Source organism: Oryctolagus cuniculus, chromosome 15, assembly GCF_051225735.1.
Source record: "Oryctolagus cuniculus isolate XC-2025 breed Fujian yellow rabbit chromosome 15, ASM5122573v1, whole genome shotgun sequence".
NCBI lineage: Eukaryota > Metazoa > Chordata > Mammalia > Lagomorpha > Leporidae > Oryctolagus > Oryctolagus cuniculus.
The window spans coordinates 4,876,475-5,020,653 of record NC_142881.1 but is presented as its reverse complement, the minus strand read 5'-3'; the positions used below and the strand labels follow the sequence as shown (position 1 = coordinate 5,020,653).

Sequence of the window (144,179 nt, the reverse complement as noted above, 5' to 3'; positions counted from 1 at the left end):
TTTGCTGCTGGTCCTTCCCGGGTTGGCTGCTGACCCCTCCACCTCCGTGGAAGGGCGGTTCCCCCTGCCACTTTCCCCACTTCCGCGGGGGAGCGGCACACCGCCGGCCGGCTCTCTCGGGGGCTGCTCAGGTGTTATCCGGATGTTCCCCTTAGATGTTCCTGGTGCATGTTGTCTCTCTCCTCCTTTATAGTCCTCTTCCACCAATCCCAACTCTGCTACCCACACGCCGAGTACGCTGCTCTCCTCCAATCAGGAGCAGGATCAGCTCCTGCAGGTTATTGGTCAAACTGGAGGCAGCTGTGTAGAAGCTGTTTCTCCCTTCTCAGCGCCATATTGTGGGAGAGCAGATGCATAGAATAAGTCTTAATTCCAGTAACTTAGTCTAGTCCGAGTTGCTCCCCACAGGCAGGAGCTGCCCATTCCCACCGCCAGCTTCACAGGTGCTCAGTAAAGATTTGTTTGGCAGATGAATGAGGATAAAAGTATCTGTGGGCTTCCAGCTACTCTCTGATCTGCAAGTGGAACACTTTTCCACTCCTTCGTACAGTGCTTGACAACTTTCCAAGGGGGAAGTGGTGAAACAGGAGGGACTGGGGCGGAAGCGGAGCCGCAGCGCTCGCGTCCCCTCCTGGGCGCCAGCCCTCAACGATCACTTATCTAACAGCCACCAGGAGTGCAGCCCTGTGCCAGCCACTCAGGTCACGTCTCCAAAGCCACTTCCAGCATTGCAAGACAGCCTGCTGCTGGGAGACATCCTAGACGCCCCTGCACACCGTCAGGGAGAGTGAGCTCCTTGGAGGCACCAAGTGTCGTTTTCCTATTTTCGCTCCCCTTGTCAACTTCCTGACTCACCAGCCCCGGCCCCTCCCTCCCAGGGGGGTGCTGGGGCTGAAAGCAGACCCTGCCCTGCTGCGTGAGCATCAGCAGTGCCCCGGGGAGGGGCCGAAATCTCAGCCACTCTGGATGTCTCCCGGCAGCCACACCTGTCAGCTGGGCCCATGTCCTTGCCAGCTCGTCCTGCCTGGACAGGGTGGGGCTTCAGCCCCCAGAGAAGCTGCCCATTTGGTACCGCGGTGATAACCCCGAGACTTGTTTCAACATCATGCCGGGGTCACACATGGCTCATCGGGGTGTCTCCTTACACACCAAGAACAGCAGCACACAAGAGCATAATTCTGACGTCCCCAACACTTGCACAGATGACAGGTGAGAAGGGAGACAAAGAAAATGAAAATTTAAAATTATGTGTACACACATGTATGTATATACATACAACATACATGGACATATATACACAATATATACATACATACATCAAGAGGTTCAAGGAAAATGTGCATTATAAAAAAGCTATGCACGGCCGGCGCCGTGGCTCAATAGGCTAATCCTCCACCTAGCGGCACCGGCACACCAGGTTCTAGTCCCGGTCGGGGCGCCGGATCCTGTCCCGGTTGCCCCTCTTCCAGGCCAGCTCTCTGCTGTGGCCCAGGAGGGCAGTGGAGGATGGCCCAGGTGCTTGGGCCCTGCACCCCGTGGGAGACCAGGAGAAGCACCTGGCTCCTGCCTTCGGATCAGCGCAGTGTGCCGGCTGCAGTGCGCCAGCCGTGGCGGCCATTGGAGGGTGAACCAACGCCAAAAAGAAGACCTTTCTCTCTGTCTCTCTCTCTCACTATCCACTTTGTCAAAAAAAAAAAAAAAGTAAAAAAAAAAAAAAAGCTATGCACAAGTTCAAACATCTTTGCACTGAGATGAACTTGTACTAACGTGTTATACCTGTCAGAAAGTATCTAGTTTAATGTGCCATGGGACTCCAAATCCCATTAAGTTGGCATGTACCAATGTCATCTTACTAGTTAAAGTGATCAGTTTAAGTTCATAATTGATCATAAAGATAGGATTAAGTGTCAAAGGGATCACATAAATAAGACTAGTGTGTGCTAATACTAACTGATAGAATTATAAAGGAGAGAACAATCCAACATGGGAAGTGGGATACACAGCAGACTCATAGAATGGCAGATGTCCTAAACGGCACTCTGGCCTCAGAATCAGCCCTTAAGGCATTCAGATCCAGTTAAAAAGCCCATGAGAGTTTCTCAGGTATGGAAAGCCAAGACACTGTGGCAAAAAATGACCTAAATCAAAGATCTCAGTGGAAAGAAGGGGCCATCAAATAAGGAGGTAGCTTTCTCTGAAGGGAGGAGAGAACTTCCACTTTGACTATGACCTTGTCTAAATAAGGTTGGAGTTGGTGAACTCAAGAGACTTCCATAGCCTTGGCAGCTCATGATAAGAGACTCAGGTGATAACTGACATCAAAAATAAGAGTGTCAGTTGTTAAATCAACAAGAGTCACTGTGCACTTACTCCCCATGTAGGATCTCTGCCCTTAATGTGTTGTACTATGCAAATTAACAGTAAAACTAGTACTCAAATAGTATTTTATTCTTTGTGTGTCTGTGTGGGTGCAATCTGTTGAAATCTTTACTTAGTATAGAGTTGATCTTCTGTATATAAAGATAATTGAAAATGAATCTTGACGAAGAATGGGATGGGAGAGGGAATGGGAGATGGGATGGTTTGCGGGTGGGAAGGTGGTTATGGGGGGGAAACCACTATAATCTGAAAATTGTACTTTAGAAATTTATATTTCTGGCCAGTGCCACACCTCACTAAGCTAATCTTCCACCTGTGGCACTAGTACCCCAGGTTCTAGTCCCGCTTGGGGTGCCAGTTCTGTCCTGGTTGCTCCTCTTCCAGTCTAGCTCTCTGCTGTGGCCCAGGAAGGCAGTGGAGGATGGCCCAAGTGCTTGGGCCGCATGGGACACCAGGAGGAAGCACCTGGCTCCTGGCTTCAGATTGGCACAGTGCCAGCCGTGGCGGCCATTTGGGGGGTGAACCAACGAAAGGAAGACCTTTCTCTGTCTCTCTCTAACTCTGTCCAAAAAAAAATAAATTTATATTTCGTAAATAAAAGTTTTCTTAAAAAAGAAAGTATCTAGTCCGAGGGCAATAAGAAGGATGAGATGTCCATTTGAAAACCTATCAGAGCAACAGGGGTTCTGCTAAGCCTTAACCAAGAACAACTATCAAACTTACGGCGAAGCTTGCATAGACGAATGGTGACAGCATTGCTGATTTACAAAAGGTTATGGAGACAATGCCCCCAGATCAATCAGAGTTTGCACCTCTGTATAACTGTGAACACTTCTGGGTAACTCGATTTAAGAAGGGACAGCATGATGTTAAAGACAAAGCCCATAGCGGCAGACCATTATGTCCATTTTTAAGACAGATTTGTTTTGACTTATTTGAAAGGCACAATTAGAGAGATAGAGAGGGAGAGATCTTCATCCACTGGTTCAATCCCCAAGTGTCCACAACACCCAGGGCTGTGCCAGGCTGAAGCCAGAGCTTCTTCTGGGTCTCCCGTGTGGGTACAGGGACCAGGGACTTGGGCCGTCTTCTGCTGCTGTCCCAGGCACATTAGCCGGGAGCTGGATTAGAAGTGAAGCAGCCAGGAATTAAACCAGTGCCAAGTGGGATGCCATCATTGCAGGCAGTGGCTTTCCCCTCTAGAACATAACACTGCCCCCCATGGCAATTTTTGAGGGAAAAAAAATCTTGTCTGTGCTCTGATTGAAGAGGACTGATGATTTACAGCAGAAACAATCCTGACACCAAAGACGTCTCCACTGGTTCAGCTTACACAGCTCTGGCTGCAAGATTAACACAGAACAAGCGTTTGCTCCTTGGGCATCCGAACTGCTGGACCCAGACCAGCCACAGACAAAGGCCAAGCTTTCAACGGAATCTTTCAGCACGTGGCATCAAGATGCTGGATCTTTTAAAAAGAAAATTGGAACAAGAGAAGAAACACGGCTTGGCCGGTGTGATCCTGTAGACCAAGCGCAACCAAAGCAATGGCGACCGAGAGGTGGCGGTGGTCCCGCCAGAGCCGAAGTGGACCAGCCAAGAGCAACAGTCACAGCCACAGCACTGGATGCTCAGGCATTCGGTCGACTTTCCAAAAAGCCAAAGAACCGCAGCACCTGCTTGTGAGCAAGTTCTATGAGATGCAGCACCGCAATGTCCACGGGGCCTCCCCACAGCCCTCCTCCACCGCGAGCACCTGCTCCCGCTCGCACATCTGTCCTCAAGTGGAACCGTCAGGCACCCACCTCACCGCCCCACTCGGCTCCCCCGGATTCTGTTTGTTCCCTAATCTTCAAAGAAACCTCTGAAGAGCGCTCATATTTCTTCAGCCAATCATGTAGAAAAGTCTGGCGCTGCTCAGCTCCCAGGACCCTCAGCTCTGTGGGATGAATGGAACGGCTGATGTCACTCCTGTACCAGAGCCGCGGACCTGATGGAGACCATGCTAAGGAACAGTTTGTATATTTTGATCTTTTAATTAAATTTTCCATAAACTTTGAAGTCCTTGCATATGTATATAGACAGACAGACAGACACACACACACACCCGTTAATGAAGATACTATAAGGGGCCAGCGCCATGGCTCACTAGGCTAATCCTCCGCCTTGTGGCGCCGGCACACCGGGTTCTAGTCCCGATCGGGGCGCCGGATTCTGTCCCGGTTGCCCCTCTTCCAGGCCAGCTCTCTGCTGTGGCCAGGGAGTGCAGTGGAGGATGGCCCAAGTGCTTGGGCCCTGCACCCCATGGGAGACCAGGAGAAGCACCTGGCTCCTGCAATCAGATCAGCGCAGTGCGCTGGCCGCAGCGCGCCGGCCGCGGCAGCCATTGGAGGGTGAACCAATGGCAAAAGGAAGACCTTTCTCTCTGTCTCTCTCTCTCACTGTCCACTCTGACTGTCAAAAAATTAAAAAAAAAAAAATAAATAAAAGAAGATACTATAAGGGCCCACACGTATTTTCTGATAATAAAGTAGGCCTGGTACCATTTACCTCTGAGGATACTCATGCCACTACAACTCTCCTAATTCCAGGCTGTGTGCCAAGGGGAGACAAGCCTGGGGGTGGGCACCACGTGTCGCCTTAAACACGAGGCGATCTCCTGCTGCATTCAGTACTGGGAAAGCCGGAGCGGCAATGCCAGCCTCACCGCGCTGGCACAAACCAGCCAACCAGCTCCTTAACAACGACCCCTGCCCAGCTCCCTCTCCAAAGCTCGCAGCACAGGGTCCCCCCACGCCTCTGCCAGAACCTCGTCCTGCCCCAAAGGAAGACGCGGTAAGTGTCTGTTGAATGAATAATCGCTCCCGTCCTCCTCTGTGCGCTGGGGCGGCAGGTCCCTGTTTAGCAGGACTGGGTATGATTCAGCAAAGCATGCATCTCTTGCAAGCAGGAATCCACGTCTACACTGCATCCGAGCTGATCTCACGCCTCACCAGGAAATCCACCAAGGACACCTGCTTGGCCTCCCCAGGTGTGTTCCCTCTCGGGCCCTCTTCCACAGCCCCTCGATAGCTCCTACTGAGAGCCCTCGCGGCCAGGTGGACAAACAGCTGCAGCGCCATGACAGCGCGGGGAGGCGGCCTACAGGACCAGTCTGCTGGGGGCTGGGTCGCGAGAACACACTCTGCTCCCCCACCTCCTGCAAGGACGCCTCCAGCGCGTGAATCCAGCACCCACTTCCCGCACAGGACGCCCCCAGCGCGTGTGAATCCAGCACCCACTTCCCGCACAGGACGCCCCCAGCGCGTGAATCCAGCACCCACTTCCTGCACAGGACGCCCCCAGCGCGTGAATCCAGCACCCACTTCCTGCACAGGACGCCCCCAGCGCGTGAATCCAGCACCCACTTCCTGCACAGGACGCCCCCAGCATGTGAATCCAGCACCCACTTCCTGCACAGGACGCCCCCAGCGCATGAATCCAGCACCCACTTCCCACACAGGACGCCCCCCGCGCGTGAATCCAGCACCCACTTCCTGCACACAGGACACCCCCCCGGTGCGTGAATCCAGCACCTGCCTCTGTGTCCCCAGCTTCTCAGCCTTGCACTTCATCCTCTCAGGCTGCACCACCGGGCCCGCGGCCTGGCCAACCCGGCCAACCCGGCCACCGCTGTGGAGTTGACCAGGATCTGGGATTCAATTTCTGCCCCTGCCAGGCCCATCACAAAGCGCGCGCTGCTCAGGTTTCCTGCGCTCTCCCTTCCCGGCTTCTGTTCCCTCGGCCTGAGCCTGCACTGGCTGAGGGGCCGCTGCTGGGCCCCTCTCCCTGCAGAGAGAATTCAAATCGGGGGGCAGCCCTGCTTTTCAGCAAAGAAAACAGCCTCTGCCGGAGAAGACAAGTAAACAAGGAACACGGGGCCAGACCAGCAAGCGCCCTTTTCATAGGACGCACGCAGAAAGTTGTTTTTTTTTTTTTTTTTTTTTGACAGGCAGAGTTAGAGAGACAGAGAGAAAGGTCTTCCTTCCGTTGGTTCACCCCCCAAATGGCCATTAGGGCCGACGCGCTGCGCTGATCCGAAGCCAGGAGCCAGGTGCTTCCTCCTGGTCTCCCGTGTGGCCCAAGCACTTGGGCCATCTCCACTGCACTCCCGGGCCAGAGCAGAGAGCTGGACTGGAAGAGGAGCAACCGGGACAGAACCAGCACCCCCACCGGGACTAGAACCCAGAGTGCCAGTGCTGTAGGTGGAGGATTAGCCTAGTGAGCCACGGCGCCAGCCTGCAGTCTCTTCATTTTAACGAAGAAACCGCATCGTTGGCCACCGATGAGGGTAAAGTGATGGCGCTCACCATCACTGGAAAAGCAGCCCTCGGGCCTCGCGAGGCGGCCCTGGGCGAAGTCACTTATGATCACAGCGCCCACAGGCTCAGACTCACACCTGGCCCTGTGGCCACAGAGGTCAGCCGAGGTCTTCCCTCGACCCCACTTGAACTTCGGTGCAGTTCGCTGTCCTGTCGCTCATGTGCTGTCCCTGCGGACACATGGCCCCGGTTGTGCCCGGCTAGCAGCGCCTCAAAACCTTAACTTTGGAGTTCACGTGGGCTCTGGCGATTCTGCTTCCTGGGCCTGCACCTGTAGGTGAGGACTCGAAGGCAGATTCGCATCCCCAAGCTCACAGCAACATCGTCCATGGCCGCCAAGAGGAGGCGCACCAGGTGTCCAGTGATGGTGTGGACACCGTGCGTGTCCACACCACGTGGTCTGGCCACACAATGGAATGCACTCAGCTCTAAGGTGGGAGGCACCCATGTCCCAGGCCACAGTGTGGGCGAACCCTGAGGACGCAAAGCCAGAGGAAAGGAGCCAGCCACAAAAGGACAAACACTGTGGGATTCCACTCACAGGACGTCCCCGAGTGGTTGATCTCAGGCAGATGGAATAGTGATTGCCAGGGCTTGGGGGAGGGAGGAAAGGGGACTTCCTGCTTGTGGGGTCGGTTTCAGTTTGGGAAGATGAAGCCATCCTGGAGTGGACGCCGGTGAGGGCTGCACACCTCCGTGCATGCACTTAGAGCCGCAGAACTGGACCCTGGGAAGTGGTGAAAGCCAGCAGCTTGGTGTCCTGTGTCCTTTACCACAGCGGAGAGTGATGTAAACACATGAATAAGTCTGTGGTCCCTGCCCTGCAGGTGCGCCAAGGCTGGGGGCCCTGGAGTCCGCCTGGACACCGACATCCGGTGTCCATGGGGGAGACAGAAGGAATGGCTACCTCCGCTCTTTGCTGTAACTTTCTGTCGGCCGCAGACTAGCGCAAGAGTGGCCGCTCTGTGCAGGCCGACAAAGGAGCCCGGATGGAGAGGGTGCCAAGAGCTCCTGTGTGGCAGGGATGGGTGATGGGAGGGGGGCCCCATCCTGGAGGGTGCCGAGGCAGGGGGCCATTTCCCAGAGGGCAACGGGGTGACCCGGTCGTCCGAGAGTGCCTGCGCCTCCCTCCTGCTCTGTTAGCGTGTGTTACAGTGTGGGCGCTCCTATGTTGGGTACAGGTGTGCACGCTTACAACAGCCCTAGCTTCTTGGTAAACCTACCTCCTTGTCACTATGTAATGACCCTACTTATCTCCTTACAGTTCTTCACCCAGTCTGCCTTCGCTGATGTGTGAGTACGCAGTGTCCTGGTTTCCATCTGCCTGGAATACGTTTTTGCCATGTCTTCACTTTGTCTGCGTGTCCTTAACAGCAAAGTGACTGTCTTGCAGGCAACACGGTTCAGTCTTACATTTTTTTTTAATTGTTTATTTTTTGACAGGCAGAGTGGACAGTGAGAGAGACAGAGAGAAAGGTCTTCCTTTGCTGTTGGTTCACCCTCCAATGGCCGCCGCGGCAGGCGCGCTATGGCCAGCGCACTGCGCTGATCCAATGGCAGGAGCCAGGTGCTTCTCCTGGTCTCCCATGGGGTGCAGGGCCCAAGCACTTGGGCCATCCTCCACTGCACTCCCTGGCCACAGCAGAGAGCTGGCCTGGAAGAGGGGCAACCGGGACTAGAACCCGGTGTGCCGGCACCGCAGGCGGAGGATTAGCCTAGTGAGCCGCGGCACCGGCCGCAGTCTTACATTTTTAATCCACACAGCCACCCTGCGTCTTTTGATTGGAGAGTTCGATGCGTGTCTGTCCGAGGTCATTGCCGATAGCTGAAGGCCCCCGTCCTCTTGTTCGCTGTGCTCTGGCGCTGTGAAGGGCCTCTGCTCCTCCCTGCATCTTGTCATCCTCCCTGTGGTTGGATGCTTTCCCACGCTGGGACACTCTGTCTTCTGTGTATTTACTACAGGCTTTTGCTTCATGGTTACCATGGGGCCTACATAAAACCCCCTTGGGGGCCGGTGCTGGGGCACAGCAGGTAAAGCCACTGCCTGTGGTGTTGTCATCCCATATGGGTGCCAGTTTGAGTCCCAGCTGCTCCACTTCCGATCCAGCTCTCTGCTGTGGCCGGGGATAGCAGTAGAAAATGGTCCAAGTCCTTGGGCCCCTGCACCCACATGGGAGACCCGGAAGAAGCTCCTGGCTTTTGCTTGGCCCAGCTCCAACCATCACAGCCAAGTGCAGAGTGAACCAGCAGATGGAAGACTCACTCTCTCTCTCTCTGCCTCTGCCTCTGCCTCTCTCTGTAACTCTACTATTCAAAGAAAGAAAGAAATCTTTAAAAAAAAAACCTTTAGGGCCAATGTTGGGGCGTCCCCTATGAGCCAGTGAGACTTCTTATCCAGCTCCTCTCTGCTATGGCCTGGGAAGGCAGCAGAACATGGTTCAGGTGTTCGGGGCCCTGCACCTGTGTGGGAGACTCAGCTGGAGTTCCATGCTCCTGGCTTTGGCCTGGCCCAGCCCCAGCCATTTGGGGCCATTTGGAGAGTGAACCAGTAGAAGGAAGATCTCTGTCTCTGTCTCTCCCTCTGTCACTCTGCCTTTCAAATGAATAAATAAATCTTTAAACACACACACACACACTTTATGCACTGGTCATTGTTCACTCTTCTGATCTCAACACTTCTTCCTACAGATGGACTGAGCCCACCACAAATGGAGACACAACTCTGCTTTTAATCATATAAAAAGGGAAGGACCGCGTGCCACGACGGCACGCCCCTCTCGCCCAGCTTCCCACACTTGCTGTATTTGCGTCTTGTCTCTCCCCTCTGGTAGCAGATACAGGGACTCACTTACATTTCCTTATTTCTCAACCGAGGGTGTGCACAGGCTGCTGCCCGCCCTGGGATCCTGAACCTGGTCAATAGGCTTTCGCCCCACATCTATTCTCTCCTGTCTTGTCCTGCTCTTGCTCTGTCCGTCAAGGCACTGTATGGGAAGTGACCAAACTGACAGGAGCGCGTGCTCCCGCAGGCGGGGACTCGGGCTTCATTTATCTCGTGGTTGCTCTTCCGCCTTCTCTTTCAAGGATTACAAGAACAATAACACGTGTTCAGCTGGAGAAACTCCGGGTAAGAGGGAGTTACCCTCTGCATAAATCGCTGCTGCCTCGCAGCCTTGTGAGCCACGTGGACAAGACAGGGCTTCAGGCCGGCGCCGCGGCTCACTAGGCTAATCCTCTGCCTGTGGTGCCGGCACACCAGGTTCTAGTCCCGGTCGGGGCGCCGGATTCTGTCCTGGTTGCTCCTCTTGCAGTCCAGCTCTCTGCTGTGGCCCGGGAGTGCAGTGGAGGATGGCCCAAGTGCTTGGGCCCTGCACCCCATGGGAGACCAGGAGAAGCACCTGGCTCCTGCCTTCGGATCAGCGCGGTGCGCCGGCCACAGCGGCCATTGGAGGGTGAACCAACAGCAAAGGAAGACCTTTCTCTCTGTCTCTCACTGTCCACTCTGCCTGTCAAAAAAAAAAGGGGGGGAGGGGCTTCAGCATGGAGGACAAGGCTGCTCACCACGCACAGAAGACGCCTGCGATCAGGAACAGCTTTGTCTGGGCTTGCTCGAAATACACAAGTGGACCTGGTATACAAGTGGACCTGGGAGTCTTTAAAAAACCAAAAGCTCTCGGTGAGCTCTTCTCCGCAGTTAAGAATGACGGTGGAAATAATTACTTTCACCAGCAGCTCCGAGCCTAAGCTGTCACAGTGCTTGCTTAAGCAGACTCTGGCCGCCTCTCATCTCTCTGCAGGAGAGACCCTGAGCTCACGTGACCCTGTTTATCACTGATGATGAGATAAGGAGGTGGATGATGGAGTCTAATGCATCCAATCAAATTAGCTCAAAGAAGCCCCGCAATGACGCACAGAGAATCAGAATCGTTTGTCCCTAAGGAACAATCAGGACGGAGCTGTGGGCTGAGAACAGCCACGTTGGGGCCAGGCAAGACGGAGCCACCACACGTGGGGATGACCAGAGAAGCTGGGCGGCACCGCGAGCAGGGAGAGCTGCGGGCTGCGTGCTGGCCAGGCTCACCAGTGCTGACCGTGTTCCAGCTAAATCCTGTGCGACCTGCACGAGGGGAGTTCTGCACCTTGCAGTCCCGGGGGCCAGGGGGTGCCGAGCATGCGCACAAGCCCCAGGTGGCCGCTCACCCTCCTCAACACCAGGGGCTGCACCCAGGCCGTCAGTTTCACCCGCTGCCTCTGTTCTCCCCTCCCGTTTGCCAGTTGTTCACCCACAGCCCCTGCAGACGGTTTCAGGGACACGCTGCCAATTATCTTCTGAGAAGCCTGCGTCCCCACGATGGGACTTGGCAAGGCTTAGCACACTCATGCCTTAGCTGCAGCGAACAGAATTTGCAAGTTCAAAGAAACTATGTTAAAGGACCACATGGCTCGAATGAACAAGATAATCCTCATCTCAAATATTCTGTTTAATTTGTAACCAACTTCATCTTATTTTTGTAATGGAAGATGCTCCCCCATTCTCCACTAGGGAGCAGAGAAAAAGTGTGCATCCAGCATCTAATCTCAAAGAGCTGATAGTCTATTGGAAGTTTAAACAAGTGCACGTGTTACTCAGGATTGGTGGGGTCGCAAATGGCAGAAACCCAACTGCCCCCAGGCTGGACCGAGAGGGGAGTCCACTGGCTCGAGGAATCCAAGGACAGATCAATCAGGCTGCACACCGGCAGAGCTCACTGGAACGTCACTGCCAGCTGGAGTCTTCCTCTGGACTCTGCCTATCCTGTTGAGGCTTAGTTTGCTTATCAGTAAAATGGGAGGGTAATGTGTGTTTTAGGAGGGGGGTGAAGATTAAATTTAAGCACCTCAGGGAAGTGCTGAGAAGCATGCAAGGTAAAAGCTTTGAAAAGCCTGTTTCCCTTAGAGAGGCCCCTGGTGCTTGGGGAACACTGAGGACGAAACGCAAGGCATCCCTGGAACGTGTAGTTTGCCACCTGCCTTGCTTTAGGTGGAGTGAAAGGGAAAATGGAAGTCTGCCGGAAAGACGGAGAGAAAATGACAATAAAGGAATCGCCGAGTGACGGGAAAATCTTCCGGGCCTCTTTCAGGCCAAGTGAGATATTCCATCTCTCCCGTCCCAGGGCAGTTACAGAAAACTATCCGAGAGAAAACCCTTTCAGGCAGGAGACACACAGTAAAATCCAACACTGGCACAATGGGTAAAATATTTAAGTGCAGCACCTCGAGCTAGAGAAGTGGGGAAATGTCTATGTGTACATATATAGAATAGGCATTCTATTCTACATCAGACAATTTCCACAGATTCAAAAATGAATGCGGAATCTCTGTGGAATTAGCTTCTAAATGACAGGCGGGGCCGGCACCGCGGCTCACTAGGCTAATCCTCCACCTAGCGGCGCCGGCACACCAGGTTCTAGTCCCGGTCGGGGCGCCGGATTCTGTCCCGGTTGCCCCTCTTCCAGGCCAGCTCTCTGCTGTGGCCAGGGAGTGCAGTGGAGGATGGCCCAAGTACTTGGGCCCTGCACCCCTTAGGAGACCAGGAGAAGCACCTGGCTCCTGCCATCGGATCAGCGCGGTGAGCCGGCCGCAGCGCACCAGCCGCGGCGGCCATTGGAGGGTGAACCAACGGCAAAGGAAGACCTTTCTCTCTGTCTCTCTCTCTCACTGTCCACTCTGCCTGTCAAATAAAAAAAAAAAAAAAATGACAGGCGAGCGCACTGTGAAATCCAGTGGCGTGGGCTGGCACTGATCACAGATTCGAGGCCGGAACACTCACGGAGACAGGAGGGATCGCGGGGACCCTAGCACCCCGGCCCTCACCACCCCTAGCTCAGGATTCTCTGACACCCCGGGGAAGAAGACGCAAAGGAAGTAGTCTGAAATCAGGCAAAACATTTTTTCTAAATGTCAAAGGTGCTAATTACACTGTGTAAAATGAAAACAACTGAAATCCATAAGGAAAAAAATAATGCAAGCTGGACATTCTGTAAAATCCCCGCACGCAGAATTCTCCACGGAGGGAAACACGGAGCTACCTGTGGAGGGCTGTCTGGGGGAGCCCGGGGGAGGACGCTGCTGACCGCCGCACTTTCTGCAGTAAACACACCTTGCTCATCGGTTGAAAGCAACCTCAGGGAACTGTGGGGACGGACTTCTGCTATTGCAGACAGGGAGCTCGGAGATGGGAGGGACGCGCAGAGAAGCACTGGAGCGTGCACTGCACGGTACGGCACCGGCGTTCAGGTGTGCCGGGCACCGTGCAGAGCTGAAGGGAGGGCAGTAGCTCGCTTCATCCTCACCTGCAGCCCAGAGGCCCATGCTCTGCCTCTCAAGGTCAAGTTCAGAAAGGAAATGTTGGGAGGTGCTCAGGATCACTCACCGGCACAGCGGCATGGCCAGGGCTCACGCCAGAGCCCACCTTCTACACCTCGAGAGGCACAAGTCACTCCACCAAGGCCCATCTCCCAAGAGCATTACCACAAAAACCACTCATTCAGGGCCCGGTGCTGTGGTGTAGCAGGTAAATCTGCCGCCTGCAGCACCGGCATCCCATGTGAGAGCCGGTTTGAGTCTCAGCTGCTCCACTTCCTATCCAGCTCCCTGCTAATGCACCTGGGAAAGCAGCTGAAGATGGTCCAAGTGCTTGGGCCCCTACACCCACATGGGAGACCAGAAGAAGCTCCTGGCTCCTGGCTTCAGATCAGCTCAGCTCTGGCCATTGATGCCAATTGAGGAGTGAACCAGCAGATGGGAGACCGACCTCCCTCTCTTCCTCTCTCTCTGCCTCTCCTTCTCTCTGTGTAACTCTTTCAAATAAATAAATACATAAATCTTTAAAAAAATTTATGCAAGCAATTGGAGACAAAACAACATGTTCCTGAATGAAAAGAGGGTCACAGAAGAAATAAAAAAAGAAATAAAAAACTATCGACAAGAATGAAAATGAAAACACAACATATCAAAAAACTTATTGGATACAGCAAAAGCAGTGTTAAGAGGAAAGTTTACAACAATAAGCACCTACATCAAAAATTTAGAAGGATACCAAATAAATGATCTAACAATGAATGTCTAGGACCTAGAAAAACAAGAACAAATCAAACCCAAAATCAACTAAAAAGAAATAATAAAAATTAGAGAATAAATAAAATTGAATTTTTAGAAAAAAGTTATATAAAAGAACAGTGAAATGAAGAGCTGGTTTTATTAAAACACATAAAATTTATAAACCATTGGCCCAAATCAAAAACAAAAAGGGAGAAGATCCAAATTAATAAAATCAGAAAAAGGAGATGTTATAACTGATGCCATAGAAATGCAAAGAATCATTAGGAATTATTACAAACAACTATATGCCAACAAATTGGAAAATCTAGGGGGGAAATGGACATCTGGACACACATGCTTTACCTAAACTGAAGCATGAAGACATAAAGAACCTGAAAAGACCAATAACCAAGACTGAAATCAGGCAGTAATAGAGAGATCCCGAACCAGACTGCATCACTGCTGAATTCCACCAAACTTTGAATGGAGAACTAATAACACTTATCAAACTATCCAAACCAACTGAAACAAGGGGGACAATTCCAAACTCATTCTGAGGCAAACCAGACAAAGACACAACCAAAAAAGAGAACTATACACCAGTATCACTGGTGAACATACATGCAAAAATTCTCAACAAAATCTTAGCAAATTGAATCCAACAACCCATCAAAAAGATCATCCACCTGGACCAAGTGATATTTATCCCGGGGATGCAGGGATGGTTCCAGATATGAGGATAAACAGCATATGATTATCTCATATCAGTTCAACATCATATCAACAGATTCAGAGAAAGCATTTGATAAAACACAATATCCTTTCAAGATTTAAAAAAAGCTTCAAAATGGATGTAGATGGAACATACTCAATACAATTGAGGTAATAAATGACAAACCCTAACCCCAGCCAGCATCATATTGAGTAGGGAGTAGATGGAAGCAGTTCCACCAAGATCAGGAACCAGACAAGGATGCCCACTCTCACCACATTACTCACCGTAGTTTTCAAACTTTTAGCCAGAGCCATTAGGCAAGAAAAAGAAACCAAGGAGATAACAATTGGTAATGAGGAAGTAAAGTTCTCCATGTTTGCAGATGAGATGATCCTTTACATAGGGGGTTAAAAATCCTCTACTAAGAGACTATTTTTTTTCATGAATTTTCTTTTTTCTTTTGATTTAAGGAATGTATTTTTTAATTTATTTTTAAGAAACACAAATTTCATAAGTACAACTTTAGGCTAAGAGACTATTAGAGCTGCTAATAGAATCTGGCAGGGTCACAGGATACAAAATCAACACACAAAAATGAACAGCATCCTTACACATTAACATCGTTCTGGGTGAGAAAGAACCTGTAAGATCAGTTCCACTCACAAGAGCCACAAAAAAATTTAAACACCTTGGGATAAAAATAACAAAGGCTGTGAAAACTCTATACAATTAAAATTACAAAACAGTAATGAGACAAATAGAAGAAGACACCAAAAAATGGGAAAATTTTATGGATTGGGAAAAATTAATATCATCAAATTTTCTGTACTACTCAAAGAAATCTAAAGATTCAATGTGATCCGAATCGCAATTCCAAGGATATTCTTCACATAACTAGAAAAAACAATCCTAGCTGGCACTGCGGCTCACTAGGCTAATCCTCCACCTAGCGGCACCGGCACACCAGGTTCTAGTCCCGGTTGGGGCGCCGGATTCTGTCCTGGTTGCCCCCCTTCCAGGCCAGCTCTCTGCTGTGGCCCGGGAGTGCAGTGGAGGATGGCCCAAGTGCTTGGGCCCTGCACCCCATGGGAGACCAGGAGAAGCACCTGGCTCCTGGCTTCGGATCAGCTGGGTGCGCCGGCCGCAGCATGCCAGCCGCGGCAGCCATTGGAGGGTGAACCAACGGTAAAAGGAAGACCTTTCTCTCTGTCTCTCTCTCCCACTGTCCACTCTGCCTGTCAAAAAAAAAAAAGAAAAGAAAAGAAAAGCAATCCTAAAATTCATACGGAAACATAAAAGACCTCAGAGAGCCAAAGCACTCTTACTGAGGCATCAGAATACCAGATTTCAAGACCTACTACTGGGTTTCTGTAATAACAGCAGCCTGGTACTGACACAAAAATAGACATGTAGACCAGTGAAGCAGAATGGAAGCCCCAGAGTTTAATCCGTACATCTACAACCAACAAATCTGACAAACAAATTAAACATTTCCTGGAGAAAAGACAGACTCTTCAACAAATGTTGTGAGGAAACTGGATTTCCACATACAGAAGTTTGGAACAAAACCCCTACCTTACACATTATCTAAAATCAAATTACAATGGATCAAGGATCTCGACTTACGAACCTAAAAGCATCAAATTGTTAGAAACATAAGGGAAACCATGCTAGACATCGGCCTAGGAAAAGACTTCTTGGAAAAGACCCCAGAAGTACAGGCAATGCAAGCAAAAATGAATAAATAGGATTATGTCAAACTAAGAAGTGTCTGCACAGCAAAGAAATGATTAACAAAGAGGTAACCAAAATAATAGAAGAAAATATTTGCAAACTATGCATGTGATAAAAAATTAATATCTACCATATATAAGAAGTTCAAGAAATTCAATTAAAAAATCCAATTAAGAAATGGGCGGCCGGCGCTGTGGCTCACTAGGCTAATCCTCCGCCTGCAGCGCCAGCACACCAGGTTCTAGTCCCAGATGGGGCGCTGGATTCTTTCCCGGTTGCTCCTCTTCCAGTCCAGCTCTCTGCTGTGGCCCAGGAAGGCAGTGGAGGATGGCCCAAGTGCTTGGGCCCCTGCACCCTCATGGGAGACCAGGAGAAGCACCTGGCTCCTGGCTTCAGATCAGAGCAGTGTGCCGGCCGTAGCGACCATCTAGGGGGTGAACCAACAGAAAAGTAAGACCTTTCTGTCTCTCTCTGTCTAGCTCTGCCTGAGAGAGAGAGAGGGGGGTGGGGGAGAGGGGGAGAGAGGGAGAGGGAGGGAGAGAGAGACAGAGAGAGAGAAAGAGGGGGGGGAGAGAGGGAGAGGGAGGGAGAGAGAGAGAGGGAGGGAGGGAGGGAGGGGCAATGGGCAAAGTATATGAACAGGCATTTTTCAAAGGATGAAATAAAAATGACCCACAGACACATGAGAAAATGCTCAGCATCACTGGTCATCAGGGTATGCAAATCAAAAACACCGGGGCCAGCACTACAGCGTAGTAGGCAAAGTGTCCACCTGTAGTGCTTACACCCCCTGTGGGCACCACTTCAAGTCCCGGCTCCTCTTCTGAACTGCTCTCTGCTACAGCCTGGGAAAGCACTAGAAGGTAGCTCAAGTGCTTGGGCCCCTGACCTTCGTGGGAGACCCAGAAGAAGCCCCTGGCCCCGGCTCCTGGTTTCAGATCGGTCCAGCTCCAGTCGTTGTGGCCATTTAGGGAGTGAGCCAGCAGATGGAAGACCTTTCTCTCTGTCTCTGTCTGTAACTCTACCTCTCCAATAAATGAATAAAATCTTTAAAAAATAAATAAAATAAAAACCACGATGAGGCATCACGTCACCTCAGTTACACTGGCTATTATACAAAAACAAAAAATAACAAAGCTGGTGAGGATGTGGAGAAAACATACCCTAATACTATTAGTGGGAAAGCAAATTGGTACAACCATTATGAACAACATTATGGAGATTCCTCAGAAAAGTAAAAAGTAGATCCACCATATGACCTATCTAATCCACTCCTCGGAATGTATCCAAAAGAAATGAAATCGAAATATGAAAGAGTTGCCGACACTCCTATGTTTATTGCAGCTCAATTCACAATAGCTAACATATGAAATCAATCTAGATGTCCATCAACCGATAGTTGGATAAAGAAAATGTGGTATGTATACATGACGGAATATCACTTGGCCATAAAAAAAAAAGAAATCCTGACATTTGCAACAAAATGGATGCAACTGGACTCATGCTAAGTGAAATAAGCCAGACACAAAAGGCAAACATCACGTGTTTTATTTGTGGATGTTAATATTTAGAGGGAGTATACAAATTGTGTGGCAGTCATACCACTTGGTATGTAGTTTTAAATATTGCTATTTTGAATCATACCATGTAAATGTCAAAGCTCTTCTTTCCCACATGATAAAAAGAGAAACAGAAGGGAGGGGGAACCACGACTGTTAGGGCACCAGTAATATTTTGTTCTTAATTGGGGTGTTGGGTATAGGTGTGATCAGAGGACCAAAGAAAATCCCTATCTGTACACTTGAGTGCATTTATTCATATGTATACTGCATTTCAGTAAAATGTTTAATAAGAAAACATCAAAACAATAAAAAATATATTTAGGGCCCGGGCTGTGGCACAGCAGGTAAAGCCACCGTCTGCAGTGCCAGTATCCCATATAAGTTCTGGTTCAAGTCCCAGCTGCTCCACTTCCTATCCAGCTCTCTGACATGGTCTGGGAAAGCTGTAGAGGATGGCCCAAGTCCTTGGGCCCCTGCACCCACATGGGAGACCTGGAGGAAGCTCCTGGCTCCTGGCTTCAGGTCGGCACAACTCTGGCTGTTGCGGTCATCTGGGAGAGTGAACCAGTAGATGGAAGACCTCTCTCTCTGTCTGTCTCTGTCTCTCTGCCTCTCTGTAACTCTTCCTTTCAGATAAATAAATCATATATCTATATACTTGGTGGTCATCTCTGCAAGACCCCGTGGGTGCTCCAGCAGCCCCGACAAGGAGGAGAGGAGCTGGCGAGGGGTGAATGGAGCTTGATTCTCCCATTGCATTCAGAGCAGCACCCGAGTCTGCAGCCAGGGAACAGGCGAGGGATTCAGCCAAACAATGACCCCCAGGTGTGGCCCCTCCGCTCTACCTCCTCCCCTCCCTGGAAGCCAGTCCACAACCTGCCGATTTGCATTTCTAAGTGCTGTATAAGACGCGTGTCACATTGAACGCTAAGCAGAGGCACAGGCATAAAAAGCTGAACTTGCTGCCGATACTCAAAGTCCGGGTTCCTTGCGTCCTAGGAGGGCCACCTGCAGCCGTCACTCATGGGTACCGGGTCAGTGAGCTGAAGTGGACGTGCAGAGAGCAAAGAACAATGAGAACGGGAGCGTGATTTCAACGCCATCAGTAGTTGGACTCTCTCTCCTCTCCGCATCTTTCACCCTCTACCCAGAACCAATGATCTTAAACACTGCCTGTGCTGAACTTTACAACCAGAACCAGCCTTCAAGCCGGCCGCCTCCTTCGTTGAGCACGAGAGGAAACTGAAGTGCTGTATGAAGGAGTTAGGGACGTGCCCGACACACCCGCTAAAGACGCCCCTCCTATCCATCTCACCCGGGGCTGGTCGGGGTGAAGACCTTTCCCAGAGGATGACCCCCAGGGGCTGCAGCAGAAATGGCTGAAAGAGGAGCCATGGCTTCACCAGCAGCACAGGGACACTGGACGCTGGACTCTGGCACCAGAGGTCACCCATGTGTTCCCATCCCCTGGATCAGTCGCCCCTGCCCTGTCACGCTGGGCTCCTGCCTTTCCCTTGCACACCTCTGTTGGAGCTTCCTGGCTGTGCAGAACCAAGACCCAGTAAGGAAATGCAGAAGGATTTGGAAGGATGAGGGCAGGATGCACACGGGGAGGGAGCAAGATCGGGGAGAGAGCAGGGTCAGGGAGAGAGCAAGGTCAGGGAGAGAGCAGGGTCAGGGAGAGAGCAAGGTCAGGGAGAGAGAAAGTTCAGCTTTGACTACAAGGGCCAGAGACAGAATTTCATTGCCAAAGAGCAGGGTGAAGGCCACCAGGGGATCAAAAACTCCCAGGAAGTATAGCAAGGACCACAGGATTCTGGCCGAAGGTAGGCAAAGGACGTACAACCAAAGGTGGGGGATGAGGAAGCTGATCAGATACCAAGGGTGGGAAGGTACTTTTGCTAAGATGGACAGGGCAGGCCAAAGACAGCGGAGGGGCCAAGCTTAAGGCCTGGGCAAAGAGAGGGCTCCTCAGAGCCAACTTATGTTTGTCAGAGGAGAGAATGCCGATCAAAGCACAAGAATCAAAGACGACGCTCGCTGTGATGTGCACGTTAGGAAACTACCGAATGATTTATGCAATTGTTGTGTGTCTCTCTCTTATAGCCATCTGCTGCGAGAATTATTTGGATACAGTGTACATTCAGGTGCTGGTGAAAACACAGTTGGCGTTTGAAGTCTGATCAAACCAAATCACAATGCTCAGGCCCCAGAAGCTCCAAGCTACAAAGGGATTCACAAGCCACCAACAGCACAACCATTTGGTTAATCGCTCTTAGCCACCATCGCAGCTTAGAGCCACGTTGTTACAGGACCACTGCGGGGCTAATCCTTGCTGGGAGTCTGAGTGATGGGCCCAGGCTGTCACCTGTGAGACCCTTGGGATGGTTCCCACTCCACAGCTGGGGAGGCGGCTCAGGGTCCGCCCAGAAGGGCTGCGTTATCGATTCTGTCCCTCCAGCCGGAGGGAGACCCACAGTAGAAATAACTCAGAGAAGGAATTTCTCATCCAGGATTGCACCTTTGTAGTTGTTTTAAAGACTGCTGTTTAGTATCTGCCTGCTTTTAGGGAGTGACTTACAATCATTTCACAGATCTGAGCACATCGCTAAGAGCTCGCCTGGGCCAGATGAGCAGCGTCCCCTGCAATGCTGCATTTCAGCGCACTTCCGCCCTTCCAGGGAGCCTCTGCGTGCATCCAGAAACACAAGCAGATGAGCGTAAGGGTGCAGAGCCCAGGGCCACAAGTCAAATCTTTCCGAGAGCAGGCCGTGGCCGGGGTCGGTGGGAAGCTCGGCGGTTGCACACGGGGTCTTCTCTCCAGGACAACAGGGCACAGGCCAGGCGGATGGAGCCACCTCAGCCCCCGGCCATTCTCTCGACTGCCTTCCCAGTTACAGAACTGCCCAGGAAGCCAGGCGTGTCCTCCACTGCTCCAACGTGGCCAGGTGGTAGAAACGGAACTGCCGCTGTGCTCCGCTGGGGGGAGCCGCCAGCATCCTCCTTCGCAGATCCTGGTCCCGGGGAGCTGTGGCCGCCACAGGCCCTCGATGTGCACACGGAGGGCTCTTGTTTAGCCTCAGGGTCAAGCCCCAGGCTTGGAACCTCGAGCCTCAGTGGCACCGACACAATTCCCACTGACACCTGCCGGGATAAAGCACTCGGGGAAGCCCTGCTCTGCACAGGGCCTGGGAGCCCCCCCGGGGAACGCCCTCTTCCCCCTGGATGTGAAATAGGAGAGAACACAGGCCGCTCTCCAGCAGGCCTCAGTGGAACACCAGACGCGAACCACTGACGCCCCGGCTCTTGCTGTGCAGATCCGGCTGCAGGCGGCCATGTCCACGTCCGAGGAGCCTGGGGATGACGCTGGGGACAAGAGGGCAGTGTGCTTTGGGGACAGTTTGAGCACTGGAAAGTCAATTCCATTCACCTGCTGAGTAACGAAAGGAACCCTCTTCAGAAGGAGGCAACACAAACGTTCATATAAAGGGGGAACATACATCCCTGGGGGACCAGGCATGAGACACGTGCAAAACTGCGATAAGGGGGCGGGAAAACAGCTGCATCCAGCTGGCGCCCACGACTTCCGTGCTATGACAACAGAGGTAAATCACGATCAAGGGGCTCTCCTGGGCGCCCCTCCCAGGTACCCGGTGTCTTCCCGGTTCCAGTGGCTGAGTGCTGTCTCGACAGGTGACATCAGCCCGAGCATCCACGCTGTCCCCATCTGGCCGTCCTGTGGCCCTCGCAGGTGACCTGCTTCCAGTGGCCCCGCTGGCACAGTGCCGCAGAGCTGCCAATCCTGATGCCAGATGAGGTAGCTGCCGGGGGCACACATGAAGTCAAACTGGCTCAGATGGAAAGTGTAGGCAAGACTGGCCTTAGAAGCCAGAGCCAGCCGGGCCAGCGTTTGCCTGAGCGGTTAGAAGTCCAGTTAGGATGTTCGCATCCCACATAGGAATAGTGGATTTGACTCTGAGCTCCGGCTCCACTCCAACTTATGACTTCAGACCTGGGAGGCAGCGGTTATGGCTCAAGCAGGTGAGTCCCTGCCGCCCGCGTGGGAGATCTGGACCGCGTCCCAGGCTCCGAGCTGGCTGCGGCAGGCATCTGGGGAAGTGAACCAGTGACTGGGAGTGCTTGTGCACGATCCCCCCAACCCTTCTCCTTTTCAAATAAGAGGAAGGGGAAGAGGGGAAAAAAAAAAAGAGAAAGAAACCAAACCAGACCAGAACCTAGAGGTCCCCACCGGGCAGAGCCAGCAGGGAAAGACAGGGAGAACTGAGAGAGGCAGGGCTCACCTTGGGGCCTTAGGGCTAGGGCCAGTGTACCTGCTGGGGTGGCATTTGGTTATGGGAAGATTTTTCCAGAAGGCACATCCCACTGCTGCACCCCAGACCTGCCTCCTCTGATCTTAAGACACCTGACAGCCAGGACCTGCACAGGGCACTCAGGTGAGGACCCAGCTGGGGTCTCAGCATGTGGCAGTGGGAGCTGGCACAGGGAGGCCCCACAGCCACCCAGGCTCCTACGGAGTGACCTACACCCAGGACATCGGGAAGAAGCTGTCCCAGCTGGGACCCCCATCACCTGGGGAAGACTTGGCTTCCTCCTCCACACCATGCTCCCCACCCCCACCCCAGGGACGTTTGACAACATCTGGAGGCATGGCTGCCTCTGGTGGCCAGAGGGCAGGGGCACCGCCACTAAACGTGGGACAGTATGCAGGACAGCGCCCCCCCCATAATGCAAAGGTTGAGGAAGTGGCAGCCACCCGCCCTCACCAAGGCCACAGAAGATTCTAGTGCAAAACGGCTGCACTGCACCTCCCCAGGGCCGTCATGGCTGGAAGTCTCCCCACCAGAGGATTTCTCCCTTGAATTCGGGGTCTGCTACCCTCCTGGGCCAACCCTGACTCCCGGTCACATCAGGAACAAAGTGACCTGAAGTGCTGGGGGTGTCCAGGCCAGACTGGCCCCCTCGATTTCACTGTCCAGGCTGTCTGCACAGCCCTGTTCCTCTGTGGGGGACAAGGTACCCGAAGGGGACCCTGCAGACCCCATGGTCCCCTGCCCTCACAGCACAACAGGAAAGCTGCCATTTGACTAAACGGGGGCCATTACCCTTTGAAGGATGCCTTCCCTTTGTTGGAACCAAAGGAGCCATTTTTCATGTAAAATGCAAGCTAACTGGGAAATTACATTTCTACTCTTATGATACAAATTACGGAGATGAAGGGAAATCTGCCACAAACAATAGAAAGGGCCATTGTTCAGACGCAGAGCAGCCTGCAAGGGACCAGCTGGTTCGAGACAGAAGCCCCGGAAGGCATCCTGGCTCAACACGCCATCCTCAGTCTTGGCCACACCCCCGGCCAAGCCCGTTAGCACTGACATCGGGGTCTGGTACTCAGGAGCCACGGGCAGAGTCCTCCGGAGGGCTGGTCACAACCCAGGCTGCTGGCCCCACCCCCAGAGTTTGGGGTGCAGCCTAATAAACCACATTCCTCAAAGGCCCCTGGCTCCGCTGCTGCTGCCAGTCTGGGAGCCACACTGGGAGGCCCACAGTCCCGAGGGAAGGCCCCAGGTGGCCCCAGGTGTGCAGCCAGCTGGGAGAATTGCAGCTGTACAGCCACTCAGTGGATGACGTCAGCCAGGGAGGCAAGGGGAGGAACACGGGGGGGGGGGGGTCGACTTTGCACAATCGGTGCGATCCTTAAGTTGCAATTTGCACAAGAGTGTGGAAAGGAAGTGGGTGCACCTGGCAGGGAGTGACCTCACCGAGTGCGGACGGTAACGTCACAGCAATGGGTCACGTAGGAACCAGGTGCACGCTGATACGATACGAAAGGGCACCTCATCTCCGTGGCACTCTGCCCTCCAATCCACAAAGTCAGCCTGAGGACGAGACCGTGCCGGAGGCACACGGATGGAGGGGAAGAGGGGCATCGTGCAGCACGCTGGACCCACCCTTCACACGCAGGTCAGGGAAGACCCAGGAAGGGGCACAGAGCGGAGGGGACTCAGGTGGCCCCAGGCCCACTCCCAGAATGGAAGAGAGGCAGTGGTGGGAACTGGGGTGAGGCAGGCCCACTCCCAGAATGGAAGAGGGGCAGTGGTGGGAACTGGGGAGAGGCAGGCCCACTCCCAGAACGGAAGAGGGGCAGTGGTGGGAACTGGGGAGAAGCAGGTACGGGTGGTTTCACCGAGCGCTCCGATGCAGGAGCCGTGGCTCAGGAAGCTGCTCGCCCTGGGGTGGCTGGGGAAGGACCTGCAGAACGGGCTGCTGTCTCGTGACTTAAAGGAAAGAGCTGGAACGTGGACCCCCGGGCCGACAAGGCTTCCTCAACCTTCCTGTAACCCGACGTTAATGGAGAGCACACCCTTCCCTGGTCTCCCAGGGATTTGCTGGTTCTGAGGACGGTGTCGTGGGCAGCACGGGGGGCATCTGGGGAAATGTGAACTTGAACGTAGGCTACTCGCTTCCTAGGAAGAACGGATCGCTCACGAGTAACTGTGATGATGAGAAAATACAACAAAGCGGCACAGCGAGGGAAACACGCGTGCACCTGCCAAGCCCCCATTACCCAGCCACACAATTCAGGGCCGAGACAAAATTCCCTTGCGGGTCCTTCCCACCCCGATGTCCAACAAGTCCCACGCTCACCAGGGTTTTCCAACAATAGCTTGAAAGCAAGCGGTTCTTTGCTGAGCTCCTTGGACGTTTGGAATGCCTCACCGCCCAGTTCAGCTTCTCCTTTATACTTTCGTGTTGGTTAGCAGAGTGCTCACAAAAGCATTTCCTAAATCAGAAGAAAATGCAGACACCCACCGGAGCAAAGACGAGAGCATCCGTGTTCACAACACACAGAAAGCAAACCGCATGTGCAAAGGCCAGGGGCCATGTGGGCTGTTGACGGAGCTCTTCTCTGAATATCGCAAATTGATAAATGTGTAAATGCGAGCGCCCAAAGGCTCAACAAGATGCGAAGAGAAATGAGTTTGCTCTGCTTTCTGCACTGCGGAACTGGGTTTTCTCTTGTCTCGAATTGTGTGTGTTTAAATCCGTTCCACCGACACTTCTGCCAGGCGGTAATTGTGACCAAGAACGAGAACAAACAGCACTGCCAGCATGAACGCCAGGTCTCAGGCGGTTCAGTAACAGCCAGCGGAGGCCTCCAGGGCTGCCCGGGACCCCACGGCTGGTGCCTGACCCACCTCCCCCATATACAGCTCTCGTAGATGGAAGGTTCAAGTCCGCCTCACGCTCCCAGGTCAAGGCCCTCACCTCCAGCTGGGTAGGATTTGAGGCAAGGTCTGTGAAGGGAATCAGGTTTAGAGGAAGTCGTGAGAGCGAGGCCCTCCTGATGACATCCGTGTCCGTGTGAGAGGAAGCCCAGGAGCACGCAGCAGCGCCCACTTCACGTCAAGAGAAGAGGCTGTGTGCACAGCTTGTCCTGCTCACACCTCGGCCTTAGATTCCCCACCCTCCCAACTGGGAAAAATCCTCTAGTGCTCCAGTCACACGGTCCAGGTGCTGGTCACAGCCACCCAGGCAGACACGACAACGCTTTTCACAGGCCTGGCCACGGCTCCAGGCGCCCTGCAGCAGGTGGAGGAGAAATTCCTGAGTACAGGGAGACCCCCGGGAGGCTGCACACGTGCTGGGAGCCATCTCCAGAGTCCAGCGTGGGACACGAGAGCCAAACACGGAGGACGATCCTAGGAGTCGAGATGCTTGGGTTGCTTGGCAACTAGGAGCCTCACACGGGGCTCCCCTCTGGTCCTCAACCAACGGCTGGACTCAGCACTGCAGGACGAGACTCTGTGGTATTTAGCCAAGAGCTGGGAGCTGGACAAGATGCACACAGCGCAAATTCCATTATGGGAAAAAGAGGGGCAGACACAGAACAGGGTAAAATCAGAATACCCAGTGGTGTAGACTGGAATTGCTCATTATGCACTCAAGCATTTCTGTATGTGTTCATGTGTGTGTAGATGTGTCCATGACTATACACATACATGCATACACACAGAATAGTACAGAAACACCAGCACACATGTGCATGTGTGTGTGTAGAGTGAAGTGTGTGGTTGGCATGTTTCTGGAGTGCAGTGAGGGTGTGTGTGTTGGAAATGTGTCAGAATATGTGCACGTGTGTGGCATGTGTATTGGAGCATGTATGTGAGTATATGTGTGTGTGCGTGTGTGGGGGTGGAATGTGTATGTGTGCACTTAGGGCACGTGTGTGTGTGCATGTGTGTAGATGGAATGTGTACTGAAGCACATATGTGAATGTGCATGTGTGAGTACACATGAACTTATTTCCTAGTGCTGGCTACTAAGAATGTCTAGAATCAGTGCCCCAGTACAGCGAACACAGTAACCGCCCAGATCTTGGCTTCTAAATACTTTTCCCATGAACAGAAATGAGAGAATTCAGGCTGCTCCCCGGGATGGGACAGGGCAAACACAAGGCACGCCTGCAGCGTCCTCCCGCCTCAGATACGGAGTCGCTGCCCCAGGGCCACCGTCAAGAGGACGTGGGAACAACGTGAAGAGGTTTCAGTGGCTGAGTCCGAGACCCCGGAGCACCAACACGTGCATTACTAGTAATGAACAACCTCTCGAATAAAACAAGAACCCACGAGTCCATAGACAAATTAATCAACACAACAGGCAGAGAAGGAAAAGCTTTGTGCCCCATTCAGTGCCAACAACTCGACAGGGAAGGCAGGTGTGAGTCAGAAGCCATCGGGGGGTGCGAGTTAGATGCCATCAGGGGGTGCTCAGACTAAAGGAAGCGCTGGAGGAAGAACAAGACATTCTCATCATCCCCAAGCGTCTCCTACAACATTGCCTATAACTGTGACGAGAACAGGAAGCACATAGGGAAAGCTGGCGGACTCCATGTCCACCAGCGTATGAAGGTCAACGCCACAGGCCTTCTGCTACAAGGTGCCGTGGAGGGCACAGCCTCACTTCCGCGACTCCTGCTGAAGTCTGAGCACGAGCAAATGTCAGACAAACCCAACTGAGACAGCACGCAAAACACGGACTCCAAAGGTGTCAAAGGTCAAGGAAATCACAGAAAAGACAAGGGGTTACTTCAGATCCAGACGGCGAAGGACGCAACAACACATCAAACAGCCCCGAGGGCGGGCGCTGGGTGCTGTGGTTAAGACACCACCTTGGGTACCTGCATCCCGTATCAGAGTGCCGGGTTCCAGTCCAGCTCTGCTTGAGTGCCAGCTTCTTGCTACGGTGCACCCTGGAAGGCCAAAAGCAGATCCAAGTGGTTGGGTCCTCGCCCCTCACATGGAAGATGTAGGTTGAGTTCTGGGCTCCTGGCTTCAGCCCAGCCCAGCCCCAGCTGTTGTGGGCATTTGGAGTGCAAGACCCCTCTCTCTGCCTGTCTCTCACCGAGTGCCTCCAGCAGCACCATGGCCCTGCTGTCACGTTGATTTAAGCACCTGACCCCATGTGATGGGGATGTGTGGCCTGCCCCCAAGCTGGGGCGCAGGGCGGGATGGGTGACGGATGCTGGCCACGAGGGCTTCCAGAAAGGGCTGCCTCCTCAGTGGAAACGCAAAGCACTCCAGCAAGACTGTCCCATCCGGGGTCTTGGCAATGACAGCCATCCACATCCCAGCTGCTTGCCGGTGACCTTGCTCAGAGGAGATGTGGGGAAGCGGAACAGGCAGCCTCCATCACTGCTCAGACACGTGGAAGTGTGGCAGGGTCTGCACTCCGGGTGCAGGTCAGGTGGAGGCGGAGGCAGAGGGCTGGTGCCCGAGTGACCGCATGGGGCCAGAAGGAGCTGAGGACACAGACCCCAGAGAGAGCGGCCCCTGCCCGCTGGCCCCCACGGGACGTTCTGACCCTGCTGGGACCCTCTTGTTTCCATACACTGTCTTGCCCGTGTCTACTGACGTGGAGGAGAGACAGGAAGAGCGGAGCTCTCCACACAGGGACTCCAGCTCTGCAGAGTGCTCCAACCCCACGGTCAGACCCCATGCCCATCCCACAGACAGGGAAACTGAGGCTCGGGGCTGTGGAAAGTTCCTCTCAGACTCTGCCCAGACAGCCTGAGCCTCGTCCCGTGGGGCCAAACACAGCACCAGCTGGGGAACGTGGGCACGAGAAAAGAGGAGTGGACCCTGCGGTGGACTCCGGCCCCCCAAGGTGACACCCCAGGCTCCCACGTGCGGCCACAGCAACTTCCCAGCATCCCCAGGGCTTCCCGCCACGCCGGGCATCACTGGTTCTTCACAGCAGCCACACTGCTCAGCTTGGGGCATGCAGGCCGCTCCCAGGAGCTGCACAACAGGGCTTGTGGACGGCTGTGCCAGAGAGCAGTGTGGGCACACAGGCCTCGGGCACATCTGCCCTTCCTGCTCGGGGCCGGCCCTGACCTCCTGCACTGCACACAGGGCAGAGGCGTCACCTTTACAAAACACGAGAAGATTCTGAATCCGCAGAGGCCTGAGCCAAGTGAAAACAACGACAGAAGCAATGATGCTGTAAACTGATTGATTAGAAGGAAGGGAAGCCGAGATCCTTTGTCTGCCACTTCAGAGCTCAGGGAAGCAATGCCGCCCGGGGCAGGTGTGGTGGTGGAGCAGGCCAGCATCCCATATGGCACCGGTGGGTGTTCCTGGTGCTCTACTGCCAATCCTGCTGCCAGTCTGTGCTCCGGGAAAAGCAGCAGGAGATGGCCCAAGTGCTCGGGCCCCTGCTACCCACATGGGAGACCCAGAGAAAGCTCCTGGCTTGGGTCTGGCCTAGCCCTGGCCTTGATGCCATTTGGGGAGTGAACCAGCAGATAGAAGATCTCTCTGTGTCTCCCTTTCTAACTCTATGTTTAAATAATAAAAATCTTTAAAAATAAAAAGAAATTCACCCCAAACATTAGCTATCTGAGATCCCTGTCCTCAGCCAGAAGCTCTGGCAACCCAGAGTTGCTAGCTGCTCCCAGGACAGAGGGTGCCCGGGCCCCTTGCACCTGCTGTCCCCACCTCTGACTCTGCATACCCTCAGGCCTCTTCCCAGCTGGGAAAACCCTGCTCATAATCCAGGCCCAGCTCCAAGGGCACCTTCCTCCAGGAAGCCTACCTTGCTTCCCACTGCGATCTCACTCAGGGCTGTGGACACCTCCACTCTCTTATCCTCGTCTGCTTCTCCGACTCCCTGTGCGAAGAAGCCCTTTTGAGATGGCAGCTGACACATCTTCACCTAAAAACCTTGCAAACCTCTGATTGAGAACCTGGGCAATCTTGGCCAATTATGTTCTCAATAATCAGAGGTTTGCAAGACCCACTCGTGTGCCCACCACAAACAGAGAGCTACAGAAGCAATGCACATTAGAGGGTCTCTGAATACAGCAAAGGAAGAATTCAGAGAAGAAATCGGGCCACCACTGGCTGCTATTCCTCTGGGAGCCGTTTCCCATTCTAGGTATGGAAAACAGAAGGAAAACCCTACATAAAGTTCAGTGAAAAGCGACACAGAGGACCAGAGGAGGGGCCCAGGGTTGTGGTGCGGTGGGCTCAGCCACTTGTGACACCAGCATCCCATGTCGGAGCACTGCTTTCAGGTCCCGGCTGCTCCATGTCTGAACCAGCTCCCTGCTAAGGTGCCGAGGAAGGCAACAGGTGACAACGCAAGTACTCGAGTCCCTGCCACCCTGTGGGAGACCACGTTGGAATCCTGCCTCCTGGCTTTGGCCTGACCCAGACCTGGCAGGTGGGCACACCTGGGGAGTGAACCAGCAGGTGGAAGACTGATCTCTCCTGCGCTCTCTCTCTCCTTTCAGTCAGTCTGCCTTTCAAATAAATAAATACATATTTTCCTAAAACAAGAGAAGAACAAGGGTTCTGGCGGGCATTCGGCAGTGCAGGATGTGCACCTGTTTCCCCTCAACACTGGATGAGTGCTGGTACTATGCAAATACAAGCTAAAAACACAGGCAGAGGAGCAGGTGTGCAGCACAGCCCTTGGAGTCCTGCGTTCCATGTTGCTGTGTCTGGTTCAGGTCCCGGCTGCTCCACTTCCAGTCCAGCTTCCTGGTAATGAGCTTCCCAGAAGGCAGCAGGTGATGGCTCGAGGACATAGGCCCCCACCACCCACATGGGAAACCCAGCTTGAATTCTCGGGGCTCCTGGCTTCTACCTGGCCTAGCGCTGGCTGTTCCAGGCATTTGGGAAGGACACAGTAGATGAAAGCTCTAAAAATTAGGAAAACAGGTGGAAAGTTCTGAAAAGCCCAGCCTCATGAGACAAAGATTTGCATTCAAGAGCTCCCAAAGAAGGGGGCCGTGCATAATACACTTGGATCTCAGTGAAATAACAAGAAAAGGAAAAATTCTGGTAGGTCGGAGATTAATCAAGGTGGACTGAGCCTTACCGAGCAGACAACCCTTCACGAACCCCACGGAGATCCTGATGGCACTGGCGTCTCAGCCACTGCTGTCTCCATCACAGGAAGGGATAAGCCCTGGCTACAGGAGAACAAAACCTGTGCCCTTCCCTCAACTCACAACTGATTAGGCACAAACAAAGGAGCAAACAAAGAGGCCGTGTGGCCAAACTCAAGAGACAACAATGGAACGACAGCATCGCAGCCACACCCACGGGTCCAGATACTGAAATCAGCTGGCAAGCCCTATGAGACGACGATGACTGACATGCTTATGACAACATCAAAACAACAGACGTGTGATGCAACCGGCACAGAACCGTAATCCGCAAAAAATTAACAAGCGGTGTTTTCCAACTGAAAAGTAATGTTTGAAATGAGGAACTCGTCGGCTGGGATTAGCAGCAGATTTAACATGGAACACCGGACCGTTGGCCTGTACTGGGAGACAGCTCCATAGTCAACATCTACACTGAAGCATAGAAAGGAAAAATGAATGGGAAAAAGACAACAGAGCATTCCAGCACAGAGGACACGACATATACACATGATGCCTGACACTGTATAATCGGGGTCTAGAAGACGGGAAAGAGAATGGACAGGGCAGGGTCTGAACGGATAACAGCAAGGAATTTCCTAAAACTAATGAGAGAATTCACACACACATCCAAGATGCGCTACATCAACATGAAGAAAACCTGACAAGGAATATCACAGTCACACTGATGAAAATAAAAAACGTCACAACCAGGTCAGCAGAGGAAGTAAATTTCTTTCAAAGATCGATGCAAGAACAGCTGACTCTTCAACAAAACCCCTGATGCTAGAACCAAGAAGAAAAGTAGCCTCATGCAAGAAATACTCCCAACCTGGAATTTTTAACTCAGGGAAAAGAAACCTTCAAAGGTGAAATCAAAGGTGAAATGAACACTTTCTTCAGACAAAGAAAACCTGGGAAAATTAGTTCAGGGGCCGGTGCTGTGGTGTAGTAGGCTAAGCCTCTGCCTGCAGTGCCAGCGTCCCGTACGGGAGCCAGTTCACGTCCCAGCTGCCCCTCTTCTGATCCAACTCTGTGCTGTGGCCTGGGAAGGCAGTGGAAGATGGCCCGAGTGTTTGGGCCCCAGAAAGACTTCCTCAGATCAAAGGGAAATCATCCTGGGGAAGAAAAACAGAATTTCAAGGACTAATGAGGACCAATGGAAATGTAAGCATTCAGGATGTATAAATGAATTCTGAATGAAAATGGACCATGCCAAACAGTTGTAGTAATGTCTCATGGGTGTCGCTCCCCCTCCTCGTGGAGGAACGACACAGGACCCTGCGCTGTTCTTTTGTCTGCTCGGCCCTCCCCGGGTTTGCTGCTGGTTCTTCCCGGGTTGGCTACCGTCCCTTCCACCTCCGTGGAAGGGCGGCTCCCCCTGCCACTTTCCCCACTTCCGCGGGGGAGCGGCACACCGCCGGCCGGCTCTCTCGGGGGCTGCTCAGGTGTTCCTTCAGATAGATGTTCCTTAGATGTTCCTGGTGCATGTTGTCTCTCTCCTCCTTTATAGTCCTCTTCCACCAAACCCAACTCTGCTACCCACACGCCGAGTACGCTGCTCTCCTCCAATCAGGAGTAAGTCCTACAGTTTATTGGTTGAACTGGAGGCAGCTGTGTAGAAGCTGTTTCTCCCTTCTCAGCGCCATATTGTGGGAGAGCAGATGCACAGAACAAGTCTTAATTCCAGTAACTTAGTCTAGTCCGAGTTGCTCCCCACACATGGGTATTTAAATATAAGTAGTATTAAAATACATGCGTTTGCATGACAATAAGGCAACAGTGCATACACAGAATTAAAGTCTCTAAAGTTCTAGTACAACTGGAGAAATGATAGAAGTAACCTTTGTTCCGACCACAGGAAGACAGCATCCATGTTATAATCTCTAGGATAGCCATTAAATGAATAGAAGAATGTACAATTAACAAATTAAAGGAAAATGAAATGATAAAACACATTATTCAAAAAAGAATATAGATGAGAAAAAGGAACATAAAATAAGTGAGCTATATCATAAGATGAAACCCAAATATATCCATGACTAAATTAACTAGAAATGAAGTATTTTGAAGAAAAAAACAAAATTGTCACATTGAGGTTTTTTTTTTTTAAGATTTATTTTATTTATTTGAAAGACAGAGTTAGAGAGAGAGGTAGAGACAGAGAGAAGGCTTCCATCCGCTGGTCCACTCCCCAGATGGCCTCAACGGCCGGAGCTGCATCGATCGAAGTCAGGAGCCAGGAGCTTCCTCCGGGTCTTCTCGTGTGGGTGCAGGGGTCCAAGGACCCAGGCTGTCCTCCACTGCCATCCCAGGCCATAGCAGAGAGCTGGATCGGAAGAGGAGCAGCCAGGACAAGAACCAGCGCCCATGTGGGATGCCGGCACCTCAGGCCAGGGCATTAACCCACTGTGACACAGCACCAGCCCCACATCGAGTTTAAAAAAAAAAAAAAAACTGCATGCTTCTCCCAAGAGTCACAGTCAAAATACAAGCATCCAGGAGACAGACAGAAAGGGCCGAGAAAAGACAGATCCTGCAAACACTGATGGTGCTCTCTCTGCATCCTTTCCAAATTCGTACACTGAAACCTAACCTCCAGATGACAGTACTAAGAGGCGGGGGCTTGGGGATGTGGTCAGGTCATGCACTTAGTTCCTTGTAGAAGGAGTTTGTTGGCCTCTTCCATCGGAGGGGGGTACAGAACTAGGAGGCACCATCCTTGAAGGCGAGAGTGCACCCTCACTGGAGACTGATGGGCCAGCCCCTTGGTCTTAGGGGCTGTGGTCCTTCCTCTAGGACCACAGCAATAAATTTCTCTTATTTACAAGTCACCCAGTCTAACATTTTTTTGTTCTTGCAGCCCAAGTGGACAAAGACAGATGGTGCCATTGTACTAATATCAATGTAGACTTTAAAGTACAAAGGCTACAGGTATGGGAAAATGCTTTGTAATGACACAGTGAAGTCATAGTTCTGAACACATAGGCACCCAATAAAACATCTTAAAAATACATAAAGCAAAAAATTTATAGAACTGAAAGAGTAGTAAAGCAATCTAAAATTATAGCTACAGAATATACCACACTTCTCTTTATAGAGGATAAAAAGACCAAAATAGACTAAAAAATATTCTGTGTATATATAAGATGTGAATAACTTAATCAATTGGCCTAAATTAATACATATGGAAGACTGTCCCTAACAATTACAATACACATGATAATTTTCACCCAAATGTGGAAGGAATTTTTATCAAAATGTTCTATGGTCTTGGTTATACAAGTAAAGTAAGACTTAATACATCATAAAAAAACTGAAATCACTCAAAACAAATAATCCCTGAAGTCATAAAAGAAATTGCAAAAAAATATTTTAACTAAATGATGATAATAGATCAAATGTTAGATGAAGTTGAAGTAGTGTTTAGAGGGAAATTTAGTCTTAATTTTATGTTAAATGTTATTAAAAATAATAAGTTTCCAACTAAAGAATCAAAAAAATAGTAAACTTGGCAAATCAAACGGAAAGAAGGGAAATAATCAGTGGAAAAGCAAAAATCAATGCACTGGAAATAATTTAAGTCAATAGTTGGTCCCTCGCAATGATCTGCCAGGAAAAAAATCAGAGAAAACTCAATTACAAATCTGACAAAATGAGCATGCCATTAAAAAGATAACAGAATATTATTAACACTACACAGAACAAATCTGCGTATCCAGATAAGGCTGGCAAACTCCCGGGAAAGCTCAACAAATATGTCACAGGAAGAAACAGCAAATCTGAATACTTTTGTATATTAAAGAAACTGCACCCAGTGTTAACATTTTGCTCACAAAATAAACCTCAGGCACAGATGGCACCAAGATTGAACTTTTCCAGATATTTAAGGAGTGAAAAACACGAATCTTTACAAAAGCTTCCAAAGAATAGAAAAACAGCCAAAATGTTTCCAGCTGCTACCTGTGGCCAACATTACTTGACACCAACACCTGAGAAGAACATTACTGGACAGGAAAACCCCAGCACCAATCTCTCACATGAGTTTAGATCCAAAATTCTTAGACAAAATATTAGCAAACTAGAGCCAGAGCATAGGTGGGATCTTTTAAAAGTTCATAGAAATATGTGTTATGAAAAAACACATAGGGACTTCAAAATGTTTTTTCGCGGAAATAAACTTATGTTTTAATTTCTTTGTTCCATGAGCTATTCTTGGTATCTTTGCATAAACGGATCACATGTCACAAGACGTAAGTAAAGTTTGTTGCAGGTTGGAAGGTTGGATTAACATTAAATAACAATGAAATCAGCCACTACAGAGTAAGGGAGAAAAAGGACAAGCTCACTCCAGCTGAGGCAGGAATTCAACGCCAGCTGCACTGCGGGGTCCCGTGTGTGTGGCACTCCCACGAGAACAGAACGACCATCACAGGTCTGCAGACTTCAGGAGCTGGGAGCCTGTGACGAGAGAGACCGCACAGGGCATCTGAGGCAGGAGTCGCTGTGTGTGTTGATTGCAGTGGTTTCTACGTGAACTAATAAAAATGATGACATGCATAACATTGCACACCAAATTTTTCAAATTTTGGATTAACATGTATTATCTGTGCATTTTCATGAGGTACAGTGCAAGATGTCAACAGACGCACCCAGGTTAGCCAACCACAGCAGGCTGTTGGCCTCTCCACTTCACTAACTTGTCTTGGTGCTGGGAGCCTGCCAGCACCCCCTTCCACTCTTCACAAACCACACCCCTTTGTGTGAACTATGTTCCCTCTCACCGTGCTGGGACCAACAGAACCATCACCTCCAACCAACCCCCCAACCTCCTCTTCTCACCTCTCCCCACCCCTGCCCAGCCTCCACGAACCACTAAGTACAACAGAGGAACAGACAACCGACAGACGGGAGAAAACGTAGCAAACTTTACATCTGACAAAGGGTTAACATCCAGAATGTATAAGAAACACAAAACAGTTAACAGCAAAGCAATCCAATTTAGAAATGGGCAAAGGATCTGAATACACATTTCTCAAAGGAAGACATGCACATGGCCAATAAATACAAGAAAAAAATGCTCGATTTCACTTGCCATCAGGGTAATTCAAATCCAAGAGATACCTGCACACCATGTTTATTGCAGCATTATTTACAATAGCCAACATGTGGAATTAACCTAATTGTCCATCCATGGATGAATGGATAAAGAAAATGTAGTTTATATATATGCACAACACAGTATTATTTTGCTGACATCTGCAGCAAAATAGATGAAATTGGACATAATTACATCAAGTGAAATAAATCAGATGTTCTCTCTCATATGTGGAAGTTAAAATGTATACTTAAAATACAAATATACATACTATATATATAAACTGTACTTTTTTACAGGGTACAGTGTGGTAATTCAATACATGTATTCTATGTGCAGTGGTCAAATCTGCTTAGTCAGCATTTCCATCTCCTTGACCATTTTTAAATGATTGACGTCTAGTAAGTATACATGCTCATGGGGTGCAGTGTGCACTACGCCCACTGATTAAATTGCAGTGATCAGCATCTCATCTCCTTTTCATTACTTCAAAGTTCTTCTTCGTGTGTTCACAACATGTACCACAGGTTACTGTGAATGGCGTAACACATGAGTTTTAACTTGACACAGCTGTTTCTGAAAGTTCAACAACCATTTATGAAGAACGCCAGCAAATTAGTAATATAAAATTACCTTCTTTGACAGATTGTCTACAAACACCATGTTAAATGGGGAATTATTAAAAATTCCCCTTGAGATGGAAAACAAGATAAAAATGTCTTCTCTCACTACTTCATTAATTTTATACCAGAGTTTATGGATACAAAATAAGGCCAGAAAAGCAGTGAAAATGCAAGAGGACTGACATGCACGTGGGAAATACACAAGAGAACCCATGGGTACAATTAATGAACAGATCTAGAAGGTTGTTGGATGGAAGGTAAATACACAAAACACAATTTATTCCCATATATGAGAAATAAAGGGATAAAATGAAATTGAAAAATTGAGGCACTCTTTCAAATAAGTATTTTTAAAATTATTTTCATAATAGCATCATACAACTTCTATGCTATGAATAAACCATTTCTAAATGTGAAAAGCTACACAGGAAAATTTAAAACCGTATTTAGTTACATTACATAAACAAGAACTAAATTCTAATTTCATAAGATAAAAGGCTCAATATTATAGAGTTGTCAATTCTCCAAATTAATCTTATTTAATGTAATCTCAATCACAATCCTAGCACTCTCTGGGAACACTAGCTAGCTGAATCTAAACTGTATAAAAATGCCAAGGACCAGGAATAACCCAAGCAAGTCCTTCGGAAGAACAAAGGTAGTAGACTCACGTGCCCAGACGCTAAGTCTAGCACAAAGCAATAATTTAGAGTGTGGTGCTGCCAAAAAGATGGACGAGTGGGCCAAAGGAAGATGACAGAATCCAGTACCAAACCCATACGTGCAGAGACGCCTGTTAGGAGCCTGCTGTGTATTTGGAAAATAATGGCGGCCTGCCAGGTCAGCCGCATATGAACACGCAGAGGAGGAGGAGGAAGAATTCCTGTCTCCTGCCATGAACCAACGACGTTTCCAGATAGAGTCTACACAAAATGCCGAAGACAAGGCTTCTGGTAAAAAGCACAGGGTGATATTACTGTGATTGCTCTAGGAAAAGATTTAAGAGAACACAAAACCACTAGAAGCCAACGGGAAATTGATAAATTGGCTGCACTAAAATTTTAAAACTTCTGTGACGTCAACAGACAACACTAAAAGAACGAAAGGGTGAGTTACTCAGTGGGAGAGGACACGGGGGAGGACACGGGAGAGGACACGGGGAGGACACGGGAGAGGACACGGGGGAGGACACGGGAGAGGACGCGGGAGAGAACACGGGGAGGACACAGGGAGGACACAGGGAGGACACAGGGGAGGACACGGGAGAGGACACGGGAGAGGACACGGGGAGGACACGGGGAGGACATGGGAGAGGACACGGGGGAGGACACGGGGGAGGACACGGGGAGGACGCGGGGGAGGACACAGGGAGGACGTGGGGAGGACACGGGGGAGGACGCAGGGAGGACACGGGGAGGATGCAGGGAGGACGTGGGGGAGGACACGGGGAGGACACGGGGAGGACGCGGGGGAGGACGCGGGGGAGGACGCGGGGAGGACGCGGGGAGGACGCGGGAGAGGACACGGGGAGGACACGGCAACACAGAGCTGCCCAAGGACGCGTGTCCAGAATGGGTGAAGAATGTCCATGGATCAGTACGATGAAAGACGATCTAACTGATCTGAACGGGAACTCCACAACGAAGAACACCCAAGCAGATAAGAAGTGTAGGCGTGCAAATGTGCTCAGTTTTCACCAGCAGGTGGGGAAGACAAATTAACGCAACGCGAGTGCACAAACACTCAGCCACTGAGATGGCTACAGTGGAAAAGGCAACACCAAGGATGTGGAACAACTGGAACACTCATCTACTGCATGTGAGACTATAAATTGTTACCTAAACTGGGAAATTATCTGGCCGATGCTTCCAATGCTGAACATATATAACAGGGATTTTATATGATTAGCAATTTCATTTTGAATTAAATATTCAAAAGAGATGCCACATATTTTTATTAAATACAGATAGATTTTTCATAATGCTGTCTTTTCATGATGGCTCTGAATGGAACATGATCCAAATGTCCATTTCAGTAGAGCAAGTGAGTCGATGATGATACAAGTGTAAGACAGACTCCATTGCCGCCTTGGAAATGAGCCATCTGCACAACAGAGAAACCATGAACGGACCCTTCAAAAATAATGTCGGTGAGAGAGACAGGAGCATAAATGATGATGTAGTGGTTTCCACTGTGTCTATACGATTCTTTGGCACTCTCTTCAAAGGCAGGACATCATCCTCTCCTTCTGAGTGGGGGCTGAACCGACAAATTAAAGTACCAGCAGCACAGGGAGACTTCGGAGCCTGGGTCATAGAGGCGTTGTTGTCCCGGGCTTACGTTCACAGTGAAGTAAACCAGTGGCCTTTTCGGGAGCAGACCCGCGGCGAGGGCCTGAGGCCTCCAGCCCAAGGCCGTGTGAGTTAAGCTCCCCCGCCCGGCGGAGCCTTAGCCGTCTACAGTCTAGACTGCAACCTCACGAGAAGCTCCAAGCAGAACCAGCCAGGCTGCTCCCGCATTCCTGATCTCAAAACCTGTGCAATAAGAAACGCGCTGAGCCACTAACATTGGAGGGGATTTGTCACATAACCAGTATGACTATTCTGCATGGCTGCACATATGTAACTGTCCCTTTGGACTCCAAGATGGCGGAATAGGGAATGACATACTGCGCTAGGCTAGGTATAGATAGCGGGGGTGGAGGGGAGGGGAGTGTAGGAAGGGCACTCTCGGGAGAATGAGAGAGGAAACCTCTCTGGGAATTCTACAAAAGGAAGACAAACCCAGTGGACCTGTGTGGAAAGTTCAGACGCACAGCACGAACACGAACACGACACACAGCAGAGCAGCCGAGAGCCGGAGAGGGCCGCAGTTTGGAGTCGGAGGTGGGACCAGCCTGCAGCAGCCCGTGGTGACAACACCGAAGGGAGAGCATGGCGTGGATCCGGCCTGGAGCCCTTAGCAGTTAGCCGTGGACTCAGTGCAAGTAAGAGGGGCACATCTGGGGCCAGTGCCATGGCGTAGCAGGTAAAGCCGCCGCCTGCAGTGCTGGCATCCCACATGGGCGCCGGTTTGAGACCCGGCTGCTCCACGTGCAATCCAGCTCTCTGCTACGGCCTGGGAAAGCAGAAGATGGCCCAAGTCTTTAGGCCTCTGACCCACATGGGAGACCCAGAAGAAGCTCCCGGCTCCTGGCTCCTGGCTTTGGATAGGCCGAGCTCTGGCCTTGCAGCCATTGGAGAGTGAACCAGCAGATGGAAGACTTTCTCTTTCTCTCTCTTTTTCTCTCTCTCTCTCTCTTTTTCTCTCTTTCTCTCTCTCTCTCTTTCTCTCTTTCTCTCTCTCTCTGCCTCTGCCTTTCTGTAACTCTTTCAAATAAATAAATAAATAAATCTTTATTTTAAAAATGGGGGCATGTTTTATTTTTACCCCATCCTTTCCACAACAGAGCCTGCTGCCCAGCTGAGAGAGGGTGGCACCATTTTGGGCTTGGGTGGCAGCTGCGGAAGCCTGTGTGTGTGCGCACAGCAACGGCAGGGACAGGACACCGCCTTCTCATCAGTACTGGCGGCAGCAGGGAGAGGGCAGCATTCAGCCCGTGGCTCTTGTGTACGCGTGTGATCCAGAGATTCCGAGCAGAGCGGAACCTCTGCCCCCTGCTGTGGTGCAGCCTGTGTTGAGACTGTGGAGACTCGGTGGCTGCACGAGACGGTGCGGCGTGTAGCTGGTCTCTGCGCAATCCCTGGGGACAGCTCCACACGCTCAGAGCTCCGCGGTTGCCCGGGCGGATCATTGCAGAGGGATCCGCGCTCAGAGTGAGGACTGCACAGGTCATTTGTGCAGTTCATACGGTGGCACGGATGATTGTTGAAACCACCAGGCACCAACACCCAGCACTGCTCAGTGTGGAGGAGAGGAGGTGATGGGGTGTTGGGGTGATGACACCAACAGAGACGACCGTTCCCCTCCTTCTGCTAACAAGGGGAGATCGACCACAACTTGGGTGATACCCTGCAGACCCACCCCGCCATGGAACTCTGGCCAGAGCTCCCTGGCCACACCAGCACACACCCCTTTGTATTCACTGGAAGTGCAGACATTCCTCTAAGCCACAGAGGCATGGTTCAAAGACAAAAGCCATCAGAGGAGAAAACTGACAACTAACTTCACAAATGCCTAAAAAATGCAGAAGTTCAAGAAACAAGAATAAGGATGACATCATGACCCCCCTCAAAGGAACACAACAATAGTTCAATATTAGAATGTGAAAATGAAGAGGTCGATGAAATGCCAGAAATGGAATTCAAAAAACTGATCATAGGATTTCATAGAAGTAATCAGAAGCAAATCTACAAATTAAAGAAATCCAAACATTACATGAATGAAAATTTTTCCCATGAAATGGAGATCTTCAAGAGAAATCAACATATAAGAAATGAAGAATTCAACAGGTCAAATAAAAAAGGTGGAAAAGCTTAACAACAGACTTGGTGAGGCAGATGAAAGAATATTCGAGCTAGAAGACTTATCTCTGGATCCCTTTCAGTCAGATGAAGATGATGAGGAAGAAGAGGAAGAGGAGGAGTAAGAAGAGGAGGAGGAGGAGGAGGAAGAAGAAGAGGAGGAGGAGAGGAGGAGAAATAATTAGAAAACATAAAAACTGTGCTGGAGATTTATAGGATACTATCAAACAACCCAACAGATGAGTCTTAGGAGTTCCAGAAGTTGTGGAAGCAGAGAATGGACTAGAAGGCCTATGTAGTGAAATAATTACAGAAAATTTCTCCAATTTGGAGAAAGAAAGGAACATCCAAGTACAGGAAGCACATAGAACTCATAATAGACATAACCAGAAAAGATCTTCACCACGACACATTACAGCCAAACTTTCAACAGTAAAACAAGGAATTCTGAAGTGTGCACGAGGGAAACTCCAGATTACTTTCAGAGGATCTCAATTTGACCCACAGCAGACTTCTCATCAGAAACTCTACGGGCTAGAAGAGAATGGTAAGATATATTCCAAGTGTTAAGAAAAAAAACTGGGGCCAGTGCTGTGGTATAATGGGTAGGGCTGCTGCCTGCAGTGCCGGCGTACCATATGGGCACCGGTTCCAGTCCTGGCTGCTCCACTTCCAATCCAGCTCTCTGCTGTGGCCTGGAAAAGCAGTGGAGGATGGCCCAAGTCCTTGGGGCATGTGGGAGACCTGGAGGAAACCTCTGGCTCCTGGCTTCAGATCAGCGTAGCTCTGGCCGTTGTGGCCAATTTGGGAATGAACCAGCGGATGGAGGACCTCTCTCTCTCTCTCCCTCTCCCTCTCTCTCCCTCTCTCCCTCTCTCCCTCTCTCCCTCTCTCCCTCTCTCCCTCTCTCTCTCTCTCTCTGCCTCTCCTCCTCTCTCTGTGTAACTCTTTCAGGTGGATAAGTAAATCTTTTAAGAAAGAGAGAGAGAAAATCTGTCAACCCAGAATACTGTACCCTGCAAAGGTCACATTTATGAATGAAGGTGAAATAAAGACCTTCCATAACAAACAGAGATGATTGAAAGAATGTGTTACCACTCGTCCAGCCTAATGAAAGATGCTTAAGGATGTGCTACACACAAAGAAAGATAGCCATCATTATGAAAGAATGTGAGGAGCCAGCACCGCAGCTCACTAGGCTAATCCTCCACCTAGCGGTGCCAGCACACAGGGTTCTAGTCCTGGTAGGGGCGCCAGATTCTGTCCGGTTGCCCCTCTTCCAGGCCAGCTCTCTGCTGTGGCCAGGGAGTGCAGTGGAGGATGGCCCAAGTGCTTGGGCCCTGCACCCCTTAGGAGACCAGGATAAGCACCTGGCTCCTGGCTTCAGATCAGCATGGTATGCCGGCCACAGCGTGCCGGCCAGTGTGCCAGCCACGCCGGCCATTGGAGGGTGAACCAACAGCAAAGGAACACCTTTCTCTCTGTCTCTCTCTCTCACTGTCCACTCTGCCTGTCAAAAAAGAAAAAGAAAAAGAAAGAATGTGAAGACAGAAAATCTCCCAGTGAAAGTACAAAAAAAATCCAAAGTGAAAAATAGGAATATTTATGGAAATATAACAGGGCCAACTTGTTACTTATCAATAGTCACTTTGAATGTAAATGGCCTCAACTCTTCAGTTAAAAGATACAGACTGGCTGAATAGATTAAAAAACAAGACCCATCTATCTGCTGCCTATAAGAAACACATCTACCAAAAGATATATGCAGATTGAAAGTGAAAGCATGAAATAGATATTCCATGCTAATGGAAAGCAAAAAAGGGCAGGTGCAGCCATTCTAATATCAGACAAAATAGACATTAACACAAAAACTGTTAAAAGGGATGAAGAAGGGCACTATGTAATGATCAAGGAATCAATTCAATAGGAAGATGAGACTGTAATAAATGTATGTGCACGCAATTACAGGGCACCTGGTTAATGTTAATGCATTTAAAGGGAGATACAGACTCCAATACAATAGTAACAGGGGACTTCAGCATCCCACTTTCATCAATGGACAGGGAATCAACAAAGAAACAGAATTAATCGACACCATAGATCAAATGGATCTCACAGATAGCTACAGAACTTTCCATCCCACAGTTGCAAAACACACATTCTTCTCACGAGAGCATGGAACTTTCTCTAGGACTCACCATACGCTAGGCCATAAAGCAAGTCTCAGCAAATACAAAAACATTGAAATCATACCATGTTATCTTTGACCACAATGGAATGAAGCTGGAAATCAACAACTCAAGAATCTCTAGATCATATGCAAACACACAGAGACTGAACAACATGTTCCTGAATAAACAGTGGGTCACAGAAGAAATCAAAAGAGAAATCAAAAAATTTCTGGAAACGAATGAAAATTATAATACAACAAATCAAAACTTATGGGACACAGCAAAAGCAGTGTTAAGAGGGAAGTTTATAGCACTTGGTACCTACATCAAGAAATTGGAAAGGCACCAAATAAATGAACTATCAATTTATGGCAAGAACCTAAAAAAAATCCAAATTAGTAGGAGGAAAGAAATAATTAAAATTAGATAACAGGCTGGCGCCATGGCTCACTAGGCTAATCCTCCACCTGAGGTGCCAGCACACCCAGTTCTAGTCCCGGTCAGGGTGCCAGATTCTGTCCCGGTTGCCCCTCTTCCAGGCCAGCTCTCTGCTGTGGCCAGGGAGTACAGTGGAGGATGGCCCAAGTGCTTGGGCCCTGCACCCGCATGGGAGACCAGGAGAAACACCTGGCTCCTGGCTTCGGATCAGCGCAGTGTGCCGGCCACAGCACGCCGGCCGCAGCGGCCATTGGAGGGTGAACCAACAGCAAAGGAAGACCTTTCTCTCTGTCTCTCTCTCACTGTCCACTCTGCCTGTCAAAAAAAATTAGAGAACAAATTTAAACAAAAAATACAAAAGAACAGTGAAATTAGGAGTGGGTTTTTTGAAAAAATAAACTTACCAAAAAGAAAAAAAAAGAGGGAAAAGACCAAAATCAAGAAAATAATAGATGAAAAGGGAAATGTAACAGATAACACAGAAATAAAAGGAATCATTAGGAATTACTACAAAGAGCTGTATGCCAACAAATTGGGAAACCTAAGAGTAATGGATAGATTCCTGGACACATACAATCTACCTAAATTGAGTCATGAAGACACAGAAAACCTAAACAGACCAATAACCAAGACAGAAATTGAATCAGTAATAAAGACCCTCCCAACAAAGAAAAGCCCTGGACCAGATGGCTTCAATGCTGAATTCTACCAGACATTTAAAGAAGAGCTAATTCCCATATTTTCTCAAGCTATTCAAAAAAAAAAAACTGAAAGGGAGGGAGGCTTCCCAAACTCCTTCTATGAAGTCTGCATTGCCTTAATTCCTAAACCACAAAAAGATATAATAAACCAATTTCCCTGATGAACATAGATGCAAAACTCCTCCACAAAATATTAGCCACTTGAATCCAACAACACATCAGAAAGATCATTCACCTGGACCAAGTGGGATTTACCCCTGGTATGCAGGGTTAGTTCAACATTCACAAATCAATAAATGTGATACATCAAAGTAACAAACTGAAGAATAAAATCCATATGGTTATCTCAATAGCTGCAGAGAAAGCATTTGATAAAATATAACACTTTTCATTTTGAAAACTCTAAGAAAATGGGGTTTAGAAGAAACATTCCTCAATACAATCAAGGGAACTTATGACAAACCCATGACCAGCATCCTATTGAATGGGGGAAAAGCTGGAAGCGTTCTGCCTAACATCTGAAACCAGACAAGGATGCCCATTCTCACTATTGTCATTTAATATAACCCTGGATGTTTTAGCTACAGCCATTAGGCAAGAAAAAGAAACCAAAGGAATACAAATTGGAAAGGAGAAGTCAAATTATACCTTTTTGCAGGTGACATGATTCTATATATAGGGGATCCAAAAGACTCCACTGAGACTATTGGAACTCATAAAAGAGTTTGGTAAAGTGGCAAGATACAAGATTAAAACACAAAAATCAATAGCCTTTATATACACAGACAATACACTGTTTGAGGAAGAACTTTTAAGATCAATGACATTCACAATAGCTACAAAAACATTGAATACCTTGGAATAAATTTAATCAAAGTTGTCAAAGATCTGTATGATCACAGCAGACTCATAGAATGGCAGATGCCCTAAACAGCACTCTGGCCTCAGAATCAGCCCTTAAGGCATTCGGATCTGGCTGAAGAGCCCATGAGAGTATTTTAGGCATGGAAAGCCAAGACACTCTGGCAAAAAAAAAAAAAAAAAACTAAAACTAAATGAAAGATTTCTCTGAATGGAGGAGAGAACTTCCTAGAGCCTAGGGAGATTACTGACACCATAAACAAGAGTGTCAAATTGTTAAGTCAACAACAGGAGTCACTGTGTACTTTCTCCTCATGTAGGAACTCTGCCCTTAATGTGTTGTTCAATGTGAATTAATGCTATAACGAATACTGAAACAGTATTTTACACTTTATGTTCTGTGTGGGTGCAAACTGTTGAAATCTTTAATTAATATATACCAAATCGATCTTCTGTATATAAAGATAATTGAAAATGAATCTTGATGTGAATGGAATGGGAGAGGGAGCAGGAGATGGGAGGGGTGCGAGTGGGAGGAAAATTATGGTGGGGGGGAAGCCATTGTAATCCATAAACTGTACTTTGGAAATTTATATTTACTAAATAAAAGTTTTTAAAAAAGATCTGTATGATAAAAATTACAAAACATTAAAGAAAGAAGTAGAAGACATAAAAAATGGAAAAATCTTCCATGTTCATGGATTGGAGGAATCAATATCATCAAAATGTCCAGAACACAAAAAGCAATTGGTAGATTCAATGCTATCTCTATCAAATACCAATGACATTCTTCTCAGATCTAGAAAAAATGATGCTAAAGTTCATGTGGAAACACAAGAGACTCCAAATATCTAAAGCAATCTTATACAACAAAAACAAAGCTGGAGGCATGAAAATACCAGATTTTAAGATGTACTACAGGGCAGTTATAACCAAAACAGGCTGGTACTGGTACAAAAGCAGACATGTAGACCAATGGAATAGAACAGAAACTCCAGAAATCAATCCACACGTCTACAACCAACTTATCTTTGATAAAAGAGCTAACAGCAATCCCTGGAGCAAGGACAGGCTCTTCAACAAATGTTGCTTGGAAAACTATATTTCTGCATGCAAAAGTATGAAACTACCCCCCTACCTTACACCTGACACAAAAATAAAAATGGATCAAAGACCTAAATCTATGACCAATACCATCAAATTACTAGAGAATATTGGAGAAACTGCAAGACATTGGCAGAGGCAAAGCCTTCTTCAAAAAGACTCCAGAAGCACAGGCAATCACAACCAAAATTGACAAACGGAATTACTTCAAGCTGAGAAGCTTCTGCACTGCAAAAGAAATACTCAGCAAGATGTACATGCAACTGACAGAATGAGATAAAATATTTGCAAACTACGCTACTGATATAGGATTAATATCCAGAATCTATAAAGAGCTTAAGAAATTCAGCAACAAGGAAACAATCTAGTTAAGAAATGGGCAAAGGATTTGAACAGGCATTTTTCAAGAGAAGAAATTCAAACAGCCAACAGACACATGAAAAAATGTTCAGGATCACTAGCCATCAGGGAAACACAAATCAAAACCACAATGAGGTTTTACCTCACCCCAGTGAAAATGGCTTTCATACAGAAATCAACAAACCACAAATGCTGGTGAGGATGTGAGGAAAAAGGGCACTAATCCACTGTTGATGAGAATATGAACTGGTGCAGCCACTGAGGAAGACAGTATGGAGATACCTCAGGAATCTCATTATAGACCTACCATATGATCCAGCCATCCCACTCCTGATAATTTACCCAAACCAAAAGAAATCAACACATGAAAGGGTTATGGGTACCCCAATATTCCCTGCAGCTCAATTCATAATAGCTAAGACATGGAATAACCCAGATGTCCATTAACTGTTGGTTGGATAAAGAAATTATGGTATATAAACACTATGGAGTACAACTCAGCTGTAAAAATAAACGAAATTCTGTCTTTTGCAACAGAACAGATACAACTGGAAACCATTATACTAAATGAAATAAGCCATATCCAAAAAGATATGTGTTTTCCCTGGTCAAGGGTAACTAAGAGTACCTAAAATGTAATGTATTGGAGTGAAATGCACATTTGGAGATTTGATGATTATTTGTAGCCTTTGTCTCTTCTGTTGAGGAACAGTGTTGTGTTTTTTTTTTTTCATATTATCTTTTGACCTCTTTTACTTAGTGTAGGGTTAACTTTACAATCATTAAGTAAACTCAAAGTAGATCTTTGTAGAATTAAGAATGGGAATGGAGAGGGAGGAGGAAGAAGGGTTGGAGCATGGTGGGGAGGGAGGATAGGGTGGGAAGTATCACTATGGTCCTAAATCTGTATATATGAAACTTGTATCACTTAAATTAAAAGAGAAAAAAGACATTTCCTTTTTTGCTAAGAAACTCAAACCAATGCCAGCCAAGAACTGGAAGAGCAGTGTGCACTGGGGGAACGTGGTGTTCTGAGCACTGGTTCTGCTGTGCACAATGCGCACAGATTTGGAAATACCCCTGCACGCGGTGTATTTTATCAGCAAAATAGAGAGACTGTTCTTACCAGGTGCCCTGCCACCATCATGAAGGTGCTCAAGAAGAGAGGTGATCCCACGATGACATTTGGCAAACAGAAAATCCCAAGGGGCTTACGCTGTGGTGTGGCAGATAAAGCCACCGCCTACAGTGCCGGCATCCCATACGGGCACTGGTTCAAGTCCCAGATGCTCCACTTCCAATCCAGCTGTCTGCTATGACCTGAAAAGGTAGTCAGAGTTGGCCCAAGTAATCCTTAGGCCCCCACACCTGCATGGGGGACCTGGGGGAAGCTCCTGGCTTCAGATTAGCCCAACTCTTGCCATTGAGGCCATTTGGGGAGTGAGCCAGTGGATGGATGACCTCCCACCCACCAGCCCTCCCTCTCCCATCTTCAAATCCTACAGCATCAGACATGTTGAGCAAAGGCAAGAATCCCACACCAGCCACTCGCCAGCCCCCGGCCCGAGACTGCAACTCCCAGAGTGGCCGAGCCAGCTCTGCGCATACCTGGTCTTTTTCCCAAGGGAAATAGTAAGACGTAAGCTGCAGCCCAAATGTGCTCAACGGGTAGGAAAACAAGGTCCAATGCACTCTGAGCACTAGAACTCCCCAAAGCCTCCAGGCCGGAGGAGGAGGGGAGGAGGAGGAGGGGAGCCAGCTGACCTCTGGGCAACGTCTACACTCGCGTCTCGCTCATGAAGCCCAAGACTTCTTTGCACCGGGTAACACAGCCAAAGCTTTCTCTGGAGTTAAAACAGGGATAGGGAAAGCCTTTTCTTGGCAACATAACCCAGTCCTTATTACAAATCCCACAGATGTTTCAGACAGGCCATGAAAGTGTGCCCAGCCACACTTCAATCATAGCCAGGGCCACGAAAACGTGTCAGGAACACGTGGTGACATCGAGAGCATGTCCACGTAGAGCAGCTGTCTGTGGACATGCAGGAGGCAGAGGCCAGGACCCCCTCGGCACTGCTGACGGCTCCGCTGTGCACGCTCCCCATCTAACTAAAGTTTGGGGAATGTCCAAAAACCTCTTCAAAGTCGCTTTTGAAACAAGAGTGCTTGTTCCAGCTGGGAAAAAAACGGCTCTTCTAATCGCTTTGTCCCTCATGTTGCAACACTCACTACATCAAAGAACCAAGTCCCACAGTGCTGCGGCTGAGAGCCGAAGCCATCGTCGCCAGCCCTCTGCCGACACTGCACCTGCTAGAGGCAGAGACAACAGAGGGAGTGGCCTGCGCGAGACCTTCCTCCTCGTGGCCTCCCAGCTGGGTCCCTGCCAATCACTGCTGTGCATCTCTTTCCCCTGAATTTGCAAACAGCCATCTCTGCGTGCAAACATCTGGAGGGTTCATCATCACAGAAATCCTGGACGAATCTGCCTGCAGCCTGCCTTTTCCCCTTCCAACAATATCCCGGGAATACCTTCCCACATCAGGGCATGTAGCAGGACCCCACGTCAAATGTTGCACATATTTTAATTTTTAAAGGTAGCATCAAATCAACCTCCAAAAACAAACCCCCAGGCCTGATGTAACAGTTCCGCAGAACAGCGCACAGATCTGTGGGCCACTCGATCGGTCTGTGCCTCGGTTTCCCAACTTGTGAAAGGTGACGTCCATCCCAGGCTGGCCGACTCCCAGGGTGCCCGTGGGTGAGCAGCAGATCCACCCGGCCAGGGCTGTGCAGCTACAGGGCTACCCCGCAGAAGGCAAGCTTTAGGAAACTGCTCCACCAGAGATCTGAAAGGCAGCTGGCAGCCTCACAGATGGGCTGGGCGGGCCGAGCTGCCGCCCGCCTCGCCTGGTGCCAGTGTTAGGAGATCAGGCTGCTGTTTTGTCCCGAGCATTGTTTAACAAGCATCAGGTCCCCCTCGATTGCAGGGAACAAGCAGAGGCTGGGCCAGGCATACAGATTTCAGACTTCCTTAACACACTCAGAGCACGTGCAGTGGACTCTAATTTAAAGTCATTCACTGCACTTCTTATCAGGATAAAGGACACTGTGCATTTCAGTGTTATCTTGAAGTTAATTTGAGACCAAGGTTTTAAGTGTTTGATAACTTGCAGTCTGGGAGGTTGGAACACAGAGCGAGCTGCAGATTTTACTTATTCATTATCACCACGTCAGACGCAGCAGACCCCCCCCCTCCCCGAATGACAGTGACTTTTCAGGAAGCCTTTTGAAAAACTCACTTCCAGGCTACTGATTCCTGCAATATGAAGACGCTGTATCCAGGTGCAAACACCTGACGCTCTACGCAAGTCTGTGGGATGTGCCTCTGGAGCTCTGGTGTCTCAGGGGCCCTTGGTCCCAATTTAGCAGAGAGCTCCCCGCCCCACCCCTCCCACCCCCGTTCTGTTCACGTGTCTTCCCAGGAAGAGATGATCTGCATGACGCACTCGCGCTTTCCAATCACGGACCCTCTGTGCAGTTCACTTACTCATTCATTCATTCGATCATTCATTCATTCAGGAGGTCTGCCTGCGACAGTGGAGGGCGGCTAACAGCTGCCCACTCACATTCCACCCCCACTGTCTCCAAATGTTTGACCTTGGCCAAGGATCTCCTCCACTGTAGCTAAAAGCACCCACTTCAGACACAGTTTGGGATGCATTATGTAATACGCAAGAGCTCGGAGCTCCACGACAGGCACCGTTCTGCGCTCTCAGCCACGTGCCAGGCGCTGCAGGGACAGACCAAGGAGAGCACACCTGGGCCTGCCGCTTCCGGCCTGAATAGAGCCCACAGAACATGATCAAGCCACAGCACCTGCTGAGTGAGAGCCTCAGGATGCAGGACGCAGAATCGGGCGCCTGGTTTGGAGACCCCAGGATCCAAGAATGAACAGTGTGGAGAGAAGAAACACTGTGAGGGGAGACCCCCCAAAGACGCCCCCGTGAGGCTTCCTGGGAACTAAGAAATAAACTCAAGGTGCCGGCCACCCTGGGTGCAGGCCCAGCATCCGTGAGAGGAGCCACGTGCTCATGAAACACAGACAGGGCCTGTTTAGGGCAGGGTGGCCGGGCAGCACTGGGAACCACCACCACGGTGTCAGAACTGCTTGGACTGGACGTGGGGTCACTGGGTCCCGTGAAGCAGAGGAGAGCGGTGGCGCACTCAGAGCAGGGTGCTCGGGGGAGCCGCCAGGCAGCCGCTTGGAGGGCAGCTGAGAAAGTGAGGCTCCAGGAGGGGGGACCAGGGGCCGGTGCGGCAGCGCAGTGGGCTCAGCAGCTGCCCACCTCCACTCTGAGTGCTGGTTCGAGTCTCGGCTGCTCCGCATCCCTGCAGCTCCCAGAGCCTGGGAAAGCAGCAGCAGATGGCCCAAGGCTTGGGCCCCTGCCACCCATGTGAGAGACCCAGATGGAGTTCCTGACTCCTGGCTTTAGCCAGGGCTGGGCTATCTGGGGAGTGAACCATCAGAAAGAAGATCTCTCTCAATCCCTCTCTCTCTTTCTTTCCCTCTCTCTGTAACTCTGCCTTTCAAATAAATAAATAAATCTTCCAAAAAAAAAAAATGAAAGCCAGAGTGCAGGTGGAGCCTCCTAGGGATGCTCGCTGGTGCATAATGAGTGGGGGGCCGTGGAAGCCAGCTCTGACCTGCTGCCCCTCCCGCGGGGTCATTTCCTCCTTCAAACACACCAGTCCTGAAGGGGTGTGGGGCAGGGGAAGGTCCCTGAGCTTCGGGGGAAATGTTTTTTTTAAAGATTTGTTTATTTATTTGACAGAGTTAGAGTTAGAGTTAGAGTTAGAGTTAGAGAGAGAGAGGGGGGGGGGAGGGAGGGAGGGAGGGAGGGAGGGAGAGAGGGAGAGAGAGAGGGAGGGAGGGAGAGAGAGAGGGAGGGAGGGAGGGAGGGAGAGAGAGAGGGAGGGAGGGAGGGAGGGAGGGAGGGAGGGAGAGAGGGAGAGAGAGAGAGAGAGAGAGAGAGAGAGAGAGAGAGAGGTCTTCATTCCGTTGGTTCACTCTCCAGATGGCCGCAACAGCCAGAGCTAAGCTGATCTGAGGCCAGGAGCCAGGTGCTTCCTCCTGGTCTCCCATGCGGGTGCAGGCCCAAGGACTTGGGCCATCCTCCACTGCACTCCCGGGCCACAGCAGAGAGCTGGACCAGAAGAGGAGCAACCTGGACTAGTACCCGGCGCCCATATGGGATGCCAGTGCCGCAGGCGGAGGAGTAACCTAGTGCTCCACATTGCCTGCCCCGAGGGAGGACATGTTTTAAAGACCACTTAGAGGGCAGGCCCCTGGGGACCATGATGATGCACCTTTCCACTGCTAGGCTTGATGCCGTGGTTCAGTTTCGTCAGCTGCCACCAGTGCTGTCTGGTGTGAACTGTGTCGGTGTGGGAATTCTCTCGTATCTGGTCGACCGTCTGACTGGGGTCTAGATCTGTGTAAGCTACCGGCAGAACGCAATACCCTACCTGTGCTTGCAGATACGAGGCACGCGCATAGTCCAGCAACATCCAACATCCAACTCTCGACGTCACACTCTGTGCGACAAAACTCATACCCACGGCCACCTGCACGGCAGGGGTCACTTCCCCACCTCACCTCTGCTGCCACATGCGTTCCCGGAGGCCTTCCCCCAGGATTCCTTCAAGGTCACCAATGACCTTGAGGCTGCTGCAGCCCTGGCCAGAGTCTCAGTCCGCATCCAGCCCCGCCCGGTCGGCCATTCCCCCTCTAGAAACAAGGCCCCGACTGCACCCCTGCCTTCTCTCTCCCTGCTCGTCCGTGCTCCCTGCTGCTCCTCCCCAGGCCCCTCTGCTTCCTCCCCTTTACTTCCCGACGTGCGAATCCTCAGCCTCTCTCCTCTGTGTGTCCTCACTCCTGGGCAAGACCACCTGCCACCTGCAGCGGCTGACTCCGCCCAGACGTGTGCCCAGGACACCAGACTCATGCCTCCCGCTGTCTGTCTATCCTCTTCACCTGCACGGACAACGGCATCTTGGACTCACGATATCTGGAATCTAAATCCTGATTTCCTCTGCTCCCTCTGCCCTGTCTACCCTCCCCTTGGATGGCAGCCCCACCCCTCCCGTGGCTGGGACCCCAAGCCAGTCTTCTGTCTTCTCTCTCTCTCCTGCCCCGTGTCCAATCACTCGGCAGATGCCGTCAGCTCTTCCTTCAAACTCCAGCCACGGCCCAGCCCTGCTCACCAGCTCAGTCACTAACGCCGGGGACCAAGCATCCACACCTCTCCCCCAGGTCGCTGTAGCAGCTTCCTCCCAGCCCCTGCTTGACCTGAGAGCCACCCCTCCCCAAGCCTTCTCAGCACCTCAAATTGCTCTTTGCCGAAAACCTTTCAAGGTCCTTACGCTGACTTACAGGGCTCTACACGACCCAACCCGCTCAAGGCTGACATTCTTTAATTGTGTCCCTTTATCGCTTCTCTCCCTGCCGGGCTGTTACTTCCTTTCCAATGAGGATGTTGTTTTGTTTGCATATTTATCCCCAGTAGCAAAAACAGTGTTGCGCCTGTGGGAGGCACACAAAAATGTTTGCTGAATGAATGCATAAATACATTTTTACCATCCCACTCGTGTATTGATCTTTGCAGCAATTATTCATATACTGAAATGTTACACAGCGCAAGAGCAAGCGAATCAGGTGGGCCTGCCGCTACTGAGTGGTAAGGCATCTAAGATTCAACCAGAAAGCTGCTAAACATCATAAAATAATGTAAGGTATGTGTACCCGGGCATATATACAGAGGTGTCCAAGGGAATAGAGAAGGCTTCCCGTTGGAATTTATATGCTTCTAGAGTGCGATTTTCAAAACAAGCATGCACCATCTTTATTTTCCTGCATGTCACGCCTGTAAAAGGAAAAACTAAAAACTCAGTAGATTCTGAGCTCCATGGAGGGAGGTTAATCACATTCACCTGGACGTCTTTGGCTTCTAGAAACTTCCCTGTCAACAGGGTGCTCCAAGGTGCTACGGAACGGGTGAGCTTGGGTGAGAGCCCACACAAGCCTGAACTCGGGATGATGGGGGCTGGAGGGGTGCTCACACGGGCGTGCAGGGAGCGACCAGGGGCTTTGCAGGAGAAAGGAAAGAAGCGCAGCAAGGCCATCACCGGTCGGCAGACAGCAGACAGCCCGAGTGCCAACGCCGTTCTTCGCACCACGCTTGTACCTAGAGACTAGAGGAGGAGAACTGGGCAGAGAAGCATGAAGCTGCCCTGGATTAGCGTGGTGCTCACGGAGCGTGCACTGGCACCGCACGTAGGGGCACGCAGGCTGGGGCTGCCGGCCTCCCCATCAGGACTCACTGCTGGCACTTGGCCTTGCCAGAGTGATCACCACGTTGAATCCCAGTGCAGGCACAGGACCGTGAACTTGTGAGCGCCTCTCTTGCCAGTCGAGTGGTTTTACAGCGTGAGAAACGGACAGAACTAGATCTAGACGGTGATGCTTTCTTCCTGGAAGTCCACCTGTTGTTCTCGGCCTGGGTCCCTGACGGCCCCCTATTACACGCACCATCATCTACACACTCCATTAGGAGATGTTTATCTTCTATTTTAAGAAATCACTGTAGCTCATTATGGTAAAGGAAAAAAATAGATTGGGTAAATCTCACTATGTTTTTTCACTCAATTAAGTAGATTAATAATCAGAAACATGTAAATCTTTCTTCTGTCCTAGAGTTTCATTGGATTTTCTAAATATTCAGCAGTAGATATCAAGATAAAAATCAATACTATATGGTTAAAAAAATAGGCACTCCAGTTTTAACAAAGCAACCGCTGAAGCCATAGTAACTTCATAAAAATAAAGAACTTCCTTTCTACTCTTAGCATTTTTATGTAAATGTGATAGAAATGACAGACAACACGCAGACACACAGAGGAGCTACACAGCCAACACAGACACACAGAGGGGCTACACAGCCAACACACAGACACACAGAGGGGCTACACAGCCAATACACAGATGCACAGCAAAGCTACACAGCCAACACATAGACACACAGAGGAGCTATACAGACACACAGACACACAGAGGGGCTACACAGCCAACACAGACACACAGAGGAGCTACACACAGCCAACATGCAGACACACAGAGGAGCTACACAGCCAACACGCAGACACACAGAGGGGCTACACAGCCAACACGCAGACACACAGAGGGGCTACACAGCCAGCATGCAGACACACAGAGGGGCTACACAGCCAACACGCAGACACACAGAGGGGCTACACAGCCAACACGCAGACACACAGAGGAGCTACACAGCCAACACAGACACACAGAGGGACTACACAGCCAACACACAGACACACAGAGGGGCTACACAGCCAACACGCAGACACACAGAGGGGCTACACAGCCAACACAGACACACAGAGGGGCTACACAGCCAACACAGACACACAAAGGAGCTACACAGCCAACACGCAGACACACAGAGGGGCTACACAGACACACAGCGACCCTACACAGCCAACACGCATGCACACAGCAAAGCCATGTCATCATGCGAGGATCCTACATTTCTCTGCCCTCCCAGGGTGAGATTCCCCCAAAGTTTTCCTTTCCGGCCAACACTTTCTTCTGAGCACGGGCAGGACATGGAGCCCAAGAGCTCCTCGCAATCCACATAAAGGAACTGAAGCAGCAAGCCTGGCCTCGAAGAGCTGGCCCGGGGTGGACGGAGGGCATCGCAGGCGGCTTCCGAGGTAGACGCCCTCTCCCAGGTTACTAGACTAGCAAGTGCTTTCCAGGGGACCGTTCGAAACACTCCTCCCAATGTCTCAGCACCAGGGCGGTGTCATCTGGATGCCAAGGAAGACACACGGGGCCCCAGGGCACCGAGGCAGACGTCTCCTGGGCTGGGGTTCCCACGGCAGTGACCGCTTCCCAGAGGTGCTGTTGCGTCCCCGCTGTGTTCCTAAATGTGTGTGTCTTTCATTTTCTTTCTCTCTCCCTCTCTCTCCCTCTCTCTCTTTCTCTCTCCCTCTCTCTCTTTCTTTGAGAGGCAGAGAGAGAGAGAGAGAGAATGAGAATCTTCCAACTGCTGGTTCACTCCCCAGATGGTTACAATGGCCAGAACTGGGCCAGTGCAAAGCCAGGAGCCAGGAGCCTCTTGTGGGTCTCCCACGTGGGTGGCAGGAACCCAAGCACTTGCGCCATCTTCTACTGCCTTCACAGGCACATTAGCAGGGAGCTGGATTGGAAGGGGAGCAGCCAGGAATCGTACCAGACCCATATGGGACGCCAGTGTGGCAGGTGGCAGCTTTACCCCTATGCCACAGTGCCAGCCCCACGTCCCTCATTTTCTGTTTCTACACAGTTCCTACCACGTCCAAGGCCTTACTTGCACCCATCACCTTGACGAACACATGATGTGTGTGTTTGACTGTGAAAGGAAACAGCCCACTGGGGGAAAGGGGACCCTGAGGCTGTGACCACCTAGAGTCACCTTGGAAAAGCAGGTTCAGGAAGGGACAGACAGAAAGCATAGTGACTGCTCCACGTCCTCCTGACTTAGAGACTCACAAGGGGATAGAGACCACCTGGTCCAGCTCCTTCCACAGGACCACACGGCTTCTCAGGAGCCCACCCAGCTTGGGATCAGGATTCCTGGCTTCTAGTCCAGTTATTCCTCAAATCTGCGAGGCTTTTTAGAAAACAGCTTAAGGGACCGCCGCTGTGGCTTAGCAGGTGGGGCCACCATCTGCAGTGCAGCATCCCATATGGGCGCCAGTTCAAGTCCCAGCTACTCCGCTTCTGATTCAGCTCTCTGCTACGGCCTGGGAAAGCAGTAGAAGATGGTCCAAGTCCTTGGGCCTCTGCACCCGCATGGGAGATCTGGAAGAAGCTCCTGGCTCCTGTCTTTGGATTGGCGCAGCTCCGGCTGTTGTGGCCAGTTGGGGAGTGAACCAGTGGATGGAAGACCTCTCTCTCTGCCTCTTCTTCTCTCTGTGTAACTCAAATTTTCAAATAAATAAATCTTTTTAAAATAAACATTTTAAGACTGAAGTAGCAGGGGCCGACGCTGTGGCATAATGCTTAAGCCACCACCTGCAATGCCGACATCCCCTGTCGGCACCAGTGTGAGTCCCGGCTGCTCTGCTTCTGATCCAGCGCCCTTCTCATGCACCTGGGAAAAAGCAGTGGACGATGGCCCAAGTGCTTGGGCCCCTGCACCCACACTGGAGACCTGATGAAGCTCCTGGCTTTGGCCTGGCCCAGCCCTGACCATTGCAGCCATTTGGGGAATAAACCAGCAGATGGAAGACCTCTCCCTCTCTCCGCCCCTCTCCCCCTCTAACTCTGCCTTTTAAATAAATTAAATCTTAAAAAAAAAAAAAAAAGATTGACAAAGCAAGCGTGATTCTGTAATTGAATAGGTGGGTGACTTAAAGCAAACCCAGTGCCCACTGCACCACTCACCTCCTCAATTGCAAAAGCAGTGAGGATGATGACGACGACACCCCAGGCAGCCGTGACAGGGCCGCTATCCCCTCACAAGGCTGACAATGCACTTTGTAGGCTCATCATGACAAGTTCTAGCAGGAGCAATTACAATGTGTGTCTGACAGATGAGAGTTCTGTTATATAGACATGTTGTTAGAAATAATTGCTTCTTAAGCTTGTTGTAATGACTAATTACAAATGTTGTCCTGCAACTCTTCTAAATAACCTGCATTTTCTAAAAAAAAAAAAAAAAAAAAGCCAAGTGGCGAACCCTGTTTCTTTTCCCAAGGGACTCTGTCCACCTGCCACCTCTGCCCTGAGATGGCCCAAGTCCCTCCAAGCTTCACAAGCCACCCTCAGGCATTTGATCGCCATTAGAAAGCATGAACAAAACGGAAAGGCCAGAACTGGTCAGGCAAAAGCGCAGACGTCCACCTCCACGGTCTGGTGGGCGACAGGGTGCAGAAAAGCCGCCTCGGGCCTGGACTCCGAGAAAGGGAGTCCCACTCCCCAGCACTGCTCTGAAGCCCAGTCGTGAGGTGTGGACGAAGCAGGCGGGAGTGGAGGAGGCTTGGGAGGAATCGCGTCCTCGAGCCCCGGGGACGTGGGGCAGGTGCCCCTGGCTGGGGGCCGAGTCTTCCTGGAGATGCGACTCCCTCCCGCTTCTGGGGAGGAATGAGAACAAGCCCTTGCCTTTGCCCCGCCCCCCTTCCTCCTCCCTCCAAAGCTGCTATCCTCCAGATCCCAGCAGTTCAGAGGAGAATGGGTAGGGGGGAGGGGGGAGGGGCAGGGGCGGGGCAGGGCTGCACCACCCTACCTTACTCCAATCATTCTGACCCTCTGACCCCAATGTTTCAGCCATCTTCAGCCTTCGTTGCCCTCTTGGGTCCCAGGGTGCACCTGAACCTCTCCTGAGAGGGTGCCGAGGGTGTGTGCACAAAGCATCCACACCGGCCATGCTGTGGCCAGATGTTCCACTCTACGAGTGGTGCCCCTGCCCTGGGCTTTCACACTGAGGACCAGGACTCAAATTCCTCTCCCCGCCAGGGCTTTCTTCCATGAGAAGAGTGGTGCAAATGTACTTGCTTACCAAGTCACTCAGCCCCTGGCGACACCCTGACCCCCGGGACCCCGGGACCCTGGCATTGCTACTTCCTGGCCTCATCTCCAGGTCCTCGGATCGGAATACCCAAGGACCCCCCACTTAAAGTTGCTTGAAGATCGCGTCAGTCAGGGCTAAAGCATTTTCACGGAATGCCTGGAGACACGGGGCTGAACAGATTCATGCCACCTCTCCATTCTGTCCACACACAGGCTCCCAGGCAGCGCCTCAGAACAGAACTGGACAGATGCTAGTAAATCAGAATGGCTTCACTCGGCTTTGCCTTCTACTCTGGCATCTTCAAGGTGGCTCAGGACACAGGTCTGAGGGAGAGCCAGTTCCGAAACACAGCTCAGTCTTAGGGAGACCCATCCTTCCCACCTCGACAATCACGGGTCGCACACAGGGAAGCCTCCTGCGTAGGGCCTAAGCTGTGGGCATGCCCAGCCATCAGCTAAGACACTAAGCCAGACACGAGGCGAGCACTTGGCCTGGTGGTCAAGAGGCCACTCACCCGTATCCTCTAAGGGAGTGCTGGGGTTTGAGTCCCAACTCTGTTCCACATTCCATCTTCCCGCTAACGTGTGCCCTGGGAGGCAGCAGTTGGGTCAAGTACGCAGGTCCCTAACACACACGTGGGAAACCTGGATTTGGCTCCAGGCTTCCGGCTTCTGCTTGCCCAGCCCCAGCGATTACAGGCATCTGGAGATGGACCAGCAGAGGGGAGCAAGTGTGTGTTTCTCTCTCTCTCCCCCTCCTTTCCTTTCTCACTATCTCTTTCTCCCTCCCCCTCTCTTCTCAAATAAATTCTAAGAAAAAAACCATCACAAGTTACAATTGCAGAAAAGTTCATTTGAGACACATTAAGCTTAACAACCCTGTCTTGTTAAGCTTGTGCATTGTGTATCACTTGTTTATATTTCTTGAGCTCCCATTGGGTCAGGAAATGTGCCAAAAATGTATGATATTGGGACTGGCATTATGGCATAACAGGTAAAGCCACCACCTGTGACACCAGCACCCCATACGAGTGCCTGTTCACGTCTCATCTACTCCACATCCAATCCAGCTCCCTGCTAACGGCCTGGGTAAAGCAAAGGAAAATGGCCACGTCGGGGACCTGGATGAAGCTCCTGGCTCAGCCCAGACCATTGTGGCCATCTGTGCAGTGAGCCAGTAGACGGAAGACCAATCTAACTCTTTAAAATAAGTAAGTCTTTCTGAGGGCATGGTGTAATTGGAGGCACTCCCCTCTCTGCCTCTCACCAAGTCACTGTTGGCTGCGGATTCCAATCACCAGCCGTCAGGTTTCTTCTGCACTCGACACTAAAGAAAAGTACACCCACGTGGTGGTTGGTTGCAATACAGTTATTGAAGAAGGGTAGGCGGTTTTGAAAAGGACGTCGAAATTGCCTCTAGTCTGAGACGCTCCTGGCGTCCTTGATAAAGGACCTGAAAGGAGCAGAAATTAGCACGCTGGCTCTTAGCCACCAACATCTCCAGGTGGAGACTCCGGCAGAACCGGCTCCCTACAGCGCTTTTCTGTGCACACAGACGCACTCGCTCTCTCAACAAGGAGGGATCCCTAGTGCTCTGTTCACTGCCAGGACCCCCTTGATCTGCGGCCCCCCGAGTTCTCGCTCCTCTTCGGGGAATGACAATCATCCTTTGCACGGCACACCGTGAGGTCGGAGATCTGTGTGGCACTTGACGTAAATCAGAGTGCCAACTGCTGGGGGCATGAAACACACTTTTCATCGCTCCCGCTGACTACGCTGTGATGGGACGAGAGATATTGTCCTCAACGCCCTGGGGGATTTGCTCGGGGTGGGGGGGCTCCTGGGAGCAGAACGGAGGGGCCGTGTACTTGCTGCAGACGACTCCTGCTAAGACAATCAGGCTCAAATGCACAGGCCTGCAAGCTGAGCCTCTTAAAGTGAGATTTCGCTAAGTCCCTGCTAATCCCGTCCTATAATCCGTGCCTTGGGGCTTTCTAAAGACAGTGGGACTCAGGAAGACGCTGCCCGGGAACCGCGAGGACCCCAGCAGACAGCACCCTCAGCCTGGGCACCCAAGAGTCGCTCCTTCAGCTCTGGGAGCTTCCACACAAGCTGAGAGTACAGAGGCGACTCCAGCAGGTCACACACACAACCTGCACGGGACCGAGGGACACGAGATGGGGACAGGGGCGGCTCCCACAAAGCATCGGCAGCAGTGCGCTCCATCCAGAGCTGCCAGACTTTCTACTTTTTCCCAAAAAAGCCACAAAAGTGTTTTTCAATCAGAAGCCACTGTAACTTTTCTTAAGCGAATGCAGAGTCTGGAGCTCGTGTCCTTGCCCACACCCCCCCAGCACCATTCCCACCGTCGGGGACTGCAACACCAGCCAGGCAGCCCCGCGGTTTCTCCTGTTCCTGAAAACGGTGCCCTTGCTGCTCTCTGTCCCCTCCACGGAGTTGTCTGTTCCCCACATTCACTCAGGGAGCCTGCTTTAGCCCGACACGCCCCCACCCCCGAGTGAAGCCCCTCCTGCCCTCTGACCCTTGCTGCCGCTGGCCCCCGACCTGGCACTCCCTCCACCTACCTCCCAGATTCCAAGTTTCCCCAACTGCCATGTCTTGGAACCTATCTCCAATAACGTCCTCCAAAGCCTACTTGGGAAGTAAATTCTCTGAGGCCTCACACGTCTGAAACGTCCTGATTCGACCTTGCACTTGACCAAGAGCGTGGCTGGAAGGCTCCTGCCCCGAAGACCATCATCTCTCAGAACCATGTAGGTGTCTCCCCCGTCTTCAGGCTCCCAGCAGCGCCCTTGCTAAATCTGAGCTTTCTGACTTCCACTCCTTTGTGGGCGTCCTGTTTTCCTCTCTGCACACTGTAAGATGCTCTCGCTGTGTTTGCCATCCTGGCTTTTTTAAAGATGTATTTATTTGAAAGGCAAACAGAGAGAGAGAGAGAGATCGTCCACCTGCAGGTTCACTCCCTAAATGGCCACAGTAGCCGGGGCTGGGACGATCCGAAGCCAGGAGCCGGCAGTGTCACCTCTTGTGTGTCATCTCCAACACGAAAGTTAACCCCACTGCGCCTCTTCCAGTGAGGCGAGACCGCCGCTCCTATCGGAGGATTGTGCGGATCTGGGAGATAAACAATCCCGGCCTTTGCAACAGCGCCCGGCGTGTGGCGAGCCACCAGCGAGCACGGCGCCACCCTCGCTCTGTTCTACGTGGGCCTCTCATCAGGAGGGTGTGTAGCCTGAGCCCAGACTCTGCCGTCACAGGAGGGCTGCTTCAAAAGCTTGCGGGGAAACGGAACTAAAAGATAAGCTTACTGTGGTGCAAAACTTCTCAAAATCCACGCACGGTTTTTTCACAAGACAAGTTTCCCAAAAACTTCCTGAAGACCTGTTGCACCTTCGACGGCTCCACGCCCCATTATCTCCCTTTGGAAATCCCACTGGACAGACGCTGGGCTCCGGGATCCACCTCCTCCTCCCACGCTCTCACCTTTGCCGTCCCTTCTTTTATTATTTTCCTACTCTCTGAGATCGTCCCTCTACTATCCAGCCCCCGACCCCACTGGTGGCCGGCAGACTCCAGCTGCCCCAGGACCCTCAGTCCCTGTCCCGGATGCCGCCTTCCCAGGCGCACCTCGCTCTCAGGCTCTGTGTTTCCAGATCTGAGAAAGCTAAGTCAGCTTTTGCTGAAATGATCTTGAGTCCTTCCTCACCTTCCTTTCTGCTGTTTGTCTGTTATCTCGTGGTCTTTCAAGTCCAAGAGGAAGGTGCTACCAGGCTGGGCGGAGCTCTGCGCCCAGGGGCCGTGCACGTTGCCTGGTGGCTTCACCCCAGGAGATCCAGTGACCCTTGCCCCAGAGCCCTCCCCGTTTCCCGAGGGTAGACTCCCCCTGCGTCTCGCGTCCCAGACACAGGCAGGTGGCGACATTCTGGAGGCAGGGAGGGGGCCCCGCCCGGGGCGCAGGCTCAAAGCTCTTCCCTGTGGTATCTTTACAGAGTTTCCCAGCTCGATATGGGGCCAACCCCACCCTCCCAGGCGGGGGCCTCCTGACATCAGAGGTCTCGGAAGGTCTCTGTTTCTTCCCAGCGTCACCTGCGGTGGGTGCATCGGGCAACAGCTCCCTTTGGTCCATTACGCCCCAACACGTGCAACACCTGCACCCAACCACCCATGGCAGGTGTGACTGAGAGGTCACTAACAGTGCAGACTCCCAGACTCAACCCTCCACCGGCTGTGGGTGGGGCCCAGGAATCTGCATGCTTGACACACTGTCCTGGGCAGGTTCAGCGCAGGTGACCTGGGGTTTGTCCCGAGCTGGTGTCGACCTCACGGAGCGGATCTCGTGTGTGGCGAGCTGCCAGCTCCACCGGGACAGGTAGTGGGAACCAAGTCAACGGTGCTCTCGGCCCTGCACTGGAGGGCTTTTTGTTTATTTTTTTTTTTTTAAGGGAAAGCGTGAACGCACACAGGATCACACACCCTGGGACCTGCTCCAGGCCAGACGCTTGGCAACCCGTTTCATTGCTTCCAGGTCATTATTTTGAGCTTTGAAACTCGAAGGGCATTCCTCAAAAATTAGGAAGACAACTTGCGGGGAGCCAGCAACTCCCCTCCTGGGTGTGGACCCCAGGGAAGCCGCTGAGCCACCTGCACCCCCAGCACCACTCACACGAGCTGAGAGGGGGGACAACCCGCGTCCGGCAGCTGGGGAGCGGATCCTGAAAGAGAGGCCCAAGCATGGAGCAGAAGAGCATTCAGCCATGAGACAGGGGGATGGACGTGCAGGCCAGGTATGAAGTGAGATAAGCCAGCACAGACAGACGGGTCCCGCAGAGCGCGGAGGTGCCTGCCGGGGACTGGGGAGAGCCATGGGAAAGTTTGATGGACAGGTGCTAGGCTATAGCTACATTCCGCAGGAGTTCTGGGCTCCTGTCACACAGTAGGGTGACGATGACAACCATAATGTACTGTGTGTGTGGATTTTAAATCTAGATGAAAGCACTTTTGTGGAAAGCGTTACACATCCCTGTTTTCCACCAATAGGAATAAAAAGAAAGGTTTGAAGAGACAGATCGGTTGGCTGTGGTTTGAACATTACATGACGTATGCCTGCACTGAACACCCGGGTGCCCCAAGGCACACAATCATCGTGTCAGTGGGACAGAAGTGAACGGGATTCTTCTGGTAACACCCAGCAACCGATGGCTCCAGCGACTCCATTCATTTAAGGATGTTTGTGTTCATGTCCAATTGTCAATGACAAAAAGCACAGGCCTTGTCAAAGTCCACCCATAGAAGCTGGACAATAAATAACAAGACCACCTCACAATGGAGTTTTGCACAGCAGTCAGGAAGAAAAGGTAACGGTTGGGTTGGTGGTGTGGAGCAGTGGGTTAAAGCCCAGGCTTGCAGCACTGCATCCCATGTGGGCACCGGTTCTAGTCCTGGCTGCTCCACTTCCGATCCAGCTCTCTGCTGTGGCCTGGGAAGACAGTGGAAGATGGCCCAAGTCCTTGGGCCCCTGCACCTACATGGGAGACCTGGAAGAAATTCCTGGCTTTGGATCAGCTCCGCTCTGGCCATTGTGGTCATTTAGGGGTAAACCAGTGGATGGGAGACCTCTCTCTCTCTGTAACAGTCTTTAAAATAATTAAAATAAATCTTTAAAAGAATATGATTTTTGGCTGGCACCGCGGCTCACTAGGCTAATCCTCCACCTGCGGTCAGGGTGCCAGCTCCTGTCCCGGTTGCTCCTCTTCCAGTCCAGCTCTCTGCTGTGGCCCAGGAGTGCAGTGGAGGATGGCCCAGGTGCTTGGGCCCTGCACCCACATGGAAGACCAGGAGAAACACCTGGCTCCTGGCTTTGGATCAGCACGGAGTGCCAGCCGTAGCACGCTGGCCACAGTGGCCATTGGAGGGTGAACCGATGGAAAAGGAAGACCTTTCTCTCTGTCCACTCTGTCAAAAAAAAATTATTTTTTACTGGCAAGGACGTGCAGTATTGTTAGGGGGAAGGACTTTGTGGATAGGACAGAGGGGCTTCAAAAAGTTCATGGAAAATGCACATTGTGAAAAAAGTAGGAATTTCAAAATCTTCGCACCACATATCTTTTCATTCCATTTTTTATGAACTTTTGGGCTTATTAGAGACAACTTGCTTTAAAAATTTTAGAGAGCACGTACTAATGCATCGCATTGTCTGTACATTCTCACGTACGGGAAATCCCGGAAGGACACACGGAGTCGCCCGCAGAGAATCTACCTGGAAGGGCGACGATGATGAAGAGACTTGCACTTTCCATAGAACAGACGGATGTCGTGATCTTTTAGAGCGTCTCAGAGCCCCCACACAGCCCAGCGGGAGGGGCCGCCCTAGGCTGCCATGCCGTAGCTCAGCTGCAGCGTAGCAGAACTGTGGGAGGCAGTATCAGTGACCCGGCTGCATCAGGACCAGTCCCGGGGGCTGGGAGCGGCCTGCAGGTGCAGGGCCTGGGTGGGGAGGACTCCCCGCGTCTGCGCCATCTGGGTGCAGCCGTTGACGGACAAGGAAAGTGAGGCTCCCAAAGAAGAATCCTCACAGGACAGGGACTGGCACGGTCCGCGTGGTGGGCGCCCTAACGAGGGTGGTTCCCCACCTACAGTCAGAGAACGTCGCGTGTCGGCCGCAGGGTTTGCACAGTGCTGTCCGGTGCCTCCCTCCTGTGTTGGATGGACAAGGGGACGGCACTGACCAGCCTCAGCCACCCAGGGTCTGCCTCTACCACAGGACTGACTTCCTCAAGGACACTGCTCACGTCCAGACCAGGAAAACCGAAGATCCAAGCCATCAACACACTGACCCAACGCCCACCCTGTACTTCCCCTTCCAAAAATTCCAATCACTTCATCTTTCAGCATCAGAGGCTCTCTGTGGGCCAAAGAGCTGAAAGCCGGTTATACGAGGGCAGCTCGACACTGGACAGGACAGTGGTTTCCGTTACATCGTGAGAGCACCACTTCCCCTTCCAGCTGATCAAGCTGCGGACTGGCACCTGCACACCGCATTTACGGACGTCGGCAGGGGCCAAGAGACACAGGATTCTGCTTGCAAGTCCAAGCAATCTGCTGACCCATTTGTGACTCCACTTATTATATCTTAGTGCCAGAATCAATGGGATGGTGGGTTCTAAAGAGAGCCATGGAATACATCTGCACTGTGGGGGAAGCCGGTCTCTGCCCTCATCCATCACCCTTGGATAGGAGGGAAATGCCTGGACATGGCTCGTTTTCTTTCAACGGCAATATGCCAGCCAAGCACATGCGGATTCTATAGCACGCAGCGATCGCCATGATTTAATCTCAGAAGGCCGTGACCAAGCCGAAGGAGATTATAAACCTCAGAGACATCACCTTTCTCTACTGGCAAAGTGCATGGGGCCATTTGTCCTCTAGGTACCAAACACGTAAGGGTTGCAGCGCCCTCTGGTGGTAGCTGCTTTTCCCTGCACTGCGTGCTCACGTTTCTATCTGCCCCCTGGAAGACAAGGCCATGATGCCCAGGGCCTGGTAGCCTGATGGCTGGAGGGAGGGAGGAGGACCACAGGCTATGCATGCAATGCCATGATGAAGAGTCTCAAATGGAAAGAACAGCAGCCAACGTTAAGAAGTATGGCGGGTGCGGGTCTGGATCGTGGGTGTCACGTTGAGATGGGGCACCAGGCAGAGGAGGTGAGGGGCTCTGCAGGGTCCTGGTGGTCTCCTCTCCAGATCTGCTGCAGCACCTGGCCCGGAGGAGAATCAGCACGGCCCCACAGAAGAACACGGGCATGGACGTCGAAGAGATGGGATGTGGAGCCTGGCTTAGCCGCTGCTGGTTGAGTGACACAGGACGAGCCATTTAGATTCCACAGTTTGCTAATCAGTGTGTGAAATCAAAGAACACATCCTGCCTCTGGAGGGCAAAGTCCAGACCTCCAAGATAGTCCACACGGGGGTCTCGGGCTGGGGCTGGCGGAGGGCAGGTGATCCCTTGGGGGCGCTGTCGCACAAAGAGGTCTGAAATTCCCCGCACCGCTCTAGATTCCTTCCGCAACTTGCTGTGGCCTGGGAGATGCGGGCTTTAAAGTCAGGGACAGTATCGCAAAGCCACGCCCTTTGGAGAGGAGGTCCAGAAGCAGGAAGAAACTGAGAGGGGCGATCGCACGCAGGCCTTACTCCCCCTTCCCGATCTCCCCTCCGATTCCCGCATCTCACAAACCTCTCCAGGTCTCTCCGGACAGCAGATGCCGATTTCAGGCAACCCTACACGCGCACGTTGATCCAAATGAATCCAGGGAATCAAGATTCCAACCACGTACCCACCAATTTTACGTGGCAAACAGGCAACAGTTTTGTGCGAGTCACGTATTTGAATGCCAACTCACGTGTGTAAAATTGTGTTAGCACCACAAAACATACTAACGATGTGTATCCTCATTGGTGTGAGAGTTCCACCAATCTCCACAATACTAAGTTGCACAGACACACACACACACACACACACACACACAGTGCATGTCAAATGGGTGCAAAGTGAGCAAGCTCTGTGGGTTGTACCAACATCAACTGCCTACTGCTTGATCCTGGCCTTAGACTACACTATCTACTGGGGAAACAGGGTGGCAGGTACGTGGGAATTCACTGGACATTTGTCAATCAACTGTGAACTCACAATTAATTCAAAATAAACTTTTCAAATAATGTACCAATGGGGCAGATTGAAGACTTCACACTCTCTCTGCCTCTCCTCTGTGTAACTCTGACTTTCAAATACTTTTTTTGACAGGCAGAGTTAGACAGTGAGAGAGACAGACAGAGAGAAAGGTCTTCCTTTGCTGTTGGTTCACCCCTCAATGGCCACCGCGGTTGGCACACTGCACTGATCAAAGCCAGGAGCCAGGCACTTCTCCTGGTCTCCCATGGGGTGCAGGGCCCAAGCACTTGGGCCATCCTCCACTGCACTCCCTGGCCACAGCAGAGAGCTGGCCTGGAAGAGGGGCAACCAGGACAGAATCCGGCGCCCTGACTGGGACTAGAACCCGGTGTGCCGGCGCTGCAGGCAGAGGATTAGCCTATTGAGCCGCGGTGCTGGCCAAATAAATATTAAAAAAAAAAAAAAGTACCAGTGGGTTTGCTTGAACTCATCACTGAAAGGGATAACAACATATTCTGAGGGAACGAGACATTAACAAGGAACATGTGACATGCGTGATGACTCGTTCCATTGCTTTTCACACAACATTTCATTTCCTTCAGCATCTTCTGTACTTCGTTTCTGCATTTTTATATTGAAATCGAGTCTTTAAAAATTATCCTGCTTCCTTCTTTTCAAAATTTTTATTTTTTTACTCAAAAGGCAGAATTAAGAGACTGAGTGATTGATCGACCTTCTATCCCTGGTTCACTCTTGAAATGTCTGCAACAGCCAGGGCTGGGTTAGGCTGAAGCCAGGACCCCAGAACTCCATCAGGGTCTCCATGTGGGTTGCAGGGACCCAAGCACTTGAACCGTCATCTGCTGCCTCCCAGGGTTAACAGGAAGCTGGATCAGAAGTGGAGCAACCGGGACTCAGGCTGGCACTCTGAGAGGAGACGCGGGCTGCGCCCGTGCCCACGCCCACCCCAGGAATCTCCCTTGGACGGCAGCCACAGCGGCAGCCACGGCGTTTCTCCCTCGGTGGTGCCAACAGATTCTCTCCCTGACCAGACCACAGCCTGGCTCCTCCAGGCCTGTTGCTCGTGCCGAGGAGGCCTGGGCAGCACTGGCTCCGGACAGCGCAAGGCCACAGCCCCAGGAGGCCCCCAGCCCCCTCAAGGTGCCCCTAAGAAAACCCAAGGCCGATGCTTGTTCCAGCCCCCACCAGAGGACAGGACCTCGGTCTGCCAGCTCCTGGGGGAAGGCCGAGCCCTCCCTCCAGGGACTGCCAGCTACAGACAGCGCCGCCCTGCTGGCCGCCCCCGCCTCTGCTCCCTAGTGCAATGGCTTCTACTGCTTAACATCTGTCCTTGCCAGCTCAGCCAGGGTCCTGCTTTGCGTTCTCGGACAGCGCCTGAAACAACAGTGCCTCTGCACCTGCAGGGACCCGAGGTGATGGATCGTGACAGGGTTCATGCTCACACGGAATGGCTGGAGCTCCTCCTGCACACGGGGTCGGGCGGCCCTCGGCTGCCCTCTGCAGACGCGCTGTGTCTCCAAGATTGCTCAGCCCTGAAACGCGGCCGCTGCAGAACACCTGTGATGGCTGTGAGCGTCGTCCTCTGCTGCCCCCGTGGTCAGCAATGCAGGGGCTCGGCCAGCCTGCGTCTCAGAGGGGAGAAGTCCGCAGAGCACCCAGGGACAACTCACGAAACGTGAGCAAGGAACTAAGCCCACGTCACCCTGCGCCACTCAGATCCAGATGCCGTTACTGCAGCGTAAGCCACGTCACCACGCTGATAAGGGGACGTCAGGGGCCCCGTCTCTCACACGGCGGATTCTCACCTCGTGCACTGAGTCAGCAAACACTGGATCACCATCCCGGGGGAGACATGGAGCTTGGTTCCTGCAGGCCCCGGGTCACCACATTTCCATCAGCCTCACACACAACCTTGCTTGATGTCTACTTCTGCAGGAAGACACCTCACTGTGTACAGTGGGCTAAGCCACCACCATCCACACCAGCATCCCGTATCGGAGTTTCAGATGCTGTGCTCCTGGTCCAGCTCCCTGCTAATGTGCCTTGGAAAGCAGCAAAGGACAACCCAAGTGCTTGGGCCCCTGCACGCACATAGAAGACCCAGGGGCTCTGGGCTCCTGCCTGCTGCCTGCACCAACCCTGGCCGGCCGTTGCAGCCACTGGGGAGCAAACCAGCAGGTAGATTTCTCTCTGGGTTTCAAATACATGCACTTAAAAAAAAAAATCTCATTCAAATACTGTCACTCAGCTCAGCCAGCGGCACTAGAGGCAGCCCTGGGTGACCAGCGAGGCTCGCCACGGCCTTCTTGCACTCGGCAGCACGAGACAGAGCTTGAGGGCTGTGGCCAGGCTCCGTGCTGAACAGGGACATAAAAAGGTGGAAAACACGGCAGCCGGGGGCTCCGGCTTCCAGCGTGGGGCTGACACACGAGCACACAGCGGGGCACGTGCACACTGAATGATGGTGGACTAACCACTCGGCGCGTGCACCTGCCCACCGGCGCCCACAAGGGCACACGCATGTGGGTTTGAGGGTCCTAAGTAAACCTGTGAAAACTGGTGAACCTGGGAGGAGGGTGCGTCCGTGGCGGTGGAAGCTCACTGAGCAGGGTCTGTGCCGAGACCCCCCACCCCAGCGGGTCTGAGATCAATGCGTACGACACTTCCAAGGGGCTGCTTGCGTTTTTCTGTGTCGATGTTCGCACCCAGGACTCAGCACAAAGGCGGGCTCAACTGCTGGTGTCTCAGCAGCCAGCAGGCTGCGGCTCCGCCCACACAGGCAGCACGAATACAAGGGCGTGTGGGATTACTGGAGTCACACCCTGAACTGGCTGCTTTGTGCATGGAACCCCGTTTCTACTGGAAAGCAGACCTGGCTCGTCACAGCCACTCCCTCAGGGGTCAGTGGATGAGCCTGTCAATCACAAAGAAACCATGGACACTCTCGGTTGCCATTGATAAAATTCAGGTTTCCACGGGAATATTCGATTTTGGAAAACTCGTACACGTCGCGTGAGCGGATAGCTTTCCAGTATCCCAGTGCTTCCGGTGTGATGTCAAGGTGTCCGATGAAACGTATCACAGTTTGAAGGCGGGACCAGCACTGTGGCACCCGGTCACCAGCTGCAATGCCCGCACCCATTGCAGACTGCCGGTCTAGTCCCAGCTGCTCTGCGCCCAAGCCCACTCCGTGCTAACATGCTGGGAAGGCAGCAGCAGACGGCCCAAGTGCCCGAGTCCCTGCCACTCGTGCGGGAGATCAGGTGGAATTCCCGGCTCCTGGCTTCTGTGTGGCCCAGCTCTGGCTCTAGTGGACGTTGGGTGGTGAAATCAACAAATGGAAGCGCTCTGTGTGTGTGCGTGTGTGTCACTCTGCCTTTTAAATAAATAAATAAATCTTTAAAAAATTGGTAGGAACTGCCTAACTTAAGGACCTAATATTTTGCAACTGCCTCATACATGGTGATGTAAAATCATGCATGGTTCAAAGATCCACTCAAAGTACAAGACCGAAAAATGGGTTTCAAAATAACAAAGGACGAGAAGTCCCTCGGCATTGTTCCACACTCCACATCTAATTTTGGGGAAACATTGTCAAGGTTGGCTAGCGTGCGTAAGGAGAACATCCAGTGACAGAAGGCATCCTTCCTCCACTACATGTCTGTGTGAAGCCAGACTGTCCCCGAGTCCGTCACCCAAGCACAACTCAATATCTTGCATGAAGAAGCAGCTGTGAGACGTAGCCGCCTTCTATTTAGTCAGACATGAAACAGCTTTGCAAAAACCTAAAGCAAAGCCACTCTGCTCAGTATCTTTTTCTTAGAAAATGCATTATTTTAAATTAATGTTACTTCTGTTCATATGCAACAGCTTTGCTATTGTTATTTTAAAATTAATAAATGCTTTTGAAATTTCAGTTATAAATTCTAATGTGGTGGGTGGGAGGGACGGTATGGGGGGGAAAGCCATTGTAACCCATGAGACGTACTTTGGAAATTTATATTCATTAAATAAAAGATAAAAAAAAAAAAAAAATTCTAATGTGGTACTTCTCAACTGGTGTAACCCAGGCCCAGCACTGTGGTACAGCAGATGAACCACTGCTAGTGACACCAACATCCGTATCAGAGCGCTGGCTCGAGTCCTAGCTCTCTGCTTCTGACCCAGCTGCCACTAATGTGCCTGGGAAGGGAGCAGATGACAGCTCACGTACTTGGGCCTCTGCTCCCTCTGTAGCAGACCCAGATGGAGCTCCAGGCTCCGGGCTTTGGCCTGGCACAGACCTGGTTGTTGCAGTCATTTAGGGAATGAAGCAGCAGACAGAAAATATCTCTGTGTTTCTCTTTCACTTTCAATAAAATACCAAAAAAAAAAATCTTTCAAAAATAGGTGGCACCCACATTAACAAAAGTTCTTTGGTGTCCTCAATAATTCGCAGAAGTGAGACCCGCTGTTCAGGTCCCCTCGTGCTTAGTCAACCCCGTCGTCGCCCCAGACGCATACACAGGGGTCCTTCCAGAGGCTACAGGAGGAAGGTTCTAGATCTTAGAAATGAATGCAGAAAGCCAGCTGCGTGCAGAACTGGGGGCCCTGGAGACAGGTTATCCCCTTGTGGGTTTCATGACCAGCAGGCTTTGCTCATCTGAGTCAGTGCAGACCTGAGTCACTGGGGCGGGCCTGCACGAGCGTCCAACCTCTGAGAGCCGCCCCAAGGGCCAGCGGATGGAAGACTCCCAGGTCCCCACCCTGTGCTATCTCACCCCTCCGAGCCCTTCCCACCACCACCATAGCAGGGTTTCTCAGCACTGCACCACCCAGCTGGCAAGCCTCTTCCTGTCACCCCAGTAAAAATGCAACGGAAAAATGAGTCCAAACCCCAAATCTTGAAAATCCACTTAGGGTGCTAGGCCAATCCCCCAAGCTGGCACCAAGGCAAGAATGGCCGGGTTCTCTACAAGATACGGGATTCCCTCCACGTCCCACTCCTCCTCCGGGCAGCCACACCCACTACAATGTGGCACCCCCCTCCCTGCCGTCTTTCCCACCTGTGCCTCCTCCTCCTTCCTCCTGGAGCAGCCCTGGGCTTTGGAAAGCCACCTCTTCTCTGTAAGTGCATCTCCCACTTTGTTAACTCAGTGCAGGTTTCTTCCCTCCCTGCCCCTCCCTGCCATCAACCCTTCAACACAAGAAGAGCCCCCAAAGCCACGTATCAGAATCCCCGCGGAGGACAGTGGGACTGAAAACCCTCATACGCACACACTTTTGTGCAAATCACTTTTCTAACAGGCAGAGGACATGCAGCTTCAGAGTCTCATTTTTACAAGACGAAGACTTACACACGAAACGTGTTTGAGTTTGGAGTTCGTAAACAAGACCCAGCCCAGCCACAGAATCTACGGAGGGCCTGGCTCGGTTTTCCGCTTCTCCCGATTTCCTGCGCACTTGGAACTTTCAGGAACAAAGCTCTGTCGTTAATGTGTCATCAGCATTGCCATGAGTTGTTGAGGTTTGGATGTGCTGCCATTATTCCATCTTAATTCAAAATCTTTATTAGTTTGATTCATCATTATTTTAATTTCTGGTGTGCTATTTGGTTTGTTATATAATAAAACACCTATCGGCATCCGTAGCATTTTGGGCCCATAATTAGGGTTTAGGACAATGTGTAATGGACCAAATAGGGACCCATTAGATTCCCATCACTAAGACCTGAGACGCTATTGGAGATGATTACATCACAATAAATGTGTTGTGTATTATTGCGTTGCTATACAAGTAACCTCATCAGAATATCTTTGGACAGTGAAATTTTGGGATTAGTAAAAGTGTTTCTTCAGTGAAAAGTTGGAACAGGGCAGGTAGGAGCCACAGCGTTTGCGTCTCAAATAACCAGGATCAGAATGTTTAAGACACAGGGACCGGCATTGTGGCTCCAAAGGTTAAGCCTCCAGCATCACCTATCAGAGTACCAGCTCTGACAGGTGCCAGCTGCTCCACTTCCAAACCAGCTCTCTGTTCACACACCTGGGAAAGCAGCGAAAGACGGCCCAAGAGCTGGGGCTCCTGCCAACCATGTGGGAAACCTCGGTGGGGCTCTGGGTTCCTGGTTTCATGGCCATTTGGGGAGTGAACCAGTGGATGGAAGATCTCTGTCTCTCCTTCTCTGTGTAACTCTGCCTTTCAAATAATTTTTTTAAATGTTTATGACACAATGATTCACAGCATATGCCAATAATTCCCAAATTGAAATCTCTAGTGCAGGATTTTTCCTAAGCTCTGGCGCCATGCTTCACAAAGCCGTCTCACCAGACTAAAGGTCCCAGTAAACCCCGTGTGGACTCAGCCCACATCTGAAGCAACCCTGCTTCCAGGTAAGGTTGTCTTCTGAGGTCTCTAGGAGAGCTGGGATTCTCTACCCACAGCCACCTCCCACCAAGGGATGAACTTGGCCCTGCTGTCTCCACACTGCTTTGAGAGCCAACCTTCAGCAGGTACTGAACACCCGTTTGTGGCTGGGTCCATTTCCAGACTTTCCTATGCTGTTCCATCGGTCAGTTTATGCATACGTCAACCCCACACGATTGCGTTATACAGGTTTCCTGATATATCTCAGTGCTTTTAGAAGCTCCACGACATGTTCAACCTCTGCTCTATTTGCCGTTTTCCATGTTCTCCCAGACAATCTTGTTTGCGCCTCCAAATATATTTTCTAAGCTCCTTGTGCAGCTCCAGTTAGAACAGTAATTAGTAGTATATTTTTCTGGTTTATAGCAGAAAATACTTCTTGCATTATATTTTGTTCCTTTAACTCCACATTCTTTATAGGATGACAGTTGTCAATCTTTTAATTTATTCACTTATTTGAAAGGCAGAGAGATCGATCGATCGATCTTCCATCAGCTGGTTCACTCCCCAGATGGCCGCAACATCCAGAGCCGGGCCGATCCCAAGCCAGGAGCTTCTTCCAGGTCTCCCACGCCAGTGCAGGGGCCCAAACACTTGGCTACCTTCTGCTGCACTTGCAAGCATATTAGCAGAGAGCTGGACTGGAAGCAGAGCAGCCAGGACTTGAACTGGCGCCCATATGAAAGCCGGCACCACTGGCAGTGGTTTAACCTTCCACGCCACAGCGCCAGTCCCTGTCAATCTTTAAAATATCTCACGTGGACTCTAAAAAGAAGATGCCTTCTCTGATACTAAGATTTCTATAGAGCTGGAACGTGGGTCTAATGATACTAATTGGATCTTACATATTCCTGCTAACTGCCCCAACGTGGTAGTCCACCACCCAAGAGACACCAAGTCTAATGTCAAAGTAACTGATGGCTGTGCCTGGAATCTCCTGTCGGCTCTGCTTTGTGAAAGGTGCTGCTGGCCAGCACCGCGGCTCACTAGGCTAATCCTCCACCTGCGGCGCCGGCACCCCGGGTTCTAGTCCCGGTCAGGATGCCAGATTCTGTCCCGGTTGCCCCTCTTCCAGGCCAGCTCTCTGCTGTGGCCCAGGAGGGCAGTGGAGGATGGCCCAGGTGCTTGGGCCCTGCACCCACATGGGAGACCAGGAGAAGCACCTGGCTCCTGGCTTTGGATCAGCACAGTGCGCCAGCCGCAGCAGCCATTGGGGGGTGAACCAATGGTAAAGGAAGACCTTTCTGTCTCACTGTCCACTGTCAAAAAAATAAAAAATAAAGGTGTTGCCATGTCACTGGATTCTAAATACTAATGACCAAGGTACCTCCTTTGTTAAAGTCATAGATCATGGCATTAAGAGTGTCTTGTCTCTTTAAATGCTTTCTGATCTCAACTGTACCTTGCCAAACTCCAAGCTTCTTCCTTGCAATTTTATCCCCATTTTTATTTGTGTATTATTCAGCATAAATTTTCCCATTCTTTAATTGTTAATCTCTTGCATCTCTTAAATGAGCACAGTATTGAATTTTCCTTTGCTAGTGGAAACTGTAAATCTTTTTAATAAGGTGAGTCCATTTACATTTCTTATTATAATCAGTATATTTGGCCTCGTTTCTGTTATATGCTTGAGTGTTTATGAGAGAGCTTCAAAAAGTTTATGGAAAAGCAAAAAGGTGAGCTCATTGTGGTGCAAATTAATTGAAATTCATGCATAACGGGCAGTCTTCCAAAAGTCTTCAAAACCAGGTACCATGGAAAAACTATGCTCAGGTTTCAAATTTTTTTAATCTTTTCCACTTTTTTAAAGTTTTATTTTATTTGAGAGGTAGAATTACAGACAGAGGGAGAGAAAAGTCTTCCATCCGCTGGATTACTCCCCAAATCCGGAGGTAAGCCAATCCAAGGCCTGGAGCTTCTTCCAGGTCTCCCATGCGGGTGCAGGGGCCCAAGCACTTGGGCATCTTCCACTGCTTTCCCAGGCCACAGCAGGGAGCTGGATCAGAAGAGGAGCACCCGGGACTTGAACCAGCACCCATAGGGGATGCCGGTGCCGCAGGCTGAGGCCCTGGCCACGCCGCCACAGCGCCATCCCTAGATTTCAAAATTTGTACTGAAAACTTAGGATTTCATTCCCCACGAACTTTTTGAAGCCTCCTGCTCCCCTCTAACAGCAGGTGAGTCCTCTGCAGACCGGGCTCACTCTGGTTCTGTTTCCCTGGGCATCAGCAGTGGAGGCCCCAGGTCACGGATGCTTGCTGCGTGGCCCATGGATGCCCTGCATGGTGCTAGCTACGCGTGAAAAAGTAAATCAAGTGGGTAAAGGTTGGGGAAGGCTGGCCAGCACAGAGGGAGGCAGGAACGCTGCCTCTCTGCAGACGCCGAGTGTCCAAGGCGCAGTCCTGGCTCTCAAGGCCTTTGGGATCTGCTGTGGACACTTGGGCTTTTCCTTTGCAGGATCTCCTGGACTCCATTCTGCTTTTCTCCACAACCACACCCCCACTGCCCACGGGGAAACGACCTCGCCAAGCTCCCCTTCCCAGTGGGTACAGGAGCCTCCACCGGGCCCGGAGCCTAAGCCGGTCCCTGGCTGCATCGGACCTCAGACATGGTGGGGGGTTCAGGGATGGACACGATCAGAGGCAATTGAGATGCCGTGAGACTCCTTCCAAGTGCGCTGGGACGGTACACTATTGTCTGCTGAGAGAATGCGAGGTCTGGAGCCGCTGCAGCTCTTCTATGACTTGAGGAAAAGCTGTCAAATAAAACCTGTAGCTGAAGCCAAGCGACAGGACAGACACACCCAAGGCCACCGCTCACTTTTCACTTTCGTGACTCAGATACCTTCCCTCCAGGTGGCTGGTGTTGGTTTTGCCATTTACAACCAAGAGTCTTCAGTGACTCACAACAAGCATCCCATGATTTTACCGGCTTCCCAATGTCCCACCTTCCTGCCCTAGCTCAAGTTAACCCTTCTGTCTCAGGAGTCCTTTGGCCCATTTTGCATACCCATAGTCTCTTCATTTTTCAGAATTTAGGTCAAACGATGCCTTCCCTGTGAAGAATTCCCTACTGCATTCTGGGAGCTGGAAGCATCAGCTCCAATGATTTGCCCCGAAATGATCTGAGAAACCAGCGTTCTTTGTGTAACCGTTATGACTTTCCTACAACTCGGTAATCGCTTAATTTAAAAAAAAAAAAAAAGTGGTTGGAAACAGCGGGGGCTCGTTGACAGCCTTGTCCTCAGCAGGGATCAATCCCGCCCCACCTCGGGGGCGGGAATGTGAAACAGCCCCGGAGCTGTCCCGGCTCTTGCCTGGTCAGACGGGCGAGAGCTTCCAGGGCTCACCCCAGGTCCTGGCACATCCAGGACTCTCCAGCTGTCTCGTTGAGCAAATGGACAGAGACGGATTCTGCACACAGCTCAGAGGACTGGCTGCGTATGAAACTCCACACAACATCTTCCTCTCTATTTTACATGATGTAGGGAAAGATCATTAGTGTTCTAAGGTCTGATCTCCCATTCAAACAGTGAGGAGAGTAAAAAGGAGGTTTTCCATCAACCGCAATAACGTTGCTCCCTCGCTGTGTAACGGGATAATTGAAGATTCATGCAAGACTAATGGATTCTTTGTGAGAGGAATGAATGCACGCAGGGAACCTGTGTGACGACGAGAGCAGCCGTTATTTATCAGAAAAATAAATTGGATCGACTCAGCTCGTGGCACTGCCCCTCTTGTCATGCTAAGGACACAGTCACACAGTTTCTCCCCTTCCTGACCGCCCTCAGCTTTGTCTCCCCTCGTTTGTTGACGCTTCTCCCACCAGACAGGCACATGCCGTCATCCCTCTAGGACAGCAACCCACCCAGTGCTGCCAGGGCTAGACACCTTCAAACACCAAAACCCCACTCTGGGTCCTGAGTGCGAGACTGCGTGCAGCCAGCCCCTTCCGGGCCAACCTCAAGTCCTAACTCCACATCAGAAGCCTCGACTCTGCTATTCCATCTGCAAGGGCATGTCAGGGTGCCCAGTGTGGGGACTCTTCCCCCTACGCCACATAGTAAGGAAAGAGAATCATAGCAGGAGTTTACAGAGCCCCCCGCTAGTCCCAGAGCTGTGCCCAACCTCGCAGGGCTTGGCTGCTGGTGAGGCAAGGGGGTGCAGCAGCATGGAGACAACTGCCAGTCCGACGCGGGGCCGAGTGCCCTAACGTCCCGCCAGCACCCGGAGGATCAAAGGCTCTGAACACCGTGGAAGTTCCCGACACACAAAGGCGTCCATAGTTAAACACCAAGCAGTAGTTGCAGACACACGAGGTAGCAGAGCAAAAAGAGCGATGTGATCAAGAAACTCTGGTCGGATCTCCCCATCGATGGTGTTGGCACAGCATCCTCCATCAACAGGCGGACGTCTGGGTACCAGAAATGCCCGTGCTCGCACGGGGAAGAGTTCACCCTCAGCGCACTCCAACCTCACCCACGTCTCCAGAGAAAACCCCGCGGTATCCGGTGACGCAGCGGGGAGAAGGGAGCCCCTGACCTAGCCTCGCGGTGTCTGCGTTTCCCTCCCCAGCAGCACGGGCGGCTGCGTTGTACTGGTTCCTGGCAGTTGTGCAGCCAGTGCCAGACTGCGGCCCGAGACGTCAGAGCAGCAGCAGGTGCGTGAGTGCCGGGAAGGCGGGACGTCGCTGGACTGGCAGGAGGACAGCGCTCCGCTAGAAGCCGTGTGGGGCTGGAAGACGGCAGACTGCTTCTCCCTTCCATAAGGCAGCGCTGAAGGCATGGTTCTCTCGTCTAGAGGAAGGAGCGCTCCCTGCACTTGAGGTTTCTACGCGGAATCACCAGGCCAATGAGAACCTACAACCTGCGAATGTCTCTGGCACATGCGCCCATAAACATGCCGACGAATACTCCAGCGTGGCGTGACCTGCCTGCAAATTTCGCAGCTGCTAGGGTTCTGGAATATTCCTCTAAACTCCCTCTCAGGCATCGACATCCCGCGGCCGTGCACAGTTGCCACGCCCGACCCGCCAGCCTTCCTACGCAGAACACGGGGGTGAGACCTGTTTCCGTCCCACCTGAGCAAGCGCCCCTCTGCTCATTAGCAGAACTGAGCGGCGGGTATTGTGCAAATCCCCGCGCCGGCAGAGCCAAAGGCTTTAAATACAATATTTGTCTTGTGACTCATTTCGGCTTTGACAGTTTGACTGTAATAATTATCACTTTCCCAGGAAATATTTAATGAAGATAATAAGATAATCCTGTGCGTTACTGCACTTTCTTGTTGAATCTTTTTAAATCTATTTTATTAATGATGGGGGAAATGTGAGGCTGCCATGAAACTCAGGTCTGAATGTCTCTCTCTCTCTCTCTCTCTCTCTCTCTCTCTCTCTCTCTCTCACACACACACACACACACACACACACTCTAATGATAGGGGAAATGTGACGCTGTGATGAAACGCACTCAGGTCTGAATGTGTCTCTCTCTCTCACTCACACACACCGGATCTATCATTTTCAAGTGTAGAATGCTGCATTGATTTGCGTCCTGTCCTAGTGGAAGCACCTACGTTCTTCGGGGCTTGCTTGCACTCACTAGTGGGTTAAGCACCGTCAGGAGCAAGCAGCTCACTGGGTTTGAGGCAAGAACCTCCCACCCAGCTTGCCTCTGAGTTACCAAGAGATGTGGGTCAGCTCCTCCGAGTTCCCGCTGAGGAGGGAAGCGAGGCCAGAGCCAAGGGCTCAGGTACTTCTAGGCTTCGGAGGGCCAAGATTCAGTTTTGAGTTGCAACAGTGTCACCTCCTCCCATCAGGATGACCCGAGGCCAGGAGATTGTGCCCCCCCCCCCCAAGCAGAGACCAGACCTCCCGTTTTTATTTGAGGAACTCACAGACATGGCTGGAAGCGCACAAGGACGGCTTGTGGGGCCGAGGGACGCCATTCCTGGGTTTGCTACCACAGTCACATCACGGATGCCCAGGAGCCAGCCTCCTCCACAGTTTATTTCCACATTAATATCTTTCTGACCTTAAGTTTATTGTTTTCTCTAACATAGGAATTTTTTCCTGCATTTTTGGAATTTGTCCAGTTTTTCTCAGATACTAAGTATGTGGTTCAAAAATCTGACTTTCTAGGTTACAACTACTGGTTGTAACCAATACAACCAACTAAAATTTTGCACACCTGTGACCATGTCGCCCACAAACCATGACTGTCTCCTGCACACCCATGACCATGCGTGTCCCCCACACACCCGTGACTGTGTCCCCTGCACACCATGACCATGTTTGTCACCGTGACCATGACTGTGTCCTGCACACCCATGACCATGCGTGTCCCCCACACCCGTGACCATGTTCCCCAAACACCGTGACCATGTTTGTCCACCAGGACCATGACTGTGTCCTGCACACCCATGATCATGCGTGTCCCCCACACCCGTGACCATGTTTGTCCACCGTGACCGTGACTGTCTCCTGCACACCCATGATGGGTTTGCTCTTAGACTTCCTTTGGACGTCAGAAAGACCAAGCTCATGCCCAGCACCAGTTGTATTCCGTGCACATCAGATGCGCAGAGGGTAGGAGTTTGGCCCAGAGGTGAAGATGCCTGCACCCTTATCAGAGTGCCTGGTCCAATTCCAGCGTCCTGCCACTGTAGGCCACGGGGGCAGCAGGGACGGCTCCAGATGCTGGGTCCCTGCCATCCACATGGGAGACCTGGATTGGGTTCCTGGTTTTTTCCATGTGAACTTTGACAGCTATTGTGAGTATTCGGGGAGTGAAGCAACAAGGTAAGCACGCACGTCCTCTCTCTGCCTTTCTCTCTGCGTCTCTTTTCACTCTGCTTTTCAAGTAAATTTTTAAAAGTTTTTTAATTTCCAGAGTTCTTCCACACAATACCACTCCCTTCCACAGCAACACAGCCTGGGTACTGACAACAGTTCTAGGCGCTCCAGTGGCCACAGGCGCTTCCTTTGCTATGAGCAGAGTGTGGACAAGCTCTGAGCTGCAGATCTGGTGTCTGGAGATGTGTATTTTGCTTGAATTACAGAGTAACCCGAACTGGACAGACCAACTCCGCCCAACAAAAGTAACGTTAGCAGCATACATAATTATAAATTTCTAGAAACTGTTTTTTGAGATGTAAAAAGAAACAGGTGTAGTTCATTTTAATGTTACATTTTACTCGACACACCCAAAGTATTATCCTTACAACCTACAGTCAATACCAACACTGTTAATGAGATGCTTTGCCACTGGCTTCCTCCTGCGAAGCTTTGAAGTCTGGGGTGTGTTCCACGTGTGGGGCACACGTGACGGGTGGGCTCCATATGGGGCAGGCCAGGGCTGGTGCACACCAGGCTCCTGCTGACCCGAGTTTCAGACTCAGCAGGAGCGTCTGGGGCCGAGGGGCCAGCCCCGCTTCTGCGAATCCTCCCGCCCTCACAGCACCTTTTAAATCCAAAGCAGTCACCTCACGGGTTTCCACTGCTGTCACTCCAGCATGAAATACAAGCGCTCAGACTCGCAAAGGCAGTTACCTGGAATGGAGCAATTAGGAGGGCCTGTATGTTCATTTATTCCTCCACACCCACAGGGAGGGAGCGGCAACGCACTTCACAGCCCTCAGCCAAGATGGGAAAAGCCACTTTCCTACAAAAAGCTTCCAGCCTTCCTCACACCTAGAAAGGATCCCAGCCCTGAGCGGGAGAACTGTGGCATGTTCAAATTCCGAAATGAACTAAAGACTGGGGACTCGGGCAACGTGGGCCCCTGGGAAAAGGGGCTCAGGCAAAGCCCTGGTCCTCCTGGACAGAAGTATCTGGGAGTGGGGGCGGGTGGGGCGGGGAGGGCTTTTTGACCCTGGGTGGCTCAGGAGTCCCACAGGGAGGAGACGGACGCATAGCATTCTGCACCTGGGACCTGGGGGCTGCAGGCAGGAAGGGATGCAGGCGCAGCACTGGCGTTGAGCTTCCCGCAAAATTCGCTCATCGCAGTCAGCCAGCCACTGCACTCCTCACTGCAGGCTCTCTGTTGGTGGGGTGCATCAGGGAGGAAGCCGGCCCTGCCAAAGCAGGTGTTCAGTTTTGCTGCCGAGCGGGAGTGCGTGCAAGAAGTCCCTGGAGTGGAAGCTGAAGGCTCCCGTGTCTACAGGTCACCTATTCCATTTTAAGGTTAATAAAACACAGCTCAGGAGTTGGAACTGTTTCTCTGAGCTCAAACTCTAGGGCAGGGGGTTTGCACCATTTACCAGATCGCGTGACCGGACCCAAAGTTGGAGCTGTAGATGTTGCCCACGGGCCACAGGAGCAGACCTGCCCTGTCGCTCCCCCTCTTCGTGGAGGAACGACACAGGACCCTGCGCTGTTCTTTCGTCTGCTCGGCCCTCTCCGGGTTTGCTGCTGGTTCTTCCCGGGTTGGCTACTGTCCCTTCCACCTCCGTGGAAGGGCGGTTCCCCCTGCCACATTCCCCACTTCCGCAGGGGAGCGGCACACCGCCGGCCGGCTCTCTCGGGGGCTGCACAGGTGTTCCCCTTAGATGTTCCTCTTAGATGTTCCCGGTGCATGCCGTCTCTCTCCTCCTTTATAGTCCTCTTCCACCAATCCCAACTCTGCTACCCACACGCCGAGTACGCTGCTCTCCTCCAATCAGGAGCAAGTCCTACAGTTTATTGGCTGAACTGGAGGCAGCTGTGTAGAAGCTGTTTTCTTCTCTCCCAGCGCCATAATGTGGGAGAGCAGATGCATAGAATAAGTCTTAATTCCAGTAACAGTATAGTCCGAGTTGCTCCCCACACTGCCCCAGCACCCACATGATGGAATGACCACGGCCTACAGAGGCTGCTCTGGGTCGCCAAGTGCGTTTTAGATGCCAGCGATCTGTGCACCTGCTCCGAATTCCTCTAGCCAAGGCAGGTGAAATTCTGGCTTCAGTTTGTAGGTTTGTTCCCAAGGAAAGTATCACCCTGAGCTACCAATAATCCAAGTATGTAGTTGTTCAAAGCACCAATTGTGTGTGTGTGCATGTGTATGTGTGAGAGAGAGAGACCGACCGACGGAGAGACCCCACAGAAGACTAGCATTGATAAGTAGCATCAGAGCTGCCAGGTAGCTTCGTGCCCTGTGAGATCTGAGCTGCCAGGAGCTGCAATATTTCAGTACTAACACGGGAAATAGGAGCGTCTCGTCCAGAGAGCTCCACAGGATGCATCTCCGACTCCCTGTCTTGGGAAAGAGGCAGAAATCACACCCCTGAGCCCCAGAACTTAGAAGATGCACCTTCCCACGGGAAGATTTCGGCCATCCCCTTGTCAGGCCTGGCGAGCCCCTGGGTTCACGAGGCCGCTTCCCTTTGCCGTCTGGGTGCATGGAGAGTCCCAGCCTCCTAGATGTTCTCACCTGGCCTCTCACCACCCTAACTCACACATCCCAGTCCCTGGCAGGCCCAGGTGTGCACCGACTCACCAGGAGGCGGAGAGCTACTTAGATGTGTGGTCTAAATAAGTCCACGGGGCCCAGGGGAGCGCCGACCCCGGAGCCTGCTGCTTCTGCTGCTGCAGCATCCCCGAAAGAACCTGGTGACCTCTCCCAGGGACCCTCAGCGTCAGCCTCACCCTGGGGCTGTGAGAAATGCAGATTAGGCTCCCACCCAGGCAGCAGAGGGTGTGTGCTCAAGTCTCCAATGACTGGACCCTCGCTGGACTAAACAGCGATGCTCAGGGGTTCCAGGACTTAACACATCAAACCCAAATATAATCAGTTTCCTTAAGAAAAATAAAATAGGGGCCGGCGCTGTGGTGCAGTAGGATAATCCTCCACCTGTGGTGCTGGCAGCCCACATAGGCGCCAGCTGTTGCACTTCTGATCCGGCTCTCTGCTGTGGCCTGGGAAAGCAGTAGAAAATGGCCCAAGTGCTTGGGCCCCTGCACCCATGTGGGAGACCTGGAGGAAGCTCCTGGATCCTGGCTTTGGATTGGCTCAGCTCCGGCCATTGCAGCCACTTGGGAAGTGAACCAATAGATGGAAGACCTTTCTGTCTGTCTCTTCTTCTGTCTATAACTCTACCTCTCAAAATCTTTAAAAAAAAAAAAAAGAAAAAAAGAAACAAAATAGTGAAACAGATGTTCTTTCTGTTTGGTCATCCAAGGCTTGGTTGGCAGCAACTGTAAGTCAGGCTGTGACGGAGCTCAAGACAGCACACAGAGCTCACCTCCCGCACCTGCCTACACTGCACAGCAGTGGAAATGTTCAACGCCACTGAATCGCACACAGAAATGGTGAAAACTGAGGAAGGGAGGACAGAAGACAAATCAAAAGAAAAATAAAATTGCCTGAAAAGATGAGTATCAGACCCAGATTCAGGCGTAACATAGGTGTTGAAATTGCTAGACAGGGAATATGAAATACCTCTAATTAATCTGTTAGCATCTCTAATGAACACTGAACAATGTGCAGTGGCAGACAGGAAATGTACGTAGATGGGTAGGAATTCTGAGAAGAAACAAAACGCAAGAATTCGAAACCACAGTGTAGTGGAAATGCAGACGGCCTCAATGGGGTTCTCAGAAGGTGGAGTAGGCGAGCTTGGAAAAGGATCCAGAGAGACTTCCACACTGAAATGCAGGAAACTGAAAAAGTAAATAATGTAGACCATCCAAGAATGCTGGGACTGCTTGAAAAGGCAGAGCACACACAGTCGCAACACCAGGAAGAGGAAAGGGAACATGGAGAAGAAATATCGGAAGTAAGGATTCCAAGAACGTCCCAGTCACAGCTTCAAAACCTCAGAGGATATCAACCAGAAGTTTACTAACAAGCAGAAGTATCACACCTAGGTAAGCCATTTTAAACAGAAGACTGTTTAGAAAACTAAAGAGAAGAGGCCGGTGCTGTGATGTAGTTTATAAAGCCACTGCCTGCAACACCAGCATACCACATGAGCTCCAGTTCAAGTCCCAGATGCTCTACTTCCTATCCAGCTCTCTGCTGTGGCCTGGGAAAGCAGTGGAAGATGGTCCAAGTGCTTGGGCCCCTGCACCTCCATGGGAGACCCAGAAGCTCCTGGCTCCTGATCAGCTTAACCCCTCACCCCCCACATTGAGGCCATTTGGGGGGTGAACCAGCAGATGGAAGACCTCTCTGTATCTCTCTGCCTCTCTAATAAATAAATCTTAAAAAAAAAAAAAACTAGAGAAAATCTTAAAAGATGACAAGGGAGGAAAAAACACCTTAACAGTATAGGAACAAGGATTAGAATCACAGCAGACATTTCAACAGAGACCAAGCAAGCAAAAGAGAATGGAATGAAAAAATGTTCTGTTGGAAGAGAAAAAATATTTCACCAACCCAGAATTCTATATTCAGAGATATTATCCTTTAAAGCTGAGGGAGAAATGAAGATTTTTCATATGAACACAAACAAAGGAAATTCATCCCCAGATCTGACCTGAAAAAAAGGTTAAAACACAGATTCTTTTCAGGGCTGGTGTTTTGTGGTACAGAGGGTGAAGCCTCTTCTGTAACTCCAGCATCCCACGTGGGCACTAGTTCAAATCCTGGCCACTCCACTTCTGACTCAGCTCCCTAATGCACCTGGGAAACCAGCAGGCCCCTGCTACCCATGTGGGAGACTGGAAGAAGCTTCTTGCCCCAAGATTCCACCCGGATCAGCCTAGCCACTGTGGCCATTTATGGAGTGAACCAGCAGATGGAAATATTCTAACTCTGCTTTTTAAATAAATGAATAAATATTTTAAGAAAAGATTTTGAGGCATAAGGAAAAAGGCATAGCTCAAAAATTTGGATCTACCCAAAGAGAAAGCATTGGAAAAGGAGTAAGAATTCAAAAAATATTTTATCTCCTTAATTAATCTAAAAGATGACTATTTGAAGTAGTAATGACAACAATGTATTAAGTGATTTTTGCAAATAGCAAGTTAAATGAAAACAATGTCACAAGAATGAGAGGGAGAAGTTATCAGCTCTCTTTTAAAAGATATACTGTGTATAAAGCAGAATAGTTTGAAGGTTAGTTTAGAATGTAAACTCCTAAAGTAACCACTAATTTTTCAAAAGTATAATTGATATGCTAATAGATAAAATGGAATCACAAAATGCTCAAATAAAATAGAAGTCTGGTAAAAAGAAAAGTTATAAATATGGCCGATTTCAATATTGATTCAAATATCTTAATTATATTACTTCAATAATTAATGTGATTTTAGAGAAGGAAAACACCTCAAATCTCTGTTGTCTACATGAAACTGACTTCAAATATGAAGTGTGATGTGAGAGAATGGTGACAGGTGCACCATGCTGATACCAGCCTAAAGGGAGCTAGAATGGCTATGTCGACTGCAGACTAAGAAGATATTTAAACTAGGGAAGTGGTTTAGGACACCACATCATGATATAGGGGTCAATCATTTAAGAAGATGTAAACTAGGGGCCAGCGCTGTGGCATAGCGGGTAAAGCAGCCGCCTGCAGTGCCAGCATCCCATATGGACACCAGTTCAAGTCCCAGCGGCTCCACTTTCAATCCAGCTCCCTGTTAATGTGCCTGGGAAAGCAGCAGAGAAAGGCCCAAGTCCTTGGGCCCCTGCATGCATGTGGGGGACCTGGAAGAAGCTCCTGGCTCTTAGCTTCAGATCTGCCCAGCTCTGGCCATTGCTGCCATTTGGGGAGTGAACCAGCAGATAGAAGACCTCTCTCTCTGACTCTGCCTCCCTCTCTCTCTAACTGCCTTTCAAATAAATCTTTAAAAAGTCTATAAAAAGTTTAAAAAGTTGTAACTGTCTTAAATGTATATGCACTTAACAGAGCATCAAAATACATGAAGCAAACATTGATATGAGTGGAGAAATGTAACAAACCCACTGCTGTGGGTCAGGTCTCCCTGTCAGCAGTTGATAAATCAGGAAGTCAGTAAGGATGTGTAGACCTAACACAAACCACGAGTCTACCCGATCTCATCGCCATTCGTAGAATATCCCACCCAACAATAGCACAGTACACATTCTTCTCGGCAGACATGGTACATTCACCAGATCCACCACATTCTGGGCCACGAGACACATCTTAAATTTCAGAGAACAGAGATATTACAGCGTGTATTTTCAGGCCACACAGGCATTAAACTAGAAATTTGTAACAGAAAGATGGCCAAGAATCCCCAAATATAGCAACTCAGCAATGTATGTCTAATACTTGCATACAAGAGGCATTTGAACTAAATGAAAATGAAGACACAACCCATAATTTGTGAAGTGCAGTAAAAGCAGTGCTTAGAATATATAGCATAACCTTTCTCTGTCTCTCTCTCTCACTGTCCACTCTGCCTGTCAGAAAAAAAAAAAAAAAAAGAATATATAGCATAAGATGCATGCATTGGAAAGGCAGGAAGCTATAATAGCCAGACCCTCCCCTTCCATCAAGAAACTAGAGAAGGAAGAGCAATTTAAGCCAAAAGCAAAGAAAGGAAAAGAAAGAAATCGATAAAATCAAACACAGGAAAATAGAGAAAATCCACAGAACCACAGCTGGCTCTTTGGCAACATTACTGTAACTGATAAAGTTCCAGCTGAGCTGACCAAGGCAAAGGGAGACCCAGATCACCAGCGCCACCACCGCCCCCGAGCCCGCGAAGAGGACAGCAAAGGCAGTGTGCAGAAACGCTGCCTGCACACCCGACAACTCAGGGAAGCGGAGCGACTCCTGGGAAGACGGGAACCACGAAAACGCGGGCAAAGAAACGTAGATAACTTACCAAGCAGTTCCACTTTTCATAGACATTAACTCCATGTTTAATGGCCTTCCCAAGACAAAAGCACACATCCAGATAGCTCCATACGTGGATTTTACCGAACATTTAAGAAACAAGGCCAATTCTCCATAAAGCTTCCAGAAAGTAACATCACCGAGATCACTTCGTAACCCATCGTAAGGCCAGCGTTATCCTGGAAGGAACGTCATTTAAAAACATTCAAGAAAGGAAACTTACAGACCAGTCTCTCTCGAGAATCAAAAATGCTCACGAAATACTAGCAAATGAAATCCAACAGCATGGATTCCAATCCACAACCAAGCAGGATTTATTACCGATAAGCAAAGCTGACTCGATATTTGAAATTCAATTGGTGTAACCTGCCACATCAACAGGCCACAGAAAAAAAATCAGGATCATACTGACCTACAGTGGAAAGCATTTCACAGAATCCAATGCCTATTCCCGTTTTGTTAAAAAAAAAAAGTTCTCAACAAAGTAGGAATAGAAGAGAATTTCTTCCTTTTGATAAGGTTCTACGAAAGCCTACAGTTAATATCAGACCTAATGGTGACAAATTGCTTTCTCCCTAAAACCAGATATAGCTTATTAGAGAGATAGATGGTTATGGATAGAGATATTAGGAGATGTGTGTACAGACATAGGTTAGGACACACACATTTAGGGGGCTTAAAAACATGCATGAAAATGGAATTTAAAGATAAGTTTAAGGCAAACATATTGGAAGTGCGGCTTGGTGTTTTCAGGACACGCATGTCCCACAGGCTTTGTGAAGGTCCTGCATGCTCCTGTGCCTACTGCCCCTTGGGGGTCTACAAGAAATGACACTGTAGCAGCACAAAGCACCATGTCACCCACATGTTGGTCTCTAATACCACTCTCCTGGGCAAGGAAACCAGGTCCCTTAAGAAGTGGCTGACACTGGGTCAGAACCTAGAGAATCCTGCAGCTCAAGAATCAAGAAGGCGCTAAAGGGATCAGCACTGTGGCACAGCCAGCTCAGCCACCACCTGATGCCAGCGCCCCACATCAGAGCACTGGCTTGAGTGCCGGCTGCTCCACCTCCAATCCAGCTCCTTGCTAATGCTCCTGGGAAGACAGTAGAAGATGGCCCAGGTTCCAGGACCCCTATCACCCATGCGGGATACCAGATAGAGTCCTTGGATCCTGGCCCAGATCTGGCTGTTGTGGCCAACTGGGGAGTAAACTGGCAGGTGGAAGTTCAGCCCCTCCCTCCATCCCTCCCTCATATGCTGTGTGTGTGTGTGTGTGTGTCACTCTGCCTTTCAAATAAATAAAATGCTAAAAACAAAAGGATGGGGAATCTCAAAGCGGCACAGGAGCCATTTGAAAGAGCCCCCCTGGTGGGCAACACCACAAAATTTCAACAAAATAAAGCAAAGTGGTATCAGATTGTAAACCCATGTACAAAACGAATATGTAGCACCCACACCAACACAAAAAAATGATGGAACAAAAGGAAAATAGATACATTGTCGATCCAGAAGAATTCCCAATCAATTCTCTGTGTGTATGCCCCTAAGGAGAGGCCTCCCAACCCCTCACTCCTGGGCTGCGCATGCAACTTTCTTCCAAAGAATGCAGGAGGCAAAGGGAGACACAGAAGTGTGACTTCATGGTGGAGACACCTTAGCCAGGTGCTCGGGGTGCCGGTGGTGTGTCCCCTCCATATGACCCGCACAAGCTTAATGATGGGGAAGCTGTGTGTATTCTGTACTTCTGAACTGTTCAATAAAAAGTTTGTCTTAAAAAAAAAAAGGCAGGAAAACAGAGGTTAAAGTTGAAAGAACTCACAGGACAGTGAAGTCAAGCAGCATGTGCCAAAATCAAAATATAAATAAAATACAAAGCCCGTCGTCTTCATCGAGGGTGACCGCGTTCTAACATCGTGCCCCCCATCAGGAGACACAGCTACCCTTAACTTGGTTCTGAGCTAGGCTGATTCAATTACAGCAAATCATAGGCGAGGTGCCGATTCTTCCCAGGCTATTCCAGGATAGGTGGGGTGGGGGAGAACATCACAGAATGAGCAGCTTGTTTAAAATGCCAAGCGAGAACACGAAAAGCCCCAACGTGCACGCTGGCCAGGTCCAATCTCCAACGTCTCACTGCTAATTTGTGGCGTTCTTATAACTAAATTGGGCAGTTTGAGGAACACCGGGGACGAGAGATAAATAATAAAAGCAGACCTAAGGAGATTAGACACAGAGCCAAAAAACAACAAAATGAGATTCCAGCTGGAAAAATGCCACGTAAAGCATCTGGGACAAATAATCTCAAACACAAAGGCGGAGGGAACGAGAGCCTTAGGACACCCAAAGACATCAAGCAGTGACAGCAGGTGAACCCTGAGCTTGAAATGCAATATGGAGGGGGCGGGAGGGGAACCCGTGGAGTGGACCGGGGTGGGGGGGGTGCTGGCCTGTCTCTCACCAAAACTTGGTGCTTTCAAGGCCTTGTGGCAGAGACCGTCCTCGTGTGCACCTGTGGTCGGACACGTGCTGTCCAGAGCAGAACGTGTCACGCCTGCACACGCATGGGCAGAAGGCTGCGGGCGGTCTCGACTCCGGGACTGGACTCACGACAGTGACAGAGCTCTGGGTGTTCAGCAGGAACCCTACTTGGAATTGTGAACTTGGATCTTCCCCTGGGCTGGCACCATGAGGTCAATCCTCCCGGACAATGCTGGGCAGCGGCCCTGCGCGCGCCGAGTCGCAAAGGGAATGGCTCACTCAGCAGCAAGTGTGGGGACCGTCTGGCCCCGCCAAGGCACCTGCAGGGGGGACTCAAAATTCAGTAAGTCTGGAGCAGGCTCATTTTTAAGTGGATAATTCCGCATGGCCCACAAATGATGCTATAAATGTCCCGATGGCTCTCGACAGAAGAAAGCTTCCCCAGCCCTGGTCTACGGTGTGCCGCGTGCCTCAGCTAGAGCTGCAACAGATCAGGTGGGTTCCAAGCATCTCCCACGCTACGCTCCGTGTGAGGCAAGTTTATCGGGACGTCGTCCCATCATAAGCAGAGACCATCGGGGCAGCTGAGGCCGAATGAAGCGTAGGAAAAAACCAGATGCAAAGGAGAGCCTAAGAGGATCCAGACAAGCAGCGGGAAAAGGGAAGACATGAGAACGCTGTGCACTGGAGGGTGAACGCGGAGGTCCATTCCAGCCGAGAGGCTCCTGGGACTCAGGTAACCAGGAATAGAAGGTGCAGAGGCTGTCGCACGTCGGGGCAGAGATCAGAGGGGGTCTGGGTCCCAGCCTGGGGCCTGCAACAGCACTGCCACCAGGTAAGGAGGTGAGGTAGTGGACAGAGGTCAGTGCAAGCCCGAGTGGCTCTAGATGGCACAGTCTCGGCTAAAGCCACACCAGTGTGGCGGGGAGAAGCGGAGGCCTGTACCCCACCACCCAGGCAGACTCGGGACCCTCGCCAAGCGCCCAGGGGAGCTCTTTGCCTGAGCAGCTGCTCCACAGGGTAGAAGCAGCCACAACGGGCCAGCGTGTTTGGGTCACTCCTAGGAGAGTGAGGACGTTCCTCCCCTGGCCAGCAAGGTCCGCTTTGCAAAAGTCCCCGCAATGGTCCGAACAAAATCCAGGAGGGACCCCTGCTACAGGGCTGACTCAGCACAGAGCCCGCGGCTGGCCCTGCACGTCTTCCTGCAGGAGAAGTGGCCCCGACACACGGAAGCTAAGGCCAACAGGAAGGGGGAAAGGCCCAGCCTCAGCTCCCACGCCGCCTGGAAGCCAGGCATCAGGCGGGTGCTGGGAACAGAACAGGAAACAGACAACGCTCCCTGCCCCGCCTGGAGCTGAGTGGGCTCTCCACAGCACAGATGCCACGCAGGCGTTGTGTTCAGGATTATTGGAAGGTCAAAGTCAGGGCATCTGCTCCATCAAACATTGTTCAACAAGGAAAGAGAAAGCACTCAGACTGCCTGGGTCACGGGAGTCAGGTCCCAACCAGAATGGGGACGGACGCGGGGTCCCTTGCTGTGCTTCACCGCTGGAACCCCCAAGACCTCTGCACCGGGGTGTGGGGTATGCACCCACCACCACCAGGGCGGCCCCTGGACTGCACCAGAAACATCTCAGGAAAGGAGCCAGGAGCTTTCTCCGCCAGCCTGCATCGGAACAAGCCCCGGAAATAGTTCCTTGTCAAGCAGAAAGGGCGGACATTTCTTTAGTAGCTTTCTTTTTTAAGACACTCCCATTTACACCCTGTAGTTTTTAAACAAAGATAATTAAATGACTCTTTGCAGGCGAGGACCAACTGGTGGGACAGAAAACCATAGTTCAGCGCAAGCTTCTAACTGAAACGTGCCACTCGCCAAGCAGACCGAACACCTTCCGCCGAAGCCAGGAGCTGCCAACTCGAGTTTTGTCCTGCAGTCGCTACCTGGAGAGGTGAAGGGCCCCGGGCCAGCCCCAAAGCCCATCTCCTCTCATGGCGCTTTCTGGACTTCTGCGTCCTCACTTTAAGCTCAGGTGATCACGCAGCGTCAGAGCCTCAGGCTCCGGGCCGGGGCCAATCCCAGCAAGGCTCGGGCTCGAGGAGGCTCCCGTGGACACTCCCAGCATGCTCCAGCTACCCCGGCCCGCCACGTGCTTGCAAGAACGCAGAGCGTGGAAATGACGGTCCCAGGAGAAGCGCTCCTAAAAGCTGAGGCCCCGCCAACAAAAGCCAGGCGAGTGGGACAAGGACAAGGCCCCAGCACCCAGGCCTCCATCCCTGGTCTGCTAAATGTGCCAGCTGAACCTCACAGCCTAACCCTTCCAACTGCCCGCCGCCCTCTGCTCCCTGCTCCTAAATGCTCACACCTGTTCCTGCGGACCACGGCCTGAGCCGCGACCCCTGGATAACAGGCGGTGCCCCACGAAGCAGTTCCACCTCCCCCAAAGGTGCAGATGAGACTGGCCCATCCCACCTGTTCTACCTGCCTGAAGCCAGACGCGGAGCCCCGGGCCCGCCCTTCATCTCAGATGGTTCACCCAACTCCCATCCCCAGTGGGCAGTCCGGATGAAACGCCCGCTCACTCACCTGGTCACACTGCCCTCGGGTTTGTCCTTGAGCACTGGACCATGGACAGCCCCTCTTGACGGCCCCTCCTGAGGATCTGTTGGCCTGGGGGAGAGAGCCCCGGATCCAGGGCGACGAGCCGTCCTCCTCTCCCACGCACAGCCCTCTTCACTCCTCCTGCATAAGGGAAAGTCGTTCTTCGGCCCGACCACGGAGAGCCGGCAGATCTCAGGCCGGGCGCCTGTTCTCGATTGCAAGGGCCACCCCTGCCCCAACCCCGTGCGCGCGTGCGCGCCCCCGCGCCCCCGCGCCCCCGCGCCCCTCCGCCCCCGCTCCTAGTGCCCTGTCCCTATTGGTCAGCTCAGGCTGCTTTAACGCAAGCCGTGAGCCACAGGAACATGTTCCTCGTGGCTCTGGAGACTGGGCCGTCCTGGGCCAAGCGCCGCAGGTTGGTTTCTGGTGAGGGCTCCGTCCCTGGCCCACAGCCAGCACCTGCTTGCCGAGCCCTCACGTGGCAGGGGGGCGCAGGAGTGCCCGCGGCCTCTGCTGCACCCCCACGACCTACTCTTCGAGAGCCCCCCCTCCTGGAAGCTTGCAGGTGAAGATTTCAGTGTAAGAACTGTAGGGACCAGGCCGGCACCGCGACTCACTAGGCTAATCCTCCGCCTAGCGGCGCCGGCACACCAGGTTCTAGTCCCGGTCGGGGCGCCGGATTCTGTCCGGGTTGCCCCTCTTCCAGGCCAGCTCTCTGCTGTGGCCAGGAAGTGCAGTGGAGGATGGCCCAAGTCCTTGGGCCCTGCACCCCATGGGAGACCAGGAGAAGCACCTGGCTCCTGCCTTCGGATCAGTGCAACGCGCCAGCCGCAGTGGCCATTGGAGGGTGAACCAACGGCAAAGGAAGACCTTTCTCTGTCTCTCTCTCTCACTGTCCACTCTGCCTGTCAAAAAAAAAAAAAGAACTGTAGGGACCCAAACATTCAGACCACAACACCTCCTCCCCCTGGTATCCCAATAATCCTCTCAGAGCAGAGACTCTCCTTCCTCACCCGGCACAGCCAGGAGCCGCCCTACCTCCTTGATTTTCTGGAACACTCTAACTTCCCTCTCACCACGCAGCTCACCTCCTCCTTAGCTCACCTCCGGTGGAAAGCGAATGGTTAATGTTCCGGGAGTCTGACCAATCAGGGTTCGAATAGTTGCATTTGTGCAACAAACACCACTCTGGGTTGGACGAGATTTGGTTCCCAACTCAGGCAGATGTGTAAGCCTCACCGTCTTGAATTAACGGCACGGAGAGGGCAGAAACTTGGTCCAAGGAGGGAGCCTGAGGGTGGGCCCTTTGGGAAGTGCTGGGAGTGGATTGGGTTGCTAGCATGGAGCCTGTGGGAGAACCGTGATGGATTTCTAAGGAGAGGCCGTGCCGAGTGCTCCCTGTCTCTGCCTCCTGGATCACAGGTGATCCTCCCCTCGCCATCCCCTGGGCTGCCCAATCCCGGAGTCTGAGCCCCCACACCTGAGGGCAGAAATGAGGCATTTCCTTTATAAGTAGCGTCTCTCATGCATTTCAGCTGCGGTGGTAAACAGCTAACGCACACAGTTAATCTCAGGTATGTCCGTTCAGCTCTCAGGTGAGGGCTAGCAAGTAAAGCCAGGGCCACTAAACAGGTAGCATGTGGGCCATGGCCCCTCCGGGACCCAAGACAAGCGCGGTCAGCTGGGCCAGCCCTGTGCTGCTCTGGGGAGGGAAGGGCAGAGCTGTCACAGAGGCCGGGCTACCAGCCAGGTCAGCTCTGAGAAGCTCAGCTTCCTGGTGCCGCTGTCACAAAGCCAGCAGCTGCCTTAGGGCCTCTGGTGCCAGTGGCTCCCATGTGCCCCGGTCTGAAAAGATAATAATGAGGGTCTGCTCTCTCCATTGCCTTTGCACCCACCTGAATCGGGGCTGCATGAGCCCATAAAAGTCCCATTTTTAAAATTGCTTTTAGCTGGCGCTGTAGCAATTCACTGTGGTGGCGCTGAACATGAACTGCTACTTGGCAAATGTGCTAGGTAGGGGTCGGCGTGGCAGCACAGTGGGTTAAGCCACCACTTGGAATGCCTACACCTGGTATCAGAGTACATAGGACCAAGTGCCACCTCCACTTCTGATCCAGTCTCCTGCTGACGCCTCTGGGAGGTAGCAGGTTTTGGCCTAAGGACTTGGGACCCTGACTCCCATGTAGGAGACTCAGAGTTCTTGTTTCCTGTCTATGACTTCACTGAGACCTGGTTGTTGTGGCCAGTTGGGGAGTGACCTTCCAGTGCATGGGAAATCAATCTCTATCCATCTGTATAATCGCTATCTCCCTCTCTCTCTCTCTCTGTCGTTCTGCCTTTCAAATAAATATGTACACTTTAAAAAAGTGATTCCAATATCATTCTTAAATTTTTATTTATTTATTTGAGAGGTAGAGTAACAGAGTAAGAAACAGGGAGAAAGGTCTTCCATCCGCTGGTTCACTCCCCAGGTGGCCACAACAGCCAGAGCTGTGCCAATTGGAAGCCAGGAGCCAGGAGCTTCTTCCGGGTCTCCCATGAGGGTGCAGGGGAACAAGCACTTGGGCCATCCTCCACTGCTTTCCCAGGCCACAGCAGAGAGCTGGATTGACAGAGAAACAGCTGGGACTAGAACCTGCACCTGTATAGGATGCTGGTGCCGCAGGTAGAGACTTAGCCTAGCCCACAGCGCCGGCCCTCCAATGTCATTTTTTAAAAATACAGAGTGTGTTCAAAGCCCTTCCCAGCATGAGGTCCATGGGGGTGAAGGTTCCGGAAGTCTCTCCCAGCATGAGGTCCATGGGGGTGAAGGTTCCGGAAGTCTCTCCCAGCATGAGGTCCATGGGGGGTGAAGGTTCCGGAAGATGCCCCGAGGAAGCTGGGCTCGCATTCATACCTCACGTCAGTTCTGCTTGACCTGTGCAGCCGGGATTTTGTCCGTTCTCTCACATGGGTGACCCCTGGTGTGCGTTCTCCATGGTACTCTGGGTCCATGCCCCCTGGTGGGTACCCTGCTGGGCTCCTGTGGACATCTCCTCTGGAGCCTGAAGTCAGGCGTCCTGTTCCTGGGCCAGTGGCCTGGCTGTGAGGCCGGGGGCCCTGCCAGCTGAGCACACCTTGCCCGAGGCTCGGAGGAGCTCTGCCCACATCTGTGTCATGGGCCCAGAGAGGCTGCTGGGGGATCGAGAGACACAAGACAGGAAAACCCCATTGGTTTAACCTTGATGCCCTGTTTTCCTTCCTGATCTTACTTTTCCACGTCTAGGAACGCGCGTCCCCAAAGTATGTGTCTGAGGTGCACCAGAACACTGATCAAATGCCAGAACACTGGAAGCAATTAAAACGTCTAGCAATGTGGCATAAGCGTATAATTTAGGGCCAGTGAGAAACTACACCGCCATTAAAAATGGTGTCTATGCCATAGTCAGACATGTGGTTAATAATAAATTAATGGCCTATAGTTAAGTGGGAAAAATAATGTAATGGCCTCCGTTCAGCCAGACCTCCGATTTCCCCACCGCGGGGGCCTTGGCTACGTGCCCGAGGGCAGCCCCGGCTGCCGTGACCATGGCCCCGTGGCCTGACACCCCCTGCCTAACACCTCAGGCCCTGCAGGCAAGGCCCGGGCCTGGGCTCAGGCCCCATTGCTCCAGCAGCCGGCAGCAGCGCAGCTCACCCAGACAGGCCTCGGCACCCACGTCTTGCAGCCCTGGGGGACGCTCTGAGCCACAGGGTGAGAGCAGTTTCCAAATGGCCCAGAGAGGCTGGTGACAAAGCACAGAAATGCTGGGAGGCTGGCGTTCCACGGGACAGCATGCAAATGACCAGGAAGGAATCCGTCGCTTTCAGGCCCTCACCGGCAACCCCCCCAACACGGTGGCCCCCACGGCCTGTGGGGAGACATGGTGTGCTTTCCTGGGAAGCTCTCGGCCTCTCCGTGAGGCAGCCCCATGCTCCCACCTCCCTGCGCCCACACTCCCGCTGCCTCGGAACTGCACCTAAAGCCTCAGCAGATGGGCAGAGTGCATGACTAAGACAAAAAAAGGCCACCGCGTAACGGAGAGTGACGTCCGGGTGTCAGCCACCGAGCACAGGCACAAAGCATCGCCCACAGGAGGGGCACCTGACTCCGGAGCTCTTCACCCGGGCGAGGCTGGTTGTCCCCGTGGGGAATCTGCCTCCAGCCCTCCAAGGTCAGCTCAAGTCCACAGTGACCCGGCATAGTACTCAGACCTTGCCGGCAGGCGTGGTGTTCCCAGAAGCTGAAGGCAAACGCCAGAGCTTCCCTGGGGCCAGGCTCAGTTCTAAATGACACACCCCACAGCATCCCTTAGGGGCCTCCCATGCCTTCAGGGGAAGCCACTTCTCCACCCTCTTTAAGAGTCGGTGTCGGCCAGTGCCAAGGCTCACTAAGCCAATCCTCTGCCTGCAGCCCCCGCATCCCATATGGGCACCGGATTCTGTCCCGGTTGCTCCTCTTCCAGGCCAGCTCTCTGCTGTGGCCCAGGAGTGCAGTGGAGGATGGCCCAAGTGCTTGGGCCCTGCACCCGCATGGGAGACCAGGAAGAAGCACCTGGCTCCTGGCTTTGGATCGGCGCGGCACGCCAGCTGTAGCGGCCATTTGGGGGGGTGACCCAACGGAAGGAAGACCTTTCTCTCTGTCTCTCTCTCTCACTGTCTAACTCTGCCTGTCAAAGAGAGAGAGAGAGAGAGAGAAGAGCCGGTACCCTCAGCCCCATACCCTCTTCTCCCATCGCAGTCTGCTGGGTCCACGCTGGCTCTGGCCTCCGGGTCTCCCCACCATCTGTGTGCCCTTCCCGGAACCCCAGCTGATCCCAACTCACTGCCCCGCGCTGGAGGGCTGCATCCTCAGCCTGACCTTTTCATACCCAAGCCATCTCCGAGTCAGCAGTGCTGAGTGGGGGTTGTCTTTTAACTTGTGCTTCTTTGGGGAAATAATTACCGGAGGTAAAACCAGCATAGGGATGGAAGCCAAGTATCCACAGAATGGTGGCTCTTAGCTGGGAAATGGAACTTGGGGCCGAAGGCAGAGGGACTGATCGCACGTGCCCGGGCTCCACCTCCACACCTGCGACGATTTTGCTCCCTCTAAAAAAGCAGTTTCCGAGTTGATGCGACGGACGTGGTGTCCAGGCACTGCACGAATGACACGCTGAGTTCCAGATACAACCCCAGTGACATTCGGAAGACGTTCACTGAAGGTCATCGAGGTGCAGAGAAAACACACAACCGGCATGGAGCTTTAGGAACGTATTGACTTAACAAGGCCTTCCTAGAACCCCCTCTGCGAATTTACCTGAGATCTTCACAAGCAACTCCAAGGAAGTCATCCGTTCCCCTTAACAACCCGCGAGGTGGACGCTGTGAAAGTCCTCCGTCTCCACGCGGGAGACTGACGCAGCCAGGTTACGTAGCTTGCCCAGGCCCACACAGTGCGTGAGTGGTGAGGCTGGGCTGGGCGTCTGAGTTCTGGGTCTTTTTTGCTGTCGTTGTTGATGAATAATTAATTCTGTATTTTCGAGGAATGTATTTTACTACTTAGATGTGTATTTCCAAAGACTATTACAAAAACCACTAAGAAATAAGTTATGGGAAGAATCTTTTTTCCCCAGATTCTCCGAGTATTTATTTGCTTATTTTCAATTACATTTTTAAGTTAAAGAGAACAGTCTTAATGTAGTCATAGATATAATTCTAAGAATATATGATATTTCCCTTCCCCCGTGCCTCCCTACCTCCTCTTCCTTTATTGTTTCTTTTTTAATTTTTGCGATAACATTTTTAATTTCCTTATAGTCAAAGACTTACTGCTCCACTAAATAAAGCGTCCAGCAAGTAGAAAGTAGAAAGGCCACCATTCAGCAGGAACATATAGACAAGGGCTATAAACAATAATAGCATCCAAAGATGGCAACTTCTCTCAGACACATTAAAAATGTTCTTCTACTCTCTGTATGTTAACGACCCCCAGTCAGAGACAACATGGGAAATCTGTCTTTTCTGGGCGTGGCTTATTTCACGCAGTGTAAGGATGCCCAGGAGAGCTCTGGGGCTATCGTGGTGATGTAATCCACTTGCGTATGGACCCCAAGACACCAGCAAAAGGGGGTCACGTTCACTACTGTCGTCCCTATTATTAGCACCGCTCTTGACAGTGGGTAGAATGTTGTTAATTGTTTGAGAAGAGGACATATTTTAAACGTCTATTCATTAATCGATTGATCACACTGAGAGTCTCAAGCGTGGAAGATCGAAGGGGTGTGTGAAGACATTCAGTGCTTGCCCAGGCAGAAATGCTGCGGCTCAGAGAGGCTGTGTGGATGTGACAGAAAGCAAGCGAGATAGAGGCTCAGGGAAGGGACCCAGGAGAAGTGGGGAGCCCTCTCCCAGCAAGTAAGATCTGCGCGATGACTTTCCGGACGCATGCGGCTAAGACACAAGTAAATTAATTTCTCCTGGAGTCCTGAGTGTCAGGCTCGTTAATCAGTGCCTGTGAGGCTTAGGTCGAGAGAACCACGGAATTTCAAAGATGTAAGTGACCCTGGAGGTCACCAAATCTCACTTTCTCATTTCGCCTGTGACTTTCAGGAGAGACCAAGAGCAAAGGAGCCAGTGGTGGCTTGGGGCTCTGCTCCCCTCCCCCCTTCCTCGGGACGCCCTGCTCTGACACATCCCGCGCAGCTCCGCTCAGCTTCCCTCTGCCCAAGGCAGCCTCGCTTGCAGCCCCAAAGCCAGGGCAAGCTGTCTGACCCCCTCAGCTCCCACGACACACACGCTGCAGTACCCCCTAACAGTTAGCTTTCTGTAGCAGCCGAGTGTGTGTTGAATTTCCTTCCTTGGGCATGGGACTCAATAGTTACGTGTCCAGTGAATGATGCCAAGCCCCATGTGTCTGGCACCATAGCACACACCTGGTTCACATGCTGGGCCAGCTCAGGGACTCGCCCAGGGACGGGCACCAGGGCATGGGCTGTGTGCTAACTCTCCCTCGTCACCGAGAAGGTGAGCGTCAGCGAGGCTGAGAGCGTAACCTCTGGAAGAGACTGCCCGGACCCACTCCCGTTCTCCGCCACCGCCGAGCTGAGTTAGTGAGGCATCTGCTTGTGTGCACACGGGCATGCTGGCTCTGCTGGCCTCTTGCGTTCATGCGGGTTAAGCAGGAGATAGGTAAGGCACTCAGGGTACTAGTTAACACACAGACAGTGCTCAACAGATGCTAGCAAATAAAAGGGGGATTTCTTATTGCTGTGCCTGAAATGAAACCTGATGCACAGCAGGTGCACACACCCTGGCAACTGCCATTTGTTCGCTGGCCTCTGCAACCTTTGTCACTGCCCTTGAGTGTGGAAATGCCCGACTCTCAGATTGCAGAAGCGACTGGCGGCACTGCCCCCTGGACAGTCGGCAGATCACCAGGGAAGTGGTAGAGAGGATGTTCTGTGCTGGAAGAAATGTATGTAACTACCACAGGCTCTTAAAAATTCCATAAAGTCGCATGAGCAATTAGAACACATTAGGGACCAATTCCATATTTGCTCCCAGAGCCAAACAGTGTAATTGTGTCACTGAACTAATATCATCATTTCCGTTTAGCACAAAGAGTTCTCAGGTCATAAACACAATGAGTTTTCATTCTACCATGGCCAACTGCTATGAGATAATAGAGACCTAATGACCCAGCCAGCTTAATCAAAGCGAGGGATTTTTTTCCAGAAGCTGCTGTCATGAGAATTCTATGACCTAAACTTTAAAAATTATGGCACAACACAAGGCAATATTTATTCACCTTTATGAAGTACTTAGGCTTGAAGATCTAAAATACACTGAGCCAAGTACACTGAATTTAGGAAAACCGAAGCTCCTTAGAGTTAAGTCACTGGGATTATACCTGTTATGAAGGGGCCGGCACTGTGGTATAGTAGGTTGAGCCTCTGCCTATGGCTCTGGCATCCCATACAGGCGCTGGTTCGAGTCCCAGCTGCTCCACTTCCCATCCAGCTCCTTGTTAATGACCTGGAAAAGCAGAGGACTATGGCCTAGGTACTTGGGCCCCTGCACCCACATGGGAGACCCAGATGGACTTCTTGGCTCCAGGCTTCAGATCAGCCCAGCTCCAGCCTCTGCAGCTATTTGGGGAGTGAATCAGGGGCTGGAAGACCTCTCTTACTGTCTCTCCCTCTCTCTGTCTATGACTCTGCCTCTCAAATAAATAAATAAAAATGTTTTAAAAAGAACTGTTGTGAGGTGTTAGGGACCTCCCCTGCTGTGACCACATAGCACAGAAGAAGAAGCAGCCTTTCCTCTGATGTTCAGTATTAGTCTCACAGACTCTCGTGGCGGGTGGCAAAATGATGAAGTGCCCAGATCTTGTCACGTCTTTTCATCATTATGTTTCCCATATGCAGCCTCGTCAGCAGCAGAAGGGGCCAGTGAGACTTCACAAGCCACCACCCCTGCCCTTTGCCTCGGCTGGAGGGGACAGTGACGTGTGTGACTCCAGGAAGGTCTCTGTGCTCCCGCCTCCAGGATTGCCGGAGCGTGAGCTGCACTTGTAGTCAGAAGACAAACAGAAGTCCTGGTCAGAAAGAGCTCCCTCAGCAGGTCACTGCTGGGAAGAAAGGAGACCCTTTAATTCCGGTGTTAAGCCTCGCGAGAAGGGTCCCTGCCTTCTCAGTCTTGGGGGCGGAAAGCATCCTGGCATTCCTGCCTGCACCGGAAGATGTTCTGCTCCAGTGGGACGCGTCCTTTTCTTCCTTCAAGGAAAGGCAGCCCTGCTGTACCACACCATCCTGTCCAAAAGTGGAAGCAGGTCCCCTGTCCCGCTGGAGCTTCTCAGGTCCCTGCCAGTGATGGTTAAGACACAGCTGAATAGAAAATGAATGGAGGGGCTGGCATGGTGGCAAAGCAGGTTAAAGCCACTGTCCGGAGCAACGGCATCCCCATATGTGGGCGCCAGTTCAAGTGCAGGCAGCTCCACTTTCGACCCAGCCTCCCTGCCAATGCACCTGGGAAAGCAGCAGAAGACGGCCCAGGTGCTTGGATGCTTGCACCCATGTGGGAGACCCAGAAGAACTCCTGGCTCCTGGCTTTGGCCCATCACAGCTCTGGCCATTGTAGCCATTTGAGAAGGGAACCAGCAGATGGTAGATCTCTCTCTCTCTCTCTCTCTCTCTCTCTCTCTCTCTCTGTCTCTCCCTCTTTCTATGTAATTCTGACTTTCAAATAAATCAATAAAATATTTTTTACAAAAAGAAAATGAATGGAAGCATCCTAAGCTTGCATCAGCCTCGGCTGGTTAAATAAATGATGGCACTCGTCCAGTGGAATACCATGGAGCTATGTAAAGAAGTGAGGCAGTCATGGTACTGATGGGAACTTGTCCAAAACGACAAATCAGTAAATGGAAAAACCTAGGCCATACATGATGAGTGTAGTACACTACAGCTTATGTGTGTGCCTATCTTGATGCTTACATATGCGTAGAATATGATAATTGTTATTCAAAGCAGTAACCTGGAATCTGACGCACTGCAGTGAAAGGGAGCCTGGCTTTTCTTCTGTTGGTTTTTGCTAACTCTGGTGCTCTATTCAGACAGAGAGAGAGAAGGAAAGAGAGAGAGAGTGGGAGAGCAGCAGTTAGAGGGAAAGAGAGAGAGAGGGAGAGAGCGAAAGGGAAGGAGAGAGCATGGAGGGAGACATGAAAAAGGGAGGGAAAGAGATGGGGGAGAGAAAAGGGGAGGGAGAAGGAGGAAGAATGATTTACATTTTTAAAAAAATAAATGGGCCGGCGCCGCGGCTCACTAGGCTAATCCTCCGCCTAGCGGCGCCGGCACACCGGGTTCTAGTCCCGGTTGGGGCGCTGGATTCTGTCCCGGTTGCCCCTCTTCCAGGCCAGCTCTCTGCTGTGGCCAGGGAGTGCAGTGGAGGATGGCCCAGGTGCTTGGGCCCTGCACCCCATGGGAGACCAGGAAAAGCACCTGGCTCCTGGATCCTGCCATCGGATCAGCGCGGTGCGCCAGCCGCAGCGCGCCAGCCGCGGCGGCCATTGGAGGGTGAACCAACCGCAAAAGGAAGACCTTTCTCTCTGTCTCTCTCTCTCTCACTGTCCACTCTGCCTGTCAAAAAAAAATAAATAAATAAATGGTAACTCTGCAAGTGATGTTAGAATAATTGTCATCCAAATGAAAAAACACACACTTAACATATACAAAGATTAATTCAAAATGGATCAGATACCTAAAGATACAAAAGTATTAAACTTCTAGAGGGAAACCACTAAGATCTGGGATTAGATGACAAGTTCCAGGAAATGACATCAGACTCTTTACCTAATAAAAAATAATTGATGACTTGAACTTCATTAACAATTTAAGATGAGCATTCATTCAGAGCTCTGTCAAGAGACCAGAGAAGCTGTAAACTAGAAGAAAACACTTACAAATTGCAGATTCAACATGGACTTGCCTTGGGAATGCATGAAGAATTCTCAAAATTCATCAACAAAAAAGAAACAATTTTAAAAGCAGGAAAGGACTTGAACAGACACTGCACCAAGGCTAAGTAATAATAATCAAGAGGGCTACTAAAGATGTTTGACATCATCAGCCACTGGGAGAATACAGATAAAATCAGCATGAAACACTGCCCTATCCCTATCACAGTGACTGAAATAGAAAATAACACTGACAGCACCACACACGGCAGGGATCACGTTCAGCCAGAACTCTCGGACACTGCTGAAGGGCATACGAAATGGCACAGGTGCTCTGGAAGACACTTCCAGTGTCTTGTAACATTAAGCATTCGCTCACCGTATGTGTCAGTAACCCAGACAATCTTTTCTGTCAAGAAATGGAAATTTACTTGCACACAAAACATAGTTGCTTTGTGAGCGTTCTTTGATGAGCAGCTGGCTACCCAAAGGGAGGTGTACCCTATGGACTGTCACTCAGCGGTTTAACAAGAGGAACCAATCACAGCACGTGGACATGAACCAACCTCAGCAAATTGCAAAGACGGCACACGGACTGAGAGAAGCCAGGCTCAAAGATCACATAGTGTGTGAGTCCATTCATTTGAAATTCTCAGAGATAAACTATAGTGACAGGAAACAGATCCATCCGTGGCTGCCAGAAATGACGGGAGAGGGGAGCATTCACTGCAGACAGACAGGGTGAGGGCGTCTGGGGCGGGAATGGAGCTGGATCGGCTTCTGTGGTAGGTCACATGGGGAGACGCGAGCAGGAGGGCTGGTAGGACGACGGATGCTTGGTGGAGCGGTTCAGACGCTGTGAGAGACGGTCACATCCCCCCTGGACTGCCTGAGTTAGCGTCCTGCTAATACACACCCCGGGAGACAGCAGGCAGCAGGATGCTCACGTACTAGGGTCCCTGCCGCCCACATGGGAGACTCGGACTGAGTTTCCAGTTCCCAGTTTAGGCCCAGCCCATCCCAGCCACTGTGCGCACTTGGAAAGTGAACCAGTGGTAGAGGATCTCCCCTCCCATCCGGCCTTTCACATAAATGAAATACCTGATTCTTTATTTAAAAAGAAAACCTCATAGAGTTGTATACCAAAAGAAAAATATTAAATGTCACTGTGCGATGATTTTTAAATTAAATTAAATTGAAAAAATAAAAGGGTTCCAGCTTCCAGAAATGGCAGAGTAGATCAGTGGAACTAAACTACAATTGTAATATTCTTATATTATATGTGAAGTAATAAAAATTAAGTCTAAGATGATTATGGTAAATTAAAAATACATAAGATGATTTCTACAGTAATTACCCCAAAATTTAAAAAATATAGCAAAAAAAAAAAAGCCTAAAGAGGAACCAAAACAACTATTGCATTACCCACAAGAGAAGTCAGGAATAGAAAACAAATAGAACACAGGAATAGAAGGCAAATGAGACAAATAGAATACAAAGACTAAAACAGCTTAATCCAACTGTATCAATAATTAGACTAAGTACAAATAGCCTAAACACTCTGAACAAAAAAGATTTTCAAACTAGATTAAATCTAAGACTCAAATATTCATGTTTGTTGTCTATAAGGATACATTTAATACAGAGATACAAATAAACTGAAAGTAAAGCTATGAACAAATGGTGACAGCTCGAGAGTAAAGTCCACATCCCAAGAGTGAGCTATCTGCCCAGACTGCAAAGAAATGCACACGAGTCACTCTAAGTCTGAGATTAAGTCCCTACAAATGTTTTTAAAGACTTATTTACCCATTTGAAAGGCACAGTCACAGAGAGGCAGAGGCAGAGAGAGAGGTCCTCCATCTGCTGGTTCACTTCCCAAAGGGCCACAATGGCCGGAGCTGTGCCAATCTAAAGTCAGGAGCCAGGAGCTTCTTCCAGATCTCCCATGTGGCTACAAGTACCCAAGCATTTGGGCCATCCTCCACTGACACATTAGCAGGGACATTAGCAGGGAGCTGGATCAGAAGTGGAGCAGCCGGGACTTGAACCGGCATCCATGTGGAATGATGACACAGCAGGCTTTACCTGCTACACCACAGCGCTGGCCCCCAGTCCCTATAAATTTGAAGTGATCTGTCAGCAATCCGTTTGCTGTAACAGAAGCCTGCACTCTTCAGAGAAAGATAGCAGAATCCAAGCTCTCTATAACATGTAAGTCATAATGTCTCACATTAATAAAAATTTACTACACATGTGAAGAAACAAGAAATGTGAATCATGATCAAAAGATAAAAATTAGGCCAGCGCCGTGGCTCACTAGGCTAATCCTCTGCCTGTGGTGCCAGCACCCCGGGGTTCTAGTCCCAGTTGGGGCGCTGGATTCTGTCCTGGTTGCTCCTCTTCCAGTCCAGCTCTCTGCTGTGGCCCAGGAGTGCAGTGGAGGATGGCCCAGGTCCTTGAGCCCTGCACCAGCATAGGAGACCAGGAGGAAGCACCTGATTGGTGCAGCGCACCAGCCGTAGTGGCCATTTGTGGGGGTGAACCAACAGAAGGAAGACCTTTCTCTCTGTTTCTCTCTCTCACTGTCTAACTCTGCCTGTCAAAAAAGAGAGAGAGAGAGAGAAATTAGTGACTATAAATAGACCCAGAAAGACTTAGGTATTGAAGTGAGTAGAAATGATTTCAAAATAATTGTGATAAATATGTTAAATAATCTATTATAGCTTTTCTTTTTTTAAAGATTTGTTTATTTATTTGAAAGGTAGAGTTACAGAGAGGCAGAGGCAGAGAGAGAGGTCTTCCATCTGCTGGTTCACTCTCCAGATGGCCACATTGGCCAGAGTTGCATTGATCAAAAGCCAGAAGTCAGAATCTTCCTCTAGGTCTCCCATGCAGGTGCAGCAGCCCAAGGACTTGGGCCATCTTCCACTGCTTTCCCAGGCCATAGCAGAGAGCTAGATTGGAAGTGGAGCAGCTGGGAATAGAACCAGCACTCATAAGGGATGCTGGCACTGCAGGTGGCAGCTTTACCTTCTATGCCACAGCGCCAGCCCCCAGTAGCATTTCTTAACCTTGGCAGTATTTATATTATTAATTGTGGCAGCGTCCTTTGCCACAGATGGAAAATAAATGAGGTTACAGATTCGAATTCACCTTTATCAATAAATACATCAAACATAAATGAAAAAAGTGCTCTAATTAAAAGGCAGCGATTGTCAGACTGAATTACAAAGCAAGACTAAATGATACTCTGTGTGCTCCAAGTATAAAGTCATGCACAGATTGAGAGTAAAAAATGGGAGTAATCCGTGAAAGCTGTTCTCGTAAGACAGATGGTATAGCTGTGTTACCCTCAGAGCAGGAAGGAGAATCAGAGACAGAGACATTCCAATTCACCAAGAAGTAAAACTTTTCTTTAAAAAGGACGCTTTTGAAAACAAAGCTTAAAACACAGGAAGCAAAAATGAATGGATTGGAGAGCAGAGAACTGCGTTCTAGCCGCTGGCTCAGCCCAGCTGTCCCTGTGCCGAGGCGTTTCCACACGATCTCTGGGATGCTTAGAGGGCAGCGAGCCTGTGCCACTTTCTAGCAACTCCTACAGTGTTACTCAGTTCAGCTCGCTCACTAATTCGCTAATATATTTACTGGCCAAACACTCCGTATTGACCTTCACCTAATTTCCACTTACGTGAATATCAGATATCTCCCCTACTTCTCCAGCTTGTTCTTGAGAACGCGGACTCATTTCCCACAGATTAGTCATCACGGGGGTTTAATGCTCCGTCTAGCACAGCTAAGACCTCAAGGGTGCTTGAGTCAATGAGCACTGCTGGCTTCACCGGCCTGCAGGGAAAACATCTAATTCCAGAGAACTTGTGGGAGAGAACCTCATTAGTCTTTGGATAATAAATTATCGCTCACTCCACAGGGCCTGACCCGAGCGATGGCCCCTGCAGAATGCGGTAGACGAGGGGATGACGTGGGTGGCGGGGGATGAGTCAAGGAGAGAGGGGGACTTGAGAAAGCTGAGTGAGGTGGGCCGTGGGGAAGAGATGCACATGGGTGGGGAAGATATTCTCGGGATGACATGTCCCACCCCTCTGACCCACACTTGCTTTCATCGTGTGGCTTCTTTGGAGCCCTAACAACCAATGAGCAGTGTCCAGAGATCTCCCGTGGGGGCTAGGGAAGCCCTCCACACCTTCGTGGGGAGGGCGACAGGGCAGGCTACCGGAGCACAGCAGAACCCGTGGTCAGCTCCTACGCAGTGCTCCGATGACCCAGGGCGCTCGCTGAAACAGCAGAGGAGCCGGCACAGAGCTCACACAGCCTGAATCCCCGGCAACAAGAGCAGTTACGTTAATCACACGGCAAAGTAGAATAACCTGGTGCTTCAAAAAGACCAAGGGACAAGATCCCCAAATATATCACTAGCTGAAGGAAAGCAAAATGGGGCTCAGTGGTATAGTGATCCCCAAACCAAAACGAAGAGACATACATGTATCGAATAAAAGCATGGTTTGGGAAATATAACGCATCATTTTAAACATATTCTGGAATATGTATGTGTGTACATGTATACATATATAAGCATATACATACACACACACACACACATATATATATACACGATGCATATACTGTATTCCAGAATGATATATAAAATAACCTAAATCTTCAGCAAGGTCAGGGCATGGTGTTGAGATCTGGGTGAAATCAAGTCTTGCCGGCGCTGCGGCTCACTAGGCTAATCCTCCACCTTGTGGCGCTGGCACACCGGGTTCTAGTCCCGGTCGGGGCACCGGATTCAGGCCAGCTCTCTGCTGTGGCCAGGGAGTGCAGTGGAGGATGGCCCAAGTGCTTGGGCCCTGCACCCCATGGGAGACCAGGATAAGTACCTGGCTCCTGCCGTCGGATCAGCGCGGTATGCTGGCTGCAGCACGCCGGCCACGGTGGCCATTGGATGGTGAACCAACGGCAAAGGAAGACCTTTCTCTGTGTCTCTCTCTCTCACTGTCCACTCTGCCTGTCAAAAAAAAAAAATGAAGTCTTACCTCTCCTGGCAAATTTTCTTTACTGTTTAATTTTTTACTTAATTTGATTGCTATTTTAATATATTTTTATACAGAGTGATTTTTGTTTTGCTGGGAGACACTATGAAATCTCTAATACAAACCCCTAGTTTAAGGTACAAGGATAAGGCAAGAGGAATCCCAGAATTCACGAAATTTCCCGCATCCCAGAGGCTGTTAGAGCAGAGCTGGGCTGCAAACCCCCTCTTCCAGCTCCACACCACCTTCCAAACTGTAAAACCTGTGCAGCTTGGAAATGTTGGGATCTTAAAGTCAACTTCATCAAGTGTACATAGTATCCGTGGGGATTTCTGCTAGCAGAAATGAAAAGGGAAAAATCATCTGGAATGCTGAACAGAACTACAACAGGATTCAGCCATTCCACCTCTAGGCATACACCAAAAACAGAGAAAAACATATGGCAACCCAAAACCCCATACATGAATATTCAAAGCAGCCTTATTAATAAACAAACAACAGCCAAAATATAAAAACAACCTAAGCTTCAATTGGATCTGGCAGTAAAAGGAAGAGAGATCCTGGTACATGGCAGAGTGAGGATGAAAATGGAAAACCTAAGGTTAAATCAAAGCAGACACAAAAGGCCACGTGTTACACGATTCCATTTGCATGTAATATCCAGATTAGGCAAATCTATAGAGACAGAGAGTGGTGGCTGCCTGGGGGCTAGGGGTAAAGGATAATGGGTAGGGGCTGTGGAGTTGTGTTTTGGACTTAATGAAATACCCCGTAACTGATTGTGTTGATGGCTGCACAGTCTACCATCATCAGTAGAGCCACTGAATTTTACACTTCTAATGGGTGAATCGTGTGGTACGTTAAGTTACATTTCAATAAGCCTGTGAAAATTAAAACCTTAAATCTGTAACTTTGCATGGGCCCTGGAGAAAGAGGCCAGAATGGGAGTTCTTCCAAGAACAGGCTGACCACCCCAGTCTAGACCTTGGGTTTGAGGGAGCAGCCCACCCCCACCTCTGCCCTGGGAGAAGTAGAAGTGGAGGAGCCAAGAAGGACAGATCCCAGCTACAGGGGTCAGAGGATGAGGCTGTGGCCAGGCCAGAAGCTGACCTCCTGCGTGGGGCCCCGTGGACAGGTGGAGCCTCCACACTGGGTCCAGGACTGTCTTCTGGCACAAAGTCTCCGCTTCTCACTGACCCTGACCACCCTGCTCATGCAGGTGCCTGCCGGGGCATTGACCCAGAGTGGCTCCACACGCCAAGCCCTGCCCTGGCTGCTCAGGCTGGTCCAGCCAGCTCACTTCAGCTCTGCATCTCCCTTCTGATGAGACACCCCCTTCCTCTTGGCGCCCCCAGTGACAAGCCTCTCAGTGCAGCCAGAATCTGTGACAAGGCAGAGCTGGTCTCACAACCTGCGGTCAAGGTCCATGGATGTCCTTCGACTGACGACATCTGATCCAATTGTGTTGCAGTAGGGATGGGTCTGCTCCTCCACTGAGGATTTTTCAAAACTGATATATTCTCCGGCTGACACATCTCTCCCATTAAATACTAATCAACGGGGAATCTCTCCATGAATTTAACACTCTTTAAAATATCTTTCTGCAAAGAGTACAGAGTAGAAAGACATTTTGGAGGGCTCTGAAATGCAGCACATCTACTGACTTTTAAATGTGTCTATGTGGATTTACTTTAAGAACCAGAAAAATACATTTTTCTGAGACAACCTTCGTTCAGTCATTAATTTAAATGTCTGTTCTCTGTTTGAAAGAGATTGATTCAACCGCCTTGATGCAATCAGACAAGTGCTTATGCACTTACGCATTCAACTGTATGACTGCGGACAAGCCACTCACCAGCTCTCAGTATCCTGTGTCTTCTACAACGTGAAAATGATGGCATCACATACTTGATAATAGCATTTGGCCGACGAAGAATGTATGAGAACAGAACCCACAGCTGGCACAGAGTAACACTCAGGAAGAGTCAGCCACTACTACTACTGCTACTGTGTCTCTTTGAATTTTTTTATTTTATTTTATTTTGTATTTTTTGACAGGCAGAGTGGACAGTGAGAGAGACAGAGACAAAGGTCTTCCTTTGCCATTGGTTCACCCTCCAATGGCCGCTGCGGCCGGCGCACCTCGCTGATCCGATGGCAGGAGCCAGGTGCTTCTCCTGGTCTCCCATAGGGTGCAGGGCCCAAGCACCTGGGCCATCCTCCACTGCACTCCCGGGCCACAGCAAAGAGCTGGCCTAGAAGAGGGGCAACCGGGACAGAATCCGGCGCCCCGACCAGGACTAGAACCCGGTGTGCTGGTGCCGCAAGGCGGAGGATTAGCCTAGTGAACCGTGGCGCCGGCCGGAACTCTGTTAAACTTTCTACAGACTGACTCAGTGACTGTGGTCATGAACCTGGATACCCAAGGATTTGCAACTGAACCAAAATGTGCGGTTGTACAAACACACCACCACAAAACAAGAACATGGCTTTAGAGTGGAGGGCGTTGTGGCACACCACTTGAGGTGCCCACATTCCACACCAGAGGAGTAGGATTCAGTCCCAGCTCTGCTTCCAAGCCAGCTTCCTGCTACTGGTGCACTTGGGAGACAGCAGGTGATGCTCCGACTACTTGGGCCCCTGCCACCCACACGGGAGACCCAGAGGAAGTCCCGGGCTCTTGACTTTGGCCTGGCCCGGCCCTGGCTGTTGTAGGCATTTGGGATGTCAACCGGCAGACGGAAAATCAATCAATCAATCTTTCTCTTTCTCTCTGCTAATTTTTAAGTTAATTAATTAAAAAACACTTTGTAAAGATGACTTGGGTCATTTTCTTCCCCCTTTCCCTTATTTTTTTAAAAAATTAAACATAGGAATAAATAAATACATAGGAAGAAGAAAACCATTATCACTCCTGGTTCTCCTGATTTTAAGTGGAGAGAGGTGGATCTCTTCAGAGAGCATGAACATTCTTAGAGATGGTAACAGGACTCAAAGAAGCCATAGAGCCAAAAGCAGGCTACGAGGAAACTGAGGGTTAGGCGCCAGGCTACAAGCATCAGGACACTGACATCGAGACCTCCTTAGATAACGTAACATTCGAGACAATTTCAAAAAATAAAGCTGCTTTAGCTAAAAGGTTTAAAAATGCTTCCATGGACAGACAGGCGGCCATAATGATCAGGCATTTTTGATGCTATGACCATCTCCCAATGACTGCGACTTCTAAGAAATGGACAGATCATTTCAAAAGTTTAGGGTCAGAGCCCAGAGGTGCCCAAAACCTAGGAACTCCGTGGTCTTTCCGCCATCCAACCTTGAATTCATCCCTCAACTGGACAAGCATCCAGCACACGAAGGCTACAGTTGACTGAAGACTTGCTGTGTGCTGAGTAGTACTGTGCTCAGTGCTTTTCGGACATGGTTCTCGTCACCCAGGCACAATGCTAGCTACAGTCAGAGCCAGGATTCAGGCTCAAGCTGGTCTAATTCCAACACGGGCGTCCCTACTACTGATCCCACGGTGCAGAGGAGCCCTTTCAGGCTCACTTCCTGTTAGCAAAGGTCACTTCCTGGCAGCACCCTGGGCTCTCCTGCCTGTTTTGTTGTTGCTTGTGTTGTTCTCTCTGCAGAATGTCACCTGACCACTGAGTCTGTTGGAAGCTGATCCACCTTCAAAATAACACAGGCCAGAGGCTCCCTGAAGAGCCCCCCCCACTCTCCTAATTGTGCCCACATCTGCTTTTTCTACTTGTGTAGAGTCCTGGGACCTCTCTTTAGGAAGCTGGGAGGATACACTGAGACCCCTGGCGTCCTGGAAGGGGAGTGGACCCTCCCAGCAGAGTGCAAACCCTCACTCTGCTTTCTGTTCGTTCCAGGAGCACAGGTGCCTTCCTCCAACTTCCACCTGGAGCGGGAGGCTGCAGTCCCCACTTGGAAAGGCTGCTGGGAGGGGCCCTCTCTTGCCTCTTCCTCTTCCCCACTGGGAGTGCACCTCATTATCTCCCTGGTGCAGCACTGGGGGTTTTCTTGCTGCTCGTGTTAAGTTGTGTGAGATGCACGCAGGACCATGGATTATTCAGCGCATGTTTCCTGCTCAGCCAACGCTGCCTGCATTACTTTATGTCAAATTGGACTAAGTGTGCATCTCCCCGGGACCAAGGTATAAGTTCTTAGATCCCCTCAGTTACTCATCTGGATCTCCTCATATATATTTTAATGCAATACAAAGTGTTGAGAGTTATTAGCCCCTAGAAATAGCCTTTGCAAAGAACTTCTAAATCTTGGGCAGGAAGCTATGTTTACGTAAGTATTTATCGGGATAAGGATGTCAGTGCATTTTGTAAACAATGCTGCCAGGCATCCTTCCATCCCTGCTCAGAGTAGACTGACTGTAATTATTCGTATTTGATTCTTAGGTGCTACCTAGGAACCCTGCCCTGTTACCTCTGCAGCTACCAGCACAGAGAAGCCAGGGAGTGAATGTGATGCCCAGGGCCCAGCACTCACCAGCATAGGATCTTTGACAAACCTATAAATTCATCAAAAGTTTTCTTTCCCATTGTCAAATGGGAACAGTAACAGCATTATCCTTGAAGAAATATTGTAAGGACTCAGTTGTTTTTTGTTTGTTTGTTTGTTTGTTTGACAGGCCGAGTTAGACAGTGAGAGAGAGAGAGACAGAGAGAAAGGTCTTCCTTCCATTGAGTCACCCCCAAAATGGCCGCTATGGCCGGTGCACCACGCTGATCCGATGGCAGGAGCCAGGTGCTTATCCTGGTCTCCCATGGGGTGCAGGACCCAAGCACCTGGGCCATCCTCCACTGCACTCCCGGGCCACAGCAGAGAGCTGGGCTGGAAGAGGGGCAACCGGGACAGAATCCAGCGCCCTGACGGGGACTAGAACCCGGGGTGCCAGCGCCGCAGAGGATTAGCCTAGTGAGCCACAGCACCTGCCAAGACTCAGTTGTAAACTCTGCAAAAGTGCTTGCTAACATGTAAGAAAGATGATGTTAGTAAGAATTACTGCGGTGGCATTTGGCCAGGGGTTAAGACACCAGCTACCATTCCCACATCCCATACCACAGCGCCTGCATTTGACTCCTGGCTCCACTCCTGACTTCATACAGACCTTGAGAGGCACCAGGTGATGGCTTGGGTACTCGGGCCCCTCCCATGGGAGACCTGGATTGAGTTCCTCCAGAAGCCCAGCGTCTTGTACTCAAAGTCCTGCCCAGACACAGGTCCTGTGTTTGGCCTGAACCATCCCTGGCTGTTGTGGACATTTGGGAAGTGAGCCAGCACATGGGAATCAATCAATCTCTCTCTCTCTCTCTCTCTCTCTCTCTCTTTCTCTCTCTCTCTCTGTCTCTCATAAATAAATGTAATCGTTTAAAGGATAACTTAATCATAATAACTGCCCCTACATTTAGCAGATATTCCCCAAACCTAGCTCTGAGCTTCCCAGCTACCAAGTCACAAAGGAAAACTGTGGGGAGCAACTGAGACTAGACTAAGTTACTGGAATTAAGACTTATTCTATGCATCTGCTCTCCCACAATATGGCGCTGGGAGAGGAGGAAACAGCTTCTACACAGCTGCCTCCAGTTCAACCAATAAACTGTAGGACCTGCTCCTGATTGGAGGAGAGCAGCGTACTCGGCGTGTGGGTAGCAGAGTTGGGATTGGTGGAAGAGGACTATAAAGGAGGAGAGAGACAACATGCACCAGGAACATCTATCTGAAGGAACACCTGTGCAGCCCCCGAGAGAGCCGGCCGGCCGGCGGTGTGCCGCTCCCCCGCGGAAGTGGGGAAAGTGGCAGGGGGAGCCGCCCTTCCACGGAGGTGGAAGGGACGGTAGCCAACCCGGGAAGGACCAGCAGCAAACCCGGGAAGGGCCGAGCAGACGAAAGAACAGCGCAGGGTCCTGTGTCATTCCTCCACGAAGAGGGGGAGCGACAGAAAACCACAGTTTATGTTCTTCTCAGTGTTTACTAAGAAGAAACTGAATAGTTCTTTAGGAAGAAACTTTAATGCAAACTGTGCCCAAGGCAATGTGCTCTGTAGATACACGCAGGAGACCAGCAGCTTCCTCATGCAGGCTGTGTGCAGGCTCGTTTGGGAAAGAAAAATGGTCTCTGTCCTGGGACTGCTGCTCATGGTGACACCTGGTGCAAGCTGGGGGTGACACGAGCCATTCTTCAGGGATGCTCCTGTGTAGCAGGGCTTCTGCTCCACACATGGGGCTCCTATCTGGGCTTGAGAACTTCTCAGTGTCAGAGAATGGCTTCGTGTGTGTGTGTGTGTGTGTGAGAGAGAGAGAGAGAGAGAGAGGAGACAAAAATGGGGGGAGTGAGAGAGAGGGAGGAGAGACAAAGAGAGAGAGAAGAGAGATACACGGTGGGGGGAGGAGAGAGAGAGAGAGAGATACTGAGAGAGAGGAAACAGAAATGGGGGGGGTGAGAGAGAGGGAGGAGAGAGAAAGAAGGAGAGAGAAATAGAGAGAGAGAGAAGAGAGATACAGAGAGAGGGAGGGAGGGGGAGAGAGAGAGAGGGAGAGCGAGAGAGGGAGGGGGAGAGAGAGAGGGGGAGAGAGAGAGAGGGAGAGCGAGCTTCCTTCTGCAGGTGCCGTGTCACCTGCTCATCAGACAGAGCATCGGGGATCCGCGGCTGCCTCTGACGCCTTATCTGACAAGCTGGAACCAGACTGGAATCTGGCCAGAACACAGTCCTTCACTGGAAGGAAACCCCTAACTGAAACACCTCTTGCTCAGAAGTAGACTCTGGAGTTGCAACGGACATCAGTGAGCACAATCCTCATCTGACTAACGCAAATATCTATTGGGAATAAATTATGGGCCCAACGATATCAGTATTGATAAAAGCATATACATTTATTGAATGCATTCTATGAGCCGAGGAATAACTCTAGATCCTCATGGTCTTTAAAAAATGTGCTGACTGGTGCTCAGCCCTCTGCTCTCTGCTGGGCCACCCACCTGGCCTGCCAGGTGTATTTTCTCCATTCAACCCACTCTCCCCCGATCCGAGTGACTGGTACTCTCTCTGTCCCTTCCATTCTGACAGATGCCCTATGCTCAATAAAGCCTTATCACTTTGCTCTCTGTCTCACCCCTGAATTCTTTCTTGGGTGGAGAGAGAATTCCATGGCTTCCAAGGCCTTTCCTCCAGTGACATTTCTGGCGACCATGAAGGGACCCACGCACAAAGGAGCCGTGAAGAAGTCCATGAGGGAATTCACGAAGGAACCCTAAGAAAACTCCATCCAGAAGACAAGCCATCTGGCTCCAGGTGCTTCTAAGACACGGCTTCCAGCCTACCTCAGACAAGGTGCCCCACCCTCCGGACCAAGCAGAACAATGCTTCCCAGGGCTACTCTCAAACACCACAGGACAGATAGCAAGAGAAAACACCCATATCCATCTCTGCGCCCACTTGTCAGCTTCCAAGGTAGCTACAGAAGACAGACCTGTGGCCACTAACCCCCATGAGATTATGGGTGTTTCTCTCTCGAGGGGGGACATGTTAGGTAAGAAGTCAGAAATTTAGCCCATGTGTGTGTGAGACAGGACTGAAGCCCACCACCTACTGCAGAAACTCCAGAAGCCCAGCGTCTTGTACTCAAAGTCCTGCCCAGACCCTGATAACCTCCCAGGTGGTCCCAGCCCTTCCCCCAAGGAAAGCTCCCAGGAAAATTCTCTCCTCAGGACCAGATGGGTTACCTGATAACATGGAGCACTAAAACCTTCTCAGTTCCCCTAAAGGGAAGCCCCCCTTCTCTGCCCAGCAAATCTGGGGAGGAATCTGCTATTTTTCACCCAACAAACCCTTTCCCCAGGGATCCTCATCCTTTGTCCTGGAGGAGAGGGGGAGGAGGGCAAACAAACTCCCGTTAAAACCTAGGGAGTCCAAACAGACTGCCCTCTCAGCCCTCTGCCTCTGCTGAGCCGCCCACCTGGCCCCATTCGACCACGTAACCTGGCTCTCCCCTCGTCCGAGTGACTGGGCACTCTCTCTGTCCCTTCTGTTCTGACCGATGCCCTATCCCCAGTAAAGCCTTATCACTTCGCAAAAAAAAAAAAAATGCTGACTCTACAGAGATTTTCCCCCAGACTGGTGCACATTTGCATCTTGTAGCCTGCAGGAAGCTTTGGCAAATCTGTCCCAGCCAAAGCCGCAGCCGGAGAGCAGAACACATTTAGGAAGGAAAGGGGAAGGATTCTGCAAGTTGGGAAAACAGAACTCTGGGCTGCTTCCGCAGCCTGCAAAGCGTAAGCCACCGAGAATCCCACTTCAGGTAGCACTCCCAGGCGTCCAGGATCATCTTCCCGGCCGGGGAACCCATCACCCCTCTCCTAAACGGGGGTGTGATGGCTGCTTCGGGATCGCCCCCTGCACACAGAAACCCGAGGGAGAGCTCTCGCTCGCAAACCTCCCTTCACTCTGGCTGCTCCCAATACCCTCAGCATAAGGCCAGCTCTTCATAGGGGCTGCAAGGCTGACTCCATCTGACCCCACAGTGCCCCAGGCAGCACTTCCAGGGCCCTACTGGCCACCCTCAGACCCACCCTGGCCTCACTGCCCCCACCCCAGTCTCCCTATCCAGCCTGGCCTGTGCCCTGTGCACTCCCCTCACCCACTTTGCCCAGCTCGCTTCTCCGAGTCAAATCTCTGGTGCCCCATGCTCCCCTCCCTTCAACCCCACACTGTGACTGTCAGCACCCTCTGCATCTGGCACTGCCTGACCAGCTGACCATGACGGTCCCGTGCTGAGCTCAGCAGGGACTCACAACAGATGCTCAGGGGTGCTGGTGGCAGGGACACATTAAAGATAACAGGCAGAAGACCACCCAAGAAGCCAGCTGCTGAGCCCACCTAGGCCCCACAAGAGCAGATAGAAGGGCCACTGAGCAGCCGGCTCCTCACCTCTATCTGGGGCCAAAACAACCACACACACAGGTTCTGAGATGGTAGAGGAGGGACACGACCTGGGAAAGTTTCCTGGTGCCCAGCAATGGTCCTGGTCAGGCAGCCACTGGTCTCGCTCCTCTGAGCGGCACTTTCTTTGAGATGAGTGTCCAGATCTTATTTTAAATACAGGTGCATCTGCAATGCAGAGAACCTCCCGCTGTGAGCTCTGAGAGGTCCATCCACCAGATAATACACGTATTCTAGTCCCTGGTGGCTGGGGACTGGGGGCAGCTGGGGGCCATGCTTCTGAAATAGCCATCTTCCCTGCGTTAAGCTTAGGACAACCTTTCGCTTAGTTTGCAAAACACTGACTTAGCATTTTGATCTTGAGAGTGCATACTAAGCGATAATAATCGAGTTAAAAGACCAGAGCCTCATCTGCTATCGGCTGCACACACCTCCTGCTCTCCCTACAGGCTCCATGGGTCTGACACCTGCAGAACAACACGGGACCCCAAGTGCAGCCAGCCTGGAAAAACCCACAGGGGAGTCCGAGGACAAAGGATCAACTCCCGCTCGGAATATGATCCAAAGAAACCTAAGCAGAAAATACCAACAATGCTTTGTTTCCACACAAAACTTGGCCCCTTGGGAAATTAGCCTTTGATGATTTATGGGACGTGGCTCTTTCGTGGCGCCACGCTTTGCAGTGCCGACGAAGACAACCACAATGTATAATTGATTCCACTTGAAGCTCAGCAAGTCAATAACGAACTTTGTTTATACATAATTTTGCCGGGCAAATCTCCCAGATGGTACTGAAATGTTGCATTTTTAAGATGCTGGATCTGGTCCAGGAGGAGCATAAATTATAAAGATAATGTGTCTTTTGTATCGTTACCGTCATCTAATTGTAATCACAATCATAGCCGTGGTAAAATCTGACTGTGTTGTATTTTGATGTAACTCTTGATATTTTTAAAGCTTCATTTATTTAAGAGGCAAAAGTCAAAATAAGGTCTGTGGACTGCCGAAGCTCCACCTGCCATGCAAGGACGATTTTGCAAATTAAAACCGATCATGAAAATAGAAATAGTCCCATAATAGGAGGCAGCAGTACTGAAATCAACTCTTTAACATGTTTACAGGCTAACTCGTCCTGTGTAGGGGGAGGCTCTGTCTGGGTTCCTAGGAAACAAACACTTATTTCAGTGATAATTTTCTACTATACAAACATGCAATCTCTGCTCCTAGTAAAGATAAAATTATGTTTCTCTTATTGTTGCATCAAAAAAAAATACACTTGCACGGATTATCACAAAATTGGGAGGGTAGGCTGAGGAGAGAATGACTTGAGACACAAGGTCTCCGCTTACCAAAATGTTTCTGGGGACCATCGTGGGTGCACTTGCAGGCCAGGCCTTGTCCCCGCACAGCTGAGGCTAGGACACAAGCAAAGCCACATGACTCCCTCCCAAGGGAGCGCCAGGGCCTGCATGCTAAGACGCTGCGGGACAGAGGAGGCAAACATCAGCTTCCAGACCGAGCCTCCGAATGGAAAATCACCCAGACCCAGGCTCCAGCTCGAAGGCAACTCCGATAATTGAGCTGCCTCTCCCCGGGGCAGCCCCGCATCACCTGCTCCAGGTGAGAGGCCTCCGGCACTTAGGTATCAAAGGGTGGGTAATGATTCTCTCAAGGAACAGCAGGAAGCCCTGCTGGCTTCTGAACAAGGGAGGAGATGGGGCATCAAACTTTAGAGAGCTCCAAACCAGCCACGCAGCAGTGGAGCCCGGACCACAGGGCTGCCACCAGGGCCTGCGTACCTGCTTGTCCAATAAGTCCCTGGAAGCTGCTGTGGCTGGCCCAGACACCACACCGAGGGAACCGCAGCCCAAGAGCCTCCCTGCTCCAGGCAGTGGTCTTGGGCCAGAGGCATCAGCATCTCCTGGGGGCCTCATCAGAAATGCACAACCCCAGTCCCACCCCAGTACCTGTAGATTCCAGAACCAGACATCCAGGAAGTCGTGCGCATGCTACAGTTTGCGAAGAGCAGCACCACATGGCCTAACGTCTTTCCAGCTGATTCCATGTCCAGTTGTTTCTAAGGAGAGCACACGCACACACACACACACACACACGCCAGCCCCCTGCACATGGGTTTTCAGGTGGGGAAGAGGTGTGATTTCTTTCCCACTCCATCTCCTCCACAAAACCTACCAACACAAGATGCCAGTGCAAACCATGCCAATTAGCACTGCACTTCCTGCACCTGTAACAGTGTTGCCCACCTCAACTTGCCAGAATGAGGGCCTGTCACACGAAGTAATTATATGTAGCAAATAAGCAGGGTGGGGCAGCACTTCCAAAACAGACCACTGGGGCAGCAGGGAAACAGGTGTCTTATCTTAGAGGCAAGTGACTGCAGGAGAGGACGTTCTTGTCATCACAGGGAGGGGTGGGCTCAAGTCCTCGCAGGTGCAATTCAGAAACACGCGCCAACTTAGGCTGCCTGTTACGGTGCTAAGGCTTGAGCTCCCTGGTGTTGGAGACCTCAGTACTAAAACGAAGCAAAGCCGGCCCTGTGGACGCCTCCTGACTCAGCTGGGCAGGGGTTGCTCTTGCGGCCCACTTGGCTGCTGATTGCATCCCTCCCTGGAGTGGACTGAGCACCTAAAAGACATCTTTGGGTAACATCAGGTGCTTCTAGGGTCCTGAAAGAGAAATGAGGGGTGGGCCTTGTGGTAAAGCCGTCGCCTGGGATGCCCACATCAGAGTGCCTGGGATTTATTCCTGCCTCTGCTCGCAATCCAGCTTCCTGCTAACGCTCCTGGGAGGCAGCTGGTGACGGCTCAGGTACCTGGGTGCCTTGGCAGCCATGTGGGAGACTGGGTGGAGCTTCTGGCTCCTGGTGTCTGCCTGGCCCCGCCTTGACTGTTGCAGGCCCGTGGGAGATCCCCCCCCCCCACATCACCACCACCCCATCTCCCTCTACCTTTCAAATATATGTGTGTGTGTATATATATATATATATATATATGAAATAGAAATGAGTCACAATAAAGACCCGTGAGCAGCTCAGGGCGCTAGCCGGTGACAACAGCAGCCCATCCGTCTTCGAGATGTGCCCTGGCCCTGTGCCTAGGAGCAAGGTAGCAACTGGCCTCCTTGATCTTGCTGTAGCCTGGTGTAGGTCAAGAACTGTACACAGTAGGTGCCCAATACCTGTTTGCAGATTGACTGAAGGTCATCTGCTTATTCTGTAACACGTGCCAGGCTCTCCCACCCAGCTTGTTCCTGTTTCACACCCAGTTCCACTGACCCAGAAGCCATGCTGAGCATAGCTTAGCTCTCCAGCCAAGATCTCCTCCACAGAGATGCCTCTGGTGTGTTTAACCCCAGGAGCCTGGAAGTTGGGGTCCCGGTTGTCAGGGAGGAGGGGTGGGCAAGTTCAAGCTTTCTCGGCAAATGGTCAAATAGTAAGATTTTAGACCTGTTGGGCCACAGAGTCTCAGCTGTGTGACCACTAACCTCAGCTGACGGAGCCTGACATCAACCAGCGACAAGACACAAGCAGGCACGGCCGTGCTCCAACACAACTGTACCGACGGACACTGAAATTTGAGCTTTGGGTGATTTTCATGTATTAACAAAATCCTTCTTTTGATTTCTGTCCCTACCAAATAAAAATATAAAAGACAGTCTGTTCTTCAGGCAAGGAAGCTGTCGGCCAGATTGAGCTTGCAGTTGCACTTTGCCGTCATCTCGAGGTCAAGTTCAAGATCACCGGCTCTGGCTCTAACTGTGGCTCTGCCAAGCTGCTTAGCCTCTCCCCAGTGCTGCTGTCACCGTCAGTGAGACGATGCCTGTGAAGGCTGGGCTGTGGCAAGAATCCGGTACATGGTGGTGGCAAAGGTGGTGTGGAAGCTCTACAATAAACCCACGCAAGCAAAGGCCATGGACAGAGGAGCTGCACCAGGGAAAGACCTGCACCAGGTCTCCTTTGGATAAACACCCATAGGAACAAGCGTTCTTTCAAGAGACTGGGGCCTTCCTGGGGCTTTGTGGACAGCAGATGCCTGCACGGCGGTCATCAGCAAGGTACCAAGAAAGTGCTCCACTGTTAAATGGGCAAAACCAGCGGCACCACCTGTGGGAAGGTAAGAGAGGGCAGCTGTCATGGCCAAAACCAGCCTTATCCACAGCCGGGACCAGGAGCTGAGGGGGCCAAGGTATTCCCGCTGGGAACCTTATGACAAACTGGTCACTGGGCCTCAGGTTTGCCCTCTGTGACACATGTGTTAATGGGGCTCACCAGTGTTTACTGAATGCTCACTGTGTGCCAGGGCTGTGTTACATATTGGGAACAGTGGCAGATGAGAGGAAGAAAGAGGATAAACACGCAGACGGAAACCCGCAGCTGCTGTCAGCAACTGCCTTGGCTTTGGAGCACACTGATTTTCCTCTTGGGTTTTATGACCTGAGGCCCAAGGGCCGCGGCAGCAGCCCACAGTGTGGATTCTGCAGCTGGCACTGCACTGCGGCCAGAGTCTGGCCAGGTGGACCGGCTGGGCACCTTCAAAGAGACAGAAAGATTCAGGAACGAAGGGGGTTCCCCGTTGCGGGAAGAAGCTGGGATCCTAGATGGTCACCTGCAGTGCATTACACGTTAAATATCATTCTCTACTTTCAAGATGTCCCAATGCACCTGTGCCCCGCACACACCTTGCCTACGCCCGCCAGCTTCTGATCTCCAACAGAAAGCAGCAGCAAACAAAAAAAAAAAATCACTGAACCATGCTACAAGAGATGAGTGAGCAGAAGAGAGAAGCAACTGGGCCGGCCGTGGGGAGGGAGGCCCAGGACGACAGCCAGGGCTGGTGGCTAATGGGGCGCAGCCCGGGCGCCGCGGTCAGTGGGCCCTGAAGGTCGGAGATGGTGCGTGCCTGTGCCATACTGTTCCCTTGGTGACATCAGCTCCCTCTTCCCGGCCAGACCTTGGGGGATCGGCCTTGCGTGAATGGTGTTGGGAGAGATCCAGGGAGGGACTGGGTGCAACCCCTGAGGCAGGGAGGGCAGGGAGCCAAGGGAAGAAGGAGGCCGTGGATGGCTGTGCTCACACAGGAGCAACGCCCTGCCCACTGTCCGTGACTGTGAAGCCCTTTGGGAATGGCAAACACAGCCTGGGGGTCATTTAAAGTCCGAGGACTGGGTCACCCCAGCCTATGGCCGTCCTCAGGAGTCTGCAGAGGGAGACAGACGACAGTAACTGCTGATCCCAATGGATCCAACGGGGGAACAGGCAAACCAGGAAGCTCTGCACCGAGCAGTCACATGGAGCCGGCGGGTGTGTGCAGCCAGGGCCAGCGTTTGCAGTTAGGACTTTCCGTCCTCACGGCACCACAAGAGGCTCAGTAGATCCCCAGCTATGCACAAAGAAAGTGAGGAGCAGACACAGGCGCCCTCCCAGCTCCACGAGTGCCAAGGTCCACTTTGCCCCACGGCCTCCTGCGAAGGGAACCCGCACAGGAGCAATGCTTCTTGCCGCTGACTGTGTGCAGTGCACTGATGTCGAAATCCAGCCCCGTCAGCAGGGGACAGAGTGCACCGAACAGCAGTGAGTGACGGGACACAGACACCGCTTGGCAGAACACCTGCTGAGGTCCCTGGTGCGTTTCCTGGTCGCTGTGTCAGCTGGACACATCCTGGAGGAGCAGAGAACCACAAACCTGGAGTCTGACCTTGTAGGGGTGAAGCCCAGGGTCTGCGTGTATCTGTGGTGTGACCTAAGTCGTGGTGTGACCTGAGACGTGCCTCTTAACCTCTCTGAGCCCCCATTTCCTTATTTGTGAGATGAGAATAATAGTAACAGTTCCTGTCCTGAATCGCTATTGTGAACAGCTTATGGAAGAGAGCAGGAGATTCCCACATCCAAGGCATCTCACGCTGCTGCTGGGATCTGCCATCATTAGTGGTGGCGACAGCATGTGGGGTCCCCACGTGCCCTGGGCCAGAGAAGGGAGCCCTGACCTCTTCCATTGTCATCACCACCTCGTGTGGTCCGGCTGAGTCTGTGACCTGACTTGTCCCCCGCCCCCAGTCAGCCCCTGCCTCCCAGGCAAAGGCCCCACTCGTCTTCCAGACACGGGAGCCTGGGCTGGTGACCCCACAGTGGGGCAGAGGCTTTTGGGGTCCAAGAGAGCTGCGTCCACTTGCAGGCTGAGGCAGCCTCCTGTGCCACTCGGGACACTTGGCCTCCGGCTGCTGCCTCACCGCAGGATGGGCCCCTGATGCTGGCTGGCTTCAGAGCGCTGGGCCTTCCCTGCACATCCACCCAGCCCAGCTCAGCTAGAGACAAACGTGCGTGCTGGAACGCGTTCCCCAGGAGGCACAGACCTTCACGGGGGAGGGCCTCTGGTGCCCCCGTTCAAACCAAAGCTCACGCTGGAGAGTGAGACCAGGGAACGAGCACGGGGCAGGCGTCTGGCACAGCAGTGAGGTGCCAGCTGCCACCCCACGTCCCGTGTGGAAGCGCCTGGGTCCCCCACCCTGGCCCTGCTCCTGATGCTGGCTTCCTGCCAATGCAGACCCTGGGAGGCAGTGGTGACAGCTCGGATAGCTGGGACCTGGATTGAGAGCTCCCAGCTCCTGGCTTCAGCCTGGCCCAATTCCAGCCATTGTGGGCATTTAGGGAGCAAACCAACAGATAGGATATCTCTCTCTCCTCTCCTCTCTGCCTCTTCCTTCCCAAATAAATAAATAACTCTTAAAAAAAGAATGAGGCTAACGGGATTGGTTCTTTGCTGCAGCTGTGTCCTGCCCAACGCAGTGATTTCCACTGGGAGCAGGAGTCCTGCCCGCCGCTCCAGTGCCGTCCGCTCAAACACAGGCTCTCAACAGCACCACTGCACAGGCACTGCAGGGGATGCTTGTAGTCTCTCACTTTCCTGACTTAAGCTCATTCGCTGGTGCTGCACCCCATGACATGCGGTGGCCTCATGCTTCGTGCACCACGCTCCACCCAGCACGGTGGCTCTGGTCATGGGAATTGTTGCCAACTGCCTAACTGTGAGTGCGGGGACCAGAGAGCACAGGTGCAGGACGCTGGAGGTGGGAGACGTTCCCCACCCACCTCACGGTCCTTCTGCCCTGTCAGGGCTGACCAGCCACCTGCACACATGCGAGCTGGGTGTCTCCAGCCCCTACAGCCACCACTCCCTGTACATGCACCACACTTGTGAATGTGTGATTCTTCCACTAAGTTTGTAATTTAATTGTAAAAAGAAATCAACTTTGCTTGGTACGACCCATCCTTTATATACCTAAGGGACAGGCATTTCTGCTTTAAATTAAACAGCATTTTGCCAAGTGCCACCTGGACACCCCTGTCTCCAAAGACCCCCTCTATTCTCTGGGAAATACTAGGATATTTTAGCTGAACACAAGCATCTTTTTTTCCAACTGTAAATGAGCGTTTTATGCCCTCCAAAAATCAAAATGATATTTTTACTGTTATGATTTTATTATGCTTCTTTATGGGGTAGTTTGCTTTTGTGAAGTTAAAGAAAGCAGTGAAGTGGAAACCAGTAACAAATAGGGCATATTGAAATCAGGCTCTGCAGTTTAAATTTTCCATTTATTTAATTGGGAAGAAAAGTGTGTGTTTGTTTGGATAGCTAATTATTGGGAAAGGAGAGGTTCATTTGTCTAAGTTAATATTCCTTAACCAAGTTAAAAATTAGCATACATCTCTTTAATTACACCTTGGAGTGACAGCCTCATGAGTCAAACGCCCTCACAGCCCCGCTCACCGTGGTTCCCGTCCGCCAGATCCTGGAGCAGGGATGAGAGGGGGCGTCCTGACCACCTGCCCCCCACGGCCCTCCAGCCAACCCTGCCCCCTGTGACTCGAGTCCTCGGGGCCTGTGGGACCGGCCACTCTCAGCGTGCTGGGCCTCTGTCTCCCTGGTGGCCTCCAGAGGCACCAAGGGCGGCTCCCGGGCAGGACGGGTGCCTAGGGAGCTCAGAGCCCTGCTCCCCCTCCAGGCCTCCCCACACCCCGTCATTGGCATCCACAGCCTCACCTCGCTCCTCCTTGCATGCCGAGTGACAACTCGCTCACCGACTCCACGGAGGCAGGGCCTTCTGTCCTTGTCCCGCTCATCTGGGGTACAGGCTCAGTGCTTGCACGTTGCCTGGACAAGCGGCTACTGGATGCATGAATGAGAAATCAAGGACACTTTCCACTCCCAACCTCACAGGGCTCCTGGTTAGCATTTGGTCTTGGAACATGCATGTGAGTGGGCCACGTGGAAACCCCACTGGCTCCCACGAAATCCAGGAAGGCTGGGGGAGGGGTCTCCTAGCCACTGATTTAGCAGCACAGCATCGGGGGATCTATTCCACCCCTCGCTTCTTACTGTTGCCGACACCCAGTGATCTGTGTCCTACGAGGGAAAAGTGGCTGAAGAAACCACACAGTGGCAAGGCACTAAATTGCTATTAAAGTGATGTTAACACAGAGCTTGCAATAACAGGATATTAACAGGAAACAATATAGCCTGTGCCATACGATGTCACTTGAAGACAGACACCGGTTTCACGTATCAGAGAATTCTAACGTGACCGGAAGGAAACAATGAGACAGATCTGAGTTCAGGGTGCCTGTGCCCTCTGCCGCTTCCCTGTTAGCTCCCAGATTTGCCACACCGAGAAATTTTTGCTTTCTCTTACAGAGAGAGATTTATTTATTTATTGGAGGTTAGAGTTACAGGAAGACAGGGAGAGACACAGAGAGAAAGAGAGATCTTCCCTCTTCTGCTTCACTCCCCAAACGGCCACAACAGCCAGGAGCTTCACCTGGGTCTCCCACATAGGCACAGGGGCCCAAACGATTGGGCCGTCTTCTGCTGCTTTCCCGTGCACGTTTACAGAGAACTGGATCAGAGGTGGAACCACAGCGCCAGCCTCCATGTATTGCTTTAAGAACATAAAGAAATCATAAAGCTTTCATTTTTCTGCGAGAAGGGCATCTATTGGCACCTCCACACGCTGACTTAGATTGTGCCGTTTTCTACTTCCCTAAAGCGGGCTCTGGTGACATCTGTGTCCTGGAAGAGGTCCTGCTCCTGCCAGGCTGTGCTGCAGAGGGGTCCCAGACCCTGTAGCCGCTGCTTTCCAGCCCGTGCACAAACTTGGGTGCGGGGGTGGAGTTAATTCCCAGATAAGCAGGGTCAGCAGAGGAAGCGGCCAGAGCTCTGTTAATTATTCAGGCCTCTGTCCTGTGCTGCCAGCCGCATTATACTTCCAAGGTGTTTGGAAATCGATAAGTAATTTATATACGGCCCTCTTGGAAACAGTCAGGTGTTATTTTCCATCTCATTAAAATGCAACTTGGGCTCAAGCCGAGGCAGACGCTGGGAGGGAGTGGCCGGCAGGAGAGCGGGGAGAGGGCCCTGCAGATACCAGCCAGACAGAGGGGAGAGGGAGTGGCTGGGCAAGAAGTGGCAGGAGGTGGCCCAAGAGCGAAGCCAGGGCGGTCACGGCAGAGGAGCTGCCCTGAGCCCAGGGAGCGGCTCTCACTGGGAGATTTTCCGGCATGCCACCATGCGTGTGCATTTCGGGGCTCCTGGTAGCAGCGGTAATGGGCAGGGAGGTGCCCCGCCTGAGGATCTGTGGGAATGATGACCACTCAGCAGCCCTAAACATCACCGTCAGAGCCAGGAAACCAGCAGGTATCCCCACTTCCTGTACCGTTTCATTTTCAAAGAAGGCTCCTTATGATTTTAACAAGTTCCATCTAACAACAGATAAAATACAGCTGTCATGGGGACCGAAATCCCGCGTTTAAATCCCTTCTTGAACCCTTAGTCATTTGAGTTCACAAAGAGTTTGTTAAAATACCACGTATCTGGGAACGCCCTGGACCACGCCTGCCCCTCAGCTCCCAGCCCACGTGTCCAGCAACGTGCTGGGACCGCTGAAGCCCCGGACAAGGGCGGGACAAACGGGTCCCAGCCTCACCCCCCATCGCATACCCACCCCCCCAACTCTGCTCCCACGAAGCCTTGAGCTTCCTTCTCAAATGCCTGTGTTCTCTGTCTTCCTCTCTTATCCTCTGACCCTCCCACGGTCACCCCTCCCCCCAGCACTGCAGAGGTGTGTGTTGGGGGGGAACGCTTGTCCAAGGGGCCATCCCAGGGCCAGATTCTGGACAGAAAGGGAAGAATCAGGGTTCAGGAAAGCGGACAGGGAGAGCATCAGCTCTGGCATAAGAGGAAGGAGGGGTGGGGCTGAGCCTGCTCCAGGAAGACAGAATGCGGTCACTTTTGAGGGCCCCTGAGCCAAGGCCAAGGCATCCGTCCCCCTTCTGCAGGTGGCCGGGAGCTACCAGCGGTTTCCCCGCAGAGCAGTGAGGCCCTCGGAGGTCTGGTCTCAGAAGTTCCTGCAGGAGAGCGTGCAAGGCCACACACAGGAGACTCCTGGCCCACTGAGTCAGAGTCTAAAAAATATACAGATAGGGCCAGCACTGTGGCTCACTAGGCTAATCCTCCGCCTGCGGCGCCGGCATCCCAGGTTCTAGTCCCGGTTGGGGTGCTGGATTCTGTCCCGGTTGCTCCTCTTCCAGTCCAGCTCTCTGCTGTGGCCCAAGAAGGCAGTGGAGGATGGCCCAAGGGCTTGGGCCCTGCACCCGCATGGGAGACCAGGAGAAGCACCTGGCTCCTGGCTTCAGATCGGCGCAGCGCCAGCCGTAGTGGCTATTAGGGGAGTGAACCAACGGAAGGAAGACCTTTCTCTCTGTCTCTCTCTCACTGTCTATAACTCTCTCTCTGTCTCTCTTTCTCACTGTCTAACTCTGCCTGGCAAGATAGATAGATAGATAGATAGATAGATAGATAGATAGATTTGAAAGGTAGAGAGAGACGGAGGGAGAGAGACAGAGAGAGAGAGATATCTTCCATCCATTGGGTGACTCACCAAATGTCTGCAACCATCAGAGCTGGACGGATTTGAAGGCAGGAGCCAGGAGCTTCCTATGAGCCTCTCACTTGGGCCATCCTCAGCTGCTTTCCCAGGCACATTAGCAGGGAGCTGCATTGGAAGTGGAGCAACTGGGACTCAAATTGGCACCATGTGGGATGCCGGTGCTGCAGGCAGTGGCTTGACCGGCTGAACAGTGCCAGTCCCTGAGATTCCCTTTGAAAGCAGAACATGGCCACTTGTCACTGGGTGCCAAGAGAGCCATCCTCGAGCCCCCGGGGGACCGGAATCCTCGCCGTGCCCTGCAGGCCCTCTTCACCCTCCACACCCCGAGCAACACAGAGGCCATGGGGCCACAGGACCACACCCCTGTCGTGTCAACACCCCAGACCACCCTTCCAAGATGCCTGCTCTCCCCCTAGAAAAGCAGAAATGCCCCCTGCTTGGAGGGCATTGAGCAGGGTCCTTTCCCATCAAGCTCTGAACCCTGACTCCATCCCACGCCCAGTGCAGGGCAGGTTCCCCCACTCACGGTGCCTATCCTGCGTGGGATAACATTTCTGGAACTTCTACCTCCCTACAAATGTTAGGGAAGAAACCAGACTGAGAAGAGATTAAACATGTATGAGAAAAGCAAGTGGGTCCTGGGTCTCCGGGTTACAGAGATTTTACAAATGGATTCCCGAGGTTCTTTATTTATGATATTGAAAAGCAAAGTCCAGGGAGAGCTGTCATAACTCTCAGGACGGCATACAGGGAGGTAATATGTAGCATGATTTGCCTGCCATGTGTCATTTGTACTGAATAGATACAATTTCAGAATCAGATGTTTTATGGGAAATCATTACAATTCTACAAATGTGACTGAACTTTTCCTAAATATATCAAAATGGAGCCGCTTTACGAGCATACCTAATTGGAAACAAAGTTTATGAGGCAGTAGATGTCTACAAATAGCAACAGAAATCCAGCGGAACTTTTCAAAATGTGAACTCGTATATTACAATCAGGAGGAAGCTTCGCCGTGGACGCTGCTGTTGGCGTAGTCTGGGCACTGAACATGAGGGGCTGTAAGGACGTGAGACTGAGCAGTCACCCGGTACAGCACGCAGGCCATGCACTGAACAACTGCAGGGGCTCCTGTTCACAGAGAGTGATCCAGACGGCACCTCCTGGGGTTGCAGGTGCACCATCTTCACGTGACTCTAGGTTCTCCGCGAGCCATCACCTTGAGGAGGAAGCAGTGTTCACAAGAAGTAAAACAAATTGTGGCCGGTGCCGCAGCTCACTAGGCTAATCCTCCACCTGTGGCGCTGGCAACCCGAATTCTAGTCCCGGTCGGGGCGCTGGATTCTGTCCCGGTTGCTCCTCTTCCAGCCCAGCTCTCTGCTATAGCCCGGGAGTGCAGTGGAGGATGGCCCAGGTCCTTGGGCCCTGCACCCGGATGGGAGACCAGGAGGAAGTACCTGGTTCCTGGCTTTGGATGGGCGCAGTGTGCTGGCCATGGTAGCCATTTGGGGGGTGAACCAACGGAAGAAGACCTTTCTCTCTGTCTCTCTCTCTAACTCTGCCTGTCCAAAAAAAAAAAACAAAAACAAAAACAAAAACAAAAAAAAAACTGTATCCCCATAAAGAAGTGCCTAGTGATCAGACCACCTGAAATCAATCATTTGTTCGTTCAGTCATTCATTCTCTTTGATTTACTTTCACTTGAAAGAGAGACAGAGAGAGCTCCTGTCTGCTGTTTTGCTCCCCAAATGCTGGCAGCACTCAGGGTTGGATCACACGTAGACCTGGGAGCCAGGAACACAGTCGTCTCTGGTGTGGGTGGCAGGACCCCAAACCCCTGAGCTTTCACCCCTGCTAGGCAGCATCTACATTAGTGGGAAGTTGGAGCCAGGAGCTCGGGCCAGGATTGAGCCCAGACGCCCTGATGCGAGGTGTGGGCATCATAACCACCAGGCTAACCGGTCTCTCACATCATCCAGTCTCAGAGCTGCAAATTTCTCCCTAGAATGCTCACAGCTGCTCCCAGGAGATCCCTGGAACTATTAAGAGAACAGGACGCTGGGCCTGCCGCCATGCTGGGATCTGGGTCCCGCCGACCCATCAGAATGCACTTCTCGGGCTGTGTTCGGGGTTCATCTTTCTTTGTCTTCAAGGCCTGGACCGTTTTGGCTGCCAGGAAGGTCGCTTTTCACCAGTTTCGGATTTGCACTGGACAAAGGTTCCACCCCAAGCCCCGATTATAAGCACTGGCTTCGTCGCACTGACTGGCAGAACATCAGAGGGTTTCTCAGGAAGTGCCCTTGCTCAGGGCCCAGAACAGCTCTGTGACATGCGTTCCTACTCTAGCAAAGCAATCCAAGCCCAGCCAGTGATTCAGAACTGATAAAAAAAAAGTCTCACAAATAGAACGGAAATGAATAAGCAACATGTTGACATCTGTTACTGTTTTTTTATTCTTAACAAGATCTATTTATTTGTTTTCCTCTTTAATTGACACATAATAAGTGCCTGTTTTTATGGGGTGCAGTGTGATAATTCAGGACTTGTAGACAATGTGCAATGATCAGTTCAGGATAATTCCCATTTCCATCTCCTTGTCACGTCTTTAATACAAACTCCCACTATTGCTTTTACAAAGGCCAGTTGGATAGGGAGAGCCTCTGGACGAAGCTCCACGTTACCAAGAACCACGTCTCAGGTGCACGCTCCCTCTGGAGCTGGGTTACTCTCCTGCCTGACTCGTGCTAATATATCACACACATCAGCACACCTTGAACAACTACGAAAACTTAGATCTTTTCTCAGGAAAATAAGCTTGGATAGTCTAGAATTAGAACACAGGATCTAAGAGGAAAAAAAAATAATGGAATCCTTGCTATCTAACCTGGAGGAAGACAAAGGCTTCGTGTGGGTCACTAATTCCAGCGAGTTTCCTAACAAGCTACCCCAGGTAAGATACTGACCATATGGTCTCCCGCTCCTGAGCGCAGAGAGGAAATGATTTTCAATTGCATCAGGGAGGATTTAGGCTGGAAAATAAGGACGCATTTCCAGATGCTGAGGTGCTGGCTGCGGGGGAAGGTTACAGCACCACCTCCCGGGAAATAATCCAGGGGACAACTGCCTGTCCTTGCAGGCCACCTCAGGAGTGGGCTGAGCGGCCGCAGAACGAGCGAGATTGTCCCTCTGAAGCGCCTCCTGCTCCGTGAGTCGCCCTGAATTCACCTCTTGCATGATCTCTAGACGCACATTCCGGCTGCTCAGCTGCCGAGGCAGAAAGGGGGGTGTTGAAACAACACAAACTTCCCGCAGAGACTGGTGCCCGCCTTGCTGTGTGATGGGGATCAGGGGGCCTGCCGCGTGTCATCGCTAAGCCCCGGCTTCCTGTCTGGAGCCCGCTGTCTTGGAAGGTATGCCCCAGCTGGGATTCTCCTTCCTTCAGCCTCCCCTTCCCCCGCTTCTCTGTGTGCACAGGGTGCATGGTGCACAAGTCACAACATCTTGCTCCCTTCTCTACCATGAGTGGTCTGGTGGCAGGTGCGCATCCCAACGCTGGCCAACCAGAGTTCTTGTCCTACCTGAAGGTGTGGGGAAAAGACCTTGTTTTTAAAAAAGATTTATTTACTTGAAAGGCAGAGTTACAGAGAGAAAGAGAAAGAGAGGGAGAGATTTCCATATATTGATTTACTCCCCAAATGGCTGGGGCTGAGCCAAGACAAGCTGGGAGCCAGAAACTCCATCCAGGACTCCCACGTGAGTGCAGGGGCCCAAGCACTTGGGCCATCCCCTGCTGCCTTCCCAGGCGCATTAGAGGGAGCTGGATGGGAAGTGGAGCAGCTGGGACTTCAACTAGCACTCTAATGTAGGATGCTGGTGTCGTAGATGTCAGCCGCCACACGCTGGCCCTGGAGAAAGGATCCTTCTCCCCTCCTGGAGGCAGGGCTGTCCCAGTCACCTGGAGAATGTGTTGGGAGAAATCTCTGGCCTTCAAGGCAAGCCTCAGGTAGACTCTGCCTGCTACCGCAGGGGTTTTGTGAGAAGTAGAATATGCCTCGTACTTTCTCAAGCCAGCTTGAGTTGGGTTTCTGTCATCTGCAGTCAAGGGGTCCTGATAGATATGGAGATGAGGCTACAAGAAGGCAGCTGCTGGCAAAAACCAGGGCACGGGAATGGAGGACTCGGCTGTCACCCAGGAGAAGGCGACAGGAGCGTCTATTCACCCTGCAGAAGAGAAGAGAGGGTGCAGAAACAGGGAGAGGAGAGGAGCCAGGAGGACGGCTGAAGGCAGGGCACTGCCCTGAGAATGTCGGCTCAGGGTCCCAGGGGGCTCTGCGGAGCAGCAACACAAGGTGAGGGATTTGGGGTTCTCACTGGGCTCTGCAGAGCAGCAACACGGAGCCAGGGACCTTGGGGTGCTCGCTGCACGCTGTGCAGAGGGGCTGCCCTGTGTCCCACACGGCCCCTGGAAGCATCTTGGGTTCATGGCAGCGGGTAAGTGGGGGATGAATCAAGGAGAAGGGACGGAGGGTCACAGCTGGGATCCCCAGAGGCCAAAGCCAAGGAGCAGCTCCAGAGGCAGAATGTAGGCCTTGGAGGCAGCAAGTCCAGAATTCCGGTCTGAGTTCTTGGAGAAGGGAAGCCGGGCCATTTGCGGAACTCTCTGGATGGCAGGTTTTCCATCTGAGTCACTGTGGGCTGGATGTCCTCGGACCTGAAGATGCATCTAAGGAATAGTTGTCGTTGCCAGATGAGACACTGAACCGTGGACCAGACAACCTGTCCCCGGGAGTTAGGCTTTGTCCTTCTCTAAGAATGGTCTGCAGAGACAAGTACATAAAATGCTTTCTGTTGACGAAATAGCATTGAGCAGTGAGCAAGGGTTGACATGAGGATCTGCCACCAATGGTCAAGCCTGGCCTTTCCCACATGGTATGTGTGCTGTCCACCCAGCAACTGTGCAGCAACAGAGGAAGGCTCTCCCCAAAGCCATTCAGGAGCCAGCATCAACCAGGGGTGGAAAACAGCATGGCGCCATTAAAGCAAACACGATTCCTGCACCCAAATCATTGCGTGGAAGCACAAAGCCTCTCTGGTGGCTTGACTGGGATGACAAAGAGCACTACTTTAAGGAACAAGCATCCTTTATAACATGCTAAGCTTGTTCCAAAACCACTTCACCGGTACATTTCAACAGAGAAGAATTAACGTGGGAGAAGCTAAGTTCCATGACGTCTTTCAAACACCCCCGATTCGTACTCACTAATACTGACGGTTCCAACAGTTCCTTCTTGCAACCAAGCGCAGGCGGCACAGCAGGCTAAATGCTGTGCATGGAGCAAGCTCTATGAATAACTGCCTGTCGACATGGCCGCTTAAAGAGAAACAGGAAGCTTACAGACAATGGCCTGGTCTGCTAACCTGAAGACAGAAAGCAGAAAGCGAGGCTGGAGCAGGATGCTGTTAGACTGTGAAGTTTACCTGATATTCAGGGGCCGTGGCTCAAAGGGACTCAGAGGGTCAGTGGGTGCCCCCACTCCCTGCAAGTCTGTATTGTGACTTGTTCTGGGAAAATGGCCCACGCAAGGGATATTGCCATCACACGTTCAGAATCACTTAATAGATGTCACCTCAATAGCACTGTACAGCTTCTGGAGTGAGGGAAATAGTCTACACTTGCTTTATGCAAAATTGTACCCATCAGCTTTGCACGCACGGCTGTTGGGTCCATGGAATGTGACCAGTGTGACTGAGAAGGTTTACTGAATTTATTTAATTAGACTTTAAGCATAGAATAGGGATAAAGAGCAGGTGAGCGGTTGCCAGTGGTTGTGAGTTGTACGAAGGTTGAATGCAAAGGCAGCCCAGGGGAGCTTGTGTGTGTCCTGTTTGTGGTGGTGATGACTTGATGTCTTTGTCATTGGTGTGTGGAAATCTATACCATAAAGGCTGAATTTTGCCAGCTCTAGACCATGGATTGAACAGACCCACATGTGTGTACAGCAGTGACTGACTGGACTTTCCTGGTCATCAGCTTGTTAGTGTGCACCTCACTCCCCAGGCCATCACTGCCAGAAGCACATTCCAGGCCCCTGATGAGTGCAGCTCACTAAGTGGGGAGTGAGCGTTGCCTCTCTGCCCTGTTCCCTTGGTCCCTAGGAAGCCCAGCCCTCCCTGGCTTGAGCAAAGTCACAAGGAGCAATCATTTCAGAAGTCTAACGCCAGCACCCGAGTCCCAACCTTCAGCCTTAGGATGAGCTCTTGCGTCTGCACTGTTCAAAGGGACCCCGGGACAGGCAGGACACGGCCAGTGCCCCGCTGACGACCTGCGCTGCCGGCAGCAGGCCTCTGACTGGGAAGCGCCAGGCTCTCGCTGAGCTTGCAAACCACAGCTCCGTGGGGTCCCTCAGGTCCTCTGCCAGCTTCCTGGGCGCCGCCCTCCCCGAGCCCTGCAAACAACGGGGCTTCTAAGAGCAGAAGTGCATTCTTTCTGGTTCTGGAAAGTCAGGGTGTCCGCTGGCTGGATTTCTTCCTGAGGACCCAAGGAGCACCTCTCCCATGGCTCCCTTCTAGCTCCCAGAGGTCACCCGCCGAACTCGGCCATCCTCGACAGGATCACTCCTTCTCCGTCTTCACATGGCTCCTCTGCTCTGTCCGGACTTTCTTCTAGGGACTCCAGTTGTGGGACTGCAGCACCTCTCACCTTGTCCTAGCTCAGCTGATTGACTCCTACAAAGACCCTGCTTCCTAAAAGACCATCTTCCCGGACACCAAGGATTGGGACTTGGTACACGATTCATCCCATAAGAGACCCCAGCCACAGGGGGCAGAATCCCTTTACCGCACCAGGCACGGCTTTCCCTGTGACAATCTTTGGTGGGGTGGGAGTGGGGGTGTGTGCGCACGTGCACCGCACCCAGTGTTCTCCCCATAATGAACCTGTTCGTAGGTGAAGGGCGTGGTGCCCGGCTGGCGTCCACCTCCACTGAGCCTTTCAGGAGGGACTTGCTCTGCGGCCGGATGTGGTGACTCGTGTCAGTGACCTTGGGTGTACAGGCAGAACACACTGGACACTCAGAAAGACGAGAGAAACTGGGTTTGATTCTCAAACGTGTCTCTTGTGAAGAGAGACATAGAATGACTGACTTCACCTCTTGTGTCTTGATTTCCTCCTGTGTCCCTGGTGAACTCGCCGCCTCTCTCCCGGCGTAGCTCTGAACATCCAAGCACTGAGCAGTGAACTAGTAAATGCTACTTTCTAAATCCTCCCCTGCTTGATGACTTTCCTTTCATATCTCCACACATGGGGGAGGTAATTTTACATTTAATATAAACATGCAGACAAGATTAAAGAATAAATTATCTATCGTTCCCTTACCCAAAGATAACTACGATTTAAATTTTGGTGTGTTTCCTTGCTCATTCTAAATGCACATGTTTACACAGGCTGTCTCTGCCACACTGGCTGCATTCTGTACATATTTGCTTTGTAACTGCTGTCGTTTAACATGATGATACATTGTCACATTTAATTAAATGGTCTTCTGAAGAGTGGATCCTAAGGGCTGTAGAGCAATCCATTGTGGCGTAACAAAACTTCCTAGTTCCTACCTTATTTTCTGCTCTGTGGGTTCCTCCCAATTTTTTGCTATTTTAAGCAATACTGAAAGAACCATTCCTACCGATAAAGCTGTGCGCACTGCTCCGTTCTTCGGGGAAGAGTTACAAGAAGCAGAATTACTTGGAATGGCCATCTTACAGCGTCCCTTCTCTTCATCCTTCCTCCTCTTCATCCCAGCTAACAACCTTCCCCCTCTATTGCCTGCCAAGAGCAGAAGCCATTGGAAAGAGAACTTCCACGTCTGCCTCTGTCCACCCAACTCTGCAGCCTCCTTCCGCTGACCCACACATCCTCCGGCCTCCTCCTTGTGCACGTTCAGCTCTGCGCTCCGCCTGGGTCCTGGGTCTCTGCCTCCCTCGTCTGCTCCAGGTTGCAGCTCTGGAATTCTCCACGTTGTCCCCTCCCTGCCTCTGGATTGTGCCTGACACAAGGAAAACATGCAGAGTTCTCTCCTGGATGCGTTTCCTGCTGCTCTAACAAATTATCGCAAGCTTAGCGGCACAAACCAAACATTTAGTATCTTACACTTCTCGCGGCAAGCTGTCACCAGTTTGCATTCCTCCTAGGGGCTTCTCAGGAGGAACTCACTCCCTGGCCATCTCCAGCTGATACAGGCCAACCACATTCTCACCCCATCAGGTTTGGGGCTCCAACTCTGGTCTCTCCCTGACCCTGACCTTCCTGCCTCCCTCAGAAGGACCATTGGAACTACACTGGGTCCATCTGGAAGAATTTGGAAGAAACCAGAGTAGCACCCCCATCATGAGATCCTGAACTCTGTCCCGTATGCAATGGTCCCATCCACCATGTCAGGTGATGGAGGCTTGGGGGATCCAGATGTGGACTCCTTTGGGGGTCACTATCTTCAGAACCACACCCGTCTTCTCTCTGTCCCACCAGCGTCCTGTTCCTGTGGAGGTCACCAGTGACCCCACCCAACAGCCAAGGCTCTGTGCTGCTGTGACCCCACGTGTGCGCCTTTGGATTCCTTGATCACTGTTTCCTTCATGGGACTCTAGCTTTGGGGATGACAGAACTGCCTGGTCCCCTTAATTCACCGGCTGCTCCTTCGTGGTCTCTCTTTCTAAATCCTCCCTCCTCCTGACCACCAGGCGTGTAGCCCAGAGTCACTTCTTCACCTCCATGGCTCCCTGCGGGGAGGTGATATCACTTGGTCTTAGTGTATCCAATACTTCCTGAGGACCCTAAAATCCGCAGTGCTGTTCCCAGCTGCCCAGCTGCTGTCCTTTCTTGGAACGTAGTAGGCTTCTCTGACTGCCCATGTCCAACACAGTCCTCAAGGTCTTTCCACCTGCACCTGTCAATGCGCTACTCTCATCTCACAGGTGGCCCAGTATGCCAGGCGCTCAGGAGAAAAGCATGGGTTCACCTTCACTCTGCTCTTTCCCGCAAAGCCAGCATAGGCTCCACCAGCAAGTCCTGCAGGTGCCGCACTGAGCACCTGTCCGCAGGCTGACTGCTGTTGCCGCTGCACCCTGCCCATCATGGGCTCCCCTTGCTGGGTTACTGCAGGTGCCGCCCAGGGACCTGGATTACCAGGCTCCCTGCCCTACAGTCTGTTTCCCAGGCAGAAGCCCGAAAGGTTGGGACACTTTGTGTCAGATGATGTCATTCCTGGGCTTAAAGCCCTCAAATGAAAGCATGTGCCAGTCCAGACGGTGGCCCATGGATCTCAGGAGGCATCGGGGATTCCAGGATTCTGCTGGTGAACAATGAACTCACGGAAGACTCCGGGCACTGCAGGTCCTGCTGGGGAGGTGAAGCTGTTGCAGGAAGTCCGGCAGAAGACAAGCGGGCGCTGCCACCAACAACCGGAATGAGGGGCTGGTGCTGTGGTGCAGGGAACTAAGCTGCAGCCTGCAGAGCCAGCATCCCATATATGCACAGGTTCAAGTCCCAGCTGCTCCACTTAAAATCCAGATCCCTGCTAATACACCTGGGAAAGCATGAGATGTTGGCTCAAGTACTTGGGCCCCTGGTATCCATGTGGGAGGCCTGGCTCCTGGCTTCAAACTAGCCAGCCCCAGCTGTTGCAGGGATTTGGGGAGTGAACCAGCAAATGGACCGTCTCTCCTTACCTCTTTCTCTGTCCCTCCTCCTCTGTTGCTCTGCCTTTCAAATAAATAAATCTTTTTAAAAATAGGAAATTACTCTTCATAGCCAGGTGAACTTGAAGTAATCCCAGTATACCATGTTGAATACCCTCCTCCTCCCCCAAAGAGGACCCCACGTCTACAAGAAATTACTGACACCTTGACAGTGGCCTTGTGAGACTCATTTTTTTAATTTTAAATATCTATTTTATTTATTCAAGAGGCAGAGTTACAGACAGAGAGTTAGAGACAGAGACAGAGAGAGGTCTTCCATCCACTGGTTCACTCCCCAGATGACTGCAGTGGCCACCTGCTGAGCCAATCCAGAGCCAGGAGCCAGGAGCTTCCTCTGGGTCTCCCACAAAGGTGCAGGGGCCCAAGGACTTGAACCACCTTCCACTGCTTTCCCAGGCACATTAGCAGGGAGCTGGATCAGAAGTGGAGCAGCCAGGACTTGAACCGGAGCCTACATGGGATGCAGACACTGCAGGCCAGGGCTTTAACCTGCTGAGCCACAGCACCAGACCCGAGACTCATTTTGTACTTACACCTCCCAGGCCCCTACGGCGATAGACTTGCATTGTTCTAAGTCACTAAATTTGTGTTAATTTGTTACAGCAACACTAGAAGAAATTAATCTCAGAAAAGAAAACGTACCTTTCACCATCAATTTTTGTTCTACCTTGACAGTTCTTTCATGCACACTAGTTTAAAACTTGTTTTACAAACCAGCTCTCTTACATTTCCCTCCATGTCTTTATTCTTTCCATTCTTTGTAGAACATTGTTTGTAGAGATAACTGCTCCCTGGATCGGCTGAATTTCCCTGCTTTCAGTTCTTGCATCGCATCGTGTAATCCAGTAGCTTATTTCTGGTTGCAGATACTTTGAGAACCTGTTGGAAGCTACAGACACTCTACCTAAAGAACTCAGGGGCAAGGGACTTCAAAAAGTTCATGGAAAAATGGAATCAAAAGACAAATTGCTGTCGGTGGTGGTGCTAAAAAAATTCTTGGGGGCCAGTGCTGTGGTATAGTAGGTTAAGCCTCTACCAGTGGTGCTGGCTGTGGGGAGCAACTCGGACTAGACTAAGTTACTGGAATTAAGACTTATTCTATGCATCTGCTCTCCCACAATATGGCGCTGGGAGAGGAGGAAACAACTTTTGCACAGCTGCCTCCAGTTCGACCAATAAACTGTAGGACCTGCTCCTGCTCCTGATTGGAGGAGAGCAGCGTACTCGGCGTGTGGGTAGCAGAGTTGGGATTGGTGGAAAAGGACTATAAAGGAGGAGAGAGACAACATGCACCAGGAACATCTAAGGGGAACATCCGGGTAACACCTGAGCAGCCCCCGAGAGAGCCGGCCGGCGGTGTGCCACTCCTCCGCGGAAGTGGGGAAAGTGGCAGGGGGAGCTGCCCTTCCACGGAGGTGGAAGGATCGGCAGCCAACCTGGGAAGAACCAGCAGCAAACCCGGGAAGGGCTGAGCAGACAAAAGAACAGCGCAGGGTCCTGTGTCGTTCCTCCACGAATTGGGGAGCAACAGCTGGCATCCCATGTAGGCACAGGTTCAAGTCCCGGCTGCTCCACTACCAATCCAGCTCCCTGCTGATGGCCTGGGAAAGCAATGGAAGATGGCCCAAGTGCTTGGGCTCCTGCCCGCATGTGGGAGACCCAGAAGAAGCTCCTGGCTTTTGGCTTCGGGTCAGCTCAGCCATTGAGGTTATTTGGTGAGTGAATCAGCAGATGGAAGATCTCTCTGTCTCTGTCTCTCTAACTCTGCCTTTCAAATAAATCTTTTAAAACATTCTTGAAACCTTGGGGTATGGATGTTGGGATGCGTAAATTGCTGGTTAGAAGGCCTGTGTCCCACAACAGAGAGCCTGGATTCAGACCTGGCTCTCAGACCACTCCCAATTCCAGATGCCTGCAAGGCAGCAGATAACAGCTCAGGTGACCGGGTCCCTGCTGCTCGCATGACAGACCCGCACTGAGTTCTCTGCTTCCCGGTGTGGCCTGGCCCAGCCCAGCTACCGTGGATTGTAGTCATTTGGGGTTGAACCACCAGATGGGAGGTATCCCTCTCTCTTTCACAATAATATAAAAAATTTAAAATGATAGATTTTAAAAAGAAAAAATATCGAATTTTGTGCATAGATTCTTAATAATGCACACCTCCCATGAACTTTTTGGATAGACCTTTTATGCATTAATTTCATTTTTTTTTTCACCAAAATCAACTTACCATCCCGTGCCATCTTCCACAAACTTTCTGAAGAGCACTTACATGTAAACTCTACCTGCTGGTATTTGGGGGAGGGGCACGCCCACTCAAGGGCGGGCCACACTCTAAGGAGGAGAAACCCTTCTTCCTCCGTGCTCCGAGGGGATTGTGCTTTGGGAGACTTGAGGAGCGGAAAGAGCTGCTGGTGGCCAGGGGTGGGCAGGAATTCTCCAAGAAGACAAGGGAGTAGGCTGAGAAGACCGGAAGGGCCTTGTGTGACCCACAGATGGCAAAGAGCCTGCAAGGCCAGCACACCCGAGGGGTCTCATCAACCTGTTTCTCACTTGACTTTGGTCCAGGCCAACACTTGGATGGGTCAGGAAGACAGAATCCTGCCAAGAAGTCCTGGAAGGCGTTAGGAAGTGAGGAACTCCAGAGAGAAGCGCTCGGGAGAGGATGAGATGGTGCCGTGTGTGGAGAGCGGCAGGGCGCTACTCGGTGATGAATGGAGAGGGGAACAGCACCATCTCCCTCTGAATGCTTTCTTTGATGAGCTCCGCATGGAGACGTGTGGTGACCTGCAGGGGAAAAATGGGGAGGTGTTCCTCCTAACAGCCATTTGTACAGAGGCTGATTCAGACGAAAGCCCCGAAAGAGGTTAAGCAATTTGTCTCAGGCCAGCGATTTGTAGAACCACATTCCTGCAGGGCAAAGGAAGAGCCATGCAGTTACCACTAACACTGATCGAGTCGTCAGAGCACAGACCCTGGGCCAGCTCTCAGGATTCCTAAGAGTGATCCATGTCGCTCACACAGCCCGGGAAAGCGCCGAGACTGAGGGCGGTGAGGAAGTCACCCCAGGTCCGAGGCGGAGCCTGGCCTCCAAGACAAGGGAATGCTTGCACCGTGGCAGGCACTTTGTTTTCTTCATAATCAGCATTATTCCATGAAGTTTTGGAGCATGCCCTGTCTGCACGGATTTCAAGACTTTTTGCAGCAAAGTACACTTACCTTTTAATTCCAATTCCAGGAACTTTTTGAAGTCCTCTTGTTTGGTGTCTTGTGGCTTAGAGCCTTTCGGTGTGCACACGGGCTCAATCTGCTGTCCAGCCTCTGGACCACCTGCCGGAGCCACGCTCACCGTCCCCAGGAGCAATGTCATCACGATGGGCACGCTCGTTAGTCCCTGCCTTTCCCAGCTCTGTCTGGGAAATTCTGCTTCTTCAAGACAACCTGTAAACGCATCTCCTACAACTGCATTCAGAGCACCCACATCTCAACAGCCAAGAGGCAGGAACAGCCCAGACGCCATGACGGGCGCGTGGGTGGATGAGCCAACTGTGGTCTCTCGGTACAAATGAGGATTACTGGGGCCAGCGCTGTGGTGCAGCAGGTAAAGGCGCCATCTGCAGTGCCGGCATCCCATATGGGCACCAGTTCAAATCCAGGCTGCTCCACTTCTGATCCAGCTCCCTGCTAATGCACCTGGGAAAGCAGTAGAGGATGACCCAGTTCCTTGGGCCCCTGCACCCATGTAGGAGACCCAGAAGAAGCTCCTGGCTCCTGGCTTCGGATCGGCACAGCTCCGACCATTGTGGCCAGTTGGGGAGTGAACCAATGGATGGAAGACCTCTCTCTCTCTCTCTCTCTCTCTCTCTCTCTCTCTCTGCCTCTCCTTCTCTCTGTGTAACTCTGACTTTCAAATAAATAAATCTTAAAGAGAGAGAGAGCAAGAGAGAACTTGTGCTAAGTGAAACTGGCCAGGCATGCCCAGGTCCACTTTCACAAAGCTGCCAGAGCAGTCAGTTCCCAGGGTAGAGTGCGGTTGCCGGGGTCGAGGCAGGAGCCCTCGCTGTGTAGTGGGTGCAGGTGCAGTGTCGTGAGGAGGAGAAGTTGTGTGCATCATACAACTGTGCGAATGTGGTGTGCTGCTACCACCCGTGCGTGTGAAAATGGCCGAAATGGTCAATTCTATATTATGCATATTTTACCTCCATTAAAAAAAAGAGCTATCCTCTGCAAAGGCTTCCTTGGTTCCCATGGAGAGTGAGCCACCCCCACCCCAGTTGGTGGCCACACTCATGGTGGTCACCAGGTAACCACTCACTGGGCTGCTTCCTCTTTCGGCAAACTGTGGGCCTCTCGAGGGAGGTGCGCCCTGATTCTTCGTGGGTGAACTAGCCACACGCGCCAGCACAGGTCCTGCTGCAACAGATCTTGGCTCGTCCATGAGGGCTCTGAGCAGGACATGAGCACGCGGTGCTGGGCCATCCTGCCCCTAGGTGTAAGCACAGGTCCAGGGAGACGCGACCCCACACCTCTGCCACGGCCAGGCCATCTGTAAAGAACTGTCTTGACAGAGCGAACACCTTCCCTTGAAAATGGAGATGAATGTGGAAATATTGAGCATCCCGAAGCGGTCGCGTGATTTATAGAGGCGTTAACGAGAGCGCAGCCCTGCCCAGCTCAGCTCTGCACCAGGCAGCTCACTCACCTCTGTAGCCTCCCTCCCCGTATCAGGGCCTGCCATCCACAGACCCATAAATATTGCATTCACATATGACCAGGGGTGTCGGGGATGTCAGCCGCGGTGACAAACGCGTGTGTCTGAGAGGTTTGAGGGTGCGTCGCGGTGCAGGGTGGACTGGAGACAGAACACAGCGAGAGTTCCGTTCAGGCCTGGGTGCAGCATGGAGGAGGCCGGAGACCTCGTGAGGCCAGGCCAGCTCTGGGCCCTCCCCCACGTCCTGTGCACCTGACGGCTCTTTGCTGTCATGGGTGCTTGTGTTTTGCGCCTGGAATTGAGGATGATGTTGAGTCTCAACCCGAACTGCACACGTTTCCAAAGTTCCCCAGCTCATGCTACCTGCTCTCCACGCCCCCAGGCAGCCTGGAGTGGGAAGGGATTAGCCTGATGGGGCACAGGCCCCCAGAAAGCAGGAGTGGTGACCCAGAGATGTGTGGGGAGAGAGACAGTCAGGCAAGGAAGGGCTTGGAGTTGATGTGAACAGGTGACCAGTGCCGGATGGTCGGGCAGGATTCAGGCAAACCCACCAGAGGGATGAGACTTGAAAGGGGGTCCCGGAGCAAAGCAGCAAGACAAGCGCAGGGCCCAGTGGCTCCCCTGAAAACAACGTGGTAACCCATTCCGCAGATTGAGCACTTGCTCAAAGCAAGGCTGTGCTGAGCTCTCTGAAGCAGGCTGCCTCATTAGCTTCCCGTGACTCTGTGGGGCACACCCCGCGGTCTCCACCACCCTGTTAGGGAAGTTACTGCCCAGAGGTCAGGGCCTGGCTCCAGGACCTGTGCGACGTGAAGGTTAGGAGCGGCACAGGGAGGCTGGCAGCAGCCATCAGAGACCGAGAGAGAGCTGCAGCTTGGGTGCTGCGTTGCCATGGAAACGTGCCGGGCATCACCAGGGACGGGCAGTGAGTGGTCCGGAGCTGGAAGTGAAACGGAAATGTCCTCTAAGTACCGAGTCTTCTTGAGGTCTTGATACAGGGGGCGGTAGAGAGCGGGGGAGCGAGGTCTCCACCTCAAGACGATGGGTCTGGGCCATGGGGTGGAGCTGGCTGCACGCAGGGCGCCTGAGCAACACGGAGCCGTTGCTACCACTGCAGGGAGCAGACTCCTGCCGTAGGCCCCACACCCACACCCCCAGTACGAGGCTGGCCACGGGCAGCGGCATCCCGACCTGCAGGTCACAGAATCCCCGTCCTCTGAGAGAGGGCTCTTGGCGAGGGGCCGCAGCTTGCCCTTGGAGCTGTATTGAAGTCTGCCTGAAATTCTAGGCTTAGACTGCGAAGATCCCCCAGGAGAACCTGCGATGAGAAAGCCCAGGTGTGCCACAGAGCAGACGCTGGGGAAAATGCACTTACCCGGGTGCTCCAGCCCCGGAGCCGCCCGGCTCTTGGAATGCTCGGGCTCCTGCTGTGGGCCAGGCAGGGTGCTAGGCCCTGCAGCTCTAACGCCATCTAAGACAGGGCCTCGGCCTGCAGCATGCTCTGTTCAGGGCGGCGGGGTGGGGGCGGGTCACGCAGGTCACTCAGCTTGCCGTAAGCGGCAAGGAGAGTGCACGGGCTGCGCAGCGGCACAGTGGAGGGTTGCCCTGTGGTTTGGGTGGTGCCCTGAAGCCCATTTTGAAACCAGCACTGAAATGCAAGGTGTAAGACGCGTGTGAGGGCAGTGAAGAATTAAGATGAGGAGGTGCAAGAGCCAAGGAAGGACATGTCGTGTGTCTCCCCATCTTCTCCGCTTCCTGCCAGGAACTCTGGGAGCCAGCACTCAACACCTGCCCAGTGTAGGCAGGGTACACACCATGCCCGCCAGGCATCGGCTGAGCCTGCTTTTGAAGGACTCAGTGCCCTGGCGCTCCTGGCCTGGCGCAGGGCGGCACAGCAGGCTCCATGGGTTAGCGCCTCCGTTTGAGGCATAGTCTCACCGCTCCAACTAGAACATAAACCCGGCTGGCGCCGCGGCTCACTAGGCTAATCCTCCGCCTTGTGGCGCCGGCACACCGGGTTCTAGTCCCGGTCGGGGCGCCGGATTCTGTCCCGGTTGCCCCTCTTCCAGGCCAGCTCTCTGCTGTGGCCAGGAAGTGCAGTGGAGGATGGCCCAAGTGCTTGGGCCCTGCACCCCATGGGAGACCAGGAGAAGCACCTGGCTCCTGCCATCGGATCAGCGCAGTGCGTCGGCCGCGGCGGCCATTGGAGGGTGAACCAACGGCAAAGGAAGACCTTTCTCTCTGTCTCTCTCTCTCACTGTCCACTCTGCCTGTCAAAAAATAAAAAATAAAGAAAAAAAAAAGAACATAAACCCAAGAACAGAGACCACTCCTACTGCCCTCAGCGTCCGGCCAAACACTTGACCGGCCCCCTGGGCTGAGCGTCTGAGCAGGAGGCTGCCAGGTACAACTTCCCCAGGTGAGGTCGACTCTGACTTACAAGGCAGGGCTGGGGCACTTGAGCTGTGGGAGTGGTGCTGCTCGGTCGCCTTCATTGTGAACAGAGCCTGAATGGACATACGGGGGTGGCAGGGTACAGCCTGAGAAGCCATACCTGGGGCCCTGTGTAAGAGAGGCTTCCCCA

The 144,179-nt window shown here is 51.6% G+C and overlaps 1 long non-coding RNA gene across 13 annotated transcripts; it reads right to left on the bottom strand.

Moving 5' to 3' along the window:
• Window positions 1-34,490: 34,490 nt before the first annotated feature.
• On the bottom strand, window positions 34,491-93,213 carry LOC149121896 (uncharacterized). 13 transcript variants are annotated; one of them, XR_016221455.1, is made up of 4 exons: window positions 92,748-93,213; window positions 91,698-91,853; window positions 47,231-47,424; window positions 34,491-34,746 (listed from the first exon to the last, which is right to left on the bottom strand). It is a non-coding gene; the product is annotated as an uncharacterized LOC149121896 (long non-coding RNA). The 13 variants fall into 13 exon arrangements; XR_016221454.1 differs by lacking the exons at window positions 34,491-34,746; window positions 47,231-47,424 and adding exons at window positions 74,687-74,844; window positions 75,450-75,603 and having other exon boundaries at window positions 92,748-93,211; XR_016221461.1 differs by lacking the exons at window positions 34,491-34,746; window positions 47,231-47,424 and adding exons at window positions 74,854-75,603; window positions 92,503-92,610 and having other exon boundaries at window positions 92,748-93,212.
• Window positions 93,214-144,179: the final 50,966 nt, after the last annotated feature.